This window comes from Psittacula echo (assembly GCF_963264785.1).
Source record: "Psittacula echo genome assembly, chromosome: Z".
NCBI classification, from domain to species: Eukaryota; Metazoa; Chordata; class Aves; order Psittaciformes; family Psittacidae; genus Psittacula; species Psittacula echo.
Genome location: NC_137742.1, coordinates 43,156,386 through 43,300,564, shown reverse-complemented (window position 1 = coordinate 43,300,564; position 144,179 = coordinate 43,156,386). Strand labels below are relative to the sequence as shown.

Sequence of the window (144,179 nt, the reverse complement as noted above, 5' to 3'; positions counted from 1 at the left end):
AGTGTGGAGGGTTAAAGGTTTAGATGTTTATATTCATCATGGTCATTGCTCAGTCTATCTGTATCAAAAAGATATCTGCCAGGATAAACACCATGACTGACAGCCAGTATCTCTGGAATAGTGCAACTTTAAAGTCTACTAGTCACTATAGAAATACTTTTTGTATGAAATAGTGTAAGAATATGAAAGTAAATTAAAGGTCTTAAAAATTTTTACCATTTTCTACTCCTGCTTCCAAGACTAAGTGCTTTGCTTGCACTAACACAACACATGTTTATATGGGTATAAGAATAAATAGAACTCTAACAAAAAAAAAAAAATACTGTATTTTGTATATAAGATGAAGGGTAAGAGCAAACCACACATGGAAGATATTAGTCATGGTTGTTAAATGACCAGCTGAAGGCAATTCACATATCTAAGGAAGATAAAGGTATAAGAACTAAGTGCAGAAGTGTTAGGTCATTTATCCACGTGTACTGACTATTCGGAAGCTACGTTTCTGCCCTTAGCCTATGTCTGCGCATCAGTGTATTGCAACGGGTAGGGAAAAATCATATTTCATAGAAGTCTAATAATGAAGAAGGTAATGAACATGCTTTCTTAATAATACATTGATTGGGTGAGCCTGCAAAGTCTGAAGCAACGGCATGCAGAAATATTATATTTGAAACTGAACCGAAGCAGTGCAGTCACTTCCTTGCATTGTAGCTCATGGCTGAGCAAGTAGTTTGCAAGGTGCCAAGTTGCGCTACGTTGGCACAACACACCTTTGAATATGACACAGGTTCTCTCTGCATGCCTTACTATTTAAGAATTGCAAGACATCAGAGATGTTTTGTCTGAAAAGTATAAAAACAGTACCTGTTTTTGTGTTTTTCTCCATACTTTTCTTGTTCACATTACTGTCACTGACATTTGGAGAATTCCTATGAACTATACTGACTATTGTGTCTGAACCGCATACTTATTGAAGCTATAATGTATAAGTTACAAGGCAGGGCATCAGATTTTTCCTCTTTCTTATAAGCCTCCATATGAAAGTAATAGGATGCAAAATCCAACAAAATTTCATGTTCTGTAGTAGTAAAAGCATATTTTTTACTACTTTACTTCAAGTAAAGTATCCTGAAAGCTTTGGAAAACAGGCTGTCTCCAAAAAAGAACGTCAGCCTTTGTCAATTGTTTTAGATTTAAAAATACAGCACCAGCATTGTAAGAAATTCCCTCCTTTCAAGGTCACAAAATAGTTCAGAAGTGCACACAGTGTAATTATGCAATGAGTAACTAAAACCTAAATTCAAAGCAAACACCTCTGTTTATATCAGAAATGGTGCTTAATAACGCCTGTGCATTTATCTAAGCCAGTTCCCTGGGACCTGCAGGCCAGATCTTTTTATAGGTGTCAAGATGCCTAAAAATATGACAGAAATAAAGCCAATATACAGGGATCCTGCAGTCTTTGAAAATGAAAATAGTGAGAGCATTACTTTCTCCAAATCAACATGACTACATATAAGCTAGTTTTTCAGGCTTTCCTGAGAATCAGCACAGAAAGAGAATTCTAGGTTGTCATTCCTCTCACCCTGATTTGAAATGAATCACATGAATCGTGTTCTAGAAGTTCCAGCTTCTCTCCATTGACCCTCAGAGGTTCCTAGCTGAGACAAAGATGCTCATGCTGTAAGCCATCGAGGTGAACTCTATCTCACCTTTGGTGCCTGCTTGCATCTCTCAGTGTAACAGAAAATCTACAGATCATCCCATTGTGTTTACTGATTCTTAAATTCTGACTCTTCATGTCCTTCACAAAAATTGTTGTTACCCTCCAGCTTCCCCAGTTAGATTACTATCTCAGTCATTACAGTGATATTCAAGACTTTAAAATTATTAGAGCAACATGTAAATACATTCTTGACACCAAATATTGCAGAAAGCATTCTTTCCAAGCAGGCTGCAGCCATTCATATGTAAAAGAGCATACTGTTGTTAAAAATAAAATTTTCCAAATGAAAGACAAAAACTGGAAAAGAAGCTTACAAAATAAAAGTGCATCATGTTTTGTCTGTTTTTGAAATACCGCCAGACTAAACCATTAAATGGGGATTTTGTTGCACAAAGTCTGTAGAATTCAACCACAAAGCCACTACACCAAGAACGTTGCGCCAAAAAAAACGTATCAAGACTAGTTATAGTCAATAAAATCTCTAAATCAAATGACTGTTCTTCATGCTTGGAACACTTCCTGATGTCAGTGAAAATACATATGAGTTTGCTCAGATATGGCGAAGTCTTTTGGAGTCAATCTATTAATAAAAAAAAATAATAATTCCAAATTTAAGATAGGAAAAAAGGCCAGCTTAGCAGATTTCTAGTGGGTAAATTTGCATCAGCCAAAATATGCATGGGATTAAGGGTTACTGTAGTGGGCCAAGAATCTCTATTTTTTCTCATGAAACTTGGATGCAGGGATATAGGAACTTTGAGCAGTGCAACTGAATAGTTTGTATGAATACATATATATATACACATATATAGATATGTGTGTAAGGTCTGGGGACAAGCCATACAGGCTCAGACTTGAGAAAGGAGGTAACATTCATGTGCCATGACCTATAACAGAAGTACATTGTGTGATTTTAAAAAAACAAGCATTTGTTATTTCTCCAATAAAAACACATGTGACTGAGAGTGAAATAAAACTATTATAACACTGTGGTGGGTTGACCATGGCCAACAGCTAGGCATCCACAGTGCTGCTTGCTCTCTTTTGCCCTGCTCAGCAGGACTGGGGAGAAAACAGGAAGAGCAAAAGCAAGAAAACTCATGGATGGAGAAAAAGACAGTTTAGTAAATGAAAGGAAGATAAAAAAATTAGTGATGCAAACATAATCAATCACCTCCCACAAGCAGACTGATGCTCAGCCAGTCTTTGAAGAACAGCTACCCTGTAAATCATAAAAACCCCAAACAACACTTTTCTTCTGCTGCACCAGCTTTATCGCTGAGCATGCCATTACATGGTATGGAATTTCCCTTTGGTCAGCTTGGGTCACCTGTTCTGACTGTGTCCTTTCCAATTTCTTGCTTGGTTTCAACCTACTCACTGTGGGGTTAGAATGTGAAAAAGAGAAAGCCTTGACACTGTGCAAGGACTACTTAGAAATACATAAACCACTGGTGTGTTATCAGCACTGTTCCAGTCACAAATCCAAAATATAGCACAATATTGTCTGCTAACAAGAAAGTTAACTCCATCCCAGCCAGACCCAGTACAAACATTGAAACTGTTAGGTGGCAGAATGTGTACTGCATTCAAAAAATTTCTCTCTATTATAATACTACCTAGTGGCATTTCTTTTATCAGCAATCATTGCTATGTGCTATACAATATGCTTCACTCAAAAGGACTCTGGTTTTCTTTGGTGCATTCCAGTTTCTCTACAGCTTCAATCCTAGAAAAAACTTATTCAAAATACTGCTTTACAATACATAATCCTTTATCAGTCTGGTTCAAGGATTTCTGCCAGTTACCTAAACCGTAATGAATAAAAGAATGTATTACATTTTGCTGTATGTCTTTCCTTGGTCTGCTTCAGAAACACATTAAAACAGTAACATTGTTCTCATTTGGAGAGGAAACAGATCTTATTAGTCATCTTCTTGTAAAATTCATATTCCTAGCAGTCAGATAGCTGACCTTCCTGCCTAAGCAAGGTGGTAAAATGGTTAACAGATTTGTTGAAAGTGACTGGTATCAAAGAGTCTATGCTTAATGTAATCCTCTTCAGAAAGCTATTTGCTGTTCTAGCCACAGCAATCAAGGTTGTCATGTCAAATTAGGTTCTTGATTATCTTTGCATAGTTTTGTGCATCATCACAGGTCCAATAACAAACTGATGGTAAAATAGCTTTGTTAAACAAAATGAATTTTGTTGTATATTTCACGCTTCTCCCCTCACCCCCAACCTAACACACACGTTGTCTTTTTCTATACTGACTTAACTATTTAAAAATCACAGACTTTGGGGGTGATTACATTTTCAGTTGGGGAAAGAAATAATTAAAGACTGACTGTCATTATGCTTGATTCTATAGCCAGTCTTTTTAGAATTCTTCTCATGAGAGTATTCTTACTGAACCCAATGAGCTTTCATAGGCAAGTATTTGAAAGACCAGGCTTTAGTAGGTCAATAGCATCTACACACAGAGTACAAAGATCTATTAGCAATACTTAGAAATCTTCAAAGACCTAGTAACCAAAACACACTTATTTTTACAAGCATCTGTGAAGTAAAGACTACTACCCTATTTCATGTAGGAAACCACTGACACATGAATATCAAGCTGGTTTACTCAAGCTAAATTTAATGGTTTGGCAGTGAACCTTTTACCATCCTCAGCCAGATTACGATGACAAAGGGCTGGTATAGCACTGTTATTTATGAAAACACAAAGAAATGTAATAGTCACTTTGAGGAATATCTCTTTTGTTGTCCTTAAGAAAAGTGATGAAAAATTTTCTGGAGAACAGCAGAAATTCTGCATGGTTTCTGCTGGGAACAAAATTCCAAGAATTTTAAAGTTTTGTCTTTTTTTGCTTTAATTTTGGAATGAAACATAGAAATAATTTAAATGTTTGATCTGCTAACATTGTCAAGTTGCACTTCATTTCTCTGGTTTCTCAGATTCAAGATAAAAATGATACAGTGAGCAGAAAAAATCCTCTATTTTAATGAAAATCCAATTTTGTTCTTCAGAGATTTGCAATGGCCATTTCACCAGTGGCACAACGAAAGCTGCTGTTTTTTACCTGCATCTGCTTGCAACAAATGATTTTCTGTGAGCTTAAATTATAAAAAGTTCTTCAGAGTTTAGCAAAATTCATAGAGTTGTTAGCATATCTTCTTGTATCTGCAAAACCCATTAAAACAAAAAATGTTTTCTTGCAAGCCCAGTTTCTGGGATTCATGAACCTAGTCATACACATAGTTTGCAAAGGAGACACAGAACCTTCATGTAAACTAATGCAGCATATTTTAAAAAGACTTTCAAAGAATTTGAAATTAATTTGAAAATAACTTCTGTATACATACGATGCACAGTTAAATAATGAAATAAACCAGATAACTCTTCATGCAACATTCATTAAAAAAACTGATGGACATAACTTGCTTGAATGTCTGTTTCCAGAGCATTAAAAGCCACACCTTCTGTAGCTAGTTACTAATTCTATAAACAACACTATATTTTAAACTGTCCATGTCAAATGTTTGTTTGCTTTAATCCATGGAAAATATCATAGCTGAGGTTAAGGATTTATTTTTCAGTTACAATTTTGAGGAAAAAAGCAACAAGAATTAATGTTTTCCCTATGACCCTGAATGTATATTCTAGCATTTTAAGCTTGGCTTTGACTCTACTCACATTCTACCAAAAGGAAGAAAAAAAAAAAAGTCTGGAAAAATTATTTGATTTTATTTGCTACTTCTTAAAAAACAGGAGAGATAAAGCACTATTGGCAATAAATTAATTTTTCCTGAAGTATATACATTCATTTAGTGGATTTTGCATAGTCCTAAACAACTAGAAAACTAACAGAAACACCTGGACCTGTTGTTACCTCCCTTTGGTAAGAGGGGGAATAATTCAAATGACTTCCAGTAGGAAGAATTGCTTGCACATTTTCCTGCAAACTTCCACTGCTCTGTATGAGGTAGTATTGTGATCTAATTCATCATCTGATCATAATTTCACCACCTCTTGGCACTATATTCTAAACTTTAAATGACTGTGATATTTCTTTTGATTTATGAGTGAAGGCAATTATGTGTAATCAGCACTCTAAGGAATACATAGATATTGCAATGGTTTAAAACCCAGTTCTTGTCCCATTATTCCAATGCAATAACTTCCCTACTGTTACTTTAAACATTGTAAATAATTTCACTTCTTTTCTAATAATTGGAAACTTATGCAATTTTGTGGCTTAATATTCCATATGTAAATATAGGCTAATTGAAATTGCCAACTAATAAATTTTCCTGATATCATATTCATATACCGAGGATATTTCATACAAATATTTGGTTGCATATGAGACATCTGAATTAAATTTTGCTTTGAATTAAATAAAAAATTAAGGTGCTTTCTTTTTATTTAATTAGGCTTAAAAAGTCATACTAGACATTGGAAAACTGAATGAATTTGCACAGCAAGATTAAGGCAACTAAGAATATCAGAACATGCATAATCATATTGTTCTTCTTCAGTCTTATTTACAATTCATACTGTAAAAAAACAACTCGGGATAACAAACTGCAATAGTTGGTAGTTAGAGGCAGAACAGAATCATGTTATAACAGATTCATGTTTTTTCCTGTCAATATTCCTAAAAATGTCTCTATTTCAGTGTGTATTTGTTGTGTTGAAAGTTATGTCCTCAGCTTGCTCATGGTATATTACTGCTTATAGCTTCTAAAAGGCAGCAGGTGTGATATGGGGCTAGTAAATTTTCTAGTAAAAATAAGGATTATTTTAAAATAAGACAATAACCTTTTGAAAATGCAAGCCCACTACACTCTTTTGCATACTGTATGCTTTGTAAGAAACACAGCTGCACAGCAACCACCAGGTATCTTCAACACTCAGCTAAAAAAGCCACTAATACTCAAGCCACTAAATGTGAACCAACACTTCAGGCAGCTTTTTTGCCACTGCCTGCAGGCCGTGTCATGGGTAACTACCCGTGTTCCTCTATGCACCGATGGTCTCAGGTGATAGAGCTCAGGCAGACTTTCCACAAAAGTACTAGCTAAAATATCTAGACTAATAAGGCATTAATCAGATTGCTGAAATGGTGAATTGGGAAGGAGGAAGGAAGCATAAAGTGTAGCAATATTTGTGTTAATAGGATGCTAACTCTAAAACAGAATGACAGCTGTAACGTAGCTTTATGTATTGTTCTACTGTTTCTCACATCATGCCAATAAGGGTGAGGGACTTTGTACCGTATTCATGTAATTATGAAAAAGACTGAAAATTACCTGCTACTGACCTTGAGAGTACACAGACATCTGTGAATAAATTGCTCCTGGTTTTATAAAAACTCTTAGTGTTCTCTGAATGGGTCCCAGTATTTGATGGGTAGGTACTTTGGGGAACCAGCCTTTGGCACCTGCACTGGGAGGTGCAACACAGCTGTCTGTGAGTTTGCAATAGCATAATGCTTCTTCTGGCCATATACCCACCAGTGTTTCCTGTCCATAGCCATCAACAAGGTGATGAAGGTGTATGTGATTTCTCTTTTCTCTGATACACTTTTCATGACAGAATCTGCTAAATTGGAAATGTCACTTGCTTTGAGGCCACAGAGAAAATTAACCTTACATCTGCACATACATGAGGGTTGTGCCTGCATACAAAAACCTTTACACATCTGTCTTCCCAAATAGCCTTACTTTTTTCTTAATGCACATGGCTTTGAGATGTCAGCAAACTGCCAAAAGCTGAAGACTTGGCCAGGGTAACTTTGGTTAGCAAATTGGTCAGCATGTGTTTCCAATATGTAGGCTATTGGCTTAATTAGGTTTAATTAACAAGTGTTTATGTCTGTTGTAGGGGACAATGGCTATCTAGTGAAGACTTATTTATTTGCAACATATGGCATTCTGGTGAATGATTGCCAGAATAACTACAATGAAGCATTTAAAAGAACTTGTTTAGCTCAGACTTTGGAATACTAAACCTGTTTTTCACATGTGTGTATAGTCTGGGATATGCCTCTTACCTCATTTCTTTGGAAGTGGACCTAGTGATCCTTTCTACACCTTATGACCTAAGGGGATGGGAAGTGGGAAGAAACTGTCATAGTATTAAAACATTAAGCAAAAACTTGCATATAAAACAAGAAAGGTGACAGAAAGCATAACTAATAGTATTATTTTCTTTTTAAATTTACTGAAATTCCTCCTCTATAACTTTATAGAGTTATGTATGTCCTAGACTTTACAGTGATACCCAAAGAAGTAGGATTCCCATTTCAAATTACCCTGAAATTTAGCATTAGTTTTAAGTAACTTGTAAAGTAGGTCACAATTAGAATCGTGGACTTTATACAACCACAGATATTAACTCTAGTTAAAAAGATTTGCCTCTAAAATTTATCTAACAAAAACAAACAAAAAAAAATAGCCACATACAACATAGTAACAGAAGCTGGTCTAAGCAAATACAGATTTTTAATACAATGCTTTTTAACAGGATTGGCCAGTAAAAGCACCAAATGCAGAACAATAGTTTGCCATTAAAGTTAATCTTCTGATCCAGGGTCAATGCTGACTGCATTTGTGTCTGGATTTTAGCTAGAAGCTTGTTGGCAGTTTAACTGCCTCAGAATAAAAATCTTTATTATTTCATGGAATAATCTTGAATTTTGCTGGAAACAATGGGGTGTTAGCCTTCATCAAAGCTCTCTTTCTTTTTTTTTTTTATTACAACTTTGAATTCTTGCTCTTGGGCCTGTACTTCCAAACCAGCAATGGAAAAAGAGTCACACCAGTTTCCGGCACCCCTGTGGCATAAAGTGGCATGCAAACTGAATTTACAGGCTTCTGAGAAGGTTTCCTTATAAATGGAAATTTCCAGGGGCAATATTTTGTTCTGGCTCAGTCTTCTTACCATAAGCCACAACCCTTATATTACTGAGAGGACTTTACACCATGCCCTTCCCCATCCCTCATCTTTTGTCTGTAGGCAGCTCCCACAGCTCCTCTCTCCCTGGGTCAGAGAAGTATGTAGTCTGTGTCTGTGGCTCTCAGCACAGGCAGATTTTTGCATGCAGTCCATAGAGTCAGGACCTTTGCCCAGTCATGTACTGCACAGCTAAATTTACTTGCCTTCCTTTTCACAAACTTCTGCAAGCTTCAGTTTGGCTACAGCTTAGGTGACGGGCCAGCATCTTTCTCTCTTAAACATTAAAACTGTTTCCCTAAGGCCATGTTGGCAGTTCTGCACCTCAGCAGAAGCTATCATACTTCTGAGAGTACTCTTAAGAGGCTTAAAGGGAATCTGATCACATCCTCATGTGCACACCCAGATTTGAAAAACTACAGTTAAAACCTTTTACAAGATAAAAAGCTTATAGCTTATTTCATGGTGGTGGTGCTTGAAACTGTATCAACAAGGCTATTCTTACCTCTAATTTGAACATGATTTAATGTGATGGTGGTAAGTGAAACTGTATCTTCAGATTATATTTTATTATTGATTCACTCTCCTATACTTACTTTTTTTTTCTTGTTTGTCTGCTTGAATAATTCTTTCAGAGTTGGTCTCTGACTTCGCTTCACAAATACAGAAATTTCCAGTTCACCTTTCCCAGAAATAAAGAAAAGGTCTTCAGGAAGTTTTTAAACAGGAAAACCTTTTACCTTCATTGAGTCAATGTCATTTTACACATTAAAATATGCAAATGGCATAAACACATGTTGGAATTTAAGAAATTAACTACTTACAAAGATAGCTTTTAGTCGCAAAAGGAAGGATGATGATTATTGCTATTTTGCCAGTTTAGCAGTTGGATTCACTTCTCAGCTGTACTCATACAGTTGCTTATAATTTTTTCCTCTCAGATCAATACTGTTGCTCCCATATGTTTTCTACTTACCGACATTAGGCAGCTCCCATACATGAAGAGCAGCCCTTGCCTGTAGAGTTTAACAAAGATCCTGGAATATAAAATAACAACAGGTATGATTAAGTGCTTCAGATAACCAGCAAGTAGCCCTAGAACGCAATTACTAAATACAAATTTTTTGGAGGTGGGGAGGAAGTGTTATATTCTTAAATTGCAAGCTCTTTCTTTCCTTTTTTACAGAACATAATGCATAACAATCATAGAGGATGTGAACCTACTATTGTGGTCTACTTCAAAGTAGCTATTATTTTCTTCTGCCACCTCTTTACGTTATTTCTCTACTTTACAGATAATCCCACTAAAGCTAGAGCAGCTATTTAAAAATAATAGCTTCATTCAATACAAAGAAGGGTAACAAAACTGAGTCAGTATATTTAATTTACCATAGTGTCATGCCACTGCCAAGAGCTATTATTAAATACTGAAATTTATTTACAAATGACAAGTAAGATGTATCAATTTTAAGGGACTGCATCATTCAGGGGTTTGGCAATAGGACATATACACTTGATTGCTGGTTGAAGTGTGGACAGTCACAGGATCAGAAATTCTATGTGATTACTTCTGTGAAAATATTATATCAGTATATAATTTATAAAGACATGTCACAAAACCTCTAAATCATTGAAATTTAGCCAAGGCTGGTTAAAAACAGATGGTATTTCAGTTTCTTGTTCTGAGAAAAGACTGTAAAGTACTCAGAGTGGGTAAAAGCTCACAAAACTAACTTACAATCCGGGCAACATGCTTTCAAGAAGAAAAGAGAGGAACTCTTTCCCACTAACTGAAGTGCTATTACTTATATGCCGCATTTTGACATAGGACAGAGTTGATTTTAAAACCATCACAGTCCTTCAGTGCCTTAAGAGCCCACGATTCACATGAAGTTTAAAACTCAGCACAAATGAAGCCCTAAGACAACCTGATAGAAGCCAGTGACACTACACTTCTCACACCAGCTTTTATTTCAGTATGTACATCCTTGTTTGTAGACTTCCTACTCGATTGATACTGCAGTCATTAAAAAAATAAACACACACATTAATAAAGTTAAAGATTATTTTTGAAGGAGCATATTTTTGTTATTATGCTTGTTACTGGACCTCCACAGCTATCATTATTACTGAAATAGTGGAAGACTTGAGGCACCATTTTGTACCTAGAACTTTAGGCAGGTTTCTTCACAAGGTTTTACCTGGAGGTTTATAACAAAATTCATTTCCAAAGTAACAGTTTACTAGTAATGTGGTAGACAGGAACAGGTAGATAGGTAGACTGTTTTGTTACAACAGTTCATTTGTTTGGTCAGATGCTATGCAAATTAGAAAAGTCCTCTGAAATACATTCTTACCTGTGGAAGGGTAAGAGACATCTGAAAAACGCTGTTGTGGTTATGAGACAGTATTTCATCAGAAGATGCAGAAATACTTTGAGAGGTTTAACTGTAGCTAGGATTTTAATTTCATTGATTCACTCCAAGGAAAGAATAAAATATGTAGAAAAAATATACTTGAAAGTGGAAATTCTGGTTGTCCAATAAGTCAAGAAACTCCGAGTCAGGTTTCTCACTGTAAGCATGATGATGTCCCTCGTCAATTCTGAAGTTCATGACTGTTTTCTTTATAATTGTCTAACATATACACATACATTGAGTGAAGTCTCATAACTGAATACTTGACAAGAAAAAAATGTGGTTTTTCCTACCTTTCAATTTGCTGAACAATTTTTCACACAGGACTTTTAGGTATGCTGGAGCAAAGGCAGTAAAAATGAAAGTATCCTCACACAAGAATAACTTTGAATTCTTCAGGCTGAGCCCTTTCCCAGGAGAGTACTTCGGTGACTGGTACTCAACTGAAAGAGGGTGCTATGCTGGCAAAAAAAGGGAGTAATTCCACTCTCTCACCTCTATTTCTTCAATGCACTTAAGAGACTCTGCCTTGTCCAACTGTCAAAAGAAAATTCTAATGCCCTGGGCTGTGGAAGTAGGGTGCCCCCTGTAAAATATTTCTCCCCACAGTCCCAAGCCTAAGCAATGGACTGAGATACAAATTAAGACATCCACTGTTCTGACATTTCACTACATCTTAGTTCAGGCAGCTCTGTTTTCTATCCAAGCTCTCAAGGGACCTCACCTTTCACATGCATTGTACCAGTAGCCTGAATGCATAACACAAAACTGCATTCACCATGGAATATGAGGGACTAGTGCTTAAAAACATGGTTTGTCAAAAGTCCTAGATCCCCACATGGACCAGCTCATGGCCTGACCATATCCCTACACACATCAGCAAAGAATCAAGCTGCACTAGGAGTCAGGCATCCGTTTTAATTGAAATGCAGGAAAACATAATTAAAAATATCGGAACAATCTTTTAACTCAGCAGGATCTTTAAATCATTCCTCTTCCTACGTTCTTCAAAATTCCTATAACTGTGGCCTTCATCTTAACACCAAGCACTACATTGCACAGAACCAAGATTAGCCTTGTCATAGTGAAAACTAACCATCTGGCAGTCCTGGTACAGTGTAACAGTGTACTACTTTAAAAAGAAACAGCGCATTTTAATTATGAACAATTAGTCTCATATGTAATACTGTTACTGTCTTCAAAAATAACTTTAATTGTTTTCACATTTCCTAAGAGGATCAATGACATTTTTCTATAAGAAAGTGGGTGGGGACAAAACTGGAAGGGCTCATGCAACAAAATTTAAATTTTATCCCTCTGTTCAAATGTCTCCCTGCCTGCAGAAAGTCATAAAAAATATCTAGTATCCACCAGAAATGCAATCCCAGGTGTCAGCTTTCTGCCTCAGAGCAGTATTACCATTTTCCACTCATCTTCTGCACATGTCATGCAGCAAGGCAAGCAGTACTGCTGACATGACCCTGACAGGCTGACATGCAAAAAGAAATGAAAATTATGATGTTCAGTCTCATGTTCATTGCCTGAATGCCCTTATAATGATACTATTCAGAATGAGTGTACACTATTAAAAGTGAGTGTTTACTCTGTATGTCTTGCATAAGACTACCATCACATTTTCTTTAACGTAAAGTGACTTTTAGAAGTTGCTTTAAGCCCTGAAGAAGCAGAATTAAAGTCAGGAAACTACTTCCCTTCTATATGCTGACACAGATCAAAACTAAACAAAAGCAAATCTCCTTAACAGTCTTAAACTAGTTCTTGTAGGCCAAACAATGCAAGAGCATTCATGTGCAGATAAAAAGGAGTGATGAAAAGAATAATTTATGATATTATTCATTAGATAGCATACTATTCATCAGACATTTGACTGTACAGGCCTTGAACTTCCGACACAGCATCTGCTACATTAAACACTGATGTTAAAAAGAAATGACCTTGAGATGGGTAAAGCTTTAGTCTCCATGCAGTAGCTGACCAACTTTGTAAAATCAGCAAAAGGCAAAGTCAGCACAGACTGTCTGCAGAAGTGTTTTTGCTATCCTGCTTCTTTTCCATCTAGAAATAATTCTACTCCTCCATAAAGTTTCTCAAAGATAACCTATTAATTGGATTACATTTATACATTTTGCCACTGAATTTCATAATATTTGTTCATCTGGACATTAATTGTGTTTTCAGTTCAGTTAAAGGGTTTATCAAGCATTTATTCATTATGTACATTTCTGAATAGTCCATGACAGCAGGATGAGGAACTTTGGCATGCATTTGTTTTGTGCAGTTCATAGAAAGACACTTCAGTAGAGCCCACCTTTCCCTCTTTCTGCATTGCATCTTTCACAATCACTCAGTTCGCAAAGAAGGTACATCAGATTTTGCGTATCTGTTAGTAAAACATCTTCAAAGAGGGATGACGTAAAGTAATTTCAGATTGGGAGTCTCTGAGAAAAGAAGTATCTTGCTTTTTCTTTGTGTTGTGTGTATCAGAAAGGGATCACAAACCTCACCTGCAGTCCCTACAGTAAGGAGATGTTAATGATTTTCTGTGAAAGGCACCCAGAGACACAATCATATGAGCACAAATTTTTCAGCGTAAAGTGTCTATCACCCCTGTAAGACTGCATTCTTTTTTTACAGCATTAAACAATTCCTACTTTCAGAAAACAAGAGAAAACAATAGTTCAGGAACATTGCAATACGTAAAAAATATTCAAAACCTCTGTGAATTAAAATATGAATAGTTCCAGTATAAACTAATTTAGCCCATTGCAAACCTATGAAAAATGGGCTTCATGTACTGGAAATGGAAAATGCAATGGTCTAGTAATTACCTCCAAACAGAAGCCAAAACTGAGCTGCAATATTTAAAGGAAAAGTAATTAAAAGAATATAATTAGGAAAAAATGTTTTAGGTAAATACAAGGCTCATAAGGAATTTTTTAGTTATTAAATTTGTATTCTAAATTGAATCATCTTCTAGTCTCAAATACTTTCTTTAAGTAAATTGAACTTACTTTAAGGATCAATCAAAACTCAATTGTAATATAGCAAAATGAAGTCCCATACTATAAAAGTGATAGAACTGCAAGATGCATGTGGGTATTTTTGTTTGTTTAACTATTAAATACAGAATTCTCAAGGCAGACAGTTTACTGTTACAATTCATGCAAGGATATTTTTATGACGTGGCAGATATGGAAGCAGGGGACCGGAGTCAGTGACCCAAGAAGTCCTTTTCTGCCATATTCACCTACCAACCTCTCTCATTCCCTTCCCTTTCCTTCCTTTCCCTTCCGTTTCCTTCTTGCTCCTTTTGGGTGAGTCTCAGCACAGCTGTTTTAGTGGTGGAGAGCACAGAGAGAGAATAAATGTGCCTTTATTCTTTTGTTCTGGCAGTCTGGTTACTAGCCTGCCAGACAGTCAGACTTCAGGGAAATGTCATTAGCCACCTGCTTTTACACACTCTAGAATATATATCTATATTTTTGAGAAGTAAAAGGTAACATAGATACAAAGAATGTAAACAGAAGTGTAATAAAAGGCTTTGAGCAGTAAGGAAGTTAATTCACTTTCTGTGAAGGTTTTTGTCTTTTATTGGGTTGGGTTTGTTTGTTTGTTTGTTTGTTTTTAAACAGTGTTTACTCATAGAAGTGGATTACTTGAAGTGAAAGACAAGTAATTACTTCTTGCAGTGGTAAATATGAATTACTACTTTGTTTCCAAAGGAGTTTCACACCCTTTCTAAAAGCTGAATGGCATGTAAGGTGAAATCCAAGATTGGAAAGATAGAAAAGTTTGTTGCTGATTTTAAGCTCAAAGACAAAGAGGCAACAGAGCCATGTGTTGGCATCAGACATGCACAATTCAGGAACATTAGTCATGTAAACAAGGGAAACTGAAAGGATTAATAAAATAAATAATACCCAAGTTACCACCACCTGAAAATCTAAAAGAAAATATTCTATTTAAGCAGCACATTACATGTTCCACAAACAAAGGATAAAAGGTGATAGTCTAGCTAATAAAACAGATTCTTATAGCTATGTTACTTGTTAAAAATGAATGAAGTCCATGCTTCTGGTTTTGCAGTGGCAAATATCTGTGGGCTTGCCTACCGGTGAACATTTCTCTTTTAAGTGAAATATAATCACTTCCCTTGCACTAACCAAGAACTTGGGCCAGAATTTTCAGACACTAAACCTCAGAAGAAGCTAGTTTGTAATTTAAACTCACCATGATATGATTTATTGATTATAGAAATCAGTTGAACCAGGCTATCAGAAATTCGTGTTTGTTTTCTTATCAATCAAACTAGCGCTGATGTGTAAGAGGGAATGTGTTAACTTTAGTCCATAAAATGTACAATTAAAGTTTAATCTTTTTCATCTAAAGAGCTATATGTCAATGTTTGAAAACTACCTTAACACGTACCTGGTTTAACCTATTGAAAGCTTCATTTCTCATCACTAAGTTAATACAAATTTTTGTCATTAATTGTGGCAGTCATGGCATTAATCCATACAGGAAAACAGATAGCTTTTCTTTCCATGGGGATACCTACAAAAGAAAACACTGAAAGGAGAGATTCTACTGGAAGCCTTTTGCAGAGATTTTCTTAATCATTGACTAAGAGCAATCAGTATTGAACAGAACATAAATTTTGTTCTCACCCTCTTTTGTGTGTTTTAGGAAGTATTTTGTGGAATATTTTGGCACAATGTGTCCAACATACTTTTGTTTCAAGGGAAAGGTGCACCTTAAGCTTCACAGATCAAGGAATCTTAGCCACAAAATGGAAATACTGCTTTTCACCCAGCTTGAACTTCTGCATAAGATTTTTCCCAGCCCAGCAGCAATCCTGGACTACCTGTCTGCCAGGTATCCACTCAGCCTTACAATTGAGCCAACATGTTCTCACTTAATTATTTTCTTGCCGAATCAGCATTTTGAGACAAAATACTGTACCACTGAAAGTTTTCTAATGAGGTCTAAAGGCAGTAGAATCCTGGAAGAGAATGATATAATTTTTCAGATTGTAAAAGACTTTTAAAATCCTCAAGCGCAACCACTACCTACCACTGCCAAGTCCACCACTAAACTATATCCATAAGCACCACATCTACACATCTTTTAAATACCTCCAGGGATGGTAACTCAATCATTTCCCTGGGCAGACTGTTCCAATGATTGACAACCCTTTCAGTGATGAAATATTTCTTAATATCCAATCTAAACCTCCCCTGGCACAACTTGAGGCTGTTTCCTCTTGTCCACTTGTTACTTGGTAGAAGAGACCAACACCCACCTCACTACAACCTCTTTTCAGGTAGTTGTAGAGAGTGATAACATCCCCCCTGAGCCTTCTCTTCTCCAGACAAAACAATTCCAAGTTCCCTCAGCTGTTCCTCGTCACACTTGTGCTCCAGGCTCTTCACCAGCTTTGCTGCCCTTCTCTGGACCTGCTCCAGCACCTCAATGTCTCTCTTGTAGTGAGGGGCCCTGAACTGAACACAGGATTCGAGGTGCAGCCTCACCAGTGCCAAGTACAGGAGGAAAATCACTGCCCTGGCCCTGCTGACCACACTATTGCTGATACAGGCCTGGATGCCATTGCCCTTCTTGGCTGCCTGGGCACAAACTGGCTTATGTTCACCAGCCATCAATCAGCATCCCCAGGTCCTTTCCCACTGAGCAGCTTTCCCGCAACTCTTTCCCAAGCCTGTAGCATTGCATGAGGTTGTTGTGGCCCAAGAGCAGGTCCTGGCACTTTGCCTTGTTGAACCTCTTATCACTGGCCACAGCCCATTGATGCAGCCTGTCCAGATCCCTCTGCAGAGCCTTTTTACCCATACAGCAGATCAACATTCCTGCCCAGCTTGGTATCAGCTGCAAATTTACTGAGGGTGCTCTTGATCCCCTCATCCAGTAATTCTATTCTCACAGATCTGCCACAAGAAACCAAGGCTATTTGTCTGCCAGTTATGTGCCTGGGTACAGGTTCTGTGGCTCTATGTTTGCTCCTAAATATTCCTCAGAATGATAAGCAGTTTTCCCATTACTCCTTATTTTGATGTTGTCCAGAAACTTTCTGGTTGCATTTCTACTTTTTGAGGCCTGTCCACACAGTCTGTCTTTGGGACTTGCCTGCCCTCTCTGCACGAGCACTTCTCAGTCTTCTCAAGGGGGTGCTTTCTTCTAACAGTCAGGGCCTGCAGACATGGGAGCCAAGTGCCCCACTTTGCCCAGTCAGCAACCAAATATATGTGGATTTTAAGAATGCATTTTATTTTACATAGCTCCTTTTCTTGACAGCCACTGCTTTGGAATTCCTACAGGGGTCTGCCTCCCAGGGGGCTGAGACATGGAAGCATGCTTACTCAAGAGTCCTGCAGATCTGGATATTCTTCACAGAAGCACCCAGATGTTGCTCCAGGTTCTTAGTGGGTGAATATCTTTACAGCATTTTGATGGTCGTTCCTGGGTATCTATGTATTTATTTGTAGTATGCAATAAGCTTGCATGCAATAAACAGCTGATGATTCAAGGGAACATCAATATTTCACAGTAACACCAAATTGTTTCAATAAAAAGTATTTTCCTTTAGGAAAAGTGTTTTTTTAAAATATAAGTTTGAAATTGCATGTGCTTTCAACTCTATAATGTGCAAATCTGCTGATAGGTATAGAGGGAAAATGTTATAAAGAAGCAATAACATTACATCACAAGATGCAGAAATTGCATGTTCTTTCTCTCAAGCAACTTGGATGCATCTGCATTTCTATAACAAACCATAGTTTTTTTATAAATATAACCAAAATAGTTGATTTCTGAAGGACAAGGAAATAACTCTAAGGTAATAGTAACAATATGTCAGGAAGCGCAGTCAAGGACACTGAATACTGAAAGCTGTGACCATACGCTGATCGATCTACTAATTCCAGTTGAGAACACTATCAAAATGCAGGTGTCAGTCAAGAGAAAATATAGTCCATTATTGACAGAGAGGTATTTTTTTCCATTAGAAACAGTCTGATTTCCTTCAAGATAGACTAACTGTTTGCTTTTCATCACTATGCTAGGTTTCAGATGTGAGAATCCAAATGAAGAAGGACATCTGGTAGAGGTTTGAAACAGTGTCTTGGTAGATAAAGAATTGCAGAATTTAAAGATAATTGCCTCTGACTTCTACCATGTAAAAGCAATTCAACCAAAAGGAAAAGAAGTGAGGTATCTTTGTGATCATATCTGACTACACACTCAAAATTCTTCAAGAAGTAGAAGGAAATTCTGGCAGTACAGAAGGAGCTGGACTGGCTGTTATGCAGCTATCAAGTCCAAGCATCTGGTAATAGCATCTCCATGACACAAGGAGAAGGAAACCATAGGCACTATTCCTTGAAAAGAAATGCAGACACTACTATGCTTTGAAAAAGCAAGCTTTTCCTGTTGCTTTTGTACCTACAGGCTATTCTGATGTTCTATGGAAAGTAAGACAAGGTCCATGATGGCTGCTGTTGCTTCTCTCTTATGTTGGCACATCATCATTTTGTGCTTGTGTCATTCCAGCAGTTGGCATTGATCAGTAAAGTAGGGTTACTGTTCCTGTATGTTAGCAGTTATAAATGCCAAACAAAAAAAATTGGTTTGGTTTTTGTTTTGTTTTGGTTTGGTTTTTCCCAGTGGAAGCCTGAGTGTGCTCTTTGGAAATGATTTTAACAAATAACATTAGCATGCATTCATATTTCTTCAGTCTATGAGCATAGATCCATATATTTTGAAGCAGAATCTTAAATAGGGTTTGGTCACATGAATCTTTGTTTCTGCCCCTTAGAAACTCACCTCTGATGAAAGAAAAAATTAAATATGCATTACATATTTTTTAGTGTTCCTAACCCTATCCTCCATTCCTACAAAAATGGTACAATAACCAGCTAGGTGAAGCTAAAACCTAGGCACTTTGAAAAATACTCTAAAACAGTTACTAAAAAATAGCCTAAAGGCAGTACTTGCTCTTTTAGCCAACATTTTTAATGAACTGTAGTTGCCAAAGATACAGCCCTAAATTAAAATTCTATGTGACTTCTCTTTGGAAAAAGAAAAATCTTGCTTATGTGATTGCTTCCCTTTAATAACCTTCAGCACCCACAGAGGTAACTGGAACCCCAGTACTTGATTTCCAAACTACAGACTTATTTTTAAACTAAAAGGAGAGGTCTTTTAGCGGTGAGCCATAGATGGACCTACAAGTCCTCACTGAACTGAATCCCTGGGCACATAACCAGCCCTATCCTCAGTGACATAAACCTTTCAGTCCTTCAGATAGTTGTGGATAAAAGGCTGGGTTTATGACAAGCAGGGTGTTGACAGCGCCCAACCTACCTGCAACAAAGTGATTAACAATGCCACTTGGCTAAATCCTTTTTTTAAATACATCTGGCACACAAATATTCAACAGATTTAATCAACAGATAAGTATTAAGCAGTAACACAACAATAGACTCTTTGATCTAGACTAACAAAACCAAAATTTTGAATTAAAATATTTTTAATAAAATAAAAGAATGTATTTGACTAATTTTTTTTTTTTATTTTTTTTTTTTTTTTTTTTTTTTTTTTCTTCACAGAAACATTTTCACTTCCCTTTAAAGTAAATGGGTGAGACGTCAAACCAAACATTTTTTCCAATCTACAATTACAAGACTGGATGAAACAGGGCTTCATAATTGTGTCTGGTACCCTGAATCCTTGGGGTATTGGCATGTTAAAAAAACCCTCAAACACCTAATGGTGCTTTTGTGGGACCAAGCCAACACAACTGTGTACATGAAGTAGCACAGGCATCTCTGGATTGGCTCTAGCATTCTTTCATAAAGCAAGAGTATGCCACAGTGGAAGTTGCTCGATTGACCTAATGAACCATTGACCTGTTCATTTTGTTGCACAGCAGCTGGAGAGCAAGACATTAACTTTTGAGCGCATCCCACTGTAATGCTCTGCAGCCTTGCAAGACTCATCTTTTCCCTCTTCTCACCAGTAGGCATGCAAATGGGAAACGCGGGAATGGAGCAAGACATAACTTTTGAGCGCATCCCACTGTAATGCTCTGCAGCCTTGCAAGACACATCTTTTCCCTCTTCTCACCAGTAGGCATGCAAATGGGAAATGCGGGAATGGTGTGTGGAACAGAAAAATTGTCACCTCAGAAAAAGCATCATGTATTCTAAAACCAGTATCTGACAGTTTTAAATTAACAGAGGAAATATCACCACTCCATATGAGCTCTAATATGTCATTCTTCACGATACTAAAATGTCAGTCTGGTGCCAACTATAGCAGACAGTCACTTTGCTCTTGCCTACCAGATCCAGTGTGAACCATACATAAGCTAGCTACATGTTCTCACAGTTTACCCTTTGCATGCAGACGAAAGGTACATCTATTCTCATTGTCTCCTTTAACTAGACTCAAGGATGAAAGTAACTTCACAGCTTGTTTGCTTCCTATTTATAAACGTAAAATGCTATGTCAGCCTCAATCTAATATTCTAAAGAACCAAGTGTATTTATCAGCTAGAATATCTTTTACACCAGTATACAACCAAATACTTTTTATCATTTCTTCTGTTCTGCATACATTGATCACAAATCCCAGTGGCTTTCCAACTACACATCATGAAACATCTTTTGATTAGCATTGTATTTGCTTATGTGAATATATGAATGTGTATGAGTGTGCATATGTGTACATATGGAGACAGAGAAAAAAAATCTAAAAATTCGCTCTCATAGCTTAAAAAGTGAACGTTAAATCCGATCTGAATGAAGCATATTGTCCCTGAAAGGGACAAACTGGCTTGAAAGGGAAATGCAATAATAAAACAAAGTAATCTAAAGCACAACTTTGAATCAGTTAATATGGAGGCACTTTTACTGCTGAGTTTGCATTTAATAAAATTAGATTCTTTACTGAAAAGGGAGAAATATGCTTCCTGTCTTTTTTTTTTTTTTTTTTTTATAACACTGTGAAGAAAAAAGAACAGGAACTCTTGCGCTGCAAGAAGAATGTTTCATAATTTTTTAATGTATAATCAAAACTTGAGGTCTTTCGGACTCTTAATTACAGAATTATCTTAAGCAGCTTTTTTTCTTCTTAAACTCTCAACAGATATTTATGATTTCATTTAAATTATTCTCCAAGTATTGATTTGGTGGTAAAAGCTACATTAATATGTGTTTTCACAGATATATACATTTGAAAACAGATGATCTAAATTAAAGTGGTATTCCTTCAGCAGGCTGTTTGCATTTATCAACATCACTCCAATCTTCCAGTGTGTTTTAACACTTTCTCAGGTGCCAGTTGCAGTTTGCCATTTATACCAATGAACAGAAGGTATAAAATGGTGAAAGCAGAAGACAACAGCATTTCCTGGCATCTGATACTTTAACAGGGACATTTTTAAGCATTCTGTATTCATTTTGACTAATTGTTTGGAACAGGAATGGTGGGGCGAAGAAGTGAGGTTATTTTCGTTTGACTTTCAATTAGTCACAGCACAAACTGCAAGTTTTACACCTCTGGATCAGGTTCTCTCTTCCCAACCCTTCTGGTTCACTGAATGCCCTGCCTGGAAGCTGAACAGATTAGTTGCTACCTCATACTGTTTTATACGTATATGCGTCTTTGTACATGTATGTAAACTACCAGTATATATGTATTCACGCATAAATAACTTCCCGATTTACTGAAAAACATATCTTTTTTTTAGAACAATCAGGAAACACATTATACCCTGCATCATGCAAGCTTTTGTAATATATCCATCTTAGTATACACCACACTGAGTGTCCTAAACACTGCCTGTGAGTTTCCCTTTCTTCTTAGCTGATGTGAGAAAAAGACAGGATAGTCATAAACTTTTGCTATTATTTTATGTGTACATGATGCTTATAAAATTGTGCCTTTTCAGAAAATTTGGGAAGTATAATATTCTCTTTTTCATTCAAGTCACATTTTAAAAGTGATACACCTTATTCATGAGTGGGCAACTGGTAGTCACATACTAGATAGAAAAGGGAGCTCAATCAGAATCTTAAGGCAATACAGTCTATCTTCTATAAAAGAATAATCTTTCTGGCTTGGGCCAGATGTCAGTAGTCCAGCTTTTTTGTAATAATCTTCTGCTCATTAAAAAAATATCTAACTAGGCCCAGGACTCCGTGTAATGGTTTCTCAAATGAAAATAAATGGTAATCCAGCAAATCAAATATCTAAAGTAGCACTTAAAAAGAAGTTAAACATTATTTTCATTCTGTCATGATTTTCAAATACTTATTTATCCAGATGAATGTGTTCTTTGCTTTTACTGGAGAGTTACTGCAGAGATTCAACTTCTTGCAATGATATAGCAATGCTGCAGGGGATTGCCAACATAATAAGCTGATTGATTTGAAGGTTTATATTTTTTAAGTTCCATTACATTCCCACTAGAACTTAGAAATTTTGTGGAATAAAAAAAAAATACATATTTTATATATATATATATACACACTATAATTTATTTATAATTATTTATATGTAATATATACATTATATATAATATATATTATATATAAAATATATATAAATATATATATAGATTTAAAATACAGTGACAGAAGGCTATCTAGAGAAAGACATGTTTTCTTCTGAACTCAACAGTTGCTGATTAAATATTTTCTAGCACTGTATTCCAGATAAACTATATTCTAGTACTTCTCTGTACAAGTAACAAGTTCCAGATGTTCTTTTCAGGCGAAAGAACTCAGCATTCACACAGGGCAGCAAAAGTATGAAATACTTTAAAATAAGAAAGAGTGGACAAAGGCACAAATATTCTCACAGTAAAATTCTGCAAATTATACCCAGCAACATTTCTGCAGTTGCACAGGTTTCTTGAGAAGAAAGCTACGCTTGACAATTAGGATAAGATCGGTGACTCTGGATGATCGCTCTTATCAATCCTTTCATACCCCAAGCAGGAAAACTATCAGTGTATCTTAGGATACTCAATGTATTTTAGTAGATGTGTCAGATACCTGGGATGAAATGAACAGGACGTCATGAATATTGAATACAGTAAGATATGTGCACCATTGGTATTCCTACAGTTGGCGTTGTACCTAATGCAGTGAGGGTCTCTCATACTTCATGACCCAGGTGACAGGGATGCACGTCAGCTTGATTTATGATATTAAACAAGGCAGGCTGATGGGTGGCGCAGAGAGAAGGAAACCAGGTTTATGGCTGTGCTGCAACTGGCAGCTCACTTTCAAGTGAAACCATTAGGAGACAATCATCCTTGTGCTATAACCCTTCTCCTGTACATGATCTGCTCCCCTCCTAGGGCCTTCTGTGAGCTTGGGATAGAAATTGGGAAATATGCTTCCCATTCCTATTGTTTTAAAACACAGGGGAAAATATGCCAGGCTTTGTTGAGCAATTTGCTTGTGGGAGTTTTGCTCAATTAAGGATTCAGAAGTTGTCTTGTGGTTTGGCTGGCTAGTTCGGAGAGAACCGACCAATATTCAAAAATTATTCAAAAACATGTGTGACCTTGTCTGCACCATCTGGCCAGTTCAGCAGGAGCTGTGTCTGAACCACTTAAAGAAAACTGGTTTAGAACATGGCCTCTTCTCTTTCCATAGAATCTCTACCTAAGACAGACCAAAAGTTAAACAATGCCCTGTGATTTGTTTTTATTTCCTACCTTTTTTTTTTCTCCAGTAGAATTGACAGTGTAAGAAAAGAAACTGTACAACTGTCTAATTCAAACTACAGCATGTGATTTCAAAATAAAAATATCTGCTTACTTAAATGTCAAATTGAGATACATGTTCAGACATACAATTTGTAAGAAACGCAGGCAAAATCAAGCATCTAAGAAAAAGATGTAAATTACAACAATATGGACGAAGCTTTACTAGGTTAATTAAATGAATGAAATACTTCCACTTTTAGAAGAGTTGCACTGAAGTAACTGCTCTCACTGCAGGCAGTACATTTCTTCTGAAAATTAAATGCCATATTCTGAATTGTTCCGTAAAACTGCAGAATTTGCCATACAAAAGGCATATGAAAAATATCCCTAAACGGTAACCCACTTCTATGTTAACCAAATATTACCCACCTCTGCTGTGCTAAAAGCAAAATCTGGGGATTGTCAGTATGTTACGATGCAATAGAATGTTCTCGGAAAAGGTGTCTGACTCCATAAGACCTCATTAATAATGATCAACACAATTGGCTTTCTACAAATTGCCAAATACTGTTCTGGGCTTTCAAGGACATCTCACTTGCAGATGTGAAGAGCAGTGGTAAAAGTGCTCTTGTATTGAACCACTTTCAGAAGACTAATCATATTCTTCTTTCATTTAAGTGAAAGACCTTAATTCAAAAGCAAAATACTTAACTGTTATCCGTCCATATGGGCAATATGAGAACATTAATCCAATGTATAATTATGCTGAATGGTTCACATGCACATCTGTATGCCTTGTGCTGCTTATTTCCTGCTTTTTGTGGTTTGCATTGGTGAGATTTGCAAACTATTTTATTGCAAAATTAATGAAGATATAGTGATTCCACTTATATGATCCAGTCTGCTCTCAACCTAGTGCCAGTGTTAGGGCACAGACATTCTCCTGAGCTATGTTCTGAGGTCATGAAACATCAAGATTTTCTTCTGCACAGATGCCACTTAACTCGAGATAGCTAAGCACCTGAGTATGCACAAGCACATTAACAGACAGTAAAGCTACAACAGAAAATGGCTGGAAAGGAAAATATCTCACTACCAACTATTGAATTAGTAATGGAAAATTATAAATATGTGCATATTTTTCATTGCTTTTGAGCTCAGGTGGATAGATGGCAAATCATTCCTGTGCCAAACACCAAAAAAAACCCATCCCAAAACCCAAGGAAAAAACTCTCATGCAACCAGCCCCATTCCCACAAGCAAATTACACACAACATCCCATCTATACTGTTCTCATTAGGCCTCTGTTTTCACAGACAATATCTTTTCAGTGACTTTCGCTGCCCTTTCCTCAACAACCAGCATTAATCTTAACTCTTTGTCATGCTTTCTAATGGCTAAATATTCAGATATTTGGATTACTGGTGCATGGTTAGACTACTGCGTATGTAATCACATAATGTGGTTTTCTGCAGTAGAAGGTTTATTGGTATTTTAGACACAGTAATACTTAAGTGGAATTGAATGGGGTGGATATATATTTCCTCTTCTTTCTACTGGGTGATGCCACTGATTACAAGCATACCAGTGTATCAGAAAAGATCAACAGTTGCAAGACATTTGATAGGATACTTCATTTGAGCACTCACTTGTGATGATACACGTTAGTGACAGTCCTAGATGTATGTCAAACTATGGATATTATTATTTCATATTTTGGAGCATGGATATGCTCTATTACTAATCACAGTTGTCATTACATAGTGTCCTGGTTTAGCAGTAGCAGTCATTTTTTCTACTGGTGCAGTGCTGTGTTTTGACTTTTGGCCTGGGAATAATACTGATAAAGCCGATGTTTTCAGTTGCTGGTCAGAATGTTTACCCTGACCAAGGACTTTGTGAGTCTCATGATCTGCCAGGGAGGAGGGGAAGCTGGGAGGAAGCAGGGACAGGACACCTGACCCAAACTAGCCAAAGAGGTATTCCATACCATAGCACGTCATGCCCAGGACGTAGAACAGAGAGTGGCCCGGAAGGGCTGGAACGCTGTGGGGTGGGGGCGAGGTACCGGTTGGTGAGCGGTTGTATTCTCTTCCCTTGTTATTTCCTTTATCATTACTCTTATTGGTGGTAGCAGTATTGATTCGGGTTATACATTAGTTATTAAACTGTTCTTATCTCAACCTGTGGGAGTTGCATTCTTTCGATTCTCCTCCCCGTCCCTCCAGGAGTGGAGGGAAGAAAGGTGGGGGGGGAAGTAGACTGCGTAGTTCTAATTTACAGCCTGGGCTTAAACCACGACACATAGTTAGCCTTTCAGGATATCAACTGAGACACCTGCATTGAAAGTACTGGAAGGGCAGTAAGCTCAAAGTCAGAAATAAAACATAAAAGTGGACAGTGTCGTATGACTGAGACAATTATTTTCTTTTCATACGATGAACAACTATAACTGTTTACAGTCTTGCCTGAAGTTCAGTGGTGATTTTCTACAGAAATGTCCACATTTGTTAAGAATTGCATCATATTGGTACTGAAATGTTCCCTCTCCGTATAATTACTTTCCCTCTCTCTAGTTCTCCTCCCCATCAGTATCCCTGTCCAGCAACTTCTTTCTCATAATCTCTCCACTTCCCATTGGCTCCTGAAAGATACATTGGTAAATCCATTCCCTCAGGAATATGGTAGCCCAGAGCTCTTACAGCATGGGGAAAGTTGGAAACAGATCCAGTGCCTCTGTGCCACCAGTGCTGGAAGAGCATCTCCGCAGATGTTGCAGCCATAGCATGCCAGAGCATTACAGCATCCGCATTATGAAGAGACAGCAGGACAGCACAATCTGCTCTCATCTAGGCTCCACCATACCGAAATCTGCGGTCTGGAGTAGAATGTTGGTATGAGAGCAGCTCATATGGGGTTTATAATCTCAGTGTAGGCACGAACTCAAATTCTGAAGAATTGGGAGGCAGGAGCATTTGAGAAACAGCTGCTCAACTCCAGCCAACTTCCAGTTGAACCTAATTCCTATTGGCTGACAGTCATGATTTTGCACGCAATATTTCTGTATCACATCTATACTTAAAAGGTCCCTCAAGACTGTTGCTTTTATACTGGGAGAACAGATATTAGGGTAAAGCACAGGCCTTCATGTATCTTTGCAGTGGCAAGCAGTTGTTGTTCTTAACCCTGAAACGCTACTGCACCTGGAGCCATCTCTCCCTCTTAGGTAATCCCTTTCTTTCTAAGACGAAAGTTCATTCAGTCATTTCAACAAATGTTGTGGAAGCAACATTTCCACAAGACCATTTGTGTCAATGCTACTTCCCCAGGCTTTTTAAGTCTAAGGATCTTTGGTGACCTGTAGGCTCTTTCTAAGATGTTACTGACAGATTAGAAAAAAGATACTTAAAAAAATCTACTAGTCATGTCAAAAGATGGTATATAGGAAACCAAAATAGGTTGGAAAAGTTTTAGGATCTTGCAAGTCAAATAGTGTACCATGACTAGTCCACTGAAGTGAAATCATTAACCGTTCTTTTGTGGCTCCTTTCCATTTTAGGTAACTCTTAAAAAAGGGGATAAAACCATGTCTTCTATACTTGTATAGCCTCCTTGGTAAAAACACATGTTTTGCATACGTATGTCACTCACAGCCTACGCATTCTCTATGCATGGCCCTAATCTGGTGAAATCTGATGCAAAGACATCTTTTTAAATGTAAGTATTGCCATTGACTTCGAAGGGACTATTTCTAGGAATAAACTTGGTCATGTGTGTGACAACAGGATCAGGGAGCTGGTATGAGCATGTGTCCCCGTTTACTGTACACAGTAGATACACATTGCTCTTTTTGCTGTCGTCTCCTGTGGTGGAGACCTCATTCTGAAACAGACTGAAGTGTGATACGTTGGCAGGTGGTCTTTATTAGAACGGTCATTGACATTGTCAAGCACCTTTTGAAAGGTGACATTGCACCTAGAAGGTTATCAGGCCAGAGCCCTGAAGTCTACAACAATTTCTCTGACAACATTGTAAACAGGTAATATCTCTGACCCCTTTTTAGACCTAACAAAACACCGGAGATTGAAGTTCTTCTGAATGTCTTTCATCCCTCTGTCATCCATGTATAGGCTTCCCCTAAGCTTTGTCTTGAAGTACCCTGAAGAAGTAGTGAAATTGTGAGAGAGATACTTTAATTATAAGTACCACAGTAATGAATTCAAGTACACTCATTTATCATAAAGGGTTTCCCCATCTGTCTCTAAAGTATGCTCAAAAATGTTGTGTATTTGATAACATGAAGGTTGAGAATTTAACACATTTTAGTTTGAAACACTCCATTTTGGCTAGCTTTCTGAAAGATTGTACAAAAGCATTTTGACTGAAACAGCAGATTGGGGGGGGTGGGCGCACATGCACGTGCGTGTGTGGTCTCTTCCTAATTTATTTGCAGTTCCACCCATTGGGATCAAGCTGCAATCCCTGTAGGCAAAAGAAGATTAGGGAAAGCAACTCACTGTTTTTTCCCAGACACAGAAGGGAAAGCGACTTCTCAAGTACCACAAGTTTTTCTGGCCACTGTACAAATTGTTCCTGAGTATGGAGAGTTTCCAAAAGACCTAATTAGCAACTTGCTACAAACATTTCTTTGCATTAGCTAATGATCCGACTACACTTGTAAGCAAACAGTACCAACATATCTAATCAATGCAGAAAAACCAACAGAATGCCTATTAAACATCTGGATGTAATTTTCTAGTTAGACTTAGAACAAAATGAAAACATATGCAGGTTTCTTTGATCCATGCCTCAACAAAGAAATTGTTGATAAAAAAAAAACAAAAAAACAACACACTGGGCAGTCAACGTGTCAGTTTCATAAAGCCTGGTCATTTCTCTTCAAATGTTCCCAGTTTAATTCTGTTGGTTTCCTGCAATCTCTAATTTTACCATATTGTGTGAAACCACAAGGGATTCTTCGGATCTGATTTTATTTGAGGTTTTACTGCTGCATGATCTGCTACTGACTGTTTTTTGATTTTTTTTTTTTTTTTTTTTTATTCAACTTGGAGAATTTTTAAGGGTGAAAGAATGGGGGGAGGGACAGTGAAATGACTTAGCCTAACTTTTTGAACATTCTTGCCTTCAAGGAAAGCTACTAATTAAAAAGAAATCAAATTACAAAGAGGGTATGCAATGGCTATCAGCCAAAAGATAGTTAATAATTAGAAATGTAATTGCTTTACCCTGCTCATATCATTTGCACTTCATAAATAAATATTTTAAAAGTGATACTGTTTTGCATGCCTTCACAATAATTATTATTCTTGCAGCTGTATAGGTAGTCACTACTATACCACATGCACTCTATGACTCAGGTACTATTTTTAACTCTATTCTATATCTCTGCCATCCTGCCATTAATAAAGAAAGAACAGTCCTGTCTTCCATGCACATAAATGTAATTTTTAAACATACACTGTTTCTCTTTCAGTTGAAAATCAATCTCTCAATCTAACATTTTGAAATCATAAAATCTATTGAATTCTGTAATTGCTTCTCTACTGATTTTCTCTCACTGTATAGACAGAAGAACAGTGGAATAAATCACAAATTTGCTAAATAGTTTCCCGCCCACCTGCAGCCAACTCCTAGTGATTAACATCATCAACATTTTTATTATATGTGCCAGCCTGTGGGAAGTTAAAAAATATTGTATGCAATAGTACAGTTAACAGTAAAGGAAAAAAAAACCCAACCAAACAGTACGGTAAAGAGAACATCACACAATACGTCACTTCCCTGAAGAACAGATGCTATACCTGAAACACTTCCAGTATATTCAAACTACATTTTGAACCCAGTACTGTTTTTTTGGCTCAAAGCTCCAGCTGCTTCCAGTGTGAGCTTTCATTACATATCAATGCAGGATTAGGCCCTTCGCTATATGAGATAGGAGTACTACATTAAAATGCTTACAGTGTAAAACAATTGATTTCAAACAGCAGAATTGACGGATGATTAAACAGAACAGTTTTTGGTGGGTTAATACTGAAGGTAATATTTTTATTGTATTTTTAAAACATGAGACAAAGGTTTGAACACAATTATATTTAATCCAGTTTGAGAATTCTGTAGAGTATGTATAGTTTTATGGCATAATGATCTGGTATAAAATACTACCTTCAGTTGAATAAGGCTCTTTACTATATGCTCGGCCACATTTTGGCCTGTTTTTCACTGGTGTAAGTAGTGAGTACTGCCAGGGAATGAGCATGTTCAGTTTTCTGGAATTAACCTCGATTTATATGTGTCTAACAAAAAGGAAATTTTTATGCCGTAGTCGGCCAACGATGATGCATTATAAATTAAATATCAGATCATATTGGTTATGGTTCATGTCATGTAATGTCAGTGGCTCTCATTTGGAAAAAAAAACAAAGAGAAATGCAAAAATAATCACATTTGATTCCACTGCTGCTTTTACAGCTCTTTATCTTGATTATAATGCAGAAGATTCAAAATGCTCTAAAGTGTGTGAATTCTGAATCTAAGTAGGTTAAAAACACTTGTTAACACCCACTCACAACGCCCTCCCCCCCCCCCAACCCCTAACAGTAAAATAACAGCAATTTTATTTCTGTTAAAACATGCCTTGGACATTTTAATGATGACAAATAAAGGTTGCAAGACATTTGAACTTTCATGTAGGCAAGCAACAGAAAAGAAAAAAAAAAAAAGCTTCTGTTTACTTTCCAAAACATTGTTGTAATGTCCTATCTGTTAATATCTCATTAACAACTTGTGCCAGCAGGTTAAGCAAAGTATAACCAAAGTTAGGTAAGTGTTACATTATTATAGACTCCATAGCTACTAGGTACACACACAAAACATATAATAATACCTTGCATTTTTATGGCATCTTTGATCTGAAGATCTAAGTACTTTATAAGCATTAACTAATTAAGCTTTCCAATGCCATGAACAGAGCAGTGAGTTGGCTTGTCCAAGACTACAAGGAAAGAGCTGAGAACAGAAAGCAAGATTTTTAGCTTTACTTATGCAGGCAGAACACCAGACAAGTTCACATTCCCATCCTGGGAACCATAAACTATCAAAGGTCACTATCAAGGGTATTCTGCCTCACATCTTAAAAAAAAAAAGACCCAAAATATTCAAAGGCCTCACATCTACTTATGTATTCACAAACACATATGCATAAATGTATCGTATAATATATATAGACACACACACACGTATTCATAGGTACAGACACTATTACTCATACACATATACATGCACAAAGACACATACACTCAGACATACATGGATTCAGCTTGGATTCCCAAACAAAGCCCAAAACTTCATTGCAAAAAGCTGGGGGAAGTTTAATTTTCTTTTCCTTTGATCGTTTCTATGTAAAACTGGGAATAATGTTGTATAGAAATAAGCACTCTGAACAAGTAAAGCTGTATATTGATATTCTAACATAGAATCATAGAATAGTTTGGGTTGGAAGGGACCTCCAAAGGTTGTCTAGTCCAACCCCACTGCAATGAGTACAGAATATACCGAAGTTTGTATAAAATTTGAAAGAGACCACTCTTTCCTCAGGATTCAAGATGAAGAATAATACAATTCTAAGTAAGTGTGTCTAGAAAACATTAATGGGGAAAAAGCAAATGATAAAAAACGAGTTTAAATGATGCGATGCATTTTGAGCCTCTTTTTAGGCAGTATACAGGCACACTAACAGCATAAATACATCTTAACGCATTGTTTTAAGTCTGAAGGTACTGGTATTTCACACTTTACCACGTAATTCTGGTACGAATAGGGTGGGTGTTAACAGAGGGTATGTTTTGAAGTTTACTTCCCACTGCAAGCTGTGTCTCCGTTTGTCATCTCATTAGCGTCACACACAGAGTCTGTGGGATTTGTTTGACCCTCACCAACCTCGAGTGGGCCTATAAAACACTTACAGCAGCAAAGCTCTTGACAGCTTTCCCCTGCCTGTGAGACCCCTCTTACGCAGAAAACCACTTTCCCCCAAAGGACGACGTCCGCCGTACCAAGGGGTCACTGTAACCCACATTTCAGCTGACGCGCTGAAGCGAGGCAAACAGCCGTTGAGGTTCTGTCCTCCACAGCACGTTCCTGTTCCGCCAGCAGCACCGTCAGCAGGTGCACCGCCATGCACGCGGGACGGATAAAGGGGCCGTGACGGCCTGCCCGACCCACAGCGAGGGCTCCTGCGATGGGGAAGCCTGGGCGCGCGTGCGGACCGCGGCGGACGCCGACCCGCGCTGGATGAACACCCGCGGGCGAGGGCAGCGCAGCTCCCCCGCCAGGCAGCCCGCCTCTGGCCGCTGGGCTCTCGAGCTGGAGGCGCGTAACCCCTGCTAGCACAAAACGACTACCGGGTGGCAACGCGTAAGAGAACCCCGAGCCGCACCCCTGGCAGAGAGGACGCGCAGGCGCCCTCCCCACCGCTCCCGCCCACCCGCCCGCTCTCTCGCCCCACGTTACTTTGACTGACAGCTCAGCCTTTCCACTCTCCTTCCCGTCGACCTTCCCCCCCCTCCCCGAGTCTCCGCGCGCTTCGCGCCCTCCGATTGGTTGGCTCGCAGAGCCCCCGCCGCTCCGCCACAAACGGCTCCCAGCGAAAGGCTGAGAGGCGGTGGAAAATGCGCTCTCGCCATTGGTCCGTGGCGCTCTCTCGCATCACGGCCCCACGTTGCCTCCGGGGCCGGCGATTGGTCAACGGCGGCGGCGCTCCTCGTATCGCCCCTCCGCGCAGAAGGGTGGGCGGTGCCGCGCGGCCGGTTAGCTGGCGGAGTGTGAAACCGCGTGCTAATGTAAGCGGCGCGGGCGAGCGCGCCGCGTCCTGGTCCCGTTCTGCGGCGCGCCTCCCGCCGGTGCGTCCGAGCCGCACCGACCCGTGCATGGGCGCCAGGCCCTCAGCGATCCTCGGCGCTCTCGCGGCTTTCGGACGGGGAGAACCTTGTCCCGGGCCGGCCGGGAGCGGTGGGGCAGGGCCAGGAGGACGATGATGGTGGTGGTGCCGCCGCGATGTACCGCGCTCGGGTGGCTCTGGTGAGACACGCAGCTCCCTGATGCGAGCCCACCCAGAGGAGGCTGCAGTGGTGCCGTTGCACGAAGGAGCTTCCCGTCTGAACTAGACCCGATACGGACGCTTTTGTGTTTTTCTTTCTTCTTTTTCTTCTCCCCCGACGGGGCGGGCGGATTGGCCAGTCGGGCTAGCGGGCTTTAGCGCTGTTTTTTTCGTTTCTCTTTTGTCCGCGGGACCTATCTGCAAGTGACGGAGGAGTCTCGGCTGCGTGTGTGGCTCCCTCTCCCTGGCCCCCTGCGTGTCGTGCATGTGCTACTGGAGCGGCTCCGGTCGGGGCCGGCTGCGCAAAGCTCTCCCCCACCGCCTCCCGCCTTTCTCTCTTGTTCGCCGCTCTGCGTTTTGCTGATGACCTGGTCCGTTCACCGACTCCCGGGAGTAGTGCGGCTGTCTGCGGAGACTTTCTCTCGCCCCCACCGCTTGCGACCGTCCCGCCGCTGACACCGCGTTCTTCCGGCTGGATTTCCCCACCCGCCCCGCTTTGGTGAGGGGCAGGAGTGGGGAGAGGAGCTGCCTCCGTCCGGGCTTTCCAGCCTTACAGCTACATCTGCAACTCCAGAGCCCAGGAAGGGGAGCGGACCGTTCATCCGGGAGGCGGTGGTGCCCCCTCGTTACACCGGGTCCCGTCCTGTCCCGCCGCACCCACTCGCTGCGGAGCGGCGGTGACCGTCCCCAGCGGAACCCACCCACCTCTCCCGGGCCCCTCAGCACTCTCCAGAGCAGGAGCAACAAAAGACCCCGCGGCCGGAGGATGTTCCCGCGGCGGGGGCACTGAAAAGCGCGGCAGAGGAGGGAAGGCGGCGGGCGGGCGTCGCTGGTCCTGCCCCCTCGGCGCCCCGAGCGTGAAGCCGGGGCAGGGCGGGGGCTCGCCGCCAGAGCTGCACTGTGAGAGAAACCCTCGGCTACCGGAGTCATGTTTCCCCAGAGCAGGCACCCTGTAAGTACGGCCCGGGCGCCCCTCCGCGGGGCTGGGGGCGCGGGGCTGGGGGCGCGGGGCTGGGGCTGGGCATTGTTAGCTGTCGGCGCTGCCCACCGGTGCGCACCCCCGGCTCCCCCCCGGAAAGAGGGGTCAGAGTGGCTGGACGCCCTCTCAAGTTTGTTCTCTTCAGGGAGGAGCGGCACATCCTGCCTGCGGGCGTGGCCGGAGAGGGGACGTTTCCCCTGATCCCCCACTTCCCCCCCATCCTTCTGCTTCGCGGGCAACTTATTTGCCTTGGGGATGGGGCGGGGTGTCGCCGGCCCGAGCAGCATCCGCACCTCCGCCGGGTGCGACACCCGGCCGTGCCCCTGCGACGAGGGTCGGCGGGGAGGAGCCGGCACGCCCCGCTCTCCTGTAGGCGGTGGCGGCAGGATCGGGTGGGTCGGGGCCGCAGCGGCTCCCTGAGGGTGGCGAGCCTCGCCTCCCGCAGATGAGGGACGGGAAGGTGGGTAAGAAGTGAGCAGCGTCCCGGGGCGACGGTGGCCGGGCCGGGCTCCCCTCTGTCTTCTCGCCTCCCTATCTGCTTCTTCGCATCCCTGCGGCCCTGCCGCGGAGGGCAGCGCCGTTCTCCCCTCTTCCTGCGGGGCGGCCGCGCCGTGTCTGAACGTGCCTCTCTCTCTCGTGCCGGCCGCCGCCGCGCCAGACCCCGCACCAGGCTGCGGGCCAGGCTTTCAAATTCACCATTCCGGAGTCGCTGGACCGCATCAAAGAGGAGTTCCAGTTCCTCCAGGCGCAGTACCACAGGTGAGGGACGGCGGGCTGCCTCGGGCCGGGGGTTGCTCTCCCCGTCCCTGGCCGGGCATGGGGGACTGCACTGAGCGGCAGCTTCCAGACGGTGGCGTGCGGCGTCGCTGTTCAGCCCCGCCGCGCGGCCGGCACCGGCCCCCGGCAGCGTCGATTCGCGCAAGGGTGGCGCGGGGCGCCCGGTCCCCAGCGACGGCTGAGGGTCCGGAGCACTGGGAGATGGGGAGGATGTGGGGGGGGCGGAGCAGCCCTGCCCTGAGGGGTCGTCCGGCAGAGCTGAGGCCCGGGCAGCGGCGGGAGGGTGGTACGGTGGAAGCTGGAACGGTTCGGCTCTTGTATGCACTTAAACCCCCCTATTTGTTGGGGGTCCTTACGTGGAAGATTTTTTAAAGTATAGAGAGAAGACTTGAGCTAATTCTGTGGCACAGAGCATTAAGGAGGCAAATTCTCATGTTTGCTCATTTGTGTGTGATGCTAATGCAAAGGTTAATAAAATGCCAACAGACGGTGCTTAAACAGCCGAGAAGGATTGTGAAAGCACGCAAGTACTGGAGTACTAACACAGAGTTCATATGAATAGACTGGCATGTCTTTGACTGCTGTGCTGTTCTTTAGGTGTTCTTGTTGAGTTTATACGTTCTTGCTGATGAAATCCCTATAGAGATTTAGGGTATTGATTCTTGGCGTACACAGGGCAAGTGCAATGAAAGGGCATTGATCTTACTTAATTATGCACCAGCAAGATCTGGTTAGGAATAAAATGCTTTGCAGGTTTCTCAGGTAGAAATAGCCTGGTGTTGCTTGGGCTTCCTTTTTATTAGTGAAGATGCTGTATTCTTTGTTTTACCTAAAATCGTTAACTTGTTAAAGTCATTTATTACTTTAGAAATACAATGTAAACTGTAAACATTCAGTATTGCAATGGTAAGTGAAAAATGCTGACTTGCACGCTTAACTGTTCCCCAGGATGCTTACTAGTGTCATTAAAAACGAACAAACAACAACAACAAAAAAAACCAAACAAATATCCAAACCAAAACAACAGGAAAAGACCCAAGACAAGCATAGTTTGCAGAGAACAAAGGGACCATGGAGGCATTTGCCCTCAGTGAAATTAGTCAGAACTGTGCTGTGGTTAGTGATACCATATGCAGGTGCCTAATTCAACTTCTTTTCATTTATGGAAACAAAAATAGGAAACAAACCTGCTATCAAATTATAGTCAGAGTTACTGATTTTTCAAACTGTGGGCAAGGTAAAGCTATCTTGAGATTACTTAACCTTAAGAATTATAGACATACTCAGTTGTGATTGTAAATGTGAGTGGTGTTACTTGGCAGTAATTTACTAAATGCTGTGTACAAAGAAATGCCTCTGACTACTGAGAAGTAGTACTAGAGAGAAATTCAGATCCTTTTATAGCTTGAAAGTTGTAGCACTTCATAGCAGCTCCCTGTCAAAAGCATAAATATTGGATATGTTTGAGTTCTGGAGGCAGTTTGGGTCTCACACAGCACCCACGAAATACCTTTTAAATTTCCTGTTCAGCCTTTGTGTTTTATGTATGAATTAAGTTTTTCTTTCTGTATTTGTCTGTTAGTTTATGATTTTTTTTTAATTAGCTGCTTCTGTCAAAATACAAATAAAGTGGGTACATGTCAAAACAAATGACATGTTACATTAAAGTGTGATCTGTTTTGTAGCCTTAAATTGGAATGTGAGAAACTGGCAAGCGAAAAGACAGAAATGCAGAGGCACTATGTAATGGTAAGTATATTTGTTTTTTCTGTATTTCAGTAAATATCTCCTAATATAGTGTAAGTCAGCATAACAAGATAACATATGCTCCTTTATTTGCAGTATTATGAAATGTCGTATGGATTAAACATTGAAATGCACAAACAGGTAAGGTGTTTTGTTTTCTAAACCACGGAATTTTCAGTCTGTCTAGTGCACTTAAATGTAGCCATTCTGTTTATGTTCAAAGGACTGTATCATGTGTCTGACTCAATAGCCATGATTTGTAGCCATGATTAGTAAACCCTTGCCTACCTGCTGTCAAATGAGGTATAGATTAGGTTGAGCAACAAGGCTTTCTTGGTATTGGTCCTGTAAGACGTTGGCAAAAATAAGAAAGGTCTTGTGTCTGTAGCTTCAAAATACAATTCGGTGCTTTATGCTGTTTTATTTTGTTAGTGATGGCGCCTTTGATGTGCTGAACTGGTCTTATGCGTGTGTAGCATACATATTGACAGTTGCTCAAGTCCTTGCCATTTAAAGGTATGAAAAGATTAGTGACTTGGAAAGCTCTAGTTATGACTATGAGCTTGCAAGTTCCCATAAAATTCACACTTATGGCCACTATAATGGTGAATAAAAAGAGTATTGAACTGGAACAAGACACTAAGGGCCTCAAAGAGAAGAAAAGCTAAATGATTGCTCAGCCCAGAGGACCCTCAATTGAGTAGTCATTGTCTGCCAAATAAAGCATTAATGGCAGGGTGTAAGTATTCTGTAGATATGCTGACATTCACTTTTTCATCAAGATGCTAGTACAATAAGTCTTTCAGAAATCGATGGCCTCTTAAAAAAAATTATCATTAGATGAAGTTGCACAGTTGGACACATTTCAAAGTGCAACAATACAATTCTTTCTTGATGTGTATGTGCTATTTCATCTAAAACTCTTGTTTCATTAAATTAAAGAGCATGGCTGACCGGCTAGGGCACAGCGAAGAAATTGATTAGTTCAGGCTTCAGATCTTCTGTATATTCAAAGGCTTTCATTAAGCAAGTGAATTGCAGAGTTGAATTTTGCTTTTGTAACTCTGGACTCTTTGATTTTCTTTTTTTTTTTTTTTTAATATATATATATTTTCTTTTCCTCCTAAAAATACTATATTTGGTAAGATGGTATTGTAATTCCATGGCAACTTTTTGTCTGCAAAGCTGAGTACGTGTTCTCTTGGTTCTTAGAAGTACACTTGCTTGAATCCAAAATGCCAGTGAAAGAAGAAATATTATGACAACCTCTTCTGGTGTGTTTTTTTTAAGGCAGAGCAACTACAGTTGTGTTTGACTTTGTTCTCTGCTGTAGCTACATTAGTGTTCATGTTTCTAATGTTCAAAAAGAACTTAAGTTTTTCTGTGATGTGACTTTTCCAGGCTTTGTGGAAATTTCTGTCTTGAATTTCTTTTTTTTTTTTTTTTTTTCTTCTCTAAAACAACTTTCTGGCACACTGTCTTCCATGAGGAAGCCAACATCACCTGTATAGGAGCCTTGTTTGGTGTGAAGTGGATGTTGTTTTCAGAAAACCTTTGAAGAGAACATGTGACTTCAGTAAATGTACTAAGAGTTAACTTTAGATGAAATCAGTTAAGGCCAAAGGACTAAAGAGTGGAAACTGAGGTTTCCACTTCGACCTTAGCATCTGTGTATTGCAAGGGTTTAATGTTCTGTATGTATGGCAAGTATAATTCCATACTCAGTAGGCAGTGATACTCTGGGAGCTTTTAAGATTTATGACAGGGCATTATACCTATATGGGTCCTAACCAAGGAGGGCAGAGCACCCTTGCTTTGTGTAGACTGCTAAAAGAGTAAGCATTTGAAGGGGTAATGCATTTCCCGGCATCTGAGTCTTGGATACTATGCTTTTACATGTTAAGTAGTTCTAATTTCCAGTAAAAGTAGCACCTTCATATTAAAGATTCCTGATTTAGATGCCTGCAGTGAGGATGCCAAATGGTGTTACAGTTCAGTGTGTAGGTGGTCTTAGATTACAGGAAACAAAAAAAAAACCCTAGGAGTGACTTTCTTCTGTATTTCCACCGTTAACAATAAGTTCTGAGGAGGCTTTTGGCAGATAGTAATCATAATTCTTATTAAAACTGGTGACGTCTAGCCCCAAGGGTGTAGCCAGGCTCAAACTGATGCTTTTTGCTGGCTGATCACAAGCATGGCCTAAGTGCTCATTATGTTGTAAAGAGGGCCTTTGGAGCTCTCATTACATTTGACAGGAATTCTCTCTAGGGGGGAAACTGGGCATTAGCTAGACTCCTGACAGGCTGAAATTATTCCTGCTTTATGGCTTATAACCAAATGCTAGCAAGGCATCATCAAGGGACACGAAAAATTGCCATTTCTGACAACATCTTTGTTACCGAAAAATGCAGTGATGGGGAAACTTTCCACTGAACAAGCTTTAATGTTTTTAAGGCCTGCCTGCTATGTGGATGCTGCACTCAGTCTGTGTGAAGCCCTTCTGAATGCTTGGGATGCTGATTGAAAACCAAAAAATTAGACTGCAGCAGTGTTTCCTTATGCAGTGTGGTGTGTAAATAATTGTTAAGGTAGAGTCATGTGGATAAAATGAAGCAGTCACAGTTTGCCTGCATATGAGAGGGTTGACTTGTACTGATACAGTGGCATCAGCCAGTCCCTCTTCGTTTAATTTGGTAATCGTTTTGTTGAAACAAAGTTGCTTAGGACTTAAATGTTGTTATAAACAGACTTAAATTGAGGTGAACTTCCTATACATACTACAGAGCTTTCCACTTGAAGTTGCATTTGAGTCCAGAAATGGCCACGTAAGGCTTCCTTCACAACTTTAGCTTTGTGTCTTAGCAGCGTTTAATTGCTTAACTGCATGCTTAAATTGAGGTACTGCTCCTGCATTTCAACTTGCTGGCTGAACAGTGGTCAGGAAATAATGGTTTTGGCATATTTGTGGCTAGTGGGTTTTTGTGGTTTAGTGTGTGTGGGTTTGTTTTTTGTTTTTTTTTTCTCCTCGTTTCTCTGAGTTGTTTGGGTTTTTTTTTTTTTTTGATGGGGTGGTTTTTTGTCTTTTTTTTTTTTTTTTAAGATTTTTCAGGGGTTAGCTGTTAAAAAGATGCTGTATGTGGATTCTTCTATCTTGTTTACAGATAAATAATTTTAAGGTGAATAGTCACTAAGTTTTGCACACCTGAAACAGAAACAAGCACCTGAAGATTCTTTTAGGATAGATGCAAATATTGTTTTAATATATGTCAAGAAGACCGAATGAGTTAAGGATATATTACGTGGTCTTAAGTTTCTCTTCTGTGATACACTGTCTGAGTCAGATTTTTCCACTGTGACATCTGTGGCTGGCAAAGCAGATGAATCAGCTGCTAGTGCCAAGATGTGGAGTTGGTTGGGTGTTAAAAATCACACTGTACTTAAAGAGTTGCTGTGCTTGGCTATTCAGGGCAGCGCCTCTTTATTTTCACCAGCTGTGTGTGTGATCTTATGTCATAAGTCAGAAGATAAGGCTTCCTGTGCATTCAGTGCCTTGATTGTTTAGGTGAAAGATTAGCTTTTGCTCAGTGGCAGGCAGCCAAAGAAAGAGAAATTCATCACTGCTGAACCAACTGACAGACTATATAAACTACTACAGTATGTGGGTTTCTGCTATCCCAGCGGTGACAGCTAGGTTTCCTTCTGTTTGGGTGGGTTATTGTGATCTCTGTACCCTGCCTGAAGGCAGATCTACCTTGCCTCTTGTAGAAGAGTATACAAACTCTAAAACTGCATTATGTTAACCAGTTGTGCAAGAGTTAGAAGTCTGGTTTAACCTGGATTGTTTTGTGGAATAATTGCTAGTGTTTTACAGCAAAGGACAGAATCTTATACCTCATTAGAACATCATGGTCTTCTTCAGGAGTGGGTTAAATAGGAGAGATTTAAGGAGCTTAGTTAACTCTCTACAGCTCCTGAGTAGGATGGCTGTGCTGTGGAAAGGGATTTAAAGGTAATTTTTTTCTTCCTACTTGCATCTTAATTGTTGGAATGAAAGACTTCATGAATCATTAAGGTTTTGGTGGTGTGCAGTGGGTGTTTCAAGAACATTTTACAGTTGGCACTGCCACATAAGACATGCAAAACCTGTTTTTATTTAAAAGAGGAAATGGTAATGTTGATTGGGACATAATATTTTTCACTCAAAAAATTGTACATATTATACAAATACTTGGTTTTTAAATTAGTAGAGTTGTATCAGCAGTGCAGCTTATTCTACCACAACTAACATTGCTAGTTTGAATGTAAAGACTAATGACCTCAACTTCTGAGCCACATTTTAAGCTCGAGGCCAGAGTTACTGTGAAGGAATTATCTGACAGATTGAGGGCACTGTGTGAAATACATCGCTATGTGGCTTTTAGATAACCAGATTGTCAGATACTATCTCCTATGTCAACCTCATATATAACTTTATCTGAAAGTATGTCACAGTGTAAAAACTGTACTTATTTAAACACTGCCTGATTATCTCTCATTTTAGACTTGATCTACAAGATTTTGGGTTCCTTATAGAACCATGGAGAGAGAGATGAAACGTGTTCCTCCAGCGTTCCTCTTTGCTCGCATTGCTGGAATGTACATTACCAAATGTCTGATGATGTACTTCATATATTGGTTCAAGTGGGCAACAAAAATGCCGTGGTATTTTTTGGGATAGGGAGAGGAGTAAGAGGGAAGATGTTTTGTGAATGTATAGTACCCTTCTGTCAGAACAGATTCCAGGGAAAAAAGCTTAATGCTTTTCCTCCTGCTGGTTGTTACACCAAATCAAGCTATGCATTTGAATTGCTTTTCCTCCTACCCTACTCAAGCACTTAAGTATTTGTAGTGAAGCAATGAAATTGCGTTGTGTCTCCTGTGCAAAATGAAAGAGGATCTTTCAGGATTGATAGTAGGTCACCATTGGCATACAGTAAAAGCCTTTAAAAACAGCTTTAGGTTAACTGGTGCTTACCAAAAGACTGCACAGTACTGTTATTTTAAAAATGATAACAGCTTTGAGTAGAACTGATGAGGTTATCTTTCCACTTGAGATAAGATTTAGGGAAATACAATGGCAATTATGTCAAACACTACTATTTTTGTCTTTTGCATCACACTTCTTAGTTGGGCTCTGAATGTAGCTATTAGAGCAATAGTTTCTTATGTAGTTTCTTTCAAGGGGAAAACCAACAGCAGACAGGGAGAAGTCCCCATTTTCCCACATGTATTTGTCAAAACAGATAATTTAACAGATTAGTCCTCAGAATTACTTGTAGGCCAGGGCTTTTGAAGTACTTGCAAGTTGGTCCGATGTTCAAACAACCTTCTGCAAGTATCCAGTTTCCATCCTAAGTATTTTGTGGAGGTAACACGGTGTGACATTTGCTGGGGAACACTTTGCAGTGTTTGACCCACCCTCATAGGGAAGAATTTCTTTCACTAACCGACTTTGCCTTTGTGCACTGGTGATCATTGCATGCCTTTTGTTGTCTTGCTGAGCACCTCTACGAAGAGTCTGGTTTAGTCTTCTCCATAATCATCTCTTGTCAGCAGTCAAATCACCTCTCCCGTTACTCCTCCTCTTGTTGAAACTAAGCAAATCTAACTTCTTCCTGGTACATTGCATGCTTTGATTGCCTGATCATCGTGCTGGTGTCACTTAGTGACTTGCTTCACTTTGTCAGTGTCTTCCTTCCTGCCAAACAAGGGGAACACTTTTAAATTCTAATCAGCTAGCTGCTTGCAGTCATACTATTGCATTCTAATATGGGGTGTAGCCTTCACCAACATGAGGCTGATGCATATTCAAGAACCAGGACACCTCTTGCCCTCTTCTACACAACCGCTTTATAGTGTGTTTCCACCCTGGCTGTGATGGAGAGGAGGTCGGCCCAGGTGTAAGGCAAAAAAAACAACCTTTTTTTGCTTTGAACTTTCTTTGGTTGCCCCTAGTTGTTAGAATAGACAAGTTGTTGATGCCTACCTGCTTTTTTCAATGAGCTCAAAATTTTGTATCTGTGTTGTAACCTATCTGTGTTCATTTCTTTTCACGTTGGGCAGTCCAAACCCACTCAGTTGTGTGGCTTTCTTTGGTCATCTTTCTTGCTTTTCCCTCAACTTTTCTAATTTTTAACTTAGCCTGTTGAAATGAGGGGACTAGAACTACATGCATTTCTTAAGGGGCAGGTGAGCCAGAAATTTATATTATCACATAATTTTGTTCTCTGTATGCTTTTCTTTTTTTTTTTTTTTTTTTAATATTTTGTTTTGTTTCCCCCCTCCTTTTCTTCTTTAAATTTCCCAACATTTTATTTCTCTTTAGACTGCCATGAAATGCTGAACTGCTGGACTTGCCTTTTACATTTGAGTTTTGGCTCATGAAGGATGATTTTAATCCCAGGAGCCATCATTTCACGTTGAGCCTAGGGATGGCTACTCCCATTGTGTGAAAACTTTGTTTAGATAAAATTCTTTTCATTGCTCACTTAGACTTCAGCCATTGTTTTTACGTTGAATGAATTATCTTATGGAGCAAGCACGAAAAGACTGCTGGCTGTCTTTCCCAACTCACTACTGAACATGCTTATTAAATGGATTGCAGTAAAGGCCCCAGTGAAGCTCCACTGATGACCTGTTGATGGTATAGTGCTGGAGATGACTGAAGAGTAGAGCTTGCTGAAATTGAATTTATTCTTAACAGAACTCTATTTTAAATCTAAGTTTGCAAATCAGTTATTTCCTGAGGTTGTCTCTCTTAAAGAAGGCCTAGTGATGCACCTTTTTTGGTACTTAAGAAAAATGGCCTGTCCTGTTGCTGTTTCAAGATTCATATAAACAAATTGAAACAATGTTGAATTCTCTCAGTTGGAACCATAATCACAGTATGTTTAAGGCAAATCAGAATACAGAAAGGTTCATAGCATTATTTCATAGGGTAGTAGTGATATTGTAACCTTGTGTTGAGTATTTCAGTTGTTAGCAAGCCTAGCTATTACAAAACATACTTTTTAGTATGGGGGAAACAGTTCAGGAAATGAACCCGTTTGTTAGGTTTCATTGAACTTTTATAATGACAGTAGTATTCTGTGGGTAATGATGGTTTGCACAGTGTTTAAGGACAGTCCAATCTCTAACTGGGGGTTAGCCAGTAGCATTCACCTTTTCTCTATGTTCTGCAGATGTGTGAACAAATTAGCACAGATGATTAAATTGCAGATTAAAGTTCTTTGAGGGGTGTTGGGTAAGCTTTGTGTCAGGGCTGCTTGTCTGAAAATATTTTCTACTTAGGTGATCCAAAGAGCTAACAATGTAATAACAAAACAGAAACTGAGGTTAACTTGTGTTTTGATGTAGAGGTTTTTTGTGTGTGGTTTTCTTAATTTATTTTGTTTTGTTTGGTTAGTTGTTATTTCATTTGATTTTTGGTTTGGTTGTTTTTTTTTTTTTCTTTTCCCCTCCCCAAGCAGTATCGATGTTGTTTTTTTCTTATTCAGTCTTTTCTTATTCCTCTTGAAGCTTTTTGATGTTTGTGTAAACAGCCGGTCAAAGCAACTCACTTGTAAGGTGACCAGTCAGTATATTGACAAGAACAGACAGAATAGAAAACTGCATTAGGAGGCAGGCTGTTGGGATTTGCAGTAAATATATTACAGAACACAAGTGAATTGCCGATACTGCTTGTTTAGCAGTTTGCAAGGGCAATGGTAGTATGGATTTTTGAATTAGAAGGGAAGGACTGTTCTTTCTCTGTGCTGAAACATCTAGTTGATGGCTGAGGATAAAATTGATTTAGAGAACAAAGTGCTGCTGCCTCTATTTGTGCCATTTTAAAGGCTTCTATGGATTAGCAAACAAAACCAAAAAGATTTCACTTTTGGAGATGGGGAGCAAGAACTCGTATGCTTGTTCAGCTGCATCTTGATTAGGCGTTAAGTCTGTGAGGAAACCTGTGTTTGTTAGGTCAAGAAAAGGAAAGAACATTTGAAATTAGGTGGGGCTTATGAACTGTGGAAATCTGCCTATTCATGAAATTGGTTGTAGGTCTTCTAAACCCCCTGAATTACTGTGCTCTATGCTTCATGGTATGATGATCTCCAACTTTTTTAAATGTAAAACTTTGAATTAAATCCCGGTGGGGGGAGGGAATAAAAATCCCACAGTTTCTTGGGGAAGATTACTAATAGATCATTCTTTTGCAGTATTGCCACAACAGTTCTCATTCACAACCTTTTTGCTTTGTTAACACCCTCCCCCCAAAAAAAAAACAACCACACAACTGACTCCCCTGTCGCCCTCCCTGCCCCCATCCCCGCAAAAAAATCCCCAAAACCCAGCAAAGCCAAACCACAAAACCAGAACAAACCTGAAGTGTTTACTGCTGTTTTTCATGTGTGAGTTCAGGTGTAAGGTCACTCTGAATTTCTGTTTTTCAAATTGGTTGTCAGGTTTCCAGCCGTTACTTTGCAGACAGCTAGCTGTCTGCGGCCTCAAATGATGGACATAAACTGCCAGTTAAGCAAACACAAAATCTTCAATTAACATGACCAATGGGAAGCTCTTAGGTTTTTTCTTTAAACTGAAATATGAACTGTAGAATTGCAGCACTAGAAAGGACCTACTGTGCCCTGTGTCCCAGCAGGGTTGGCTAAACCAGTGTCATTGCTGATAGGGTGCTTGTCCTATCTGTTAGCAAAGACTTAACAGTAGTGGCGACTTCCAGGCTGTCAAGGTAGTAGGATGCTTTTACGTTCTTGCTGTTGAAGTGTTGCTTCAGTTACAGCTTCAGTCTGCTCTTTACTATTCATTTTCTTCACCCTGGGTGGGGAGAGCAGATCCCTTCCAGAGCCTTCCAGAACCATTCTGTATACTTGTGCAGTCTAATGTTCGTTCTCTGAATGTTGTTGCTCAGCTGATGTACAGTGCCTGAAATAAGTGCCGTACTCCAGGGGAGGAAATGCAGTGCTGAGGAGCATAGAAAGCTTACTTAGCGTATGGCTTACTGTGGCGGCAGTCTTTTTTGCCACAGCATGCTTTTGACTTACGTTCAGCTTGTGATCCGCTGTGACCAAGAGATTCCTTTCTGGCCCATTATTTCCTTTTCCTTTATGTTCCTGTCTAGGCATGCTATGGTCCTTTATTCTCATTTATCCCTACCCTTCTTTTTCCTTTGTAGTCCATTTTCCCATTCACTGCAAAGTGAGTTCTGAAGCTATTCTCTAGCATATTCTGTCTTTCTCAGCTTGAAACTCTCTGCAAATTAAGGGTTAGGACAAATGAAGAGGTCTTTACCATTGTTAGTGGGAAATACTTAAAAATACTGGACCTATCATGCATGCAGATCTTATTAATTTGAGGAAGAGAAGGATGTATTCATACATGGGTTAATTATCGAGCAGTTTTGTACTTGTTCCCACGAAGTAAAATTTTAGCTGGGCTGTTTGTGTTGCTCCTAATAGTGCTACTGGTGTCATTCTTAGTGAAGATGTTAACATCATCTGCCTCTCTTAGCCATAATTTTTGGACATTGCATAATTATGATGTTATTTATCCTGAAAGTACTTCTGAGTTAAGATTTATATCCCTGTTTCACAGAGGTGTTTATGGATAAGAAGCTTTTCAGTGCCCCAAACTTAAGGAACAGTGATTAAGCTGGAGTATCTTTGCTCCTTCGTTTGCTGTTTTCTGTCCATTAGGCACTGTCGTTTCATAATTTCCTATCCACTTGACATTGGTAGGTTTTGCAGGGTGTCCACAGTCTTCTCTAATCTGCTTGCTTTTTTTTTATTTCATCAGGCCTGGTCAATTTGAAGACTCAGTTTTACTTGGAACTCTGACCTATTGCTTTTCTGCTTAAGCTGCAGTGTTGACCTTACATGACTATCAATTTGTATTATGTGCTTGGTAGTAGTTCTTGTATAGTTAAGATGGATGCAAAAATGTGTAGACTTTCTGGCCTTCTCAGTGTCCCTTGATTATATCTTTTCTAACTGAAGGGATTGCACCTCTTTGGTTCTCCTCCAACTATTCCAATCTGTAGAGCAGAAGCTTTACTTCAGCTGTCACTTACTAGTGATGCATAGTTACAAAAATATGTGCGTGTGTGTGTGTTCATACTGCCTCACTTGACCTAGTTTACACTTTCTGCACATTTTCGTGTATGTCAGTTAAGAATCTGGGATTTAGTCTGTTGGCATAATTCTGTCCCTTCCCTTTTTTCTCTCTTCCTTCCTCTTTCATTCTCAGATGTATTAACTCTCATCCATGTCGTTAGTATTGTTCCATAAAGAAAATGTGAGCTCTCCATAATGCCATTTTATCTACCTCCTTAGTAATGGATCTTACAAAGCTGATCTTACCAGTTGGCTTTTGCTTTCCTGAAGTCTTGCTGGCTTTTTCATTCTTTCCTCTTGACCGCATAATAATAATAAACTCTGCAATGATTGTCGGGTTTTATCAAATTAATTACTGTTTGGACAGTTTTGCTCAGTTCTTCTCTCTTAGAATGTAATCTTGATACTATAATTACTATTTTTTTCTGTTCTGTGTGCAACAGAATATATATAAAACCAAATAAAATGAGCAAGAAATTACTGACATGTTCTCAAAGTTTTGCTTGAAAGATTTTCAAACCTTTTTCCCACATAGTGAAAATCTGTTATTTTCACCTTCCTCCCAAAGCCTATGTGGTAGATAACTCTGCTAGTTGCTGACAAAAGAGTTGTCACTCCTCTTAACTTGTTACTCATTAGTGAATCACCTGATGGCACCTGAAGCGTTGATATGAGCACAGCTTTAATGCCTTAAATTGGTTCTCCAATGTGACAGATTTTTGAAACTGAGCTCCGGATGTGGCTCTAGATAAGTATTGTGAAATGGTAAAATCATATATAAGATACAGAAGTGCATATGACTTTATTGGTAAGTTTAATTAGGTAGTTACTGCTAAAGTCCTAGTGAATGTAGTATATTTGAATCCCCTTCCTTTCGTTCCCACAGGTCTTTGTATTAATGTGGGGTTTTTTAGGGTTTTTTTCTGGTTTTTTTTTTGTTTGTTTTTCCAGATCGCATGCTTATTGTTGTCAAATCCAGATTCTACTGCTATTATAGTCTTACTTGAATATTGATAAGGACTGAATCGTGACCAAGAGTTTTGCTATTGACATTCAATGCTTTCGTTTGAGGAACTTTCTAAAAATTAAAGCAGTAACTGTGTGGTTCTAGGCAAATCTTCAGCTGTACAAGAGCTCTCATTTTGCATTGCCATCCCAGTAAAGTAGTTTGGTGCTGCAAGGATGCATGTAGAAATTTGGATGCGGCTTGTGTAAGGGAGAGCAAAATAGGATGTAGCTTTAAAATCATGTCCTGAACTAAATGAAAAGCCAACAGGACTCTTTTCTGATAGGGGTATAGCAATTAACAGATACTGGGGCTTTTTATGCCTCCTTCCTTTTTTTCTTCTCTTTGTCTCCTTCTTATTCTTGTATAATGTAAGTGTTGCTCAGCTGCCTGGAGTAAATAAAGTTCTTAATGTGCTTGAGCGTAATAATGTGGAGTATGGTGGATAATTTTGAAGACCATGCTGCTTCTGGTCACCATGAGAGTGCAGTCTTGCTGGATGAATTCCCCTCTTCCTATAGCTTATTTTTCCTCACAAGCCCTCTGCTCCTAGCTTGGTTCGTGTGGTACTTTGGGCTGCTCTGCTACCTGATGGATGCCTCCTGTGAGCTTACGTAACTTACTGAAATGATGGTCCACTAAGCTGGCCCTTTCCCTCCTCCTATAGTAATGTTTTCTGCCTGACTAGTTAGTTGAGATGTTGAACAAGTTCACATGTCTCCAGCATGTTTTGAGAAAGTGCACCTCTGGAAGCAAAGGTGGCAAGACCGCTTCTGAATTGAAGTCAGTCTCCAACTCCCTCAGTATCTCATGGTATCTAATTAAAAGTGGGAACTGTGTGTGCTGCAAAACAACTAGAAATTAAAGCTGTGTGCTTACTTCAAAGATTTAAATACTTCTGTGTGTACCGAAGGTAAGTTTAGGCATGGAAACTAAGCTGTGGAACTAAAATTTGGGTAAACACACCTTTTGTAGTTGTGAGTGCTTAAGCAAGATGGGCTGAAGTTGGATTAAAGGAGAAATGTGGTGACTGTCCTGTTTAGCCAAGTTTGAGTCTTGACACAGTGGGGATGTGTGAAAGGAGTGCCTTAACATCCTGACAACAGCTTCTTTGTTGCCAGTTGGCTTGGGTTCAGCAGGATTTACAGCTGCAAATGGGATGGGCAGTTTTGTACAGCGGTTCATTGAGAGCTGTGCAGCAGCCTTTCTCTATTATTATAGACAGCTTTGAAATTAGATATCTGAAATATATCCTGTCACTTGACTTTACAGTTGAATGACGTCCAAACATGTAGTAGATGTTTGGCAAGTGTATGTGTTGACTTGTGCATCGTATGTAGCTTATGTTTAAATTAACATGACCTTTCTGTACTTTAAATTGACATCTGAGGATTCACATAAATGTACTTTAGGTACTGAATTAAAAAAATCCCAACTGATTTCACTTTGGAAACTATCTAGTATTCTGTGGCTTTATCATTTTGAGTTTTTATTCTGTTAATATTTCTGTTACTTCCCCGCACTCCCACTTGCAGTATGGAGGTGTTTTGGGTTTTTTCCATAGCTAAAGATTTTTTATGCCAGTGTTTTGGAGTTTTAATATCATCATCTTGTGGGCAGCTGATGTTGCAATTAAAATGTGTAGTACACATGTAGGGCAAGGGAAAAGCTGTATTCATTAATGATACTCTATGGTAAACCTACAGTGTACACCAAAAATACAGAGATTGTTCCTGTCTCAGAAATGAATACTACTCATTGCCGCTTGTCAGATTGAATTAAAGTATCTGTTGAGAATAAACCTTCCCACCCCCTTCTGTTGGTGAGAATATTAGTAATGACAGTGTTTATAATTTAAAATAGAGTTTGAAGGCCAACTTCCACAGTTTGTCACAGGGTGGTTAATATGTTGGTAAAGGGGAGATGAATGTGGCTACTTGCGCGAGTCAATTACTCAGGAGGCCTGTAAATTTGATTGGCTGCTGCAGTTCCAGCAGAATCATTTGATTTGAGAGCAATAGAAAGATAAGATATCCAATTACCCACATGATTTGCAGGGTTAGCCAACGTTGTCATGGAGATGCGAGTTGGAACAAATTAAATTTTAAGCAATAAAATAATCTTAAAGCACGTCTGGGAACAAGAAAATTTGTCAGTGGCACTTACCTGAATTGAATCTTAGCTTGACATGCAGTTGTTTGACATTGATATACTATGGGGGGCCTAAACTTTTAAATGCCATGTTGCCTTTTTTTTTTTTTCCCACTTCAGCCATTGCGAAAACAGACTGTAGCATATTCGTTTTAAGTGAAAGGGCACTAATAATATATGCATATCTCTGTGCTCAACATGGATTCAACTCATGAACAGCAAAGTTCACAGAATTCTAGCCTTAATCATTTGAGGCTCTTGAATATTTAAGTTTTGAGATTTAATTATACCTCCAACATCCCCTTAACCCCCCCCCCCAGTTCTTAGTAACAAATTTTTTGGAAATGCTTGAGTCCTTCTGTAGCAAACTTCTAACGAAGCATGCAGGGTGCTAAGCACAGTGAAATGTTTATTTTTTTGTTATTGCTTTGTGAATATGTGTGCTTTTTGTTGCCTTTGAAGAGCTCAATGATAAAAAGAATAAAGGCTAAATTGTTTGAATGTACTGCTTGTTTCTGTGATTCTGCTGGAAAAGTGAAAATACTAAATAGGTACTAAACTTTACTTCAAGACTACAATATACACATGCAGTTTCTTACTCACGGTGTTTTGAAATAAAGTATTTAACTGATACCTGACTTGCAACTGGGATTAAAAAAATGGTCAAGCGTGTCCCATAAAGAGGGCTTTTATCCACATATCTGTTAGACAGATGGAAAGGAAAATTGGTCTGAGGTCAAGCTATTTGCAGCATTCTTATAGCCTTTGATTTTCTTCTCATCCTCACCAGAGATAATCTCAAATGATCAGTAATGACCAAAAGTGCAACATAGACCTTTACTCCCTCGTGGGTTACTGTGTTACATGCTGTAAATGGCAGGGAGTCTTCTTGTTCTTCCAGGAGTTCGATGTTGGCTTTGTATATGTTGCAAGTGGAGGCAGAATACGGAAGAATTAACCTTCTAGAGGTTTTATGAGTGTGAATTTACAGTATATTCTTGTCTATGAATTAAAGGCTGATTCTCTGACTCTTTTGCTTTAAAAGAATGGATCAGGGCATGCTTTTTTGGTATCATCAGAACTTTCGGTTTTCTTGCCTTACTTTTAATTATATTGTTTTTAAGATGTATTCTTCCCAGTCTAATGACAAATGTGATTGTCAAAATTAGGTTGAAATAATTAAATAAAAATGTAATAAATGAGAATACATATTTCTGTCCCTAATACATGGTGATAGAGTGCTTTCAGATACTGATCTCTGTGATATAGGAAGTGCAGTTTGCAAGAAAGGATAATAAGCTTTTGACATAAAATGAACATTTTTAGCAGAGCATTGTTTTGTAAGGGAAGGTAGGAAGGTCTGGACAGCTCTCAGGAGTCTCTTCACTAATAATATAGCGGTTATCACAACACATTGTTAAAAATGATGTGTTGTGAGATACAGTTTTTGCCTTAGATGACCATGGATGCTGTACTTAAAGTCACTACTGGGACATGCATGGCAGGTACTGATTGGAGCAAACCCCAAATTCTTATTGTTGAAAACCCTGAAGCTGAAAGGTGATTAATTAATTCTTCTCAGAGGAAGGTAACATTCTTCACTCAGAAGTGAGAATGGTGGCTCGCATAGGCTAGGGCTTCCACTGCTAGTGATAAAATACACATGGGTGTTAAGTGTGGTGAGAAATACAGTTAGAGTTTTTTTACTTGTATTATACTTCCTTCTTTTTCATTTCAGTGTAAAAATTGGTAGTTAAATCGTGTTGATTTAAATATGGTATGTTATATGGTGCTTTGGAAAGTACAGGTTGTGAAAATGTGAAATAATCTGGAATAGACTACTGCTTTTTTAACAGGGCGGAAGGAAAAAAAGTAAAATTGTATATCCTAGCTCTGTTATGTGTTGAGTAAAATTACTTATTTAAATGTGTATTTAGTAGTCTGGCTGCTTTGTTCTCTATCATTGTGTTAAGAATTCACTTTAGCAAGAGACAAAAGTACAGACACTTCAGTTTGGTGATGGTTAGGTCAGAACAGTTAAGTCTTTCATCAGGTAGAACAGGCAAAAGAAAAACCGAAGAAAAATCCATTGGCCCATCTTAAGTTTACAAATTGCAGCTGAATTCTGTCATGTTAATTTTTAATGATAGTTCAGAAAGTAGGGTAGTACTTCAGTTAGGGGTCTAGCAAGCTTGCCATTTGCAAATAAATCAAAAGACAATCATTACAACAGCAAGAATCAGTCAATGATGTAGTTTTGTCATTCTTTGATGGGCCCCACTCTCAGGTCCTCTATTAAAAATGAATGCATTCAAGAGGCTCTGCATTAAGAACACAAACAATTAAGGGCACTTCAGATGCTTTGCTAAGAGCTGTCATAGAGCTAGGAGGGCTTTCATGAGAGATGCAGGCTTCCACAGTCTGCTTTGCCAGGAGCCAAAGAACACGGGCAATTAGTCATGTTTGTCTATGCTCAAGTAGCTTTCTGCAGAGTTTTCTTTGTTTACTCTTTCTTCTGACTTGCCCTATGTATCTCAAGATCAGTACTGAGATAATAGCTTTGCTACTTTGGGAGGCCTCTAGTAGTAATTGGTAAGTACCTTTCTTAAGACTTTCAAATGCATGAGCCCCAAATCTGGAATATATAGCTTATTCTAATGCTGCCAATTACTGATGCCTACTCTTGATTAACATAGCTCTTCTATACTCCTTCAGAAAAGGTTTTTGCTTTCAAGAATGAGTGTATATATGTGTATACATATGTATACACACACGTGTGTATATACTTGAAGATAATTTTACCTTGAAAGTTGAACATATATTGCTTTTTGAATAGCTAGATTTATATTTAAAGTAATAAAAGTTCTGTTTTTTCCTCTATTCCAAGAACAACCTCTTGAACTCTTAATAGGCAAGATTAGGTGAATTGTGCATTAAACCTTAATTTTCATAACTCACTAGAGAATGAAAATATTTTTTAACGTGTTTATGAACAAGAATGATTTCTACTAAACATTTGAACCAGGAAACAGGAGATGTATGAAATCTCATAGTGGATAAATAATTTTAACTACTTTATTTAATTGTGTGAGAGAAATACCTCTAGTAGGCAAACTGCTTTTTAAATGCAAGCAGACTTGTTATGTAGTGTAGAACAGTCTTTTCCGTTTCTTTTCAGTGTAAATGTCTCTTAACTGGCACTTGAAACAGCAGCAAGGTATCTTGAAATAAACTTATTTATGGCATGTACATTTACATTTATTGTGGATGGATATTAAAGGTGTTATTAGTGTATGATCATCAGTGATGCCCTCCTTTGGTAAAGACAAACTCTGAAGGGTACATTTTTTTCGTACCTGTACTCAGTACTATCAGTTTACTCATTCTTCTGGCTTGCCCTATATGTCTCAAGATCGTCAGTTAGATAATAGGTGTGTTGCTTTGGGAGGCCTGTAGTAATAACTGGTAAGTACCTTTCTTAAGACTTGCAAATGCATGAATCCTAAATTGGATATATAGCTTACTGTAATGGTATATATGTACACAGTAATTTTTCAAGTAAGATTGACTGGGAAAGGGGGAAAGTTTATTTTTTTTCATTTTCTTTTTTCTTAAAGAAAATAAAAATAATGGAAAGCAAACCAAGACCCCCCCCCCAAAAAAAAAACCCATACAAAACAAAACAGAAAACCACCAACAAAACAAACTCACAAACAAGTAAAATCCCAACAAACTAACTGATGTGTGTTGGGACTGGTAATTATTGCACAATGTTGCATTCTCTTGAGTATATGCCATCCTTTATGCAGTGTTGTCACAGTGAAGCTCAGATATTTGGGACGTGCACAAGAAAATCCAGTAATTTGACAACTTGTGTATTTTATAGACTCTATGGAAACATTTTTTTATTTCCTTGCAGCTACAATAAGGATACTTATCTCAGTTTACAGAATAGGGAGACCTTTGTGTAGGCCGTACAGGCCAAAAAACTTTTCAGCAGAAGCCAATTTGTGTTTTGCAGTCTAATCTTTCCCCTCTTATCACCTGCTATGATTCATCCTGGCTTCTGTCTTGAAAACCAAGGTAATCCTATTGGTCTAGGGCAATTGACTTCTTGGACCCCAAACATTTTAGCTAAACATCAGCCAGATAGATTGCTATGTAACAGACTTCCTTTCCATAGCTAACATACCTTGCGTTCTGGGGAGACGTACTAGGCATGTGAAAAAATGCAGTTCAGTAAATAGGTTCTCAAAATTGGGGTAGAGGAATTTAAGGGTGGAAATAGGGGGCGTGTGTGTATTTGTGTAGTGGTTTTGTGGGGTTTTTTTTGGTGTGGTTTTTGTTTTGTTTTTTTCCCCTCCATTTGTTAACAGACACTGAAAGTACGAACAGAATTGGTAATAGTTAAGTCTGTTAACTGGTAATAGTTAAGCCAGTAACTTCCTTTAATTGCATTTGCTGGTATATACATAGTACCAGTAATAAAGGCCATGCACAGAATGATGGATATTTTGTGGTTGTGGTCCAAACAAAACAGGAACAGGCCACTGTGATACCTTGTGAAATAGGGCTGTTTCTGTTGAGAATAGGGATCTGTTCCCCGTGTCACAGGGGGACAAGGTTTGTTGTAAACCAACTATCACTTCGTTGCCCTTACATAAGCAGAACCATTTTGTCCTAAGGTGAATACATCCCAGAACTACTTTGGAGACTTGTCTCTGCAAAACTTTCAAGTGAATGTGTCAAATGCCAGATTTTGGTTAGATGGAGTACTTCAGGTTATGTCAGAGGCATAGTGTTTTACACGTTTCAGTGCTATTCAGCATTTTCCGCTGTGTCTGTCAGAGGTGGGGAAAGAGTTGTAAAAGCTTGCCAGTTGTATTTAGATCCCAAATCACCTGTTTGCTGAAACATACCAAGTGGAAGGTGTATCCTGATTACTGCTTGACTGATATGTAAGGATCAGCACATCACAGTGTCTTCCTGAAAAACTCAGGATGATGGGAATGCTCAGGGAAAGGTTTTTCTGACAAGTTAGCAATGGTTTCATCTGACTTTGAAAAAGTTTGTCTTTGCTCAGTTTTATGCATGTCATTTCATGGAAGGCCTAGCAAGTCTCAGCAGGGATCTCTTGTGTCTTAAAACAGAAACCCCAGGAAATATCTATATGGGTTAATGATATAACAGAGACTGACAAGAGCTCTTCAGAGTGTTTTGTACATAGGCTGTGTTCACATGTAGATGCTAATTTTGATTTTGTATAGCTGTGCTGCAGAGACTGCAGGAGATGTTTTTAAGGAAAACTGTACGAGTTGTGCAGGTACCTTAAGGGTTAGTTGTAGTGGTTGTTTTGCATAGCAGACCGCTGAAAAGCTGTAAGCACAGGTAAGACTGAGTAATGAGAGAAGATCTCCATTTCCCTCCAGAAATCTTGTGTCCTGATTCCAGAAACCAGTATAAAGCCTTATAGTTTTCCTGTTACTCATGGTTTCACTAATTTGCTATTATTGATTATAATGTTTTCTGATCTGATTCTTTCTTGTCTGCATTATTTTAATTCTCTCTCAATATGGATGTTTTAGAAGTCTGTACTTTGTCTTCATTCTGCTTTGCTTCTGTTTTGGTATTTCTTTTGTACTCATGATGGTGTGTTTCTGTCAGCAAAAATAATTCTAGCTTCTAATAGGCAGATAAAATTGATCGTGAAAGAAACATTTTTCTTCCATGCCTGTCATCTTCATTTTATGCTACTTGATAATTTGAGTAGTAACAAATCTACCTTTTAAAAGGCTTTATCATGGACTTACTGGATTTTAAAAATGCTTTATTTGTTAATGACCAGTATACAAGGACCAGATTTGTGCTCAAATATGTATACAGATTAGGTGCTTTAGACATGGCAGATGTCCTACAGTAGCTTACTAAATCTCTGTCCTCATATGGGCTTATATATTAACTCCTTATATTTGCAGTAGAATGAAGATGTGGATTTTCTGTTACTTCACTGTGTGAACTTAATATAATCTTGTACACTAGTTAATGTTTGTCAAAAAAACTAAACCACAGTTTTAATAAAAATACTTTTCCTCTATAGACAGAAATCGCCAAGAGATTGAATACAATTTGTGCACAAGTCATCCCATTTTTGTCTCAGGAAGTAAGTAAAACTATTCAGCTGTTTAAGTGCAATTACGTTGCTTTTCTGTTTGCAAATTAGCTAGTTTTAAGATGTTAATTTTATCACAATACACAAGTGTAAGGAACATCTGTTATAGCTGCAGTGTGCAAACCCCCTGCTAATTTGGTCTAACAAATCTGAGTTCAAACTAGTGACAATGGCTCAGCCTCATTCATTGCCTGGAGAGAGTGGGAGTCTGTAAAATATTACCAGTGCAACAAGATGCTTTAGTTTCTAATCATGGTGGTTAGTTATTTGATATCCAGTTGTCAAATGTGAAGCTAGTGAAATAAGTATGCTTATCTTGTTGACATAATTTGTATCAAATTTCATTTGTAAAGGTGTGTAGTTAGCTCAGATGCAAAATACTGTTTAAGATTGCAAACCTGCATCTTGTCTGAATGACTGCAATTGTAGTGTATTGTGAGCAGCTGCTGTTACATTTTGAAGCCTATTATTCTGGTTATGGCTTTTCAAACTCTAGAGTTTACGAAGAGTATTTGTAATTCTTGTTTAGCTCAGCCCTTTTTTTCCCTCTTTGAAATTTCAGTAGCTTTTGCTGTGTGACCACAGAATATTTAAGTGTTAAAACTGACACTAGTATGAAGTTGACATTATTGTCCTGTCAACTCAATTAGAAAGTGATCATTCATTTGCCAGAAAATTAATATTGAAGTGGCATGGGGGAAGAGGTGAGCTGGTTACCTTCAGGGCTCTTGTTTAATTTTGAACAGGTGAGAAATGGGGCACTGTTGCATTTTACCTATGCAAGATGTCTTGCAGTAAGTAGTTTGAGTTTCTGCAGACAAACTGGTTACTCAAGTGTTTTTTATCTTGGTTTGATTTGGTGTGGTCAATACCTTAACATGAATTCCTCCCCATGCCCCTTCTTTTTTTAATAGCATCAGCAACAAGTGGCCCAAGCTGTAGAACGTGCCAAACAAGTGACCATGGCTGAGCTGAATGCCATCATCGGGGTACGTGGCCTTCCAGGTCTACCTCCTACAGTGTGTATAACTTGCTTTCATATCTTATTGCTTTGCTGTTTTTAAAATAAGCTTGATATTTTGATACCTCAATGTTGCTGAAGTGTTTGCCTTGCTGCACACAGATTTTAGCAGGAATAAAGTTAACAGCTTACTTTGTTATTCTGTATAGCAGTGCTGAGCATAACAAAACTTTTTCTGCAAGAAATATAATGATTAGGAGAATCGCATGTTTATTTGCAGGTATTGTGTGTCAATTGATCCAGTTACCCTTGCCTCATGGTTTTTGTGACACTTGAGTTCTTGGAGCCTGTACAATTATTCATTCTTCTTTCTTTCCCTTTCTTGTGAATCTTTCATGAATTTTAAATTAGCAAGCTACTGAAAAGAAACTTCACTTGCTTTTGAAGTAGTATTAATTGTCTTGACACAGTGTTCTAATAGCCTTTCACCATGTATGTGCTTCTAAATATGCTACTACTTGCTTGTGACTGGTTGTCAATCACAAGTCATTTGGTTTGTATTAAGGAACTTCAAACCGTACATTCCTTCCACTGTATGAGTTCATTTCCCCTACCACTAAGTCTAGAATATTTCTCATGTTTTCTGCCCTTCCAGACTAAGTGAAAGAAGTGGTCGAAACAAGAACCCGTGCTTTCTGATTTTATTCATATGTTAGCGCCTTGAGGGGATTTAAATTACTCATTTATCAGTTTATGTTAATTGCTTGTGAGAAGATGCCCTGCTGGTCTTTGTAGTTCCCTCAGACACTTTGTAATGGTAATTAGACATGCTGCTGTATGGATTAACAGTGCCATAGTCCAATGACGTATACAGACAATGGAACCAGTTAATCCATCTGTGCTTAAAATTACATCCCAACTGGAGATGGGAAAAAAAAAAAAAAAAAAGAAAAAGGAGAAGTGAGGGAGGATTAAAAGAATGAGCCTCAGCTTGAAAGTGCTCCTTTCATCAGTTTCTCAATTGCATTGGTTTGCCTGTGGTAAGCTATTGGCAGTCAATTAGGTGAAATAAACTGGGAGGGTGACCTTCATTTCCTTTTAATAGCTTTTCCTTCCTGAAATGGGGAGCTTCAGTGGATTTTCATCTTAAATTTTATTCAAGCTGCTTTATTACACTTGACAGATTAGTTTTGCATAAACATAACCCCCGCCCTTTAAATACGTGCTGGTTTTCCCCTTCGTATCAAATTTTGACTGTTACTCAGTTGATTTGCTAATCACATCTTAGAAACCCACACAATTGCATCTGTATTTGTCACAATCTCCTCTATGCTTTGTTTGTGTAATGAGTTACTGTATAAATACCTGATTTGATCTTTGAAATACAACACATGTACATTTGTGGCATTTGATTAGCAAAGATTAGAGAAATGTACTTTCTTGCCTTTTTTTTTTTTTTATTAATTCTTTAGGATGAAAAATTGAATGAAAAACCTTTTTAATGAACTGGTTTTAAAGAATATTTTATGAAGTAAAAGGAAATACATATTAAAATATATCTAAAACATTCATGCTGGACATAGCGCAAGTTAGCCTAACCAAATTTTATCATCTCAGGCATGTCACGTACCCCTTTTTATAGTCTGCACGATACAGTCTTCTAAAAGCAATAGAATCTACAAGTACCACATGCAATTAAGAACTTTATTTGGGGGGGGGTAGAGGAGGGGAAGCGGGCAGGTCTTCAGGAGCAGGCTTCTATGCCTCCACCTTTTCTGTTTTTCAGACACCTAAGATTCATCAGAAGAGATATTTTCCTACTTTTCTGTGTCTTCTGAAAGACTTCTGAATGATGCTGTACAAATCCCAAACTACAAATGAGGAATTTAATACTTTGTGCACAAAATTTGACTGTGTATATGCATGCATGCTAAAAAAAGATGCATGCTAACATTAGGTGTATGTCCCAGTGATCTTTTACAGTTTACATGATCAATAATTATCTTGTGCTGCACAGTAAGTTTCATGCTCTTACATATGCTTGATTTTGTTTGAAAGGGACGGTATGCGTCCTAGAAAACTTGAATAGCGTAAAATTGGGTTGACAATTCAGTGGACCTTTGCTGCCTTGTACTGAGCATACAGTGTGTCAAGCCCTGTCCCAGAGGGGAGGACACATCAGAAGCCTGTCTGTTCCTACAAGCGGCAGCTGCACTGAGAATGAGCACAGCCCAGTTTGGTAGCAGCTGTCAGTATTGTTCAGGGATCCGACTTAGTGTAAAGAACAATGGAAGGGCCATGCTGGTAAAGTGCAAAGTCTTTCAGATAAGAAAAGAAATAGTAATTTAACGGTTTAGACATCTATTATGGCCATGAAAGATCATGAAACTTCTTTTCAGAATGTAAATAGGCTGGGCCAACAGTAGGAGATGCAATCAGGCAGCTTCTGACAGTATACGACTGAGAATGCTTGTAAGTTTTGAGATGGGAGGAAAGTTTAATTTTCATAGCTGATACTCTTGTATTTTCTCTTGACTGGATAAAATCTGCATTTTTGTCAGGGTTTGACTTTTATCCCTTCCTTCCTTTCTCTCTTTGTGGGCCATTGGGTTCAAAAGATTCACAGCTGGCTTGCCTGAGTTACAGCAATTCCTGTTGCTGCTGGAAGGGAACAAAGCTTTTAATTAGTGGGAAAAACTTTCTGAAATACAAAATGATTTTTTTATTATATTTATTTCATACTTTAAGTATCAAGACAATATATATAAATATATAACAATGTGTTTATTAAATTTTATTATTTATAGTTGAAAAGGTGGAAACCTATTAGATGGCAGACTGTGAAGACAGGAACTTTGTAGTCTCATGGGACTGAGATTTTTCAGAGAGTTTACCTACAAAGTCAAAAGCTAAGCACTTACAAAAGAGAATGAATTGACACATTAAAAAAAAAAAAAGTAATACAGTTGGACTCGATGAGCTTGTAAGCAGTGCTAATCCTCTGTGTTGATTAAAAGTTCTTACTTCAGGAAAGAACTGTGAATGATACTTGGTTATTAACAGTCATAGCCTTACACTTTTCCTGCATATTTTTGGAGGCTTTAACTTCGAACCATGGGCTTATCAGTGTGGCTAAACAGCCTCCTTGGTTTTTTTTTTTTTTTTTTTATGGCACTGTTTTTATGCTGAAGGTGAATGAGTAGCAATTTCTCTAGATTAAAAAACAAACCAGAAAGCTTTAAGAGGTAAGTGCACTTCTTGACTCCCTGGTACTGCTACAGCTGCAGGCAGTATCCACATGTGGGGTTAAGGGAGAATCCAAATTATGATACAAAAAATATTAGGTAAATTGTTATGATTTAACTTGAAGTTTGGTGGTTTTTTTTTTTGGTGGTGGTTTTAGTTTGTTTATTTGGGGTGTTTTTTTTTCAGATTATCTGGTTGGAAAATCAAAGGTGCTCAAAGTTCATGGTAGGAAGTATAAGGGACAGCTAAATTGGTCTATCTAGATGTAAACAATCCAAAATTTGTTAGATATGCTTTCAAATTAATAAACTAGGTAGGTTTATGAGTAGAATGTGTAAATATTTGAATGGGAAATGCAAGCAGCCAACTGGATCTTTTTTAGTATTGCATTTTAGATGCATGATTTCAGTGTACCACTGGGTAGCCAGGTATCTTATTTTGCCTTTTGAGGCATGTTGCTAATGGTTCTGTGAAATATGTATCTTTTGGATTGACAGTACTCTTGAGACAGATTGAGTTGTAGGCCTTGGAGAGGCCTCTCCGCGGTTGCATGAGGTGATTGGTTAAAGGATTAGCAAGATGTGGGATTATTTTTTCTCTCTCGGCTGTGGTTGCCAGCTATCTCTGGGATTGTAGTGTGTGAAGTTTAAGAGGATGACGTTAACCTCTTGAGGGTTTGTTCTTACAAGTGTAGTTAATCCTTAGAAAGCCTATAAATAACTAGGCTGTATGTTTCGTTATAAAATAGAAATACAGACTAGAGCAGAAACGAATGCAGAACTTAGTGCAAGGGAAGAGCTAAGCAGCTGTAACATTACTTTAGATCTCCTCAGCCATGATCTGCATTATGCGCTGAGAGAGGGGAAATTGTCTAGTTCTTTTAAATTAAATAAAATGAGGTCTAGTGAGCCCAAGACTGCCTTCCCTTTTAACGTTAACTAGCTAACCCCAAGTCTGAATTACTTAGCTCTGACAATAGGAACTCTGTGTAGCAACATCCTGGGTTATTCTTTGTAATTCACCTTTTTTAAAATACATAGAAACCTTAATTGCATACTCGGGTTCTTCACAGTAGATGATTTGGGATAAAAAAGCTTCAGAGTTGTAAACTAAGTTTCAAATGGATAGCAAAGGAAGAAGGTATTTGTCAGCATGATAATTGGTATTGTCAGAATACTAGTTCCTGAACAATGGTCAGATTTTTGTTGTTTGTGTCACTAAGTTTTGAGGAAAACCAAGAAAATGTTATTGATGTTTTGATAGTTTGTCCTATTCAAAACAGGAAACCTGAAAGAAGGCGTGTAAAATGTGAATGAATAGATAGTGTTAACCAGAATTGTTTTCCAGTTGACATCCTCCCATCCCCTTTGTACACACTGTGTGCTGGTGGGAAAACAGAGAACCCCGCAGAAACAATACAGAAGGCGGTGTCTAAAGGAGACATTTCCTGGAAAACAAAATGACTCTTCAGTCATTCTGGAGAGGGGAAAATGGCATCCAAAAGTCAAATGTAATTGAGTAGCAGCCCGGAGCTCTCTTATCTTGCAAAGTTTCATGTGTGGGTGGATTGAAAAAGCTGCATCTTGGATGTTGTTGAAAAACAAAAGATAGTTAGATCTAGATGGAGAACCACCTAATATCTAAGGTACAAGTCAAAGGTGAGACCAAATATATGGCTATGAATTTGTGAAGCTAAACAGCTTTCGAAGTGAAAGGGAGGTGGTTGGGGAGAAACGTGGTCACATGGAGCTCAAACCTGAAGATACAGAGCTGCAAGTGTGAATACAGAGAGAAGGTAGATTCTGATGAAATAACTGTGTGAGGTACCAATAGTGAGTTGGTGCTACTTGCTAGATTATTGTCCACTGAGCAGATGGAGGAATAGGGAATGTACATGTTGAAGGGTGTAGAGCTTGTAAATTGGTCTGCTTTGCAGCAGGAGAGGGGTGCAGGGGATACGGCTAAGATTAGAAAAACCTGCATATGTGTAAACAGGAGACCAGAGAAGTCCATTGGAAATGTGGTTTCAGGGGAGGGCTAGGTAGATAGAAACAGAGGAGATTGATATGCTATCAGGGATTAATTCCTTATTTTTGTGAACTTGGTTCCAGATGGTTCTGTTAAACAGGTTTGGAAGGAATAATTTCAGTGGAATGGAAAGGACTAAATGATTCAAAGTGCTTCAATAGTACAGTTCAAGGCAAGGATTTACAGGAAGTGTGTTCACTGAGCTTTAGTAAAGAAAACATGGAAGGGCTGTGAGAAAGACAAAACAGGGGTTAGGGATAGGTTTACTTTTGAAAGTTGTTGAGGCAGAGGGGTGTTGATACATATATATGAAGTCACTGGCACAGAAGGGTAGATTATTTAATCCCAGAGGAAAGGATACTTCCTCTAGAGAGTGATTAAAAGCACCTCTCTTGATTAGAGCATATGCATGCAGAAGAGCTTTCCATGTTTGAAGATTATATTCTTGTGAATATAATCCACGTTTCCCTTAAGTTATCAAGGAAGTAAAAGGAGGCAATCTGAAAAGATAAGCCTCTTACAAATACCTCCTTTGCATTCATACTTGAAGCTAGACAAGTGGGGGAATTGGAGTAAGTAAAGAGTCAGTAGGCTCAGATAAAAACGTGATGTGACCTTCGGCGCTTCTCTTGAAAGAAGTCTGAGGTAGGTAGATGTGGAGAAGGAAGGAAGTTTGATGGGAAGAATGAATTGATTGGCCCAGACAAAAGAAACTCAGCTGGCACTGCACATAAGGTGAAATCAGATGCAGAGAAGTTAGTTGAGTTAGAATGAAGCAAAGCATTCATCATCGTGGAGTTGTCCTGCAACATGAGTGGGAAGAGAAAAAGGTGTTGGACGTTTACATGTTGAACGATGTACGACTAAGCTGGACAGCTCTGTGTTAGGAGAGGGGCAAAGAATGAAGCATATTGATTAGAAAGGAGCTAAGGTCTTGTTCAAACACTGATACACTGAGGTGAGCTGTCAGTGTGCGGATGGAAGTGGTATGTACTGCACAGGCAAAATACACCTGTGAGTGGGTGACTGTAATAAAAATGGAGTAGGAAATGCAGAGTGATAGTAGCAGAGGATATGGACAAAGATACAGGGGACACAAGTAACATAAATATTGAACATTGGGCATGTGAAAGAAAACAGTTTTTCATGAGGAGGAACAAGGCAGACTTCAGAGAGGGGTCTGTGTTGAAAGTGTGGAAGAGAAGAGAGAGAAGCTTGTTTTCCTTGTTTCAGGTGCAAAGTGAGGCTGGCATAGGCATTTATGGTAACTTTAGCAAATACTAGAGGCAATGCAAAGACAGTTTGTACAGAAGTTTGCTGTAACTTTTCAATAAAGAGTTTATGGTAACTGCATTATTTTTAATTAGAGTATTTGCTGAGGTACCAAGGGTGCTGTCGTGTATAACACTGAATTTCTGAGAACGTCCAGTACTGCTTTTAAATGTACTGAGTAACTGTCACTTTTTAAATTTAATACTTACAAGCAGTAGTACTGAGGTAGTAAACCCAAGGATTAGCAAAAGTGGATTGCGAAAATGCATGTTCAGAAGTGATGATCATTTAGTAAGCAGAAGTTGTTACAGGATGTATATGAAATTTCTGGTATTTGGTCTGTGGCTTGGGACAGTAACTAACAATCAGTGTAATGGTTTTCTCATTACTGTCAAACTTTTAATTCTTTGATATCTGTGAAATGTTTTTGTAGCTCTTAGTAGCTGGGACAAAAGGGTGATGAGCACAATTTAAATTCCTGGATTTTAATTTTCAAAAAAGCCTTTCTGCTTTAGCATTACTGTCTTCATGTTCGGCAAGATCTAAATTTCTAGAGACTGTAAGAGCCTGGAAATAAAATAAATACTTTTCAAGATAATCATAGGTCAGTAATAAACCCCCCTAAAGTAATATTTAAGTAATTTCCAAATTCGTATGTGCTTGAACTAGTTGGTTTTGGCTGCTGTGGCAGCAGGAGCATGCTTTTGAGGTGTTGTTGAATGCTAGTGGCATGCTAACTGTAGTTAAAAAAGGCAAACACATAGATTTGAGGTTAGAAGGTGAGTTTTTATGGTTGCCCCAGAAAAAAACATGCTCTGGCGTTTTCTGCAGATCAGAAGCAATGTATGCTGACAGCTTCATTCTAGAGGCTTATGGCTTACATCTTAGTCTTCAGAGAAAGCAATATTTACTTGTCTGAAATTAAAGAAAAGCTTTGTTCTTGAACTGACTTACAGTGACAGTGGTCAAATGAATGTAACTGTTTTCAGAAAACCAGCCTTTGTCTTGTCTGGACCAAGAGAATTTAAGCTCCTCTTCTGTGGTTTTTAGAATGTGGTTTTGAATTTGTTACTTTCCTTTAGAGTCTGGGAAGTCCTTTAGTGAAGACATGTTTTCCTGAGCAAGGACCATTTTTTCCATTTGTACTCAGACTCTACCCCTCCACTCCCTTCTGCCCTGTGGCATCTGTCCTTCATAAAGGTTCCTCCATTGTTGCCATCTTTTTCCTCCAGTACAACTTCAGCTTTGCTGTTTGTCCCTTATTTTTTCAGAATTTAGCCGAGGGTGGCGATGGACCATGCCCAAAAAAAACCCCCCAGGAAACCCACCTCCAGCCCTACCCCCTCCCCCCAAAAAAACGCCCATAAAAACTACCCCAAAACTAACATTACTTAAGGGAAAAAAAAAAAGAGCAAACCCAAACATCATTAATACAAGGGTCTTTAGAACTTCTGATTTAGTTTTATTTCCTTTTTCTGTTATAAACTGTTTGAGACAGGAACTGTTCTTAAGCCAGCTGTGAAATACGCATTTTTAGAAGAATGGCTGTCAATAAAAAAGCTGTTTATACAAACATAGAGAACAACTTATGTATTTTCATCTTAGTATAAGCAATAAATATATGTGTAATATATACTGAATATTATACGTGGGTATCATATATGTAGTGTATAGCAATATATTAATACTACAATGTATTAAGATATAAAATATGCAATTGTGTACATATATATAAAATGTTATATGTGTGTATATACTCGTTAGATTATGCTAGTGAAAGGGCTTTAGTTTGTGGACTGTTTGTTGTGTTGCTTACATAGCTGCTGCTACAAGCAGTAGTCATGCTTCAGTGTGCCTGCACTTGGTACAAGCTGCTCAGATTTAGGTTAACTTACAGTGCCTAAAAGCATGGAGGAGGGAAGAAAATCTTTTCTTTTGGCAAAAGATCTTACGTGGATGCGGCTACACCGGTAGAGTGCTAATGCACTTTGGGGAGAAGATGTCACTGAACTGGAAGAATTCCATCTGCTGGCTATATCTGGCATCCTCACTGCAGGGCTCTGCACAGCATGCAACGATCTGCAGTCTCCACAGCGTACCTAAGCTGCTAGTTTAGATCTACTGTTGTGAAAGTACTAGTCATGCTGGCAGTACTATGTAATTATTCCCTCTATGTCAATGGGATGTTAAAAATCTTGCCATTTAACAATTATCACTAAACTTTTGTTAAATAGTTAATTGCTGATCACTTTAGGGGAAAAAACAGCGGATGTGCTTATTCGCTGGGTGGAGTGACAAATCATTTGGGTGGGATCATCCACATCTGTCATTACAGTTTACAAGAGTGATCTCTATGAAGACTCCTGAAGTGTATTTATCTCTTTATCTTTCTAATTCTGGTGCTTGGGCTTGCCCTCCAAAATGCCAGAAGGAAAGGTGAGAGAAACCTAGCTGTTTAAAGTGAAACAGAAAGGCACAGCAAAGATCAGAGTTGCTGCTAAGCATAGTGCTAAGGAAGAGAGAGTGCTGTCTGAAGTCTGTGTCTGGTGTAAGATGGTGATGTGAGAACTAATCAATGATTAATAGGCAGCTCTTGGAAATTATTTTTGTTTGCTATTTGTGTTATTTTGGGGAGCACAGCAGACCTGTTTCTCAATTCTATAGGTGTAAAGCTAGCTACAGTGTTAAAACTTTAAGATGAGATCTTGTGATTCAGCAAAAGTGTATTGTGTCTACTAGTAGGTAGGCTGGTACTGGCTGTGTAATTCAAACTGGTAACAACTCAAGCCTTCCTCATGTGGAAAAAAAGAAGCATCTAAATATCCTCATGAAATACAGAATATATTCTAAAATACAACCTGAAGAATATATTTAGCATTTATGTCTTATATAATGATTTAAAGGAGCTATTAAAAAATTTCCTGTTGTAGTAATGCAGAATGAAATTTAGAGTTCTGCTAGGTAGATGAAGGCTTTGGTGTAACTGCTTTGACGCTTGTTGGCTCTGTGGACTCTTTGGAGGTGAACCATGCACACCAGTGGTTCGTTAGCCCCATATTAGAATCTGTATTTTCTTCCTGTGTTGTAATTTTTCTGTGGAATCAGATTTTCCCTTGAGCTACATCACCAACAAATAAATACACACTTTTGTTTCAGCGAATTGGTGTGGCAGCTTCATGACTGCAGCTAGTTTTTATTTTCTTTCTTTAAATAAAGAACTATTAGCCTCACAGAGGAAATATATAAGGAATTAAGCTTGTGTTTATGCTAGCATTCCTTACTTTAATGAGACTAAATAATACGGTTTACTCTCTAATGTCAGGAGAAAAAAGGACTGACTCTAGAGCTGGCAAGGTTTAGTATGGTCTGCCAAACCTGTGTAGCATGAATTTGTAGAAGATATTAAATTTATAGTAAAATACGCGTTCATCAGTGTAAAAGTGTAATGAGAGCACCGAAGCATAAAGTGGTGTTTTTAATCTTCATAAGCCAGTTGAAATCAACATTGCTTTTCCTATTTTGAGTTTTCTGAAGAACAAAGAGACAAGACTTGATTCCTAAAGGAGGGTCCTGTAGCAGAGGACTGAAAGGGAATTCTGAAAAGAAGGAAATAACACAGGGAGGAAGGAATTAAGTGACCAAGAAAAACAGGAGTTAGGAAAACAGAAAAGACTAATTGAGAACTGCAAACTTCATGTCGTTTTGCAGTAGCTTCATGGAGTGCTTTGGACATGCTGAGGGTCTTGCATCTGATTATTTTTTTTAGTAGATAAGGTGGCAAAAGGGCTTAGTTTGTTAGTGTTCTTACAGTCACTGTATCAGCAGAGCAGTGAAATACAATTTCACAGCCTCATTTCAGTTGCCTTAGAGATTATGTCAATTTGTGACAAAAGGACTGCTTGGGGAGTGTGTGTTTGTGGGGAAGCTGCCTTTATCCCACTATTGCATTGGTCTTCGGGTTTGTGACGCTATTTATGCAACCCCTTAACTGCTTCGAAAAAGTTGATGTGCAGTTGAGACTTACTAGTATGGTTTGAGTTGTTTGAATAAGTGGAAGCAGGAGCTGTGGAAAACTTCAAAGAAGAGCCTTCTGTTCAAAAATATATAGGTTGAAGCAGATCACCACATAGAAAATAATATCAAAGAACAAAGTTAAATTTTTCATCTTCTTTCTGACTTTCATACTTGCTTTGACACCAATTTTGTACACAGTAAAAAGCTTGTTAATTTTTTTTTTTTTTTTTTTTTTTTGGTGGCGTGGAAGATAAATGGTAAGACCTAAAGAGACTGTATGACATCTTCTGTAATAAAGCATGAAAAAGAAACAGGATTTTTCCTATGAGACAGTTGGGCCTTTAATCATGCTGCTGCCACACAGATTTTATATATATGAAGTATATTGCTTAGGATAGCTTTTGCCATTGCTGTCCTTCTGTGGACTTAAATCTCTGTAGTACAATGGCATTTTACATGGTTTATAGATGGAAGAGGTTTGCTGAAGACACCATTTCATTGTTTCTGAGGGCATTCTCTTTCCATGCCCAAGCCACTGTGGCTTTTTCTCATAATGGATACTTTTCAAATAACTTCTGCAAAACTACAGAGGCTCCATTTTCTGCTTAGTGGCTAGAGATGCAGTGGTGTGCACTTTCAAGTTTATTTACTGTGGTATAGTGTAGCTTCCTCTCTGTCAGAATAAAATCTGAACATTTAGAAAAAGAGGAAGTACAAAATGAACAAAATGAAACAAAACAAACACAGATGTTTCAAAGGAACTGGGAAGAAAATGAAGCCATGATAGTAGCCGCTGACTCTTTTTTCTAAAACCTGTTTAAATCAGAAGAAAACAGTAAGCAGTAACAATTGCAGAATCACAGAATGCCTAAAACCCCTGAAGGTCATCTGGTCCATTCCCCTGCTCAAGTTGGACCATTTAGAGCCAGTTGTATAGGACCATGTCTGTGTGGCTTTTGACTGTCTCCAGTCAGGGAGACTCTATCACCTCTCTCCCTGGGAAACCTGTGCCACTGCTCTGTCACCATCACAGGAAAAAAGTGCTTTCTGAGCTTCAGGGCAAACCTCCTATGTTTCAGTCTGTGCCCATTACCTCTTGCCCTGCTGTTGAGTCATCCAGTGATGGGCCACAAAGTTGATTAAGGGACCTTGCATATGAGGACAGGCTGAGAGAACTGGGACTGTTTAGCCTTCTCTATGCCCATCATTGGATGCTGTCCAGTATGTCCATGTCTCTCTGAAGAGCCCAGAACAGGACACTAATTCAGGTGTGGCCTTAGCAGTGCTGAGGAGAGGGGAAGGATCACCTCCCTCAGCCTGCAGGCAGTGCTTCTCCTAACACAGTCCAGGTTGCCATTCACCTGCTTTACCACAAGGGCATATTGCTGGCTGATGTTCAACTTGGTGTATATGAGGACTCACCAGCTGCACTGTAAATAATTTCTTATCTCCAATCTAAACCTGACCTCTTTCAGTTTAAAGCTGTTTCCCCTTGTCCTGTCACTACAGGCTCTGACAGAAAGTCTCTTATCTCTTTTATAGGCCCACTTTATATGCTGAAAGGCTGCAGTAAGGTCTGCCTGGAACCTTCTCTTTCTCTAGACTGACCAACTCTAGCAGTCTCAGACTTTCTTTGTAGGAGAGGTGCACCATCCCTCCAATCACTTTTGCAGACCTTCTCTGGACCTGCTGTGACAGGTCTGTGTCTTTCTTGCACTGTGGACCCCAGAAGTGGATGCACTAATTTGGGTTGGGTTTCAAGACAGTGAAGTAGAGGAGAATAGTCTCTCTCAGCCTGCTGGCCATACTTCTTTGGGTGCAACCAGGACATGACTGGCTTTCTGTCTTGCAAGTGCACATTGCTTTTGCATGTCCAGATTTTTATCCACCAGTACCCCTGAGTCTTTTTGCAGAAAGTGGACACAGGGCTGCTCTCAGTCCATTCATCCTGCAGTCAAGGGTTTACTGGGGATTGCCCAGACCCGGGTGCAGAAACTTGCACTGTGCCTTGGGGAACTTAATGAATTTCACATGAACATAATGAAGGTCCTGCTCTTCAGACCTATAAAAGTCCATCTGGATGCCACCCCTTCTCTCAAGTGAATCAACTGCACTACTCAGTTTAGTGTCATCTGCAAACTTGCTGAGAGTGCACTTAATGCTATTAGCTGTATGTCCTGAGTGATCCTACTGATGAAGATATTGAGTAGTGTTGGTCTCATTATGGACTCTTGAGGAGCACAAGTAGTTACTGGTTTCCACAGGGAAATTGAAGCTTTTGACTCTTCGGACTGGGTCTCATTGATTCTTTGGATGTAGTCATCGAGACGGTTCCTCAGCCATGTAACAATCCATCCATCAACCCTATATCTTCCCAATTCTGTGGCAAGAATGTTGTTAAGGACTGCATCAAAAGCCTTCTAGAAGTCTAAGTAGGTGATGCCTATAGCTCTTCCCATGCCCACTAGTGTAGTCAAGCCATTGTAGAAGAATGTGGATATATACCTAAGGGTGATTGGTTGTCATCCTGTAGTGAGTTCTTCTGAGTGGCTGAAATACCCTTGAAAATACGTACAGAAACTTAAATATGAGTTTTAATTAATAGAATCATAGAATCATAGAATAGTTAGGGTTGGAAAGGACCTTAAGATCATCTAGTTCCAACCCCCCTGCCATGGACAGGGACACCCCACACTAAACCATGTCACCCAAGGCCTCATCCAACCTGGCCTTGAACACCGCCAGGGATGGCGCATTCACAGCTTCCCTGGGCAACCCATTCCAGTGCCTCACCACCCTCTCAGTAAAGAATTTCTTCCTTATACCCAATCTAAACTTCCCCTGTTTAAGTTTTAACCTGTTACCCCTTGTCCTGTCACTACAGTCCCTGATGAATAGTCCCTCCCCAGCATCCTTGTAGGCCCCCTTCAGATACTGGAAGACTGCTATGAGGTCTCCACGCAGCCTTTTCTTCTCCAGGCAGAACAGACCCAACTTTCTTAGCCTGTCTTCATACAGGAGGTGCTCCAGTCCCCTGATCATCCTCGTGGCCCTCCTCTGGACTTGTTCCAACAGTTCCATGTCCTTTTTATGTTGAGGACACCAGAACTGTACACAATGCTCCAAGTGAGGTCTCACGAGAGCAGAGTAGAGGGGCAGGATCACCTCCTTGGACCTGCTGGTCACGCTCCTTTTGATGCAGCCCAGGATACGGTTGGCTTTCTGGGCAGCGAGCGCACACTGCAGACGGCTCATGTTCATTTTTTCATTGACCAGCACCCTCAAGTCCTTCTCTGCAGGGCTGCTCTGAATCTCTTCTCTGCCCAACCTGTAGCTGTGCCTGGGATTGCTCCAACCCAGGTGTAGGACCTTGCACTTGGCTGGGTTAAACTTCACAAGGTTGGCATCAGCCCACCTCACAAGCGTGTCGAGGTCCCTCTGGGTGGCATCCCTTCCCTCCGGCATATCAACCGAACCACACAGCTTGGTGTCATTGGCAAACTTGCTGAGGGCGCACTCAATCCCACTGTCCATGTCACCGACAAAGATGTTGAACAAGACCGGTCCCGACACCGATCCCTGAGGGACACCACTCGTTACCGGTCTCCAGCTGGACATCGAGCCATTGACCACAACTCTTTGCCTGCGGCCATCCAGCCAGTTCTTTATCCACCGATTGGTCCACCCATCAAATTGATGTCTCTCCAGTTTAGAGACAAGGATGTCGTGTGGGACAGTGTTGAACGCTTTGCACAAGTCCAGGTAGATGACATCAACTGCTCTGCCCCTGTCCCTCAGTTTCGTAGCCCCATCATAGAAGGCCACCAAATTGACCAGGCAGGATTTCCCCTTAGTGAAGCCATGCTGGCTGTCACCAACCACCTCGTTGTGTTTCATGTGCCTTAGCATGCCTTCCAGGAGAATCTGCTCCAAGATTTTGCCAGGCACAGAGGTGAGACTAACTGGTCTGTAGTTCCCTGGGTCATCCATTTTCCCCTTCTTGAAAATGGGGGTTATATTTCCCTTTTTCCAGTCATCGGGAACTTCACCTGACGGCCATGATTTTTCAAGTATGATGGCCAGTGGCTTAGCAACTTCATTTGCCAGCTCCTTCAGGACCCGCGGATGGATGTTGTCAGGTCCCATGGACTTGTGTACGTTTAGGTTTTTAAGATGGTCTCGAACTAGATCCTCTCCTACAGTGGGCTTAGGGTCTTCATTCTCAAATGGCTTAAACTGTCTAAATAAGTTTACTCCTGCTAGTTTTGCATGTTAGTAGTGTGGGTGGTGTGTGCAGGATTTTGGGTTATTTTAGAATGAGGAAGAAGACTGGATCCAACAGGAGCATAATCTTGAGTTTTTTCCTTTTTTGAAAGGTTACATTTGCAATGTTCGTTCTGTAAGTATTTCTAAATAGTGAGGGAGAAGGTTATTGCTTGGTTGGCCAGGTGGTATGTGCTCAGACACTAGCCCTTATATGTTCATTGATCATAGATAATTCATGCAGGCTCTCACTTCCTTCTGCTAATGAAGTAAGAAAATAAAAAACCCTGATTTCCCTTTGGGAAAGAGAGGGTATGACAATGAAATTTAGCACAGTAATTCTCTCATGACTTTCTGCCTGCTTGAGTTTAGGAAAATCATGTTTCTTAGTTTTACAGAAGTTAATATGAAATCATGTCCTTCAAGTTTCAGGTCTCTAAATGACTTGTGCTTGCCAGATTTTCTTTCAGAACACCTGTGGAACCTGGGGGAATCTCTTGACCGTGATACTGGTGCTAGTGCTGGAAAGGTTTCTGAGAACTTTTTGTGCTCTCAGGTATTTGTTTAGAAAGGCAGGAGAGAAGTCATCTATTGTGCTTTGTAACCAGGTAGAACCTTTTTTCCACTGTTCATGTACAGTCACATCTGAAGTTTTAATTTGGTGCTTTTCAACAGATACTGAATAGCACATCACACATCTGTTGAAGAACAGGAAAATGTTCCGTCTGTTTAATGCTAGGAATTCAAAACTAGACTTTTAAGTAAGCCATAGGTGTTTGTGACCTCAGTAGAGCTACTTTAAGGTGGGAAGTGGGGATTGTAGGAGCTCATGCTCAATCTTGGTAAGGAGCCTAAAGGAGGTGTGCCATTGTCTTATGTACAGGAAATCTGTTTCACAAATCTGTTTCACAAAGATTTATTCTGTCTCTGGCAGAGATTTCTGGCAGAGACTGGAAGTTAATTACAAATTTTAAGTCACTATTAAAGACTTCTTTATAGCTGGAAACTGCCTAGGATGCTTGAAGTGAAAAACTGTACTGCTTTAAAAATTGTTAGGAGACGCTCGCTCAGCAAAGCGAGTGCTGTGTTATTCATATGTTGATTTTGAGGCTTTGTGGCCTGATTAGAGGGATGCTGGGAAAAAAATTGAGGCAAGAAAACCTACATCTGGAAGTATAGTAAGTTGAATTTGCCATTCCTTTGGTCCTTTTGCAAATACGAAGATCTTCTCGTTTTGCAGCAATGGTGGGTGAACTACTGATGCTTTTAAAATCACTGCTATAGCTAATTATCTCAGTGCAGTCACTTATGTATGCATCATTGCACTCTTCTCTACCTTCCCACTTCCCTCTGAAAGTGGACACAGCCGTTGCTCTGCAAGTAATGATAATAATTGGTAGTAAGACAGATCTGTTACTCATCCTTTTTTGAGCACATTTCTCATGGCAGATGTCTAGTTTTTAATTAACTGCTAATGAACATGCCTAGTAGACCATGATACTGCTGCCAACTTACTCCGTTTTATATCTCACTGCTGCTGAGGTGACAGAGCAAGCATTAGTGTCTTTGAAGTGACGGGAAGGTGATTATATGCATAGCATAATTGTTTCTGGGATCTACTATGGCAAATGTCTAGTTACTAAATACATCTGGTCAATGCTGCTGTTACCCATCTCCCTCTTCCTTTGTGTGCAGCACGTATTCCTTTTTCCACTTCTAGGACAAGAATACTTCTTAAAATTCAACTTTTTAAAATAAAATGATCATGAACCTCTGGAAAAGACCATCTTTATGGTTATGGAGAGCTTTACACCTATTATGAATGGGTAATATATATCAATTAATCAATATTCTTCAGTCTTAAACAGCAGTGAGCCTCAGATAACAAACATTAATTCACAATATACCTTTGACTTAAAAGACTATGATCAGGTTTTCAGTCTTAAGTCTATTTATTGTAGTTGTATATTTAACCATTTTGGGGTACCATTTTTCTCCGTTACCATCAGTAACTGTTGTGGTTTAAAGCCCAGGCCGTAAATCAGAACCACGCAGTCTACTACCCCCCCGCCCCCCCACCCAGAGGGATGGGGAGGAGAATCGAAAGAATGTAACTCCCACGGGTTGAGATAAAAACAGTCCAGTAACTAAGGTATAACACAAACCAATACTGCTGCCACCAATAATAATAATGATAAGAGAAATAACAAGGGAAGAGAATACGATACCGCCCACCAGAAATGAGCCTGACAGAGAAAAGGATGTGCCCTTCCGGGTAACTCCCAGTTACATCCCTGGGCATGACGTGCTGTGGTATGGAATACCTCTTTGGCTAGTTTGGGTCAGGCGTCCTGTCCCTGCTTCCTCCCGGCTTCTCCTCCTCCCTGGCAGAGCATGGGACTCACAAAATCCTTGGTCAGGGTAAACATTCTGACCAGGAACTGAAAACATCAGTGTTATCAGTATTATTCCCAGGCCGAAAGTCAAAACCACAGCACTGCACCAGCTACAAAGAAGGAGAAAAAGTGACTGCTGCTGCTGAACCCAGGACAGTATCCACCCCTTATTCCATACCATTCACATCATGCTCAGATCCCACATTTTCCATATACCCTCACTCTCATCTCAGTGCACTGTTATCTTAGTGCATGGACCAATTCCTGTAAAGCTGCTGAGTCCATTCGGTCCATGATGTTGGGCTCCATCTCTTGTAACAGTCTTTCAGGGCAGGAGAAGCTGTGTGCAGTGTTGGATCGTTGCCTTCTGATGCTGATCGTTCCTTTACTGTAGAACTCGTCCGGTTCTATCAAAGTTCATTCTCTGTTGGGATGATGGTCGGAGGGAAGTCAGGGCCAGTCCCTGGTGCCCTGCAGACTTCTAGTTGATGGGCTATAGCAGGCAACAGCATACAATTGAGTTCATTGTCTGTTTTCCCCTAAAATCAAATCCCCTTGAGGTACGCATCGGACTTCCCCATCTTCCCGCATTACCCACCAAGTATATCCAGGTCCCTGAGCAAAAGCAATCCCACGAGTGGGTTTCCCTTTACCTGAAGCAGGAATAACCCAGACTGTCTTCCCCAGCAAATTCTTCATGTGCACCACAGGAACTTTGTCCCCCTCTACAATATGTAAAAGTTCTGACTGTGCTGGGCCAGCCCTGTTGGCAGATCCTCTGGTGTTGACCAACCAGGTGGCCTTTGTTAAGTGTGTATCCCAGTGCTTGAAAGGTTCCCCACCCATTGCTCTCAGTGTAGTTTTTAACAGCCCATTGTACCGTTTGATTTTCCCAGAGGCTGGTGCATGGTAGGGGATGTGATAGACCGACACAATGCCATGCTCTTTGGCCCAAGTGTCTATAAGGTTATTCTGGAAATGAGTCCCATTATCTGATTCAATTCTCTCTGGGGTGCCGTGTCGCCACAAAATCTGTTTCTTAAGGCCCAGGATAGTGTTCCGGGCAGTGGCGTGGGGCACAGCGTATGTTTCCAGCCATCCGGTGGTTGCCTCCACCATGGTAAGCACATGGCGCTTGCCTTGGTGGGTTGGTGGGAGTGTGATATAATCAATCTGCCAGGCCTCCCCATATTTATACTTCAGCCATCGTCCTCCATACCAAAGAGGCTTTAACCGTTTGGCTTGTTTAATTGCAGCACGCGTTTCACACTCATGAATAACCTGGGCAATAGTGTCCATTGTTAACTCCACCCCTCAATCACGAGTCCATCTGTATGTTGCATCTCTGCCCTGATGACCTGAAGTGTCATGAGCCCACCGGGCCAAAAATAATTCACCCTTATGTTGCCAATCTAAGTCCATCTGAGCCACTTCAATCTTAGCAGCTTTATCCACTTGTTGGTTGTTCTGGTGTTCCTCAGTGGCCCGACTCTTGGGTACATGGGCGTCTACATGGCGTACCTTCACCACCAGGTTCTGCACCCGGGCAGCGATATCTTGCCACAGTGCAGCAGCCCAGATGGGTTTACCTCTGCGTTGCCAGTTGCTCTGCTTCCACTGCTGCAGCCACCCCCACAGGGCATTTGCCGCCATCCATGAGTCAGTATAGAGATAAAGTACTGGCCACTTTTCTCGTTCAGCAATGTCCAGGGCCAGCTGGATGGCTTTCACCTTGGCAAACTGACTCGATTCACCCTCTCCTGCAGCAGTTTCTGCAACTTGTCGTTGAGGACTCCATACGGCTGCCTTCCATCTCCAATGCTTTCCCATGATACGGCAGGACCCATCAGTAAACAAGGCATACTGCTTTTCACTTTCTGACAGTTTATTATATGGTGGGGCCTCTTCAGCACGCATCACCTCCTCCTCTGGTGACATTCCAAAATCTTTGCTCTCTGGCCAGTCCATGATGACTTCTAGAATGCCTGGACGACTGGGATTTCCTATTTGAGCTCGTTGTGTAATTAGTGCAGCCCATTTACTCCATGTCGCATCGGTTGCATGATGTGTAGAGGAGACCCTGCCTTTGAACATCCAGCCCAGCAGGGGCAACCGGGGTGCCAGGAGGAGCTGTGCTTCAGTGCCAATCACCTCCGAAGCAGCTTGAACCCCTTCATAGGCTGCCAGTATCTCTTTCTCAGTTGGGGTATAGCTGGCCTCAGATCCTTTGTATCCCCGACTCCAAAAGCCGAGGGGTCGACCTCGAGTCTCCCCTGGAGCTTTCTGCCAGAGGCTCCAGGTAGGACCATTCTCCCCAGCTGCGGTGTATAGTACATTTTCTACATCTGGCCCAGTCCGGACTGGTCCAAGGGCCACTGCATGAAGTACCTCACGTTTAATTTGCTCAAAGGCTTGTTGTTGCTCAGGGCCCCATTTAAAATCATTCTTCTTCCGGGTCACATGATAGAGAGGGCTTACAATCAAACTGTAATTTGGGATGTGCGTTCTCCAGAACCCCACAGCACCCAAGAAAGCTTGTGTTTCTTTCTTACTAATTGGTGGGGACATTGCTGTTATTTTGTTGATCACTTCTGTGGGGATCTGGCGACGTCCATCTTGCCATTTTATTCCCAAAAACTGAATTTCCTGTGCAGGTCCCTTGCCTTACTCCGTTTAATGGCAAAACCGTCTTTCAGCAGGATTTGGATTATTTTCCTCCCTTTCTCAAAGACTTCTACTGTATCGCCCCACACAATAATGTCATCAATGTACTGCAGGTGTTCTGGAGCTTGCCCCTGTTCCAGTGCAGTCTGGATCAGTGCATGACAGATGGTAGGGCTGTGTTTCCACCCCTGGCGCAGTCAGTTCCAAGTGTACTGGACGCCCCTCCAAGTAAAAGCAAACTGTGGCCTGCACTCTGCTGCCAAAGGAATTGAGAAGAATGCATTGGCAATATCAATCGTGGCATACCACTTGGCTGCCTTTGACTCCAGTTCATACTATTAAAGGGTGAGCGGGTCCTGCTGATCACTCCTTCACTCTCCAGTCTACGGATCAGCTTATGGATGGGCATCAGGGAGTCTCACTTGGTGCGATATTGCCGCCGGTGCACTGTTGTGGTCGCGATTGGCACTTGTTCTTCGGCCTTCAGCAACCCCACAACAGAGGGATCCTCTGAGAGACCAGGCAAGGTGGACAGCTGCTCAATTTCCTCAGTCTCCAAAGCAGCAATACCAAAAGCCCATCAGTACCCTTTTGGGTCTTTGAAGTACCCTCTCCTGAGGTAATCTATGCCGAGGATGCATGGAACCTCTGAACCAGTCACAATGAGGTGCTTTTGCCACTTCCACCCAGTCAGGCTGATCTCAGGCTCCAGTAGAGTCAACTCTTGGGATCCTCCTGTCACTCCAGAGATATAGATGGGTTCCACCCCTTGACAGCTTGATGGCATCAGGGTACACTGTGCACCAGTATCTACTAGAGCTTTATACTTCTGTGGGACTGATGTGCCAGGCCATCTGACCCACACAGTCCACTAAATCCGATTGTCCCCTACCTCTACCTGGCTGGAGGCAGGGTCCCTCTAACAGTCATCACAACGTTGGACACCTAAGTTGTGTTGAAAGGGATTATTCTTCGTTATCACAGGAGCTGGAGTAAAATCAGCTCTTCCACTCCATCTGGGAACCTGCTCACCAGAGACTGAAGCCGCAGCTCTCATGGGATGATTAGCCTTGACCCTTGTTCCTATTTTCAATTCATGCATGTGTTCCTCCAAAGCTGAAGTAGGTTTTCCATCCCACTTCGTCATGTCTTCTCCATGATCCCGCAGGTAAAACCATAGGGTGGCCCGTGGTGTATGCCTTCTATATCTTCTCTCTCGAGCAATAGGACGTCTTTTGTTAACAGCTGAGATGTGTGTTGATACACGTGAGGAGCTGGATAAATCAGATAGATCGTCCCTCAGTTGTTTGACATCCTGGGACAGTTTTTCCACAGCTGAGATGATGGAAGGGGTGAGATTGTTTTTGAACTCTCGGAGTTTATGAATCATTTCATCTACTGTTGGTGTTACTATGTCATTCCAGGTTACTGTTGCCAATGAATGGGCATATGATGACAGTGCATTCCGTGTAAGTTTTCGCCACATGGGTGGTGTACCTTCGACTTCATCTGGGTCTATGGGTATATCCCCGCTATTCGGTTTGATGTGATAGATCATCTCTACGATGGCTGATTCCCTCAGAGGCTGGATGCCTTTGTCTAAAGTAGTCCACTTGGCCGAACGACTCATAACATCGTGCTTGTATGGAAACCTTTCTTTCACAGCTGCCAAGAGCCACCTCCAAAGACTGAGGGACTTCTTCTCTCTTGCAATTGCTTTGTCAATTCCCCCTTCTCTAGCAAGTGATGCCAGCTGCTTGGCTTCCGTACCTCCTAGTTTGTGACCATCGGCCCCATTGTCCCAGCATCGTAGCAACCAGGTGATGATGTGCTCCCCTGGTTGATGAGTAAAATCTTTTCTCATATTCCGTAGCTCAGTTGAGGTCCGAGGTCGAGAAGTCACCTCTTCTTCTTCTTCATCATGGGATGATGACTCCTGATCAGATGGTGGCCCAGGTGGTGAATACATTGTTTCTTCATCTTGCTTCACCCTTCTTGCCTCTTTTTTGCTTTTTCTGTTGCATACAGGGGTAATCGATATTGGTACGAATTGGTCCTCTGGTTTAGCTGCAGTCATTATCACTGTGCTTTGAGTAGCAACTGTACTTGTCGCTGGGGGTGGTGTAGTTGCTGTGCTTGGAGCTGGGGGAGCTTTGCTGTCTGTTGCAGTCGAAGTTTGAGTAGCTGCTGTACTTGTCACTGACGGTGGTGTAGCTGCTGTGCTCGGAGCTGGAGTAGCTGTGCTGTCTGTTGCTTCGCTCTCAGATCCAGGGACATTTTTTCCCTTTTGAAGGTGCTGGATAGTGTTGAACAAGGCCCGGTAAGCATAGGCCAAGCCCCAGCACGTTGACATGATTTGTCCCTCTCTGGTATGACCAGGATGACAACACACCTCATTTAAGTGTTTTACTAATTCTTCTGGATTTTGCACTTGTTCGGTGGTGAAATTCCAAAACACTGGAGGGGCCCACTGACCTAGATACTTGCCCATACTATCCCACACACCCTGCCACTCATGGCTGTCCAGCCTCGGGGAAAATCTCTCGGTCCCCCTATTTTGTCGTCTAACCCCAGACAAGACCCAAACCAGACTCTGCTTAGCTCTTGAGGTCAGACGTAATGGTTGTGAACAAAACACACTCTGTATGCATGCCAACATGGTGATCCCCATCACAATCAGCAAACAGGTTTCAACAATATTAAAAAGCCATTCGAAAACTTCAAAACTCTCAAACGATGCTGTAAACGGTCTGGGAGGGGCACTGGGAGGGTAAGAGAATGTCTCCTTCATAGGTTGACGGCCCAGGAAGGAGAAAAAAGATGTGTAATTGCTAAGCACTTGTATTATATACTTCCCAAAGTGTAAAGGTGGTGACCACACTGGGAACATAAGCCAGATCAGTTTCATGATCAATTTTTCTATTGTATTACAAGTCATTACCATGAAATACAACGAGACAATAACCTTAGCCCAAGCCTCACACTTAAAAAACTCTAACACAGCAAATACCGGCTCTAAGTAAGCTACGGCATATTGAAACTGAGAGATCAAAAACAACGACTTTGAGAGCCAATAAATCAGCATTGTGACGAATGACTATTAATCCAAAACACTGAATGCTTATCACAAATACAATTAGACACACTCCGGTCAGATCTGTCGTTATTTCAACCCTTCGTGCCCCACGTTGGGCGCCAAAAAGAACTGTCATGGTTTAAGCCCCGGCTGTAAATTAGAACCACGCAGTCTACTCCCCCGCCCCCCCCCCGGAGGGATGGGGAGGAGAATCAAAAGAATGTAACTCCCACGTGTTGAGATAAAAACAGTCCAGTAACTAAGGTATAACACAAATCACTACTGCTGCCACCAATAATAATAATGATAAGAGAAATAACAAGGGAAGAGAATACGATACCGCCCACCAGAAATGAGCCTGACAGAGAAAAGGATGTGCCCTTCCAGGTAACTCCCAGTTACATCCCTGGGCATGACGTGTTGTGGTATGGAATACCTCTTTGGCTAGTTTGGGTCAGGCGTCCTGTCCCTGCTTCCTCCCGGCTTCTCCTCCTCCCTGGCAGAGCATGAGACTCACAAAGTCCTTGGTCAGGGTAAACATTCTGACCAGCAACTGAAAACATCAGCTTTATCAGTATTATTCTCAGGCCAAAAGTCAAAACCACAGCGCTGCACCAGCTACAAAGAAGGAGAAAAAGTGACTGCTGCTGCTGAACCCAGGACAGTAACCTTTTTGTAAAGCTGCAAAAATGGTGTGCAAAGTGATGCATTTCCACTTGCAGTTCTCATATTGTGTTCTACACTTTACACTGGGCATTGATCCCCAGCATTTGTATGTAGTCCCGTCAGAGAAACAGGCCATAGCTCTTCTCAACATGTTCCTTCAGATTCAAAACCTGTTTAGAGGCGATTGATCTGATCCTCAGTTATGTGTCTTTCAGAATACCCTGTGTGTAAGCTACAAAGCAGAACCAAGGAAATCATAGGTAATACATCCCTAATAGTTTGCTTTCCAAAGACTGAAATTGTGCTGATTAACTTGTTTGCTAATTAAACCAAGGAAGAGGCAGGAATAAAGGAAATTTTCAGAGGCTTCCTGAAGGAATATGGACAAGAATAGAAGCAGTTTATTTCCCCATGTTGACCTTCCCATGCCCTGCAGAAGTTAATTTGAGGTCACTGTTGGAGAACGGACAAGGTTTTTTTCTGCAAAACCAATTTGGAAGGGATAAATGACATTTTCTTAGCCAAAATTGCACGCCACAGCCACGTTATCCAGTGTGATAGTGCAGTTGGGGACAAGTAAGACTGATGCTATGAATGCCATACAGGACTGCTGATGTATGTTGTCTCATGGCTAAGTGGAGATGACTGACCTGGCTTAAGGCCATCAGTGAGAAAGGGAACAAGTGAAATACTGTCTCTCTGAGAGAGCCTGCCAAAACATCAGGTTATTTCCTGATTTGAGGAAACATGCTGGAAACTACTGTAGTCTTCATGAAGTCTGTACTTCATAAAATGAAAAGAGAGATCTTGTCTTTTTCCTTAGAAGCTGGATCAAAAAAAAAAACCAAAAATGAACAAACAAAAAACCCCAAACCCTGCAGTCCTGTCAGACTTCACAGTGCTCTTTACTGATACTTCTTCAGTTAAATGAAGTTTAAATAGTAGTAGCTGCTTGATTTAGTAGAAGGTGGTCTACTGCTTTAACTACTTCAAATAAAGATATTTCTTAATACTTCCTTCAAAATGTTACTTTTTGGGTTGTTTGTAAAACACGTTAAAATAGAAGAATAAGAACTACCTCTTTCTTACCTTGCTTTTTTAAGCATACTGAAAAGTTGGCGAGAACAGCGATCAGATGTATGCGTTACAGTGAAGACTAGTGAAGGTTTTTATGCAGCATATGAAAAGAGAGTCCTGATACAGGTTATGAGAGATTGGGTAAACTTCTAGGCATGCAGAATTGACTAAAGGGATTGTGGTAAATATTATTTGCATTGTGTATCAAAAATAAGTAAATGATGGCTGTGTTACAGTTGGAATAGTAAGAAAGCGAAAGATTACCAGGTCCAGTCCACAGTTCTTCAGTATCTGTCACTTGTGTCTACATAAATTTATAAACTGCTCAAGGCATGTCTTGGAATGGGGTTGTAAGAAATAAAAGTGCAGGGCATAGTAGTTATATAAATACTAATAAATTAAGTCATTCATATGCCAGTAGATGTTCGCAGATGTTGTTGACAGCTTGTATTGAAGAGTCTTGGGACCTATGGAAGCAGGTAAAATACTTTTTGAATTGAGTTATTTTGTAGTAACTTGTGAAATATTGTGGGCTTTAGGTTTGATTTCAGTAGCTGTCAGCAGTACTGTAACAATTCTGCCTGCTCTTACAGGACCACTAGCATTCACGAGGTCAAACTCATGTCTAGCTGAGCTCATCCTGTCCAGACGTTTCCTTATCTGTCTTCTCTTTGATCCCATAAATTGAATGGTACTCTAGCTTTTTTCATGGTACCTACCTTCGTCAGAGGGATGGTGGAACATGGCCAAGGTGGAGAGGTTTGTTCTGTCTTCTGTTTGTAAGACCAGGCGCAAGGAAGGAGGAAAGGAGCAGAAAATCTGTTTACCTGTAGTAGACTAAAGTGGAGCTATGACCAAGCTAAAGATTGTTAGAAGCGTAATTTTCTGAATAAATCTGTGCTGAGCATTTTGGACAAATTAAATGTTTAGCTGAACTTAGAAAATACTAAAAAAACCGTAACAGCTTTAACTAGAAAATACCTTAATATTTAAACTCTGGGGAAGGCATTCTATTGTAAGGACTGCTTCTAATAAAATTGCTTAAAGGTTATTTTGCCAGATTGGTTACAGGGTTGTATGTCTAGTCATTATGATACCGATCTTGCAAGCTGCTTTTGAAACAGATGGAGGTATTTTAATTCATTAATACCATGTTTCTTGTTGGGAGTTCCATGACCTTATTGATGCTATCTGGAATACCTGGATTTTAAACTTACAGTTGGTTCATAAACACTGTGTCAGTTCTTGAATAATTTTTTTTTTCCCAAAAGTTTGGCTCTAATAAAACACAAATTTAACTACTCTAAATATGAAATTGAGCACTGTCTTTTAGTTTTTTAATATTCAAAATAAAAACATACTTACTTTTTCCAGATTAGGGGAAGAGAGGGATGTGAGTTTGAATCAGTCTTTCCAGCGAAACTTTTTTTTTTCCCAGAGCAGTGGTACTCCTTTCTGTAGAAAGGGAATGTATTTGGGCTTTCTGCTGCTGCTGTTTGTCACCCATGATCCTGTGGCAGGCAGTAGCTGCCTGGAACAACCTACAAGTAGTTGAGCCTATTCTCTGGGCTGCAGAACAATTATGCAGCGAGCCTTTTTTGGTTCATGGATCACAAGCATAGAGCGTAGTATAATGCAGTATGTGTATAGCTGGGACAGAAAGCAGAGATTTAATTTAAACCAAACAAACAACTGATGAAAATCCACTGTTGATTCCTGGTAATTAACCAAACTTCTTGCTTCTCCTTCCCAATCTATGTGCTATGCATTGTTCATCTGGGGATGATGATACCACTGGGAACAGCAGCAGCAGTTGCAGGCTCAACATCTCTCCCATGGCCATGGACCTCCAGTGCCTCTAACACCGCATCCATCAGGACTCCAGCCGCCGGGAATCCCTCCACTCGGAAGCAGTGCTGGCCTTCTTGCCCTTTCTAGTGCTTTGGGTGGGCAGTCTCACTTGGCAATAAAAGATGACAAGAAGCATCACGATGCAGACCACCACAGAGGTGAGAGGCATGGCAGGCCTGATTAGGACATTGTCAGATTTGCGCATTGCTGCAAATTATGTGCATCTCTAAAGATTCCAAGTTATATAGAATGAGAAAAAACTGTTGGCAAACTTAAAAATGTCTGCATATATACCACTGAAGCAAAATTCAGCTTGGAATTTTTCAGTATTTTAAATGGGGATCACTAGGTGTCACCTGCTCTATAGTTTGCAGAGCATTTTGACATCCTGGTAAATGCTTAGTTGTAATAGCAGTGGCCTGCACCATATTGTGGAAAACTGTTAAACTGCATAATGGGTAATTTTTTTAAAGAAAGTAATGTTGTTAAATGGGTGGGTGGGAAGGTAGGGGGAATGAAAAGTTAAAGCTTTGAAGTGAATGTGTTCGAACAAGAAATTTAGATAATTGCATCTGTTACTTTAGTTTCATAGGCTTAAATTCTAGTACTCAAATATTGGGCAAAATTGCACTTGACTAATATTTGAAAAGAAAATAATTTATTCTGTCATGAAATAAAACTAGGCTTTGTGTATGGTTAAACTGTAAATCATGTTTACACAATACTGTAATTTTCAGGAAATCACTGTATTAGGAATGTGCAATGACTTACATAAATAAAAGCCATTTTAAAACTGTTTGCGGCTTGTGTTCTAATTTTTCCCCCCTTTTTTATTTCTGTTCTTGCCTCTGTGTCTGAACGGGCATGTCTGTGCATTTCTTGGTTACTGCGGGAGCAGACAGAGAGCCGGGCACAGTAAGTACCAACATTCCTGGTAATGTTTTCACTTTTACAAAATTTAATAATCAAACCTTGCACTGTTTGTGTGTTTTATCTTCCTTTTAGTCAGTTTCATGCCACTTACCTGTTTTCTGCTCAGATACTCTTGGTTAATGCAGAATACTGTCAGTTGTTTGAAGGGCTGTATGAACCAGGTTTGTTTCTGAGCAGAATGATTTGGGGGAAGCTTGAACTTTAGTTTGTTTATTAGGGGTGAGGGGCAAGCTGCAACTCAAACAGAACATTAACTGCAAATTATAGTATAACATTATTAGTCAGAGTTAAGATTTTTCCTGTAGGATTTTCATGAATTAGAGTTGCAGAACAGGTGAGAAATTTAAAATTCATGAGTCATGAAGGTGTTTGGTCCTAGTATTTTCTTTAACTGAATCTGTTTGAGCCTTACTAATGTTTTTACTGCTTAATTTGTGCTTCAGGTATAACTTCTGTAGCAGTACTGTTTTCCCCTTTATGCATAAGCTGCAATAGAATTAATCTAAGACAGTCTTATTCAAAAAACAGCCAAGAACTACATTGTTACAGAGTTTTATATTGTTGTGTTTAGAGAGATACTGCTATATGGAACTGTTGGAGGTAGGCATGGCAACTTTCACATCATTTCAAGTAACAAAGCTAATTCTGCTTGTTGAATTCATAGGTGAATTTGGGCTCTTGTTTCTTTTTCTCAATCAGAAAAGACAAGAACTAGGAAAAATTACTTGACAGATATCTTTACGTACTGGACACTTGATTTTTGTTGCTTTTTTTTTTTTTTTTTTTAATAATAGGGCTTGACAGTTACTTACTGGAAGCAATAAGCATTCATTTCTGCTCACTTACTGTTATTAATGATAGTGTAACTGTGGAAATAATTTTTAAGCTGGGTTTTCCTGAAGACATACCAGCAGGTCTGTGTAATTATTACGTGTGGTTCCAACTGAACAGCAGATTCTTATTGTGCAGATTAGCTCGTAACTTTTGGGTCACCCAAATAAGATCAATTTGATTTTCAAAGTAATGTTTTAAGTGTAATGGTGCTGCTAGAAATCCTGACAAAAGCTTGCTTTTGTTATCCCAAGACATCAAACCCCATGCTGTCTGTTGGTTACCTAAATTAACCATGAGATTTGGTATTGCTGTGCATCTGGTGTGACCTTCTAGTATCATCAGTAGAAGCCGACAACTTTAAATGTGCAACTTGGAAAGGCTGCAATAAAGCACTTGCTTATTTGGTTTTAAGTTGATTTTAAAATAACCTTGAGTTAAGACATATTGTGGCATATTATTTAGGTATATTCATTTTTAAATGAGATCTGGTTTTATTACTTTAAAGTGTTCTTAGGCAAATAAGCATAAGCTTTTATTTATTGTGTGTTTAGGAAGACTTAATAATACAGTGAGACTCATGTATTTATAAAGGAATATAAAGAACTAGTGATTTCATTATTCTTGATTGTGATCAGTGTCCATTTAACCTTTTTCCTATATCTAAATGTCAAGGGCTACTTTATTATTTGTTGTGTTACTTAAATTTTTGGGAAGTAATATGAAGGGAAGTTCTTTGTAAAGACATGTTTGTGAAATCTGTAACATTTAAGTTAGTAATAATAGTATACCTCATACATGAACTGCTAAAATTATGTGGTCAAAACTAAATTATATGACTATATGGAAATGGCAGGTGGGGTTTGGCTGATACAGCTCTAACCATCCAAAACTGGGTCATGTTATTGTGGAAATGCAGGCATCCCTACTATTGTGGCACAGTCTGGGTCCAGGTAGTGAAGCCAGGCAAAGTAAGGAAGTTTTGCAGCTGAAGCTCAGTAAAGTTTTGGGAGACATCAGTACAAAACATCTTTGATATCTGCATTTTTTTTCTCTAGGGAACATACTGGCAACATTTTTCAAACTCAGGTGTTCATTTATTATTTGTCTTCCCACTGTTCTAGTTTGAACAGGATATAGAAGTGCAAATGTTCTGAAGTGCTCTATTGTTACCAGTACTAATTTGTAGACAGTGCAGTCTGACTTCGTTATGTGCTTGGGATTTACATTGAGGCTGTCCTCATGAAAAACATTGAGCTTGTTTTCTAATACTTGGGAAGTACTCACAAATTTTCCAAGAAGTTTTTTTGCCTCCATTTTTAAGCATAAATACTGGTATTGTTTGTGAAGCAAGTGGTCTTTTTTTACAGCAGTAAATATATTCTATTTCCTTAGCTTCTGTCCTGTTCTTCTAGTCTTTGACTAAGGGGGCATGCACAATTGAATGGTAGTTTTTGGTTGATATTATATGCAAGCTGTTCTTGTTTTGTGTCTTAATTCTCGTAAATGAGGCGGGGGTGGTAATCATAAAAGATAATCATTAAAATGTAGGGTACTTTTCAGTGTAGCACATGTATGCTTCTTGACCTTTGTGAAGAAGATAGTATTTTCTGTTACGTAGCATGTAATGGATAAACTTTAATTTCCTTAATCAGTGAAATATTCTCTTTTGTTGGCTTTGTCAACTTAAAAAGAAGTTGAATTTTACAGTCTTTATGGATGCAAACCACAAATCAGCTTCAGCGGGAGCTGCCCATACAGGAGAGCTATGGGATGCTGTGGTGCAGTTTAGTTTGTAGCTGATACAAAGCAGCATGAGGCTGATGATGAAGGACGAAAGGGATGGGGTGGTCTGGTGTAACTTTTCATGGATACCGTGATTCTGACAAACATTAACTAGAAAAAACAGAAATCAACAGAAGCCTTATTCTCTGTTAATGTCTCCTGATTATTGCATCAATGTAGAATATGATTCACATCCATTCAGGCTTTAGATTTACTTGCTCGTAATGCAAAGTAGTCTAAATATAACTTTAAATGGTGGACAAAAAGAGGGCAAAGTCAATAGCTTTCCATCACTGGTAATTTAAAACCTGCTGACTTTTTATAACTCAACTTTTGGGTTGTTGACATATGCTTGCAAGAAGCATATTCAACAAATGGAATTTAATGATTCTTGGCTTGAATAACTTTGAGTGTGATCTTCTTGTGCCTTGCCGGCGGGGTAGAAAAAACACTGGCCCCTCTTCCAATGTCAAGTATATTCCTATTAATGAGTCCTGAGTATGAGCAGTGGTAATGCTGAGTAACTGATGTTTCTGTTATAGATGTTAGACTTGATCCTGTTTACCTACTCAACAAGGGATTGCATTTGTTCCTGTCTGCATACGAATGTCTGTAGACAGCACTTGTGTGTGGTGCTTAGATCCTTTGTGGTGGTCAGATAAACTCAGCAGCCTTGCTTGGTGGTAAGGGCAAATGCAAGTTAGCTGTAGTAACTGTCTGTAATGACAGACTGGTGCAGTTGGTTTGGATTAACAGGGAGTCACTGAATGGCCAAGCACAGAGCAAGTGTGTGTCTGTGTCTTTGGGAGAGAATGGAGGGAGAGGGATAAGGAGCCCAGCACTAGAGAAGATGTTAATTAGGACCAGGTGTAGTTGAACCATGAGCACAGATGTGATGTCAGTACTGGTAATTAATTGCTGTAATGATCAGCATAAAGTTGGTTGTCAGTTCTGCATGTTCTAGTGAGTTGTCTGTGCTGTATTATAACTCAGGCTAAATGAGGTAGTGTGGGCTCTGAGCCTGTACCTCTGGCACTCATACTTGCGGTTTGGAAGTAGTTGCAGTGGGGAGCAGCATGGCAGTTGAAGAAGTGCATTTGAATAATGTGCCTTGTATTCCTAGTAGGGAACCTGCCTTCTCTGTGCCTCGTGATTAGGTTTTTGTTTCACGTTTGCTGCTGGTGGTTTCAGTGTTTGACTTATGCTGGCAGCAAAGTTGGTTTAGGATCCCAAGTTGCTTGTTACGAAGCCCTTACGCAGTCTGGTAACTGACAGGAAGCGGTGCTGCATTAGGCTTTTTTTTTTTTTTTTTAATTCTTCTGGGACTTTTTGAAGAAAAGGGATTCATGTGGATAAATTTTGAATGATTGGAAGGAAAAGAAAACTCACAAAATTGATTTTGACCATTTTTTCTGATCTGAGAGTCATGATTTGCAGATGTTGAACTGGTGATCCCTAATAAATTGAACTCCTAGTATGAAAGCAAGGATTATCCTCAATTATGCATCTAGTCTGTTGAAATTAAGACGAACTGAAAACTGATGCTGCGCGGTTTCTCTTTAGGAAATCAACTATGCATGTGTATATCTCTTTGCCTTTTTTGTCCGAGTTGATAATTATTGAAGATCAATCCCAATTGAAAATTTCTGTAGTATTAGTAAAAAAAAAAAAAAATTGCTAAAATAAAAATATTTGACCCACTTTTGAAAATTCAGTCGGATATTATTAGGTCTGGTAAAAGAACTAAATAGATTTATTTTTTTTTTCTCTTGTAGAGAAGAGAGGGAGAACTCTTTATCGTTGTGAAGCTGTTGCTACTGTCTCCTAGGTGGCCCTGTGCTTGATAGTGAACATACAGCAAATACACACTTTACCAGTGTTGAAATGAGGAAAAGCTATTTTTTCATCAAAAGTTGTAGTTTACCTGATTTTAGTCACAATTGTTAGAACTTCTTTGTACTTCTAAGGGAAACAAAACAGTAACTTCGTAATTATTGAGTTTACAGGTAAATTTTGCCAGAGCAGCAGCATGATCTTATTTACACCTGCTGATATAGCTATTGTAAAATAAGCTGGTCTGCAACAGCTTCTGGATTCGTTACTCTGATTCCAAAGAACAGTGCCTTTAAATGAAAGTGATAAATTAGAGAAAGGCACACCATAGGGGAGATGTTTTGCAGAACTGGCTGATAAGGACTATAGATTACTGTTGTAATTATATATTTATATGATAACTAAGGCACCAGTCTCATGAAGAAAAATCGAATCGAATAATTTTCGTTTGGAATTTAGGACACAGTGGTAACTAGGTGTACCTAGGAGTTCCTAGGTATGTTTCACAGTGTTGATATTCTGCAAGACAAACTGTACAGAATGTTGTCAGCATTGTCTAGGTAGACTTTACATTAAACCAGGAAAAAGGTCAGGAATTGTAGTTACACATATTTGATGCTGTGTGGTAACTTCAAATAGCAGGGTTGCTAATTTTTTCCCAGCTGTTTCCCCTTTGCCATCTGTCTGTTACACATAAATTTTGACAATTTAAAATGAGAAACTTGAGTTTACTCACTTTATTACATTTGTCATCTTTGTTTTATGCTAGGGTCTTTGGCAGTAAAATAGATTTTTTTTTTAATGATTTTTTGTTAAGGGAAGTACCTCTTAAGTAAAAGACTTTTCCCCTTTTTCAAGAAAAGACATTTACAGTACTCAAATCTGTGGTAAACTTTGAATTGACAGCTTCTAAAGGTTATTCTACTGCTACAAACATATATTAAAAATGTCACGGTATTAAGTATTATTAATATATTAAAATGTTAAAGATGTGTTTTAATGTTCTTCAGACAAGTGAATCCCTGAGTTTGTGTGTTATCTGGGAGAAGATAAGAGGTTAAATTTGGACTATATTTGTGAAGGCAATTAGTTCAGTGATCCAACAAGCCCACCTTTTAGCTGCAAAACATTGCAGTAAAGACATTATTTTGAGCTGCTTTATTCTAAATTTCGTTAGACTCTCCTGTATGCTTTATGTAAGCTCCTTGGCATTTGTTTAGCTTGAATAGTCATGAATAAAAGAGCTTAGAGTTGGCTTTAAAGTGCAGCTTCTGAAGTAGGAAAAAGAGGATTCAGATTGCCTTATGTACCCTGTTTTGTTTTCCTTCCTGGGACTAAACAATGTCTGAGCAAAACTACTGAGTTGTCCTCAGGTTTTAAAGGGAAAGCCATTTAGTGCACAGTTCACTGGCTACTAGTATGGTTATGATATATTAAGAGTAAGTATCTTTGGCTCTTTGGTAGACCTAAGTATTTCCTTTGAGGGCTTAACACTGAATATGTTATGTTTTTTCTTGAGAGATACGTGTATGCATGTAAATAGGTATTTACTTATATATGTGTGTAAGCATATATTTATTTATGTAAGCATGTACTTGGCTTTTAGGAACTAAGCTTACCAGGTCTTTGTGAAAGGAAATCTTTTTTTCTCAACTCATTCAGTATTGTTCACATCATTAACACATCACTGAACAAATTGCTCTCTTGCATATGCTAATCTTGCACTTTAAAGAACTCATTGTAACAGGTTTTAATGCTTTAGCTGGAACAGAGATGGAGATGGGAATCACAGGCATGTCAAATTGTCATGTGACTGAAAAATGTCTAAAATGCCTTTCTCTTTGGGTCAACAGTTTGTACTTAGCATACTTACCATGAATGAAAGTAGTCCATGTAGTTTGAGAAAAAGATTAGTCTTTGCTTTTGTCTTTTGTGTGTGTTGGTCTCAGTTTTTCAGGTCAAATCTGATTAAATAACATTTTGACCTGAATTTCACACTAGTAGTGAATGTTATGCTGGAAGTAAAAATATTGGATCTTTGTTTGCAATACCTTTATTGAAGGCATCCAATTGGAGTTCACCACAGCTAACAAATGATTACTGCATCACCTTATTTGGTAAATATTTATTACAAGAGTTAAAAGCAATTTGCCATGCCTGCAGATGTACACATACCAAAGCATCATCTATTTATGATGATCTGAAAGTGAGCAATCAATCAGACTAGATTTATGAGGTCTCTTTTATTAAATGGGATGTGAATATAAAAAAAAATTAAAAATTAAAAAAATGACTGTTACCTGCTCATGAATAAACAGCAAGCCTGCTTCTCCTAAGCAATAAATTCAGTTGAATTAATTAGCTAAATAGTGACTGACAAGTGAACTAAACTTTTGATACATTGAACAATGAAAAGCCAAGCTTCGTAGGATGCATGAAGCTATACATGTTTGCTTAGAGGACTTTGAGTTGAATTAAATGGAATGAAAGACTATGTAGGTATCACATTTCTAAAGCATCTATCAGATCCTGTTTTTAAGCATTTGTGAAGGAATCTTGAAAGGAATTTTTGATTGACCTTGGTTTTTGTCTTTACAGAGTAATTCTCTTTTGGTCCCTGACAGTCTGCGGAGCACAGATAAACGCAGGAATGGCCCTGAATATACCAATGACATCAAAAAGAGAAAGGTGGATGATAAGGATTCCAGCCACTATGTAAGCAAATCTGTGTCAAAGAAATGATTAATTTATTTGCACGTACCGTGCTTGTATGAGGAGTAAAAGAACTGAGAAGAACAAGGCAATGTGTTTACTATGGCTGATGTAGTACTTGAATATATGCGTCAGAGAGGCCATTATTCGTGTTGTGGGAAGAGTTTGAGCTATTGTCAAGTAATACTTCTCAACAGGGAATAAAAGCCAGGAGTAGCTGTCTGGGATTCACAAGTTTTCTGGGACATTTCTCAGAGTTGGAGCAAGAGATCCTTTCTGGACTGCTCTAAAACCTGCAGGTTTGTTTGAAATGAAGGATTTTGTTGATTTGATGGGTTTTAGTACGTTTTTCTGATACGAGCTATTACCTGTTACATTATAGTTAGGAGGCTGTACCATCTTACTAAAGTCTGCTTTTGGCTGATACGGCAGTTTCAGCCGAAAGCAGATTGAAATACAAAAAGTTCACGGTTGTGTTCTGCATTTTTGAGTAGCTTGCTTGTTGTCTGGTTTCCAAGAGACACATCACTACAACAGTGTGGCATACGTGAATCTCAAAAGGTTCATACAGGCTTTCAACTTCCAAGTCTAAATGCTGAGCCAAATCACAGGATGATACTTTAACAGGCTTTAGAGACTAGGACTGGTGTGAAAGTGTGGAAAAAGCAGAACTTAAATCTATCAGAAGATACCATTCTTTGACATAGCAATAATGTGGCAAATTGTCTGGTTTGAATATGAATCTAATCACTAATTACTTCTTGGTTACTGAAACCCAATAGAAAATAAGGTGCCACTTTATTTCCTCGGTATTTGGTAGGGTAATTTCTCTCCAGTTCGACTCAGAATATCTCTGAGTAGCTATTGCATATCCCTGGAGCTACTGACAGTAGTTAGGACTACTTTCTCCTTTCTGCACTTTATGGTGTTGTAGTACAGTTACAGTTTTTCAAGTTGTATTTCCACCACTTTCTAACCTTGTTTTGATTACAGAGGGGTTTGGGACACTTCCCCATGTTACTCCCTCAACTTTGAGGTTTTGATATTCTATGGGCATTTTTCATTTTAAAGGTTTGAACACTAGGTATTATTAAGCTATGCTTGATAAAAAAAAAAAGGAAGAAAAAGCTTACCATGTTTGTTTTTCTTGGATTTCTGCTGAGAAGAAATGAAAAGGATGTTATTGCACTGTAGAAGCAGTTTGTTTTAATCCACATTTAAATGTGTGGTTCTGTTCGTTCTTTGCTTGAAATGGATTTTACAGATGACAGCATCTAAGAATTGAGCAAACAAGGATTGTTGAAGGTTCCAGGTTTATTGTAATCTGGAAGAAGATCTTTATTTTTAAAGGTTCCCAAATTCTACAAACAGAAATGCTGATTTCCAGCTCATTTTTGATGAGACCCTTTTAGGGACAAGGAAGTACTGCTTTTGTCAGAAAGGGGATAAACAAGTTGCAGGAATGGTCATTAATGGAAATAAGATACAAACCCACAATTATTATTTTTTTCTTCTTTTGATTTCCATGTTAGAACCTGCATAGCTTCAACCTATGGGTTTCTAAGTGAGGAGATATTCTGATACTACATAGTACCTATAGGACATGCCTTTGATAGTCCCAGTAAATTTCAGTTTCTCAAGATGACAGTCAGTGAAGTGCATTTAATCATTGCTTGGCAGCTATTTTTGCCCTCCTCAGGAGTGGTATTTCTGGTGAACAAGTGTCCCACCCACTGTGCTCCCTCATCGTCAGATGTGTTCTAACCTATTCTTGCTTTCTGGATTTTTCATACTTTTCAAGAGGTGGCAGATAAATCAGGGGTAAAATTCTCCTATTCCTTATTTTGCACTCTATGTTTGGACAGCTTCCTGAGTGTCAAAGCCACCATTCTGTCTTCAGTGGCATTATTGGGTCCCTAATATGTTTGCAGTATTTCATGGACCCAATATTCAGCCACTAAAACAGAAGGGGAGGGTTAAAACACTACCTGTTGGGGTGGGTTTTCTTTGTTTGTTCAGGTTTGGTTTTGTTTATTATGAGTATTATTTGTGTTGGGTTTCTTGTTTGCTTGTTTTGGGGGGGGTGTGCTTGAGTTTTTGTTTTGTGGGGTTTTTTTCTTTTTGATGGTGGTGGTGTCTTGTTTTAAACATTTATGGCCTGAAGTGAGGAAAAGAACTGGCGTTTTACTTTGTCTGCCACCGTTAAAGTGGGATAGCCCAGGCACATGGAAAGCAGGAGATGCGGGACAGTTTGATCAGTCTTGTATGTCTGATTTATTTGCCTAGAAACCTTTTAACTAAAAGAATTTCTGTTGGAAATGTCCAACTAGTCCACTTGAAAATTTTAAGTTTTGTCATTCACTTGATTTGTGTGTGAGTCAAGACTCACTTTCTGGTTGAACCACCACAGTGGACTGTGAAAATCACTGTGTATCATAGAACGTGTCTACTCAGGCATTCCTGCCTGTTTTGGAGACAGGGACCAGGAGACACCTGAGTAACAGCTATTGTGAGGCAGTAGAACAGCTCAGGTGAACAGATTTATGTGAAACAGTCGAAATGCAGTTTGACAAGCCATAATAAATCGTTTCCATTTAGGAATGTCAAAGTATTTTGGTTTTGTTAGAAATGTTGAAATGCCTTGGCATTTCTGAAGCTTTTTCTTCCCTAGAACTTTTAATTTCAAAACTTTCCTTTCTGGAAAAGCTGAAGAATTGTCCTATCACTTTGAGGAAGATCACTCATCAAACACATGCCAAAAATCTCCAGTTTTCTGAGGTCTGTTGGGTTTTTTTTTTAGGTATGCGCAAGTAGTAATTTCCATAAGATTAACACATAAGATTAGCATATGAACAGAATGAGTTTCTCTTTTAGGAGCAGTGATAATTTATGATGGTAATGAGGAGGAGCTTTGGACCATCTAGCAATGATGGTGAGACCATCAGCTTTCAACTAGTTCTACCTTATTTGGGTTTTATTACTGAAGCAGAAATAAGGTGGTGTTCCTGTTTTCATTGTTTTCCCTATTGCTAATAAGTTAATGAAAGGCTGTTTGCTTTTTGTTTAGGAAAACAAAAAAATGTCTGAGTAGATATAGTCTTTCTCTCTGGGCTCTTAATGTACTAATTTAAATGAACACTATATTTATTTATTTTTAATAGGACAGTGATGGGGACAAGAGTGACGATAACTTGGTTGTAGATGTATCCAATGAGGTAACTTTTTTCATTTTTGTAGTCTTGACGTTTGCCCAAAGGTTAAAGGAAAAGTGCATTTAGATGTTAGAAGAAAAAAGAATCCTCTGTGTGGATATGTTAAAATATTCACAACTTCTCGTTTTTGCTAGTACTAATCACTATGTCTTCCTCAGAGCTTTATCTGGTTGTCCCCTCAACTTTTCCTTCTGCTGCTTTGTCCAGGTCTGTTCCCTTGGCAGTTACGTTCTGATGCTTCACAGCTGCTCTGTTGAGAGAGTTGTGGTGAGATGCAGGTGAAGGGCTGTGGTTTTCAAACTACTATCTTCAAATGAAAAAGGAAGACATTATCTAATGTTGTATTTAGTAATAGGAGTATTATTAAAAACCTTTTTGTACCTTAAAAATTACAATTATTTTAATGTCCTATGTTAACGACAACATTTTTCAGAAATGTTTGGTTTTTGGAGGGAAGTCAGCTGAAGTCCATCAGTTCACATTATTTTCCAGAGGTTGTATCACTTTGGTTTTTTCCTTCAGGGCAGAGACTTTTCAGTCGTATCAAAGTGAAGGGATGTGCCTTATCTTTTTAAATCTTTTATTTCATGCAACAAAGAGATTTAGGAAGCCTGAATACAGTAGCGAGGTTCTGCTCTGTGAAAAGCACAGGGAGAGAAGCTGACAGAGAAGTGTCTTCAGCAGCTCCAAGTGCCCAAATGATGTCAGCCAAGTACCAAAATAGATATCAAACAAGGGATTTTTAGTAATCCTTTCAGAAGCCCTACGTAGGATGAAATTGCACAGTAATCAGCCAGTATACTTAGTGCCCTCTTGTGAGGACTGCTTCCTTCCTGCTGCTATTCTCCTGAGCCAGAGGAGCACGGAGAACCTGCAGACTCTGATGGCATGGTAGCTTAACTGAGCTGGCTTTTTCAGATTAAAGTAAATGCAGAGAGTGCCTCTGGAAGACAGATAATCACCTGAGAGATGCTTTCAGGTTTTCATGTAGGTTCAAGTAGTGAGGCAATTGCAAGTGGTAGTTAGAAAGAAGTGACAGATATTAAGACATAAAAACCATGTCTTTATTTCTTCTTCTGAAGATAGAGCTGAGCAAGGTTTGTATGGCCTAAATAGATTATTGGTATGTTTGTTGTCATTAGCAGTGTGTGGAGAATGTACATGATAAAAACAGTGTAAATGTACTGCATTACTCTTGGTCTTTCTTGCTTTTACCATGTGTCATTTGTGCTTGCATTAGTTTGTACTTAGATATACTTAGATAGCAAGCTTTATGCTTGGAAACAGTTTATGATTACATGTAGTGTAAAATAAAACCAGATTGTTTACAATATGAACTATGTCTCTAAACTGATGAAGGGATTTCAGCTTTTTTTCTATAGAGATAACAGAATGTCTTGTAATTTGAACTTGCTTCTAAAATTTTTCTAGCTTTTTTTCCCATAGACTCCTTAGTGATGATTCTGTACCAGCCCGTGACAGGGTTCTGTGCTGTTCTTCCCTTCCCATTGTTTTAGGATCCTTCTTCCCCAAGGGCAAGTCCAACTCATTCACCACGTGAAAATGGTATAGATAAAACCCGCCTGCTGAAGAAAGATGCCTCTAGCAGTCCAGCATCTACAGCCTCTTCAGGAAGTTCCACTTCCCTCAAATCCAAAGAAATGAGCCTGGTGGGTAGCAGTCTGTTGTCCACACAAATGCTGTTCTTTCTTGTGAGGTGTAACTCTCCATTCTTTTGCAACTATTTGTGGCAGAAAGTACATGACTTTAAACATTTGAAGCTGAAATAGAGTACTGTTCTTCCAGGCAATGCTTAAGCATTGTTTATTTTTTCATGAGCAATAGCTTATGGTTTAAAATAGTCTGAACACAGACACTAAGAAGTCCTACAGGCTTATGTTAAATTCTTCTAAGTAAGCTGTTACTCTTTGAAAGTATTTCCTGCAGTATCACTAGTAACTTGATGAGATTCTCTCTAGCTTTTGTGTCACGATTTTTTGATGCTATCAGCCGTAGAGGTATTTTGGTTTTGTACTTAGACTGGCTGTGTCTAGTGTTAATTGCGATTAATGTTTTCAAGCTAAAATAATTTGGTGATATTCTCCTTAATATTCTCCTGAAAAAAATTAGTTCAGGCATTATTTTTTTTTTTTTTAATGCCAGTGGAAGAAGGAAAAATAACTTCGTTTTTTTTCTTAATTTTGGCAGCAGTCAGAAAGGTCAGCATTTCTCTCTCACAAGTTAATGTTGTCAGCGTTGCGTGGATTTATGAAAATTGGCTGAGGGACTTGATAGTAGGTGCCCAGCATCCCAGCTGCTGTTGTGATAAATTGTATAATATGGCCTGGATTAAAAATAAGACTCATTTAATTTGTTTAATGATACCAGCATGAAAAAGCCAGCACGCCTGTTCTGAAATCCAGCACGCCGACTCCTCGAAGTGATGTGCCAACCCCAGGCACCAGTGCAACTCCAGGACTTCGTCCAGGACTTGGCAAGCCTCCAACAATGGACCCTCTTGTTAACCAAGCTGGTAATGCATTACCTCACGTGTTTTTATGGTTCCAGAATTAATCTTTTTTTACGTATGTAGTTCTCTGCAAATGTTAACTAAATATATTGCTTTGTTCTTGATATCAAGAGGGGGCTTGATGAGAAGCAGATGTTTGGATTATCAAGAGTTTGAATATCTGTGTCTTATCCTTCTTTGTTTATTTTTGTCTTTATCTTTTTTGCAAATAATCCAGAGACTGAATGCAATATAAAAAGACTTCTCAGAAGTTTCTGGTGCTCATTCTGAATGCACTCGCTTCTCCAGCTCTTTGCAGTGAATATTAGACTCAGACAATGTAAATCTTGACAAGTGCAGGGGAGAAGTTTACTTTTGCTATTCAGGCTGGTACAGCACAGTTGCTTCAGACATGAGCTGTGTAAACCATGTCTGTCAGCTTTACTGCTTAATTTGGCTAAGGAGAGAGTAATGTAAACAGGGAAATATTACAGCAATGGAAATAGGTAATGTGAGAAGCAATTGTTAGAAGTAATCAACAAGTTCAGACTTCAGTAAATCTTATTTACACTGAGTGAAAAGAGGTGGCAATACTGATAAATTATGAACACATTTGACAGTGTGCATATGTGAGAGGGGAAGGCTAGGTATTATGGGGAAAAAATGGACTGGTTTCTTCCTTGTGTGTGGGAATATATAAATAAAACCGTTTCATTATTTCGTAGCTGCAGGTTTGCGGACACCATTGGGAGTACCAGGACCATACCCTGCTCCATTTGGAATGGTACCTCATGCTGGCATGAATGGAGAGTTAACCAGTCCAGGGGCAGCCTATGCCAGTTTGCACAATATGTCACCCCAGATGAGTGCTGCGGCTGCTGCAGCTGCTGTGGTTGCCTATGGAAGATCTCCTATGGTAGGCCATACACTGCATGCAATCTCAGTTCTGTGTGCCGTGGTTCACTGAGAAGAGCTACATGCTTCATTTAGCACTGTCAAATTCCCAAGTTATAACAGTGCCAGAGGCTTGACAGCTTCACTGTGTTTCATTTTATTGAGTAGCTAGAGAAACAGATTTGCACCTTGAAAACAAAGAATCTCGGTGTCTTTATGTATGTTTCCCTTTTTCCTCACCTTCATCAGTGCTTTGACTGATGAATAAATGGCAAAAAAAATATTTTATGCTTTGAGAAGGTTGATTTGGTAGCTATGAAGTATTTCATTGTTGCTGTGGACGTCATCTTTTCTCTTACTGAACCAGATTTGTGTTCCATACAGACATAGCAAATTAATCTTGAAGCATGTAGAAGAATCTTAACTTTGTCTCTTTCCTTGTATTTTGGTTTTTGTGGAAGTTGTTTGGTACATGTTTTGGAGCTCTGTGATAAGGTGTGTTAAGAATAGCTGTTGTGGGTGTAGCAAGTAAATGGAGCGTAGAAATTACAGGTGTTGTCAAGAATAACCTAGGGGACTGATTCTGCAAACATGAGCTTGGTGGCAGTTTTGTGCATAGACAATCTTACCTGCCTGTAAATTTGCAAGATTGGATTTAAGCTTGTAGTCATCTCATTAGGGCAGAAATGGCTACTTTTTTAAAACTGGTAAACAGGGCTTTTATGTGAAAATGTGGAAATTCTAAATAGCGTATGTGCTCCTTAAAGCAAGAAGAATTTTAACTTGGGTGAAAAAGAAATAAAACTAGGTCTGTTTAGTCCAGAATTTCTGTTTGTATTATTTGATGTATATACTCATCCAGGATATAAAAGTTTAGTGGCATTGCAGTATGTAAAGGGAGCATAGTATATTTAAGATCTGTGAGAGATCTCCTAGCTGATGTGGCTACACAGTGCAATGTGGAGCCATGCAGGTTCTAGTGGGGATCTGAAGCTGCTTTCCAGCACCATGCTGTGCCTGCATGGGCACACACTGCTGTCATAGAGTTTAAGAGCACTGGCGTGGCTACACACAGGGGTATTTGTGTTCAGTGGTGTGAACGCATGATACACATCACTGGTTTTCTGTTCGCCTATAAATACTTCTAACAGAAGCATTCCTAGGGAAAATGCCTTGTTCCACCCCCCAGGAAGGGCCAGGCACTTATCTAAGACTGTGTGTAAAAGACACATTTTGGTTAAATGCAAGTAAAGTGAATTAGAAATTACAAGTGTGAGATTAATTCATTTTTCATTGTCAGGTTGGGTTTGATCCTCCTCCTCACATGAGAGTACCTGGAATTCCTCCAAATCTAGCAGGGATTCCTGGGGGAAAACCGTAAGTAACTTTTAACATTTTGGTAACATCTGCAATATCTAGAGAGAATAAAGTTATCTTGTGTCAGTGAATTAAGAATTCCAGAGTAGGCAGTGTCTGGTTGTTCCCAGGAGATTGTTTTAGATTTCTCCTGGCAAGAGGTACAGCATATACATTCTCAAATGGTAGTTGTCATATCCTGAAACAGGTGTGCGTATAGTTATTTTGAAGAAAAAGCTGTTGAAGGTATACTTTTAAGGCTTTTTTGTTTCCTCCTTTCTGGGAGAAGAGGACTGCAAACTGATAGACAGTGGTAAAGTATGTGAGATAAAACTTACTGAAACTAAATTTTTCACTGTATTGAGCCATGAATGTGTAGTGCAAACTCACAGACTCCATGCCTGGCACAGGCATGAGTCTGCAATTGTTGGTCACAGTGGGTGTCTGAAGCAGCTACTTTAGCAGCTGATGCACACCTTGCATAATAGAGAAAGCTCTTTTAAATATTTGTGTAAATGTGCAGCTGGAGAGCAAAAGGAATGATGAAGCAGTTGTGTAGCACGTGGCGCATAGATGTAATGTACCTTTTGCAATAGGTTCTTTTTATTGAAAAGTTTCAATTACTGAAGAAGGGGTGGTTAAATAAAACACTTGCGTGATGCTGTGGCTCATTGATGTTACAATAAAATGAATTCATCAAAAATCATGCATCAATTTTTTCAGTAATTTGGCTTTGGCAGACTATTGAGATTTAGCTTATACATGGCATGGTAGGCTCATGAGCATGTCATGGTAAAAAAGTGATTATTTTTTAAGTATTTATGGACAACTAGTCTATGCAGGTACAAACAGAGCGTAGACTGCAAATTTGACTAATTTGTTTTCTTGGAAAGAGTGGGGCAGAGAGAATTATAAGAGGTTTTTCAACACTGTACAACCTGTTCTTCATCCCTTAATGTTTGGCATGAAGTCCTGTCTTCTCTTTCAACTGGAAGTTGCAGTTAGCTTCTATCTAGGTACTTACAATTTTGAAATTCACTTAACACTTTGCACTTTCTATGCTGGGTGTTCTGTTACATGCTGTCTTCTTTACCAGTCTATCATGGTTTAATTTTTCCTTTTGCAGCTTCAGGAAAATTTTAGAAACTTATTTTTAGAATACTAAGTTATAAGACACGCTGTAGTGAAAGTTATACACTCTTTGCCTTCATTTTGAACTCCTGTTAATGGTTGGTGTTATATTGTAATGTCAGTCATGCAGACATCCTTAAAAGTACACCAGATTACAGGCAAAAAAGCGTATTTTTTCTTATACTCTTTTTCCATAGCAGTAGGAAAAGAGCAGACTTAGATTAGGAAAGCCATTCATTGTTGTTACCCACTGTGCTTCTAGAACAGACTTAGCTATCTGTTGGCAGCATGAAAAACCTGTTAAATCTTTTTTGAGGATTTACTTACAGAAAAGTTGGTGGTATGTTGACAAGATTCCTGAAGTGAGGGCTCAGTGAGTTGGTGTAATGTGTCAGATGGTGTTACATTTAAATTCAGTGCAGTAAGGAACAGGCTTTGTTCACAAAACGTTCTTTTATTAAGGGTCAGGGTCGCTCTTACTGACTTCAGTAAAATTTGGCATACTTACAGAAAGTATTTTTTGAGATTGCATAGTGCAGTGGTTGTAAGTTTTTACTTTTAAACACGTATATTCATCAGCTTTCAGTGACTTACTCAATTAGTAATGCCTGTCAATATTTTATATTATAAGCTACGAAACCTTATTTTTGTTCAGTCAGAAAATTTTTGTGGCTGAGTTCTAGTTGTTGCACTGCTCAAGGCACAAAAGCAGTGCATGTGTGCTGCTATACTTTGTATCTTGTGATTGCATAGCTAAGCTTTGGGGGGGGGAGTGTGGTGATTTTTTGTTGTTGTTGTTTTTCATTTGTTTGATGGTTGTTTTTTTTTTAATCTTTAACATTTTCAACACTTTATTTACACTGCTTTGTAGATCACCTACAGTGCTGCTACATACTCTCTACTTTCCACTTCATTTGCTGATGTGCTCTGTAATATTTTTTTGTGGTTGTGTTATTTTGACTGAGTCATTTCCTCTTAAAGTGACTTCTTATCTTTATTGTGAGGCAAGCCTAACATTCCATAAACTGATCTGTTACCTTTCCATTGACAACTTTAGAACAATCTTTAGTGTTGATTGCTATAACTAGCTACATGCTACCTGTTACCTGCAGCATCTTCGAGTATCTCTTACTTACGTAAGCTAGGCAAATCTACTGTGTTTTCTATACCAAGTACATGGGTTATATAATTATGAAAACTAGTGGAGTATTCCTGGTTCATTTACATCATTTGCCTTTTCCTAGAGTGTAGTTAAGGTGCTGCATTGATGTGATGAGATACGGAGATTTAGTCTCATTTTGCAGGTGGTAACAGTTAATTTTCAAATTGAACCATTGGATCCCGAGCTATATGCGTATGCTTATGGCTACACCGTTTTTATCAGTGGTTAGTCTAGGGCTTTTCTTTGCTTGTTTTGCTTTGGGTTTTTTTGTTTTGGTTTTTTTTTTCCCACCCAACTCTACTTCCAAGAGAAAATTAAATTATTTCCAAGGGGGTGGCATTTATTACCACCCCTTTTTTTTTTTTAACCCCTGTGTATTCTGAGATCTGTCAATTTTTCTTGTTAGAAAAATTAGTAAATGCTTAAGTACCCACCCCTACGTGTCTGTCTGCCTTTTATCAATGGACTGTTACCTCGAAAGCTTGCCTTTTTCTTGCCTTCTTCTGTAACTTCATTAAATGCAAGTCTTCTCTATAATCTATGTACGTTCCTGAATGTTAATCTTTCAGTTTTGCTCTTTGCAGAGTCTAATTTGTTAGAAGTGCTATAAATGTACTTGGGAGATTGGATAGCAATCTAGAAAGTCAAAATGTACTCAGCAATTTCTTAATTATACAAATGAGCTAGTCTTTGCATGTGGTAGCAGGTTGTGGGTTGGGTTTTGTTTTGTGTGTGTGTGTGTGTGGAGTTGTTTTGTTTGTCTTTTTTGTTTTGCATGGATGTTTTTTTGTTTTATTGTTTTTTTCTTTTTAGTTATTTCCTATAAGGCTTTTCAGGTTTTACATTTTGCTTTGATATTTTGGTGTACACAGATACGATCTCATATTAGTTGTTTTCTCTCTTCAGCTGTTTGTAGTTCAGTAATTAATTTTGCAGACAAGGACTTGTCTGTATGAATGTGCATCAAGTAAATTTCCATATTCTTGGTTTCAAGGTTGATTCCCATCAGTAGTAGATTATTGTTGGTTTAGGAGCTCTTCTGTTTGATTTTTGTTGGTGGTGGGTTTTTTTGGGATTTCTTTCCAGATTGTCTTGAGATATCAATAATTATCTTTGTCTTAGGTTGTGGGTGGGAAATCAGTTCTAGTTTTGGACAAGGACATGTGGTATCAGAGTTTTGCACTCTGTCATTCTGATACGTATAACTGTGCTCTGGATTGCAAGTTCTTGGTTGTGTTGCTGTAATCATGTTTTTTGCTTTGCATAGCAAGGTGCTTATTTAGCTTTTAGTCTTCTATAGCTGCTAAATTAATGTTCTTCTGGATTTCTCCTTGATGTGAACCATACCTTCTCATAGCTGAATTGTGCACTAAGCATGGATTTTCAAGCTCACTGGGAAGATTTATATCCACATTATTGCTTCCCTGCAGTCTGAAACTGTGAATTAGTGGTAACATTGAGAACAAATGTATTTCCGAGTATTTTTTTTAAATGTGGTTTTAATTGAAGCATGAGGCGTTACGGACACAGAGCCGAAAATACACATCTCTCATTTTAGTGGGAAAAGGAAGTTCCATGTGGTACATGTTAACTCTTTCAACTTCTAGTTGGAAGCTGACTTTTGTATGTGTTTTTGGAAAGAAATAGCATGCTGTTAGTGAATTGCTCAAAGCAAAAATGAAAAATACTTCAGTTCTCCTGACCTTCACATTTGTTCAGTGAATGCACAATGAGGAATACTTTAATGGAAGGCTGTTTCCAGTACTTCATTCTTCTGGAGACAGAAGCTTTCCTTGTCCAGGGAGTGTCAGTCTGGCAAATGATGAAAGATTTTTCGAAGTGAAAGGTGTGTGTAATGCAAAGTTATACCATAGTAGCTAGTAGATAGAGGTTACTAGTGCACAGAAGTGTGCTGACCATGGTGATGTTAGATGACATGACTCACATCTTCATGGAAATAGGAACTTTTACTGTTCTGCGTGCTTCTCTTGGGAGGGATGGAACGATTTGGCAATGTGTAGCCATTTCTTTACAGAGTGGATTGCCGATAACTTGCATTGCAGAAGCTGTCTGGGCTTGTAAGAAATTATAGGTGGCTTGTTAAGCCCTAAAACTCAGTCATCTTGAGTCCTGACCAGCTGATCTTGGAAGCAAATACCTACTCAGGATGATAAAAAAGAGAGACTACTCTTATGATATATATAACGAGCACACTGATGAAATTCTACGTGATTAAAAGTACAGTGCATAAGTCTGGTGCTTCAGAGCAGAAGAGTCATCATAATTCTACAGTATGCATGAAGTACTTGAAAAATGTTCCTATTGTCTTCCTCCCACCCCATCTCAGCAAAAACTGAGAAGCCTTATGTATGCACAGAGGCATTTCAAAATACCAGTTATTTAGGTGTTTTGAATTGAACAGAACATTTGCGTTGCAGTCTTCCATTAAAGAAAAAAAGTCATGTAAAGTGGATTATTAATCTTATTTATGCTGGAAAAAATGGCTTAATACTTGCTTAATTATTTTTTTACTGTCCATGATAAAAGCAGGGACAGGCTGAGACTCCAGAGTTGTGCAGATCTGTGTACTCTTACTGCTAACAAATACTCTGCAACTGACTTTGATCTGGAGCCCAGGATGGGGCCCATCTTTTCAACATCTTAAGTGCTATGACTTTAGTTCGATTCCATACCTGAACCAGAGCAGTTTTTGAGCCTTGACAGTCTTGTTGCCACTCCTTTTCTGCTTTCTCTCTCATCATCTGTTTAAGTGAATAACTGCTTTGGGACAGTCCTGTCTCTACTCCTTTTCATGGAAATTAAACAAATTTCTAGTTAAGCCCTTACCATTACTGTAATTCTTCATACAAGTCAAGATAAAGGGTCCTGTGGGAAGAAATTTGGTAGGCTGTGAATCTTGTATACATGTAAGGGAGTGAACTTTGCACTTCCTTTCTTATCTTGCGTTTCCCATTCCTGACATTTACGTGACCAAAATGATTTGTCATCTTTTGCACTCTCTCATCCTCCATTTCTGTGTATTCTTTGAGCAGGCTTATTAACTTCTTTTGTTTAATAGCAGTTATTGTTAACCAGTTTTTACCCTTCTGAGAAAACTGTGATATTGCATGGGGCTGTTTCCACTGTTACCATCTGTTTGAAAGAACTGTAGAGTTCTTTCAGCTGTCCACTTCTCACTGTTTTTAAAAGGAATTATCTTCTGCTCTGCTCCTGGGCATATTCAGTTGCTTTGTGATGTCTGTTACAGATCCAGGCATCTTGCTTGTTCTTCCTTTCAAACTGTGCAATACTTGGTAACATGTGATAAAATACTTTGAAAATACTAGCTCAGAGCTCAGAACAGAAGATTAAATTGAATTATCTATTGTTTGGTCCTTGGTAGAGGGATGCAATACTAATACTTGAGCTACAGTGACTGAAGATTTCTGAGGAAGAAGGTACATTTGGAAAAGAAAGGGCAATTTTGAACACAAGAATGTATTACAAAAATGAAGGTATCACTACAAAGACCATAACTTATTAATGGGGAGAAGAAGAAGAAAGGATACTCGTATCTCAACATTTTTTATCTACTTTGGCCTCTTGAAGAATGTTAATGTGATGACAGCATCGAAAACATGTGCTATGGATGTGTTTAAAACACAAGAATTGAAAAGAGATCACCATTGTAAGAAAAAGCAGCCTTTTGCAGTAGTATTTTCATTACTATTTAAAGCAAATGAAGAATCCCCCTCTACACTTGAAACCTTTATTGCCTGCTGTTTGTGCTCTGGTCTGTAAGTATAGCTGACTTTCAGCATTGCCGTGAACATGAAGAAATAATTTTGTGTACTTTCCCTAAAGAAGAGTTTTTATTCAGTTCTGGGATTCACTTCCTCAAACCTCAGTTTCATATACTTGAAATCATGTACTGAATACAAATAAAAGGTGTTACAGAAGTGCCAAAGCTACCTGGGAAACCAAGCATTTCAGCTTTTCTGAAACACTTACTAAAGAAGGTACAATTATGGGAAGATGGTATCAGCTTCCTGATGAAAGGTGTGCACAACCAGTCTGCACATCTCTATTTTCTGTTCAAAGCACTCGTTACCAGCTGGAGAGAGAGGCATGTGAGCACAGCTAGTGCTGATGTTAAAGATGAGGTGCAGAAATGGAGGAAAAATCGAGCTTTGGCTAGTGGTTCTGCAAGGCAACAGGTGCAGGTCTCATGGAAGAACACTGGAAGAGTAGTAGCGCCTGGTGAGGAATTGTTGCTGCAGGATTTGCAGGCTGAGACTTGGAACTGCTGGCTAGAAACCAGGGCCCGAAAGATCCTTTGATTGTCCAGGTGGCTGACGGATACCAGCCATGACCTTAGTGCACAGAGTTAAGAGTAGAATTTAATGTGTTTCCCCACTGCACGAATGCTTCAGGTGAGGCAAGCTGAAAATACCTACTGTGAATCCTTGTCTCTGAGGTTTCATGTACATGCATGACTTGGCACTGTAGCTCTGATTATCATGAAAAAAAGATTGAAAGATCAAATAAAAAATACTGGTTTTCTTGCACTATGCTGCTCTAACTGGCTAATTATTATATTTTTGGTTTTGTCTTCTCTTCTCTCCCTTCCCCAAAAGAGCCTACTCCTTTCACGTTACTGCAGATGGTCAGATGCAGCCAGTTCCTTTCCCTCCTGATGCCCTCATTGGTCCAGGAATCCCTCGCCATGCCCGTCAGATCAACACTCTGAACCACGGGGAAGTTGTGTGTGCAGTTACCATCAGCAACCCCACGAGACACGTGTATACAGGTGGGAAAGGGTGCGTTAAAGTCTGGGACATCAGCCAGCCTGGCAACAAGAGCCCTGTCTCTCAGCTGGACTGCCTGGTAGGTGAACAGGAACTTGTGCATAAGGGTACCTTCTCCTTGGAGACTTAGTAAGGGAATAGCTGGCCTTGTCTGGATTCTGTTCATATTACATGGAAAAGCAGGCAGTTCTGTTTCTTGATTTATGTATTTAGCTGCCTTTTTTTAACACATAACAGGTGGAGTTACGGAGAAGAGTTCTGGTTTGTTTAGGGATAAATATCATAGCTAGGGGTCAAGTAACAGATTAGATAAGATTTCTGAGTAGCAAGTGTAGCTGATTTTTTAATTTTTTTCCCCTTCTAGTCGTGCTAATGATTTCTGTGCATGAGTTTAAAAGGAATGTAGCCAGGCTTATGCAGGGCTGTGCAGAACTTTCCTAGGTGTTTCATTCACACCAGTAGTGACAACCTCTGTTTTTGTGTAAGAGGACAGCAACCACATAATGAAATAATGTGACGAAGTATCAAGGTCAGTTTAAGTCTCTATGCTTTTGTTGATCCTCAAGTTACACATTTTAATTGGTTGTTTTCACATCTGCAGGATCTAAAAAGGACTGAGTGCCTCAGTATAGGTAGCAGAAAAGCTAATTAAAAAAAAATGGATGGCTCAATTAAAGATGCTTCTCATGTTAGAAGCAGCGTAAACATTTGTGAAATGTTAAGAAGACTTATTGTCACAAAACACAGTAATATATATTCTGAATGAAAATAATTCTAGATTCAATGTTGATCCAATTAAATGTAGTGCGGTTTTTGTTTTGGTTCAGTTTGGGTTTTTTAGCCTTTACCTTTTATTTACTGCTACTTTTATGTTAGTTGTCTAGTAGTAAAAGTATGGTTGAATATATATTCTGTTCTGCGGCAGGTATGAGTCTGAATTCACAGTCCTAGCTGCCTTCATTTTACTTATAGAGCAATAATAGCTGACAAGACTAAGCCAACATTTCCACTGTACTAATTACTGCCCCTTTTTTGTGAATAAAAAAGAGAATAGTAGCAGGAATGCTCTTGACTACTTCTTGCAGTGTTTTTTGGTATGTTTTGAGTTGCAGATCTTAACCCTCCATTTCCTAAAGAACTGTTGGTTAATTCAGCAACTGTTATGGAGAAGTGGGTATCCAATACACTTAAGAAGTCAAGCTTGTAATAAGTGAAGGTTGAAATGTTTTCCAGTTCTAAATCCCCTCTAGTACCTCTCAGTCAGCAATAGTATCGCTAACATGAAACTAATGATATAAGTATGATAAAAGTCATGCTGAACGAGGACCACCATAAATTCAGTTGCACTATGGGATTACTTCATATTTTAACTTTACAGTGGTGAATGCAAAATAGTATTTGAAAGGAACTCCAAAACCTGAAGGGCATGAGATTTGAAACACACTTTCACATAGAGTTGCCTAAATGCCAAATGAAAGGTCATTTGCTTTAACATTTCTGTTATTGGTGACCTTCACTGGTGGAGTGCACTTGCAGAAACGCATCTTACTTTGGCTCTGTTTTTGTGTAATGAGCTGGCAGACTTGTCATTTGTCAGGTTTAAAACAGAGTAGACTGTGACAGCAGAAGTCTGCAGTTTGGTTTCTGCAGCTGCAGTCTCTGGTTAGTGATGAGAAATAGGTGTCTGAAGCCTTTTAGAATCCCCTGGTTCCTCTTCAGTACTCTGGTAATGGAAAAAATTGCATACTGTTTAAAACTTGGATGCAGTCAGAATTGTATTAGTGGTCATTATTGGCAGGGCATGTATTAACATAACTGAGGTGATTTGTGTTGTACAGAACAGAGATAACTACATCCGCTCTTGTAAATTGCTGCCTGATGGATGCACCCTAATAGTTGGCGGAGAAGCCAGCACATTATCCATATGGGACCTGGCAGCACCAACTCCTCGTATAAAAGCAGAGCTGACATCCTCAGCCCCTGCCTGCTATGCTCTGGCTATCAGCCCTGATTCCAAGGTATGCTTTTCGTGCTGCAGCGATGGGAACATTGCAGTGTGGGATCTGCACAATCAGACATTGGTGAGGTGAGTCATTACTTGTTTACAGAAAACTTTAATAGACGTTACTGTTTGGACAGCTACATAAATATTTATCTTCCTGAATAATGGTTCATGACAGCAAAGTAAATAGTATTTCTTATACAAAGAATGTGGTTTGCCACCTGAGTTGAGCAGAAACTAGTTTTGGTAGTGTCAGCCTGGTCTTGGAAGATGAGCTTCAGGATCTACCTAAAGGGTTGGTCCATAATATGCTGAAAGTTTCTCTTGGTTTTGGTTAGTTGGGATTTGTCTGCAGGTTTCTGCAGTCAGCATTTTTGCTGGTTTGTGATTGGCGTAGACTGAACATAACTTAGGGAACTCTTTGAGGTTTGTTCTTTTCCTTTGTCTTAAGCTTTGTTAAGTAATAAAGAGAATTTTCGGTTCATATTTAGTGATGATAAGTATTAAAATTAAACTTAAAAAAGGAGTTGAAAGTGTCAGTTCTTCAGGAAAGCATAAAGGACTGATATTAGGTCACTTATGAAAAAAGCTATTTGAGTGTTTTGAGGCAATTTGATCTCTAAAAGTTTTGGAGTGGGTTGCAAAGAGAATAAATGGATTGCCATGTAAGTTACTTTTGAAATCTTTTATTAGACCTTTGATTAATAAATATATTAGTAGAAGATTAACATTTGTTGCGGGTCAGTGTCCAGTATTAGTGCTTTGACAGAGAAAGAAAGATAGGGCTGTATGTGAACTGGCTTTTAGCAACTAGCTGTGTAGTTCTCGACAACATAAATTTTGGTTTCTGCTTACCAAAGTAGTAGTGTTGTACACTATTATGATGTCCTGGTTTCAGCAGTAGCAGTCATTTTTCTTCTTAGTAGCTGGCACAGTGCTGTGGTTTTGACTTTCAGCCTGGGAACAGCGCTGTTAACACCAATGTTTTTAGTTGCTGCTCAGTAATGTTTAGTCTGACAAAGGACTTTCTGAGTCTCATGCTGTGCCAGGGAGGAGGGGAAGCTGGGAGGAAGCAGAAACAGGACACCTAACCCAAACTAACCAAAGAGGTATTCCGTGCCACAGCACATCATGCCGAGAATATAAACTGGGGCCAGTTAACCGGAAGAGCTAGATCACTGCTCAGGTCTGCCTGGGTATAAGTCCTCAGGTGGTGAGTGGTTGTATTCTCTTCCCTTGTTATTTCCTTTATCATTATTATTGGTGGTAGCAGTGGTGGTTTGTGTTATACTTTAGTTACTGGACTGTTCTTATCTCAACCCATGGGAGTTACATTCTTTCGATTCTCCTCCACATCCCTCCAGGAGCTGGGGGAGGAAGGGAGGGGAGTGAGCCAGTGGCTGTGTGATTTTCTGGGTTGCCTCCTGGCTTAAACCACAACAGTTCTTTTTGACACCCAACGTGGGGCGTGAAGGGTTGAGATAATGACAGATCTGACTGGAGTGTGTCCAATCATATTTGTGATAAGCATTCAGTGTTTCAGATTAATAGCCACTCATCACAATGCTGATTTATTGGCTCTCAAAGTTGTTGCTCTTGATCTCACGGTTTCAGCATGGCGTACCGTACTTACAGCTGGTATTTGCTGTGTTAGTGTTTATCGGCTGGGGGCCTTGGGCTAAGGTTCTAGTTTCATTGTACTTCGTGGTAATGACTTGTAATACAGTAGAATCATTGATCATGAAACTTATCTGGCTTCCGTTCCCAGTGTGGTCACCACCTCTATACTTTGGAAGGTATATAATAGAAGTGCTTAGCAATTACACATCTTTTTTCTCCTTCCTGGGCCGTCAACCTATGAAGGAGACATTCCCTTACGCTCCCAGCCCCCTCACCAGACCATTTACAGCATCATTTGAGAGTTCTGAAGGTTTTGGATGGCCTTTAGGTAACCTCGAGACCTTCCTGCCGATTGTGATGGGGATCACCATGTTGGCACGCATACAGAGTGTGTTTTACCCACAACCATTTTGTCTGATCTCGAGAATTAAACAGAGTCGAGTTTGAGCCTTGTCTAGGGTTAGACGACCATATAGGAGGACCAAGAGATTTTCCCTGAGGCTGGACAGTCATCGTGGTCATACTAGAGAAGGACAAATCATGGCAACGTGCTGGGGCTTGGCCTATGCTTACAGAGCCCTGCTCAACACTATCCAGCACCTTCAAGAGGAAAAAAATGTCCCTGGATCTGATGGCAGCGCAGCTACTCCAGCTCCAAGCACAGCAGCTACACTAGCCCAAGCGACAAGTACAGCAGCTACCCAAACCCTGCCAACAGATACTGCAGCCACTCCAACCACAGTGATAATCACTGCAGCTAAACCAGCGGACCAGTTTGTGCCAACATCAGTTGCCCCTGTACGCAAGGGGAAAAGCAAAAAAAAGACAGGAAAGCTGAAGGAACAAGATGAAGAAGCAGTGGCAATGCACTTACTACCCAGGACAGCATCTGACCAGGAGTCATCATCACATGAGTCAAAAGAAGAAGAGGTGACTTCTCGACCTCGAACCTCAACCGAGCTACGGAATATGCGAAAACATTTTACCTGTCAACCAAGGGAGCACATTATCACTTGGTCGCTCCAATGCTGGGACAATGGGGCCGATGGTCACGAACTAGAAGGTAGGGAAGCCAAGCAGCTGGGTTCACTTGCTAGAGAAGGGGGAACTGACAAAGCAGTTGCAAAAGAGAAACAGTCCCTCAGTCTTTGGAGGTTGCTCTTGGCAGCTGTGAAAGAAAGGTTTCCATACAAGGATGATGTTATGAGTCACTCGGCCAAGTGGACTACTTTAGACAAAGGCATCCAGCCTCTGAGGGAATCAGCCATTGTAGAGATGATCTATCACATCAAGCCGAACGCTGGGGATGCACCCATATATCCAGATGAAATCGAATGTACAGGACCCATGTGGTAGAAATTTACATGGAATGCACAGTCATCATACACCCATTCATAGGCAACAGTAACCTGGAGTGACATAGTACCATTAACAGTGGATGAAATGATTCATAAACTTCGAGTGTTTGAAGACAATCTCAGCTGTTCTATCATTTCAGTTGTGGAAAAACTGTCCCAGGAATTCAAACAATTGAGAGACAATCTATCTGATCTATCCAATACACATCTCAGCTATAAACAAAAGGCATCCTACTGCTCGAGAGAGAAGATATAGAAGGCATACACCATGGGCCACCCTATGGTTTTACCTGCGGGATCATGGAGAAGACATGACGAAGTGGGATGGAAAACCTACTTCAGCTTTGGAGGAACGGGTGTGTGAATTGAAGAGGAGAACAAAGGTCAAGGATGATCATCCCATGAAAGCCGCGACTTCAGTCCTCTGGTGAGCAGGTTCCCAAATGGAGTGGAAGAGCTGATTTTACTCCAGCTGCTGTGATAAAGAGGAATAATCCCTTTCTACAAGACTTAAGTGTCCAGTGTTGTCATGACTATTAGAGGGGCCCTGCCTCCAGCCAGGTGGAGGTAGGGGACAATTGGATTTACTGGTCTGTGTGAGTCAGATGGCCTGGCACATTAGTCCCACAGAAGTATAAGGCTCTAAGAGAAACTGGTGCACAGTGTACCCTGATGCCATCAAGCTGTCAAGGGGTGGAACCCATCTATATCTCTGGAGTGACAGGAGGATCCCAAGAGTTGACTCTACTGAAGGCTGAAATCAGCCTGACTGGGTGGAAGAGGCAAAAGCACCCCATTGTGACTGGTCCAGAGGTTCCATGCATCCTCGGCATAGATTACCTCAGGAGAGGGTACTTCAAAGACCCAAAAGGGTACCGATGGGCTTTTGGTATTGCTGCTTTGGAGACTGAGGAACTTGAGCAGCTGTCCACCTTGCCTGGTCTCTCAGAGGATCCTTCTGTTGTGGGGTTGCTGAAGGCCGAAGAACAAGTGCCAATCGCGACCACAACAGTGCACCGGCGGCAAAATCGCACCAAGTGAGACTCCCTGATGCCCATCCATAAGCTGATCCGTAGACTGGAGAGTGAAGGAGTGATCAGCAGGACCCGCTCACCCTTTAATAGTATGAACTGGAGTCAAAGGCAGCCAAGTGGTATGCCACGATTGATATTGCCAATGCATTCTTCTCAATTCCTTTGGCAGCAGAATGCAGGCCACAGTTTGCTTTTACTTGAAGGGGCGTCCAGTACACTTGGAACCGACTGCCCCAGGAGTGGAAACACAGCCCTACCATCTGTCATGGACTGATCCAGACTGCACTGGAACAGGGGCAAGCTCCAGAACACCTGCAATACATTGATGACATTATTGTGTGGGGCGATACAGTAGAAGAAGTCTTTGAGAAAGGGAGGAAAATAATCCAAATCCTGCTGAAAGACGGTTTTGCCATTAAACGGAGTAAGGTCAAGGGACCTGCACAGGAGATTCAATTTTTGGGAATAAAATGGCAAGATGAATGTCGCCAGATCCCCCCAGATGTGATCAACAAAATAACAGCAATGTCTCCACCAACTAATAAGAAAGAAACACAAGCTTTCTTGGGTGCTGTGGGGTTCTGGAGAATGCACATCCCAAACTGCAGTTCGATTGTAAGCCCTCTCTATCATGTGACCTGGAAGAAGACAGCCTTTCCTGCTGTGAAAGATTGTTACAAGAGATGGAGCCCGACATCATGAACCAGATGGACTCAGCAGCTTAACAGGGATTGGTCCATGCACTAAAGAATGATCTTTGTGTGTGTGTGTGTGTGTGTGTGTGTGTGTGTGTGTGTATGTATGTATATGTATGTATACGAGATAAGAGTGAGGGTATATGGAAAATGTGGGATCTGAGCATGACGTGAATGGTGTGGAATAAGGGGTGGATACTGTCCTGGGTTCAGCGGTAGCAGTCATTTTTCTCCTTCTTAGTAGATGGTGCAGTGCTGTGGTTTTTTTGACTTTCTGCCTGGGAACAGCACTGATAACACTGATGTTTTTAGTTGCTGCTTAGTAATGTTTAGTCTGACGAAGGACTTTCTGAGTCTCATGCTCTGCCAGGGAGGAGGGGCATCTGGGAGGAAGCAGAGACAGGACGCCTGACCCAAACTAGCCAAAGAGGTATTCCATACCACAGCACGTCATGCCCACTATATAAACTGGGGGCAGTTACCTGGAAGGGCGAGATCAGTGCTGAGGTCGGGCTGGGTATCTGTTGGCGGGTGGTGAGAGGTTGTGTTTTCTTCCCTTGTTAATTCCCTTATCATTATTATTATTAGTGGTAGCAGTAGTGATTTGTGTTATACCTTAGTTACTGGGCTGTTCTTATCTCAACCTGTGGGAGTTACATTCTTTCGGTTCTCCTCCCCATCCCTCCGGGAGCGGGGGGGGCAGAATTTGGGGAAGTGAATGAGCGGCTACGTGCCTCTGAGTTACTGGCTGGGCTTAAACCATGACATATGAGAAGAGAGAGCCTGATTTGGGAAGGGTCATGATAATTTAAAAGTTCCAAATGTAAACAGTGAAGAATTTGCTTCCTCTGCTGTATTTCAGTTAAATTCCCTATTTAATCAATAATTAGCCTAAATTTATATTCAGAGTTATATTAATGTGCATGCAAATTTTATTTTCTGTTGAACAAAGAAGATACTAGTTATATGCAGTCTTCAGTTTGCCGTGTGCATGCTTGGTCTCTGTAAAGGTGCACTCCGTCTGTGACTGTCTTGCCTTTTAAATGCTTGCTGTAGGTGTTCCCATCACTTGCTGGCTGATCTTGCTAATTGATAACGTGGTATTTTGAGACCAGAGCTACAAAACAAAATGTGTGGTGTGACCTTTCTGTGGTGATTCATACCCTTCATTCCCAAGATAGTTTTCTTTTCCCCCACGCCCTCCACCTTTCACATTGAGTCACGGGACTTTTCCTAATGCTAATTGCTGATGAAAAATGCAGGACCCTTGGAAGGCTTTTGCCAAAGGATTAAGGAAGACTTGAGATGACCTTCTGGTTGCCGAAAACCGAGAATTACTGATGAGAAGGTTTTAGAATAAACTATGCCATTTAGACTTTTGTGATCTCGTGCCACAGAGTATGCGACTTTGCTGACTCAGCAATGCTTGTGATTAGCTGTCTGGATCTCTATCTGGATTCCTTTCTATTAATGTATCTGCTTTTTATTTATCATCTTGACTTGCAGCCAAGTTAAAATACAGAAGCTGTTTTCTGAAACCGGAGGAGTTTTGTTCTTTCAGCACTTGTCTTAATCTGAGTCGTCCTAATTCCTTTTAAGTATAGTTACTGTACTTCACTGTTCTCCCAAGTTTTGTTGTTTTTTTGGTTTTTTTTTTTTTCAAAACCCGATAGGAAGTACTTGCTTTTGTTCAGCTAACCATCATGCAATTAATTTCTCTTAGCACCTGAAAAATGATTTGTAATACTGTTGTATTTCATGCGTGGTAAAAAGGAGGGAGGGGCTGATTTTTGCCCGTCAGCAGACACAGAGAGTCCAAAACTAACACCACAACAGTGTTTACCTTGAGCTCTGGCAGGAAATCATTATTCAATCTGGTTTGTTTTATCAGGCAATTCCAGGGCCACACAGATGGAGCCAGCTGTATTGACATTTCTAACGATGGTACCAAGCTCTGGACGGGAGGTTTGGATAACACTGTCAGATCCTGGGACTTGAGAGAAGGGAGACAGCTACAACAGCATGACTTCACATCACAGGTATACCTGGATTTTCTTACAGTGTGGGGAAGGGTGAGGAAAGGAAGAGGGGAAGGTGGGAGGGAAACATTTAGGATGAAAGCTGAGATTAAGCCCAGTTGCAGCTGGCAGATTGTTCCCTCTCTTCCTTTTGGCTGCTCACAACACAATATTTTGGAGCTTTCGTATGCTGAGCTTCCAGAACAAAATGATAGCCTGACACTACTCACTTTCCCTATTATTCTAAGCTAATATGTAAGATCAGGATTATTTATAGTCACTTGAATTTTGAACAGCAGTCTTGCTATTGAACTGTGTGAATTTATTTGGCTCTTCTCTTTCTCTCCCTCTCCCAATCAATTTAATCACTATAGAGAAAAAAACAAAAAGTATTTGTAGGAAAAAAATAAGTGTAAATGCTGTTTAATTTTCAGATATTTTCCCTTGGTTATTGTCCTACTGGTGAATGGCTAGCTGTGGGAATGGAGAGCAGCAATGTAGAAGTGCTACATGTAAATAAACCAGACAAATATCAACTGCACCTTCATGAGAGTTGTGTATTGTCCCTCAAGTTTGCTTACTGTGGTAAGTTGCACTGAACACAAAACTAGCAGTCAGGAGTCTAGTTCATGTTTCGCTGATTAGTTAATACATAGTCATAGCTCATTCGATAATCATAGAATGGTTTGGGTTAGAAGGGATCTTCAAAGATATTCTAGTCCACACCCCCTGGAATGAGCAGGGACATCTTCAACTAGATGAGTTTGCCCAGAACCGCATCCAGCCTGACCTTGAATGTTGCCAGGAATGAAGCATCCACCACCTCTCTGGGCAGCCTGTTTCAATATGCATGCTACAAATTAATTAGCATCTCCAAAGTAAAAATGTAAGTGAAACCTTTATGTTCCTCAGCACAGACAGGCTAAAAATTAACAGAGCGCAGAGCAGTATCATAACTACAAACCACTGGGGAGGAGTCAGTGTTGTGCACCTCAAGGTGCATGTGTGGCCAGGCCACTCTCCATAAAGGGAGTGTATGTCAGTTTCTTAAGTTACGAATAAATATCTTTGCTTTATGAATTCAAACGTACTTACTTACAAACAACCATCTGTTTATCTAAAAGCTGCTGTGATGGTTGATTTGTGTGTAAAAAAGCATTTCAATTTATAGAATCTAGGGATTTCCTAACATATTAACATGCTACAAAAGCATCAGTGTCCACTCTGATTGTAAGCAAAAGTATGTGATTAGTGGTGAGAACTTTTACAGCAGTAATTAGATAAAAGACTTCATAGGTGTGAGTTGAAAACCCATATGTGTTTCATGTTTTTCATAGCCCTTCTGTTTTATATTCTAGGTAAATGGTTTGTCAGTACTGGGAAAGATAACCTTCTTAATGCATGGAGAACTCCTTACGGAGCCAGTATCTTTCAGGTGGGGATGATGATGGTTTTGAAGATAACTAGAACACCCTGAGTCCCAAGAGTGGACTCAGATATCTTCACTTATGTCTCTACCCAAACTGGGATGCTGAGATGAGTGTAACAGACTTTTTTTAAAATTATGTAATATATTTCTATTTTTCTTCTAGTCCAAAGAATCTTCGTCAGTGCTTAGCTGTGACATCTCTGTGGATGATAAGTACATAGTCACTGGCTCTGGAGACAAAAAGGCTACAGTCTATGAAGTTATCTACTGAAAAATATGATGGGGATATAACTTTTAAAAGTTGAACTGGGCCAAAATTGTTCTTAATTGTAGAAGTAGAAAGGTTTTGCCTTTTAAAAAGGAACAAAAGTATTGAGGTTCCAGACCTTGCCATGAACCTACTCCAGTTTTTCAAAATAGAAGGCAACATCCAGCAACTAAATATTGGCTACGTGGACCAAATGGAACACAGAGGCAAGATGGACAGATGTAGCCTAGGTTTTTGACATAGTTTTTGAAAGCCAAGTCTACTGAAGACTGTTGGAGCCTTTTATTTTTTTTTTCTTTCTTTGTAACCTCATGCAAATTGTTCTCATTGGCTGATTATGGGGGATAAATACTTTTCTGTTCCGTGCAGTTCAAGTTGCATTCTGTCCTGTGTAGAGCAGTGGTGTCTCAGATGAACTTGTTTCCTGGTTTTGCATCTTGTGATATGTTTTTGTATTTTTGTTGAAGGTCAAGCATTTGTATAAATTGTAAATATCTTTAGTTTATTACAGTAAAGGCTTTAGTACCAACAACCAGTCTTCCCCCCATCCTCTCCCTGCCCACCCTGCTTATTTAAAATTTAAAACCTTTTGGGGATATAAGTACTTTTTAGAAGCAAAAGCAAACACTATGTATAGTTTGAAAATGGTGTCTTATTCTTTATAACTCTTCCTAGTTTCCTTTATCATACTTCAGAGTAGTTGTTTTGACATATTAGGGTATCAAGTCCAGTAGAATACTGTCTTGTGCTACAGAAATCTTAAAAGGCAATTTTGTACTAATTATAGTGTAAATATAAAAATTGAACATTTCATAAAGTTGTGCAGTTTAAGTTTATTCTGATGTCCCGTGGATATGTTCTTTGGCAGATACAGTAATGTGTGCTTGATCATAGTTCATTTGGTCATTTCTCTAGAAGAGGAGGTGACTTCCCTCACCTTTCTCCCTCAGCTGAACAGAATTCATGCAAGAACCACATTTCAACTAAGTACATCAGAGCCTTTATTCATCAACTGAGGATGTCTGTGATTAAACAAAGCTAGATAAGCTGCATCCTTTGTATTTTACAGAGAAGTGATAGTTAAGGACCATTTCTTTTTTAATGTCTTGTCCATGCTTAGATATTCAGGTAAATTTAATCAAATCACCAAAAGTGTTAGTTTTACAGGGAATCACTTAAAACAATGTTAAATACTTGCAGGGATGCAAGTGAAGGGGATTAACTTGAACTAAGTTAAACTCACTTCTTAATTTCTTGTGAGAATATTGACAAAGGAATATTTTGATTTTTAACTAAACTAATCCACTGTACATATTAATTAGATCTAATTTTACTGAGTGTCCCATGTTACGTGGGCCTACAGGCTCTGTATATTTGTACTGAACAATCTTTCCACTGTTCAATCGGTGTAACATTGGTGTAGAGCCATGCTAAGCAGCCAGTTACCAAAGCTATGCATCTTCAAGTTTTTGTGGTCTACTCAAGAAACGAGTGAGGAGAGAATGTGTACATTTTATTCAAACCTAACTATTGCACCAGTGAGGGCCATGCATTTCCTACATTCTGTAATTTAATTAGAATTTCTGTTGCTAAATGAGAGTACAGATGAACAAAAAGGTATCTTGGAACAAATAATTCAGATTACACAAACTGGGAGACTCATCTGTGAAGAGCTGCTTTCTCGTTTTGCTAGAATTTGACAATGACCTATATCCGTGCTCTTTAAAGACATGTAACTAGGAAGAAACAAGTTTGACTGACAGATACATTGACTGGATAGAAAATCTCTCATCTGGGCCCAAATTTTCTCTGTTTCCTGTCTGAAGAGACATCAGTTTGCTTCTCAATTTTCATGACCATTCTACTGAAACCAGTTTTATAACATCTAGAATTATAATGGCCTTAATACATTAACCTTGCATTTGGAATGTAAAATGTTAACCATTCAGGATAATCTGGTCTCCTAGACATTTAAAATTAGTGTTCTATCCATATATATCTGTATCTTTGTCTATTGCTATGTTGTGAGTATGAAATCTGTATGAAAATGACAGGTGGTGGTCATGTTTCTTTCACACATACTGACACAAAAAGTAGAATCATAATGCTTTTCAAAGAAATAATTGTATTTGATACATTGAAGCACAGTGAAGTGCTATGCCATTTTAAAAAGAGAAGGTTTAAAAAGAGAGTATGTAGTAGGGTACTTGATTTTTACACTGACTATGTTTTCATATTGAAGTTTTTGCAAATGTCTGACTTTGCCAGTGATCTTTGACTTTGTTTAGCAGCAATGGCAAATGGAACACTGGGATTTCTGCCACACTGCTATCACCTTGGCTTTTACTTCATACGTGTTCTTCTGCCTTTCTTTAAAGTTGGCATCACGGGAACCAAGAATGCGAGTATTCTAACACATTTGTGTAACCTTTAAGAAAAAAATTCACATTTATATAATGATTCTTCTATAACTTGCAACATAGTAGTTGTTAGGAAGACCACACTCTTTGCAATCAGGAGGTTCAAAATCATAGTGTGAGGAAAATAATGAAATAACCTTGTCTTTTCTTGTTAGCTTCCAGAATGCACAATGAGTCAGAGAAATTACGGAATTGGACATTATTTATGTGTGTGAATGAATTTAATTGTATTTGTACCATATATTTCTTCTTTGTAATTAAGAAATTCTTTTGTTCCCCAGTCAGATCTGCTTTAAGCCTTAGGTCTGCAAACTTGGGGATGCAGCATACAATAGTCCTCTCCAGATGTTGTTTCAGGTTTCACTTGCAGTTTATGAAATTTCTTTCTTTCATTTGTCAAACAGTAAAGCGTGTTCCACCAGCAAATGTAATTTTTCATGAAAAGATACATTTGGTGAAATTTTGTCATGTTGGTCTATGCTATTACGTACAAGATTTTAAACTAATAGAGCTTAAAACTTCCGTAAATTCTTGTAGTCTTGTGTAAAGTAGTGGATGAAAATAATTGCATATTGAATGAAGAAGCAGACCAACCCAGACCAGCATTAACAGAAAAGGCACTGGGAAAAGCACATGGAAAAAAGAGGTGCAGCAATAACTATGGTGCAGGTAATTAATTTTTGTGTCTGTGTGTCAGTTACAATCCTGAAAGATTCCTTTGATTAGCCCCTTCCTAAGACAGTATTTGTTTGCTGGGTAGCCCTCAGTATTCAGAGATACTTGAATGCAGGTCTGGCAAACACTAGTGCCAGATAGAAGCAGGGAGTCCTTACAAATGATATACTAGATGTCAGTGCAAACAATAACTGATGAAGAGGAGATTTGTGGTAATACCAATTCAGCTGAATAAAATCCTTTGCCAGCTGTAATATATATATTTTGTTTATGTGCACCAGGCATAACCTTTTATAAATCAGTTGTGCAGAAAAATCATGATGCTATTCCACACAACGCATTTGTCTATGTCATAGTACCTCTTTGATTATAGTTACAAGCAAAGATCCCCACATTAACCCACAGGCCTTGAGAGAGAATTTTTTCTTTTTTAAAGAATTTTTCTTTAAATTTTATTTGGCATTTGAAAAGCTTTCGTTCCTCTAAAGGGAGGAGGGAGCACAAAACAAATATGAAGTGCATAGACTGTTAAAATAGTCTTATTTTTTAATATGAACATCAAAATAGAATCTACTGTCTGGTCACATGCATACTTTCGTGTATAAACAGTTGACCATAATTTTTCTGTCACATTTTTCCATTGGTGATGCAGGTAGAATTTTCAGAAGTGTCTAAGTGAAACCCAGATTAACCAGCTGTTTGCTTTTTGGTTGGTTGGTTGGATTTGGTTTAGAGTTTTTTGTGAAAGGCTTCTGCACTTGCGAGCGTGCAGAATCATGTAATCTGGTTAAAGTACTCCTTCATATTTTCTATTGTATTGATACAATTTTGAGTTGATGAGGAACTTCAACCATTCTAGCAACTAAGAAGGGTGGAATTTAATGTTTCCAGGCTAAGGAAGAGTACTGAATTCAGATTTAACACTACTGATGTATTGTTTAGCCCTTAAGTCACTTCACTGGAGAAGCTGTGCTGACTCCAACTGTGCTGTCTCTTCAAAGGATTTTGTTTGGGGTTGGTTTTTTTTATTCTTACCACAAGTGTGTAGAAAGAATGTGAGAATGTAGGTCTATGCAAGACTTGAGTTACAGTGTCCTTCCAGAGAGAGGTCTTTTACTACAGAATAGGAAAGATGAAGCAGTGCAGAGTAGGACGCAGTGAACACCAGAAAGAAAGAGTTCATGGCATGGAATACATGTGGGAACAAGGAAGGATGGGAACATGCACACACATATATTTTAGATTTCATCTGATATCTAAACTGCAAAATTCACCTAGAATGAGATTCCAGTATGATGACACATTTCACTGACATATGTCCCCATCAAGTTGTTCAGATGTTTCTGCATAGTAATTCAGGGACACCTGAGATGTGTATTGGAGCTGGAAGCGGGCATTTCTTTGACGTCCATAAGCAGTCATCTAATCCCAAGAGGAAAGAGAGTTAAATCACAGCCAGTTTTCAATATTTCCGATTACCTAGTATTTTTTGTAGCTCAAGATCAGCTTTCCAGCAATTGATAATCCCATTTTCAGCAATATGCTCCCAGATGTCCAATTGCAGCTTAAGTGCTTAGTGCAGCGTGGTAGATTTTGCTAGGGGAAACCAGATGTGTAGAAACTGGGTGCTTTAAAAATTTGCCTTGTGAGACTACTTTACTGACATTTCTGGGAAGTTTACTCAGAATTTCTGTTCAACTGTATAGGAGAGCTTGCTCACTCAACATTTTCTAAACCAGCAAAACCTGTGCTGTGAACATGCTTTAATAAAGCACATGGGTGTGGCTTGTTTTGGTTTTATTTTTCTTTTATTTTTTTGGGGTGTGTGTGTAGATTTATTTATTTATTTTCTTGTACATAATTAAAAACATCTATGAATTGAATGCACCAAGAAAACACCAAAGGAAAGAGGAATGAATGAATGAATGAATGAATGAATGAATGAATGAATGAATGAATGAATGCCTTCAGCCGGCAAACTGTTCTGAAAGATGATGTATATCAAAATAACCTATTGCTTCTTCGATATATTGATTCTGGAGAGCACTGAATTTGTGTTTTCTTGGAAGTAAAGTGCTATTCTCAGAAAACTGACAAGCAAGAAACTGGTGATGTGGGGCCCAATGTTTGCTACCATTTTCAAATCTAAGCAAAGTTTTGGGTTTCCATTATTTTGGGGGGAGGGACGGGTTTGGTTGGTTTTGGTTTTGGTTTTTTTCATTTTTCTTTTTGCTAGGTCTTACAGTTCTATCAAAGCTGAATGACAGGCTGTGCCCTTTCTGGCTCATGCATTAGTAAGAATTTTGTTGCTAACGAGTCTGTTGGTGATTGAATCTTCTAGTGGATAGCTACATAGATATCAGCCAGTGCCTGTTGTAATAATTTTCCTTACCAAGGAAAGAACCCAAATATAAGATAGCATCGTTGTTCCATACTCATACTTTAATTTTATGTGGGATTACTGATTGGTGTAGTTGACTCTCCATAGAAAAATTCTGAAGTGGTAGAAAAATTCTTCTGAGGTAAAACTTAATTTTGAGACCTTTTCTCCTAAAGTTATGTTAATTCATATAAGAAATGCTGCAAGGCATACTAGACAGTTGCTTTTGCATAGAGCTTGGCAAGGATTGCCTTTGCTATGTTCCTAATACAAAGCTATAGTACCTCTTGAACCTCATTTATATTTCTGTTTTCTGCCAAGAATTAGTCAGAGGTGAAGATAACACATAGTTTGGAGATTAAGTAATCAAACATACTGTTAACATTATCCGTTTTGTATACTCTGGCATTAGTATATAAAATAGAGATGATGGCTTGTAACTGCAAATAATAAATGCTGGTTTTCCTTCAAGGTCTGGTTTTAATGGCATCTTAAAAAAGTTAAGCAGAAAGAAGGGGTCATAAATGAAAGTTAATCCATAGTGTTGGGAAACTTAGAAGTCACTTGTTAATTTCCTGGTAGTGAGCCTAATTTGTTCAAAATAAAATCCATCTGTTTCACGTCACAATCTTTGTACCACTTCCTTACAACAATCCACAGTGGATTACCCCATTACTTAAAAAATTGGCTGCAATTATGATAAACTAATAATGCCTATTTTGTGCTTTGCTAGAAAAAGATGTTTTGGAGAGCAGTGAAGCTTCACTTTATTCTGATAAAAAGATTATCAGCTATTGTTTGGGTTTGTTTTTTTTTTTTGTGGGGTTTTTTTGTTTTGTTTTGGTTTGGGTATAATTTTTTTTTTTTTTCAGTTGGACCTGAGTATTTTCTTAATTAAATTTCAAGTAAATATACAATCTGATGGCTTTGAAAATTCAAAATATTTTTTGATTGCCGATGAATCATCCAAACACTGCTGTTAAGTCCTTAATGTCAGTTTGGTATTTGCTTAGCATGCTGTGCATGCAGCAAAACTTTGGACTGATTTGATTTCGTCGCCACATTAAATTTACTTCCTAGAATAAGTTTCCTTTCCATACAGGGACCAGTTTACTACTGTGTTCCCCCATGTTTCCTCCTGCATATGTATTAGTCTTCTAGAGATGTTTTAATGCAGTATACATGCATAATACTTCAACCTTTCTCTGTCTTTTTGATTGTAAATTGTGTGAGATGTGTATTTCTGACAGCATTTGAGTGAACAGTTGCTAATCTATGATATCACTGAGGTTTTGAATGTGTACTTCAAGAATTTGATAGAATTCTGTAGAGAAATCATTGATTGTTACTTGTTAAATTTAAGATTCTAGAGTCTTGATACTCTTGTTTGTTTTTATCAGTGAATCTCTTTAAGGAAGTACTTCTTGGTTTTGAATGGATTTCATAGGGTTTTTTGTTTATGTAGACACTCTTCTTTATTGAGTGCAAGTTATTGACTTTGTACTCTTTCTGCCTGGTTCTTCAGTATTTTACCGAGCTGCAACTTACTAAAAACCACAAATATGAAATGGGGATATTAATGACAAGTGGTTTAGATGTGAGAACTTCAAAATGCATGTTAGAATATTTCAACACTTTGTTCATTGTAATTTTGCATTTTTTCATTACTTAAGTAATTAAAAAAAAATCCCTAAGGTTGAATTATAGTAAAATTTTATATCTCTCAGTGTTAATTTTGTCTCCCAGTGGACAACAATAATTTAGATGGGATTGTTTTCACTCTACCTAATTTATTCTTAGTGGGGAGGAAAGGAAAATATTAACCTTGCAGATTTTTCTAATTATAATAATTTCATTAGTATTGGTGGTTGTTTTTAATTATCCCCATGCTTTCAGAAACTTGTTCTTCTATGTATTGAAGAAAAACATACAGATATACAGGGTTCAGTACTAGAATGTGTTTACAGTATTTATACCTGGGTTTGCTGTAAGGGAAAGTACAGTGACAGATATAACTTGCAATAGTTGCTTTTGTTATGTGCCTTTGAATAATTTTCTTTAATTCATTGATTTTTTTTGTTTTTATATGTGTCTTAGGTGAGGGTTAGCAGCTTTAAATCAGTTTCCTTTCTATTAAAGTGGATATGGTGATACATTCTTACAGCTTTACTAGTTTTGGTAACTTTCTTTTTTACTAAAGTATTTTAAATTTGTAAGATAAATGATTTTATGGATGTTTTTGAACTGATTGTAGACTGTTCAGTTTAACTTTTTTAGGTTTCAAGCACTACTAGAATAAGAGAACTTAACGTTACATTTGGATTTTTTTTTTTTTTTATGCTTTCATTTTGTATTACGTAAGATCAGTGGGACTTTCTTGCCACAATAGGTGTTCTCACTGTAGTGACTTTTTAAAATATTCCCATAGTTTGCACTGTGTGATTGATTTGAATGTAGCTTACAAATCAGTTCCTTTCTGTAAGCATCTGCTTTGTACCTTGACAAGTATGAAAATAATCTAAAATATCACTGCGTTTGACAGTGAGACTGTATATTTCTCTTAAGTGTGAATAGCATTTAGCAAGGCTTGTCTAGTTAAAAGGCAGTTAAACTAGTAATCATACATTATCCCTGTTTAACTGTCGTTTGTAGAAAAAATGCTGCAAAGTGATACGTGGTGATAACAAATTTAGAGGGAGAAGAATACGAAATTCAGATAGCAGCTTGAATGATTTGCTGTTAGCATGGGGCCCAATAACGCTACAAGGCTATAAACTCTGTCTTCCTAGATTGCCCAGTTAGGTGGCAGAGATGCAATTTGTCTTTTCTGAAGCCGCCTGCTGCTTTCTAGCTCCATCTCCTGTCACAGCCTATTAGCTCCCCAAGAAAATTGGTAGGAAATTGCCTGCAGATTGTAGGAAATTGCATCTCCAGGTGCTGGAAAAAATGTAGGATAGCACAACACTGATCCTCCCAGAGCAGCTATTAATACAGCAAAAGCTGACCTTTGGCATGGTGTGAAACGACTTTGCTATTTGCTGAATAAAGACTGTATTATGTGTGGTTGAAGGAGGGTACAAATTACTATCCTAGCTATGCTTGTAGTCAGCCTGCTCCAGGAAGCTTAAGTTTTAGTCATAGGTTTTGCTGTCCCCATCTCCTTATTGGAAAACGGGAAATGTTAGAGCCTTATCCAGAAATTCATTGTGCAGGTCGTCAAAAGCCACTCTGTCTTTTTTAATGGCATTAGTACATATGAAATTCAAAGGTTTAGTGAGAAAAATGAAAGGTAATCTCAAAAAAAATTAAATTGTTAATTGCATCTGCTTGATCCAGCCTTGGTCAGAGTAGGAACATTGATTATGTCATTCTGTATGTGTATATCCATAATAAACATTTGATTTTGGAGCAGTTATGGTGACATTGAGCTGATTTATGCTGTAACTGTTGAGTGTAAAGGTCATGGGACACACATTAGTTCTCATAGATTTTAGCATTAAATTATTTGCCACTAGGACTCAGACTCACCTCTGTCTTGTTTAAACAAATTCCCATGTATTCTTCATGATGTGATATACAGTGAGTTTCACCCTCTGTCATTTCTACTAGAGCTACCTTTCTAATCTTGTTCTTTACCTCAGTTTCAATTAAAATCAACTTTTTCTTGAATCCTGAGAGAGGAGATATGTAAAATTAGTTTGCAACATAAAAAATAAATGCCAGCATTTTCTTTGCGCTTGCAGTTGTACCGAGTTGGTTCAAAGTCTCTTGAGGAAGATGTGTGCGTGAATCAGAATCATGTATTGATCAGAAGTGAGTGGGGGGAGAGGGAGCAGCAGCAGGGAAAATGTCATTTTGCAATCAAGAGCATTACTGTTTTCATACTCAGCTGAGAACTGTTGGTAACTGACGGCTGCTCAGGGATCTCAGTGAAATCAATGTGTTCATTTCTCACTATATTAGTGTCCACTGATGTAAATGAGCTGACAAGGCTTATTAACACTCACACAACTGATTAGGGAAAATTAGTGGCCTGCCTTATGGAGTTGAGGGAAGAGGTGCTGAGCATTGGGAGTGCAGCATGGCAAAACAGGTACTACTCATAGTTCAAAGGACAGCTGAAGGGAATCAAGAACACTTCATGTTATAGGGCTGTCTGGACACCTGTTTTGAATTCTTATGCATGGACACCTATGTCTATCTGAAATGCTGATTTGTTGAAGCATTGTCTTTCTAAATTAGTTATAGTACCTTTTATGGGAAATTATGCAGTTTAGTGCTGTGTATCTTTTCTTGTAAAAGAAAAATACAGGAACAGAAAAGCTATGCTTTAGCCTTTATTCTGTATTTACAATAGCTGTTCATCTTCCAAGGTATTGCATACTAATTGCATTCTCAAAATAAACCTTTCCATTTAGTAACAAACATGGGGTTTTTTGTATACTGCAATACCTATATTGAAGTGAGCAAAGAACATTTAAAGGATACACAAAATCTGTCCATTTATAGGACACAGAAAATCTGCCCTGGCTAATCACTTGAATTTACCTTCTTTTGTAGCAAACACACAAAATTGTGTGACACAGTATCCAGGAATTAATATCTTCTTGCTGATGTGATACGAGCACTGTTGCTGCATGCCTACTCTTGACTTTAATGAGGCCAAACCCATTATTCTGCATAGAGCAAGGAGGTAACATCATTCTAGTACAAAAAGCAGAATCTTCTTGTTTAAAATTTGAAGTTGCAAGCTCTAGCTTTGTTATGGAAAGAACAAAAATTCAGACTGGGCTGTAAGGGATTTGGACTGCACCAAATGCTGCTCCTAGATAGTGGATGTTTTAAGAGAGGGTTGGTGGGAAAAAAATAGTTTGGACAAATGAGTTCTCAGCCAGCACTTAATTACTGGAAAAGATGTGCAAGCCATAAGTAGCACCCTTCATCCTGTAACAGCTTATGAGCTCCAGCGAAAGACAGGACACTAAGCTGCATTTGCTTTCTGTTTCTGTAATTAAAGAGAGTTTGTTGTCAGTATCTAAGTTTGGGTCAGTCTGAGTTTAGTCAGGCTGTTTTTCATATTGCATAAATACAGCCAGTAACACATCAGAAAAGTAAAATCTGAGTTCTTTAATCAGCCTAATTTGGGTTGGTTTTTTTGGTGGGTTGTGTTTTTGAATTATGACTTACTAACTCTTCTCACTTGCTATGCTAGGAAAATGCCGCTTTTTTTGCCTTTGTTCAGATTTCCAACATTCAGAATGTCATAAAATGGTTCCAATTTACTGCAGTATGCTGCTGAATATCAAAAGTTTTGCTGGTGTCATTTTTCCTAGCCTTAGCAAAAATTTTTAAACTGAATAGTTCATTGTACCTGCAGTCATATTCATGGTCATTCATTGAAACAATTCACTTTTTTTTTTCAGCTTCTCCATCAAAGATTTTCACTGGGTGTTTATTTTTTTATGAAATAGTTGATCTGAGCATTGCTGTGCTCTACCAAACTATCCTTTCTCGTGCACTGTACCTTTCTGGTACTCCAGCTGAGAGTAAACCAACCTAGTACCCACGATTTGCCACTATGAGACAAAATCCTCTAGTGCTTGATCCTGTTAGCCAAAAATATCCCAAAGCTTTTTATACCCTCATGAAGATTCAGCCTTCTGCTTATAAAAAGGCACTTAAGAGGCATATAGCATTATCACAGCCCTTAAGGCTTTTGGTGCCAGAATGGGGTCAGGGACAGGTTGAAATAGGGAGGGAAGGGGGAAGATGAACAGCAAAGCCTCCCATTTGACTAGATTTTTCTCATTAGCTCTTGGCCATGAGGGGGGAAAGGCTGGTGGAGAGGGTAGCCTCAAGGACAGTGCCAGCAGTGGTTTGAAGGGGCCAGGTATGTTCTGGTGGACCCCCAGTAATGTGGGGGATTTTAGGGGGAAGCAACAGTGTGAAGATAGGGTGGGTGGGGTACCAGCTAACCCAGCCAGCCTCCGTGCTGCTGGGAAAGGGATTGGATGCTAGGCAAGAAGCTGAGGAATGGGGAGCTGAGGAAGGGGGACTGGTAGGTGGGACCTGCTGGGAGAAGGGTTGTCAGAGGAAATTTAGGGGGGTGGTGTGAGCAGTGGGAAATTTGGATCACAAGATGCGGTATAGATAAAATTATTGTGGATGAGAATGAGCTAACAAATACATGAATAAATAATTTATGGCCCCATCACTAAACGTTCTTTTGAGTCTGGGCTTGTCCAAGGTAGTCAAGCAAGTGAAGGGGCAAGTGAAGAAAAAGTCCTGGAAGAAAGGGGTTCTTGAGGTGACATCAAGTGTTTGGCTTGTGGCTGCTTCTACCTGTGGGGTGTCCACAAAATTAACAGTGAACTTCTCATCTTCCTCGCCTCCCCGCAGCAAGCTGCCAGCAGATTTGATGCTCCTGAGGGAAAGGAATTGCACACCCTGGCTCTGCTGCCTCTCTTCAGCCAGGGCGAAGAATTGCTTTATCTGGGTCTTGTTTACTGGAAAGGAAGGTGACTGTGGATTGGAAAGGAACATTATTTTTCTGCAAGCAGGGAAGACTTTTCCATTTACAGAGGAAATGGAAATACATTAGATATAGCACATTCAAGCAGCAACAAAGATGTAACACCGGAAAGGTAAGCCAAGACTTTATACTCGATTGAAGAGATCTGGGTGAAATATTACTTTTGTGTTATTGAACGAAATACAGGGAGGCCAGAACACAGTGTTGGTTGTTCTGAATTTTTTCTTAGTACCCTCAGGAAAGAAGGCAGTGAAAGAGCAAATATAAAAGCAAATGTTTATCTGCATGTTTGATAAGTTCCTGAGAAATGATCTTATCCAACCAGGCGGTGGCTAACTACTGTGGTTAAAATGTAATGTACTTTTGGCAGAGACCTCAATGTTCTGGTTTGAGCTAGCTTGCTTGAAATTGTTCTAATGAAAATAAGCTGTATATAAGTAGCACCAGAGGTCCTCCTCTCTGTTCACAGGAAAACACCTTGCTTGTAAGGAATTTCACCTTCCTGTTCAGGAACACAATATCTAGAAAAGACTGAAAATTTCCAGTGCAAATATGTTGAAGATTAACTCTTGATAAGTCATCCTGGAGACTTTGGAACCTGGATATAGCACAGGAATGGAGAAGGTATTTGCCCAGATGAAGCCACTGCTTTTTGCAGCATGGGCGAGTACAATGCATCATTAATAGTTCCTGTTAGGAACTAGTACAGGCCAGTGTCAAAATGCTGAACATTGTATGCCATTTACCTCCAAAAAAGTATAAAATCCTTTAGCAGTCCTACTGAACATTCCTTGCTCTCTAATCTTTGCAAACTGGCAAATAATACAGAAAGTTGCAGGTATCATTCAAAATCACTGTTGGTTTTCTGTGCGGTTTATATTTGTGTGTTTTGTTAATCTCATATAGAGTAACAGAATCTTCTGTCAGGAACAGAATAATGTTCTGCTGTGTTGCTTTGAAATGTTCCACAATCTATGCTATAGTGAAGTGTCTTCCCTTCTACACTACTACTTTAAAGTCTGAGGCTTATCATAGCAATTTCCCATGCTTTCATCCAAAGCCTGAAAATACGCCTCAAGCAAGACATTCAATCAAAGGTAAAACATTACCAGTTATTTGACTGTCTCTCCAGCTCCTTGGGAGGTAACTTGCTGCTACGCCAATGTGAAGAAATTCATGTTACAAAAGCAAAATGAAAGAAAACAGAACATAGACAAAAAAAAAAAATAGCTTCATCTCTGAACAATTGTCTGCATATCCCACAGCAATCAAGTTTCCTCTTCTAGAAGAACTTTAATTTGATCATACTTTCACTGATTTATTTTCTGTTGCAGTTTTGAGCTTTTTAAAGCTAGCATTTCCTTTTTCAATGTCTCTAAATGAAGATGGAGAGCATTTGAAAGGCCTGCCCAACATGTCTTCTATTCTTTTTTTCCTCTTGATCTTTGTTTTGGGATTGAACATAAGCAATTATCTATTTCTCATCCAGTCCTGAGGAACCAATGTGATGAGTGGATTGGACTGCTGGACTATTCTGCACAAATTGGTAAACCAGGACTGATCTTTCTAGATTAAACTGGTTAGAAATAGTATTAAATCCCAATCTGCAGGGCTTGGCAGTTTAAGAGGCTGCAGTGTTTAGTATCTTGTTGTACTGGAGGAAGAAGCTGTTTTGTTATTTCTGTTAGCTTTGCAATGAATGTCATGTTGTGCAATCAATATGTGCTTGATTTCCTGCTGCGGATGGAAGGAGGCTGTCCCATAACTATCAATTCAGACATCCAGCAAGAAATCTAATGGGGAAAAAACCCACACCGAAACAAAACCCACAAACTACCAACCAACTGCAAAAAAACTTTTCTGTTAAGGTAGCAGACTTATTTGCTCTACCAAGTGAAGCTTGACACATGCACATCCACCATAGGTCTCCTCAATTATACATCTGCACCAGCCTTTGCTAAAATCTAGTTATTTTTCAGCAGCTTCTCTTGTATTGTCTCATAAAAATAGCCCATAAAATATTTAGTGTAGGCCTCTAGCTTCATGTCTTCTTGCTTCCTAGTCCCTATTCATGTAAAAGAATAACTTCAGTAAAAGCAAGAAGGAACCATAACCCTTATGTAGATGTTTATCATAAAGGCTTCTGACCTCCTGCTGGCTCCTCTTCCCACAAAGCTAGTTCTTAACAATGTTACTGATATAGGTTGGAAAGTCTCAGGAAGTCTGTGTCTTTTATATGATCATTGAATAAAATTTAGGTCAGAAGGGATTGTCTTGCGCAACATTTGCGCAGATAGGGCCATATTCAAAGTTAAGCTGGGTTGCTTGGGACCTGTCCATTTGAATTTTGCATAACTAGAAGAATGGACATATCACAGGTTTTCTGGAGAACATGTTTCAGTGCCTAGCCATTCTCCTTATGAGGTATGGGGGGTTTTTTATGTTTTTTTTTGTTGGGGTTTTTTTTGGCTTGTTTGTTTGAGGAGTTTTATTGTGTTGGTTTGGTTTGGGTTTGGGTTTTGGTTGGTTGATTTGGGTTTTTTTAAATGCAGTTGGAAAAAGTTTGATGGGGCAGAATGATTTGGGGGCTATTCTTTCTGACTAGCACTCTTTCAGAGAAGAAAGGATGTCTTCCTCCTCTTCGTTGTTCCACTTGCAGTCCTTGCTCAATTTTTATTATGTATTTCTCATGTACTGGAGTGGGACAAGTGATAACTCACATGAATGGCAGAAGATAAATGGGATGAAGTAGAAGGAGAGAAGCATAGATGGGCATGGGGAAACAGCAATGCCAGTGGTAGCTGGCTGGTATGAGAGGAGCTGGAAAAGACAACCTTATGTAGGGGGAAAAAGAATAAATGGCAATTTTAACTCCTCCATGGATATGACTCAGTCTTGAGTGGGCTGTAGAATCTTGTCCTGATTTTCTTTTTTTTTTTTTTTCCACTTTCATTAGATGAAGAAAGAATTTATACCTTAAAAATACCATTGTGTTTTCCATCCTTGAGAACTGTTAAAGCTCTTCTGTATATGAATCACTCCTTCCCATGCAGTAGCTGAGATGACTTTTTAACTGCAAGTGCAGCACTTGCATGTAGCACTGACTTTATGGAGGAACTTACTCCTGGTTGAACTGCAAAAGCTGTGGAAAGCTTTATGTGCTGTTATTGTGTCCTAATTATCCTAATTGTTCTTTGTATAACCTGAGCAGTCACAGGAACATTGTATGCACTGGAATAAGCTTGACTAGTGGTAATAATACAAAATGTGGATTCAAAAGGATAGCAACCATTTCATTACCATCTTCCTCTGGGCATACTTACTGGGGAAGACCTGGGAGTATTCAGCTCTACTGTCAGTGCTGTTAGATATGCACGTGTCCAGATGCAGTGTGATGGACCAGAGAAGATCCTAAGAGCACTGTTTTCCTCCTACTCATATTTCAGCTAATTGTAATCTCATCTATTGTGAAAGCCATTTAGACACCATATACTCTACCATGGCATTGAGATACAAAGATTGTATTTGCTAGTTATCAATTGTAAGGCAAAATTCTTGTGAGACAAAAACGCTGCTTTTTCCACTGTAATGACCACAGATGAAAAACTACGTGTGGATATTGATGATAACATGTGGCCTACCAGATGCAATGCGGCGCATAATGTGGCTTGTAGACACAGCTGAACAAATTGCTCTAGAAGCTTCAGGGGTCGCTGCAATGTAAACAGAAAGCAGGGGTGACCTGTGCTATGCTCTCAAGACATAATAAATGTATTATTCATGCTGCTACTTACCTTCTGCTGAATCAGGTATTTTAAAACACTGTGGGATTCTCTCTCTGGGCAAAACTTTGAGTCTTAACTTCCTGTGTTTCAAAACAGGATTTCTTTTAGTTGAAAAGTTGCATTTAAGTGTGTTTGAAGCTTCAAAATCTTTGTGTAGTACAGTGTAAGGTAGTGCTTGTAAAATTCCTGCTTTCAGCAAATTCATCTGCTAATTGCAAGAAGGAGAATTAAAGGATTTTTGGAGATGAATCTGATCTGAATGTAAGTTGTATGTAAATTTGTTGAGTTCAGTGAAAGTACCTTGTGCTGAATGCAGCACTGAGCTACTTCAGTAGCCTTTGAACCTTCTTTTTCCCACTCACCACTTGTTATGTACTGTCTGCATACTTTCATTTGTTGGTTTCCATGTTTGTTGGTTGTTGATTCTAATAGAAAAAATGTAGCTTGTCTGTTCCTCCTTTCAGATGAGTAGGGATTAGAACTGGAACAGGCACCTAACTTGAAGACAGTGGATGAAGTGTGATGAATTCAAGTAAGTTCTTCTGAACTATGCATATTTTGCACTCCTAGGAGCTTTTGAATAACAGGGGTCTTACGGGCAGGTACTCGTTTTGTCTTGGATTTATTCTGTTGGTTTGTTGTTTTTTTTTTTTTTTTTTTGCTGTAAAGCACTAAATACTAGCTGGTCTGATAGACTGACTTGGCTGTCTGTAGCTGCTGCTTGCATGTTATGGCATCAGAAAAAGAAAAAGCAATGGTAGTGGCTAACTTAAGCTTATGAAAATACCAGATGAAGCCTTCTTTGGCTGTCATTTATCATGATGATTACAATTTGACTTCCTAAGTTTGGAGTAGGTACCAGCAGACTTTCAAAAGAGCCATGGAGCCTATCACGGGTTACTGCTGTGCCAAATATGATGTTGCTAGACATATACCTGGGACTGAAGGAATTAAAATACTCAGCAATCTGCCATAACTGAATCCAGATGGTCAAATTTGTTTTCTTTAAAATGAAAACTGTCTCCAGTGAATTCATTAGAACCATATTGTAGCTTTCTTTTCTAGTATAATTTTAGCTGCTAAGTTAAAAAGCCTGGGACTGCCAAACTAATCTCAACTAGTTTGGGTTTTTTTTTTTTGTTTGGTTGGTTGGTTTTGGTTTTGGTTTGGTTTGATTTTTTGGGGTTTTTTTTGTTTGGTTTGGTTTGGTTTTTTTTCCTGAAAGATTTAAACTGTTGAACAATTCTTTCCATTTTTCTCTTCTTGTCTTTCCCTCTGCTCCCCTTCCTATCTCCCTTTCTTTCCCACACTTCACCCCTTCTCTTTCTTTCCCCTTTGTATTTTTTTCTTAATTAAACCAGTGCTAATCAATGCTTAGGTTATCTAGAAGTAGTGTTGTGATTTAAGCCCAGCCAGCAACTCAGAACCATGCAGCCGCCTGCTCACTCCCCCCGCTTCTTCCCCCTGCTCCCAGAGGGATGGGAGGAGAGTCAAAAGAATGTAACTCCCACAGACTGAGATAAGAACAGTCCAGTAACTAAGGTCTAACACAAACCACTACTGCTACCACCAATAATAATAATGATAAGGGAAATAACAAGGGAAGAGAATACAACCACTCACCACCTGCCGACCAATACCCAGCCAGACCTGAGCAGTGATCTAGCCCTTCCGGGTAACTGCCAGCAGTTTATATTCTCGGCATGAAGTGCTATGGTATGGAATACCTCTTTGGCTAGTTTGGGTCAGGTGTCCTGTCTCTGCTTCCTCCCGGCTTCCCCTCCTCCTTGGCAGAGCATGAGACTCACAAAGTCCTTGGTCAGAGTAAACGTTACTGAGCAACAACTAAAAACATCAGTGTTATCAACGCTGTTCACAGGCAGAAAGTCAAAACCACAGCACTGCACCATCTACTAAGAAGGAGAAAAACGACTGCTACTGCTGAATCCAGGACAGTATTTAATACACTGGTTTCATCTTAGATTAATCTAGATGTTTCAATAACAAGGAGCTGTAATTTTAATGTATTCATCCGGGGTATCTGCCTTGTTCTTATCATGGATGGATCACTTACTGAATGAGAAACATTAGTGCTAATTAACTAGATGTCTCTGTCCACCCGTGTTTCCACTGTTTCTTCATATACTATTCTGCTTGTTTGCTTTTTCTTTTTAATTTGTTGTAAAGATTGGCCTAAAGTACCCAAGATTTAGGATGGGTGTTGCTCTTTAGTTGTTCAATCAAAGTAGGTTAAAGATGAAGCAATTCTGAGACCCTAAATAAAATGTTTTTATGCAAATTATTTCTTACAGAATTAAAGCCTTAAAGAAACTCTAATACTTATGACTAGATATGATTTTTTTGTAAAAAAAAAAATTCATCTGAGTAAAAAAACCCAAACCCACCAGCACTTTGCACCAGATGTCTTATGGAAGAGCAGTAGGTGTTATTTACGGATCTTTTCGGATAGTTTTACTGATCTTTTCTGATAGCAACTTTTCTAAGAATCCAGGAAATCGAATTTCTAATGAAACAGAAAAAGCAGATACAGGGACAATAATAGGATACTCACTGACTCATCTGTAAAGGGACAGTGTCTGTTTTGTCTATTTTTAAACTTGGGAAAGAACAGGATAGAAAGGACAGTTCTGGGTGTTCATTACTTTGTAGTTTTCTGGGTTTTGGTTTGGTTTTTGTTTTGTTTGGTTGTTTTTTTTTTTTTTTTTTTTTGTCACTTTTAAAATAAATATAGCTTTCATCCTTCTATTTTATACTTCCTAAAAGATGGAGGAGCTGAACTCTGTCCATTTACAAAGAGAAATGGTCCTATAGTGGGCAGTTCTCAGTATGTAAATAGTATCATTCTGCTACTTCATTGTCTAAGTTGCTTGCAATAAGTAGTATGACTATTCTCTGTGTGTATGGGAGAAGTACTGACATGAGTAAGTCAACTGATGTCATCTAACGCACCATGACAAGGAGATGAAGATTGTATGTTTTTTTCTTCTGATCTTTCTTTTGTTATAAGGAAGTATTTCTTGAGAGAGGTGTGACATTTAAATTGATCATGTCCTCTGAACTATCCAGTTTGAATTCATTCATTGACAAAGGATCAAATAAATATATATAATTTGGAAATCATAGGATGAAGTTTCCATTTGCATACTTAAGTAGATCAAATTCTAACAAAAGCTGTTGAGTGCTGGAAACAAGAGTTGTATTCTGCCTGTCAAAACAGCTGCAGCAGCTGTAAAACGTCCTCTGAAGGTGTCTGTCCATCCATTTCATACTCTTGATTATTGGCTTTTGCTATTTTTTCTGAATGCCCTTGAATATACCAGATACAAAGTTACATTGCCCCATACGCATCATATTAGTCATGCAGTGGAGCATCATCTCAAGACTCTTCACAGCCCAGTAACAGGCCAAAGTCTGATCAATTTCTGTTGCAGAATTGCATTGTGTTGTAAAAACACAGCTGGAAAATAAAGCACAATAGTACCCAGGACCACATAAGCCACCTGTCATGTGCATGATACCACAACAGCAAGTCAAATGTCAAAGGACAAACAGATTATGAGCGGGGTAGGAGTACTGTAGTAATACCAGATTGTATCAAAAAAGTAAGTATGGTTGGCTTTGTTATCATACAGTTTAGGTGGTTAAGCAAAATTACCTCTGCTTTCTAAAATGCTTCAATTTCTATGGTGAATTCGGACTTAAATATGCAGAGACTACTATTTGCAGATGAAACAGGGAGGTGCAATCAACCAGAGTAATGTTTGGACTGTTTGCGCTGTATCTGGTATGCAGTGGGTTTGCTTATTTCAATGTGGTGCTGCTTTCAGTATTACAGCAGTGTCCAGTAGGGATCAGCACTCCATTGGCCTCCATTTGTTGGAACAATCAAATAGAAAGGCATCCTATGCTAAAGACCACAGGATCTGCTTTAAAAGCAGTAAATTAAACAAACTGGAAGGGTGGAGAGGTTACCTAGGTTAAGGATTTTTTAGCACTCTAAGAGCTACTTTCTAAAGAAAAAAAAATCATTTTGAAAGAGCAACTTCTCTGTAACATAAGAGAAATAGGCACTGGGGCATACAAGATGTTTGTTCTTATTTGTGAGGTAGCAAAATACCAAGGGAACATGCCAGTGTTGGTCCAAGAGCAGGACAAGGGGTTACGTAATAATTATATATATCCAGCCTGCTTCTGTCAAATCTTGCCTTATGTGAGAAACGGAGCAAGAGTTTACAGGTTAGAATTAAGATGCTTAGAAAATTGTCACTTGTCCCAAAATCTTTGCAAATGCATTTCAGATGTTGTGGGATGGAAGGCTTCGAGATGCTGAGTAACTTATCTCTGCCAGGAGATCTAGGAGCACAAGATAGACACCTGATACAGGCTGCTAGAATCTTTATAGTAAGACACATTCCTGAAAGCATGTGGAATGCAAACTCTGGACACTGGGTGGAAGGATGTTTTTTGTAAGCTTGTGAAAACATGCATGCATTGAAGCTGCTTTCAGAGGGACTGTCACTAAGAAAGAGCAAAGACAAGGTTTAGAATATGCCAGTGGATGGCTTTAGGCAACATGAATGCTTTTCCCCACTTAATGGTCTTCAGTTTTCTATCTATCTCGATAGCCTGCAACTCGTTTGTGAAAAAACAGTATAACAAAGACCACGACAGCACAGCCAGCACTTTTAACTTACAACTGTACCTCATACAACTTCATCCGTCTGCCTTTTTTCTCTTCTGCTAAGAAAAGAAATCTGAATAACCAGAATTAGTGCTCCTTGAGTACCAGTTCACTTGCTTTGCAATTTTGTTCAGAAAACAGATGGTTCAGTTTGTGAAAGAGGGCTGGTAGGGACCTCTGTGTGAGGTCCTTGGCAGGGTAATCTCATTCCGAAGATCTAGGTGGCTGGAATTCCCTCCTTCTCCTCTTTAATACAAATCCTTAAGTGTTAAGTCAGGCAGAAAATTAGTCTAGTCTACATTTATCTTACTGAATGGCAGTCAACTCCCGCCTAATCTTTCAACATATATTTGTTCAATGGATCAACAGATTGTGTAAGCAGCATGACAGACAGGTTTAGAAATGTGTCTACTTATGTTTGGTTTGTACTGAACCATTGACCGGTTTGTTTGTGAATCCATCATAAATTACATCTCCAGGTTGCTCAGTACGAGTGAGGAGGGGAAATACTTGTTCTCACTGTGCTGAAAAGTGTCTTACACAGCTGTCAGCCTCCAGAAGGGAAGCTGAATTGTATCAGTGCTGCTTTAAATTTGTTTTTCTAAAGGTGGATGAATATGGCTCTGCTTTCTCAAGTCTTTTGCTAGTCGCAACTGTACTTCTCATTGAAGACAGTACAAGGCAAAGGCAAGAACTGTTGTTGTGAAATAAATATGTAATAATTTGGGAACAATGGCAGTTATTGTGTATGCTTTTTTAGCTGCAAGGCAAAGTAACACCAGAAATAAATGCAGTATTTTAAATAATGGAAATGCATATTAAAATTTCATTGTTACAACCAATGCAAAAGTGACCTGATGGGTTGTATTTAATGATAACTGAAAGCAAGCCAGGAGGGTGGCGCTCCCAGCATCAACAGGAGTGTGAACTATGTAGATGCTTCAATTTACTGTTCCTAATCTGAAAATTCTTTTTTAACATAGTTGTTATATGACTGCTGCTGCTTCATGTGGGAGGTGAAAAAAGAGAAGAAAGTTCCAGGGCTTAGAAACTGCTCTACTGCAAGTGGGAAGAGCTTGCGTGGAAGTGAGTGAGGAGCAGGAAAATGAAGGTGACCAGAGTCCTGCTGAACACCCCTTCCAGGGGCCAGAAAAGCCAGAAAGATGAAACTCAGTGTCTGCCACTTTTTGGTGATTTCATTGGCTTTGAGCTGCTGCCTACCCAGGGAGAATAGCCATGTGGCACAAAGCTTCTTTTCCTGTATGCATCTCTTCACCAGCATTGAAGAAGGGCTTAATAAAGGGGAAAAGATGAATAAATAAAGGGTCACCATTATTGTTGCCATACATCTTACTTTCCAGCTGAAAGTTGAAGCTTTGAAAATAATCTAAACAAGAAGAAGCCCGCCTTGTCGTAGCTATGTATCTGAAGGCAGTAAGCTCTGGCATGACTTCCGCAACCTACCCCAAGCTTTGTTTAAATGAGTTTGAGCTGGAACTAATGGCTGAGGAAAAGTAAGTGAATGAGGAGAGCTGAAGGAGAAGATAGGACATTTGGAAAAGGATTAGGTTTCTTTATGCAGTCAGAAGGAAAAAACTGCAAGAGTGTGATTGCTGTTGGCTACTTTGCTGTTTTACATGTCAAATTATTTTGATTCATGTGGGGTTTTTGCGGATTTTTTGTTAGGCTTTTTTTAGTCTCTATGCACTGAGGTTTTCTGACACTGGTAGGAACTGATTGAATTTTTTGTAGTTTAAAAAGCTAAACTTCAGTGGAAAGTATGTACTATTCTTTTTTTATTTTTTAAAAGAAAGCACAGGAAAAAAGCTATTTTTGGCAAAGTGCAGATTATTATGTTTTAATTTCCTCCTTTTTTTTTTCCTTTTGTGATGGTGAGTAGATTGAGTAGATTTGTTGTTTCTCTATGAATAAATGCTTCTAACTTTAGTAATTTCTTCAGAATCATATCTAGTAGTATTTGAAGAAAAACTGGTAAGGAAAAAAGATTAGGAGAATAGCAACCTTGAGAGCATAAAGGAGAAACTGGGAATGAAAAGTTGAGCATTTCTATAGAACTGGATTTGGGGCACAGAGAAAAAAATGGAATAGCTCTGAGAGTAGTGTGAATGTTACTCTGTGAGCCTGGAACCACTTTTTCTAAACCCTGGTCCTCTAAGAAAAAATTCCAACATCTATTAACTACAGTAATCCCTGGAGTATCATTTCAGTAATTTTACTTACTATATTTCTTTTATATGGGTCGTGATGCTGACTGAAATTTCCCTTCCTTACTCCTCCTCTGTCTTAAAAAGATGTAAAGGGCTTTAGGAATTGAATTGCTTCTCAAATTGAGTGTTTTCCAAATATTAGCACAAGGAATAAGATGGCTATGAGCTTCTGTGTTTGCTGGAATAAATAATCCTACACTATCCTTGTGAATACTTCTGTGCATTCTTTTTTTTTTTTTTTTTCTCATTCTCTTTTTTTTTTTTTTAAATACAGTTAGGCATGGAATGGCTTAAGTACCATCTTAGGTGCCATTAAAACCTTTGAATATAACATTTTTATCTTTTATTTATTTTCATTTCTTCCTCTGTGTAATATGGCAGTTCCTTTTTTAGCCAAAAATGATAGTATTATTGCCAGTTTCTCAGAGTTTTGAAAGAAATTAATTGTATGAGGTAAATCAAAACAAAAAGCCTTTAGCCTAGCAGCAAATGCGTAAGTTTACCAATGCACACATACAAATATCGATACATAGCTTCACCACTTCTTTGACAGCTAATGTTTAATATGAAATACTAAATATCATTAATACTAAATTACTATGTGGCTGTGAGGTTTAAATGTGCTTTACAATATTTATACTTTTTCCATGCACTTGCGTGTATATACAGTCAATATAAAGAGGCAACAAAGTTCATAATTTTCTATGTGTGTGTGTTATCTGTCAGGCTGGCAAATTGAAAATTATAGTACAAGAAATATATTAACCTGCTCATTTGTAAAGTAATTCCTTTAGAAGTGTATATTGTTTTCATATCAGTATCTAAATAGACAATTTCTTACTTGTTGTTGTAATAATTAATTGCAGAATTTTGCTTAGAATAGCTGCTGGCTATCTACCAATAAAAAGGTTGTAACTAAGGGTAAATGAAAATCTGAATTTTTGGCAAGAAGCATGTTATCTTCTCCACAGCAAATCTATTTTTGTTGTTGGAAATATAATTCTTTTTATTCTGAGATGCTACAGTCTTATAGGTCCTTCCCAGTGCTTACGAGTCCTGTCTGGGCTTCACAGGGGAGAGCAGGAAAGAGCACACAGACACTGTGAGCTAGAAGTCATGCATCACAGGAGAACTTGGGCTAACTGGGAAGACTGATCTACAGAGGAGAATATGAGCATAAAATCTTCAATCTAGAAGCCCCATATAATATCATAGAATCATAGAATAGTTAGGATTGGAAAGGACCTTAAGATCATCTAGTTCCAACCCCCCTGCCATGGGCAGGGACACCTCACACTAAACCATGCCACCCAAGGCTTCGTCCAACCTGGCCTTGAACACCGCCAGGGATGGCGCATTCACAGCTTCCCTGGGCAACCCATTCCAGTGCCTCACCACCCTCTCAGTAAAGAATTTCTTCCTTATATCCAATCTAAACTTCCCCTGTTTAAGTTTTAACCTGTTACCCCTTGTCCTGTCGCTACAGTCCCTGATGAATAGTCCCTCCCCAGCATCCTTGTAGGCCCCCTTCAGATACTGGAAGACTGCTCTGAGGTCTCCATGCAGCCTTCTCTTCTCCAGGCAGAACAGACCCAACTTTCCCAGCCTGTCTTCATATGGGAGGTGCTCCAGTCCCCTGATCATCCTCGTGGCCCTCCTCTGGACTTGTTCCAACAGTTCCATGTCCTTTTTATGTTGAGGACACCAGAACTGCACACAATACTCCAAGTGAGGTCTCACGAGAACAGAGTGGAGGGGCAGGATCACCTCCTTCGACCTGCTAGTCACGCTCCTTTTGATGCAGCCCAGGATACAGTTGGCTTTCTGGGCTGCGAGTGCACACTGCCGGCTCATGTTCATTTTTTCATCGACCAACACCCCCAAGTCCTTCTCTGCAGGGCTGCTCTGAATCTCTTCTCTGCCCAACCTGTAGCTGTGCCTGGGATTGCTCCAACCCAGGTGTAGGCCCTGGCACTTGTCATGGTTAAACTTCATAAGGTTGGCATCAGCCCACCTCACAAGCGTGTCAAGGTCCCTCTGAATGGCATCCCTTCCCTCTGGCTTATGAACCGAACCACACGGCTTGGTGTCATTGGCAAACTTGCTGAGGGCGCACTCAATCCCACTGTCCGTGTCACAGACAAAGATGTTGAACAAGACCGGTCCCAAGACCGATCCCTGAGGGACACCACTCGTTACCGGTCTCCAGCTGGACATCGAGCCATTGACCACAACTCTTTGCGTGTGGCCATCCAGCCAATTCTTTATCCACCGATTGGTCCACCCATCAAATTGATGTCTCTCCAGTTTAGAGACAAGGATGTCGTGTGGGACAGTGTCGAACGCTTTGCACAAGTCCAGGTAGATGACATCAACTGCTCTGCCCCTGTCCATCAGTTTCGTAGCCCCATCATAGAAGGCCACCAAATTGGTCAGGCAGGATTTCCCCTTAGTGAAGCCATGCTGGCTGTCACCAAGCACCTTGTTGTTTTTCATGTGCCTTAGCATGCCTTCCAGGTGAATCTGCTCCAAGATTTTGCCAGGCACAGAGGTGAGACTGACTGGTCTGTAGTTCCCCGGGTGATCCATTTTCCCCTTCTTGACAATGGGGTTATATATCCCTAGCTTCCCGGACAACATCCCTGTATTCTTCCCAGGCTGCCTGTCCCTGCTTCCACCTTCTATAAGCCTCTTTTTTCCTTTGGATTTTCCTGAGCAGCTCCTTATCCATCCAAGGAGGTCTCCTTGCCTCCCTGCTGCACTTCCTTCTAGTTGGGATGCAACACTCCTGAGCTTGTAGCAGGTGATCCTTGAATAACAACCAAGAGTCTTGGGCCCCCCTGCCCTCTAGGGCTACATCCCATGGAACCTTACTAAGCAGGTTCCTGAAGAGGCCAAAGTCTGCTCTCTTGAAGTCCAGGGCAGTGAGCTTGCTGCACACTCTTCTCACTGACCTGAGGATCTCGAATTAGACCATCTCATGATCACTGCAACCAAGGCTGCCCTGGAGTGTCACATTTCCAATCATTATTCCAATCATTCCAATAATTTCCATATCATTATGAAATATATTTTAAAATATGATTTATTTGGTTTTGGTGGTTTTTTGTCCTTTAAAAGTGTATCTCATTCTTGCTTCTTTCTTCTTCCTTCCACTAGATTTAGTAATTTTCAGGGGGAAACGCAAGTTCTGTTTTGAACTCTTTCATTTTCATGAAAGTCCAACAATTCAAAAGTAGGTCTTAGAGTGTTTTTCACTCCATGTTTTGAGTTCTGTACCCTGGTATGCAAATTAGGATTTTGTTTCTCACTCCTGCTACTTTTAAGCCGTGTTATATGGCCAAAGCATCATGAGTCAGCTCTTAAAAAAAGACTTGGAAAGAATGGGCAACAGAAAGCCTATTCTGTGTCACACCAATCCCTACTCCAACCTTAGCAAATGTTTAGGTGTTGATGAGACAGAAAAGGTGGTACTGAGGCACACACATGTGTAAAGATGTTAGATAATGCTGTGGTCCTCTCCGAGATGCCTTTCAATTATCCTTCAAACATGTCAGATGTACAGGGATGCAAAATTGCATAAGAATGGTCCTCTGTGCATGCTGTGCATTTACTTCCTACTGTTAGTAGCCAAGAATTTCAGCTCTGGATATCCAGTTATGTGTCACAGATTTCTTTCTTGAAAGCTGTAGTTGAAATAGCCATAGCCTTCTCACCAAGATGTTTTGAAATAAAAATCTAAAAAGAGGTTGACTTTCAAAAACAAAAGTCCATTTTTTGCCACCTTACCTCTAAACAGGCATAAACTACCTTTGTTGCATTCTATCAAAACAATGTTGAAATATGTTTTGGTTTGTGTTTTTTTTTTTTGTCTGCTGCTTAACCCATGTTTTATCAATGCTAGAGACTAGACTGCATGCTCACTAAAAAAAGCTTCCATTTGCTCTAGTAGAAGAAGATATGGTATAGCACGGCAGACTAGATTGACTGAAAGCCAGTTTGATTGTAATCATCTGCTAAAGAAATATATTGTGGCTTAAAATGATTACTGGCATTTTCATATGGGAGAACATTTTGGTTACTTTGATTTGCAGGTATAAAATTGAAAGGTTTCTAGTAGTTTTGGCAGTAGGATTGGGTTTGAGCCGAGTCTCAAAATATGACAAGGAAGGGTGCTGGAATTGAAAAGCACTCCTGGTGAAAAATCAACTGGAAAAACATTTTAAGAGAAGGCCAATCTGTGGAAATGCATTCATATAGGGAGTCCTCTGCCTTGCCTTTTCTCTTTTGCAGTAGCAGGAGTTGAACTTCCATAACACGGTATGGAAACCTTGCTTTTCAGATGTATGCAAGGTGTTTCTGAAGGTTTGCTGGCAGGCAGGCAGGGAGCATCC

At 39.4% G+C, this 144,179-nt stretch overlaps 1 protein-coding gene across 2 annotated transcripts; it reads left to right on the top strand.

Moving 5' to 3' along the window:
• The first annotated feature begins 32,897 nt into the window (after positions 1-32,897).
• Positions 32,898-117,725, top strand: LOC308231323 (transducin-like enhancer protein 1). 2 transcript variants are annotated; one of them, XM_080636561.1, is made up of 20 exons: positions 32,898-33,932; positions 34,618-34,718; positions 36,422-36,485; positions 36,579-36,623; positions 55,888-55,950; positions 56,874-56,948; positions 83,427-83,631; positions 84,372-84,388; positions 91,454-91,570; positions 94,729-94,782; positions 96,297-96,449; positions 97,168-97,312; positions 98,014-98,204; positions 99,483-99,559; positions 106,469-106,718; positions 108,478-108,725; positions 115,240-115,387; positions 115,801-115,951; positions 116,725-116,801; positions 116,959-117,725. In XM_080636561.1, exons 1-20 carry the CDS (start codon positions 33,909-33,911, stop codon positions 117,064-117,066), a joined length of 2,313 nt encoding a protein of 770 aa, XP_080492687.1. In that variant the 5' UTR covers positions 32,898-33,908; the 3' UTR covers positions 117,067-117,725. The 2 variants fall into 2 exon arrangements, with proteins under 2 accessions (XP_080492687.1, XP_080492686.1); XM_080636560.1 differs by having other exon boundaries at positions 56,874-56,978.
• The last annotated feature ends 26,454 nt before the right edge of the window (positions 117,726-144,179 follow it).

What these genes read in the sequence shown, in the direction of transcription:
- LOC308231323 (XM_080636560.1), top strand. Translation starts at nt 33,909, where the DNA reads ATGTTTCCCCAGAGCAGGCACCCT. An exon ending in CTCCAGGCGCAGTACCACAG is followed by an intron (nt 34,719 to 36,421) that starts GTGAGGGACGGC and finishes TCTGTTTTGTAG; the next exon opens with CCTTAAATTGGAATGTGAGA. An exon ending in TCTCTCAGCTGGACTGCCTG is followed by an intron (nt 106,719 to 108,477) that starts GTAGGTGAACAG and finishes TGTGTTGTACAG; the next exon opens with AACAGAGATAACTACATCCG.